Here is a 144,179-nt window from a genome sequence, read left to right as displayed (position 1 = left end):
ACTGTAATTTAAAAATAATGCTCCTCCAAGTGAATACAGAACTGTTTCTTTAAAACTATATAGTGTTAGCAAATATAATTTTAAGTCTACAAACTAGTTGAAAATATAACCATGGAAACATTACCAGATCCCACATAAGATATAATCAGTATTCATTTTATTTGTCACGGCCTTTGCCACCTGCTCCTGTAGCTGTTTGTCAATTTCCCTAATCGAATGCATGGTCTATTTGTCACGTTCAACTACATTAACATCATTTACACCAGATTTGATGTCCATCTGTAGCACCAAAGCTTATTCGTCATGACTGGTATAGCCAAGCTGTTTAGCAGACAGAAAAAATAACAATCTAACTGCAGAAATGAAGTCCATAAGTCTTTAACATATTGTATTTTCAGACTCATGGTACAGTTGTGGACAAAAGTTTTGCATCACTTACAATTTTTGGATTGAGACATAATTTTTATGAACATAATTTAGATATTTTATTTAATATCATGTAATAAAAGAAACTACAAAATTATATTGCAAAAGTCTACCAGAAGCCATAATAGTAGTATAGTATTTCATGCTAGATTTCAAAATGTCACATTTTTTAATTTTGTCAGTTTTTTGTTAAGTATATGCAAAACTAGAAAGCGGTGTGTAATGCAATATGTTAAAGTAATATTATTCAGCAGGTTTCAGTCAACTTTATTAAGCTGAATTAGTTAATTCTATATAGAGGGTGATGCAAAACTTCTGGCCATAGCTGTAGTTGCTTTATTGTGAAATACCATAACTATTTCTGCCAGACAGTTTAGAATTTCAGGATCTCTTATTTTATTCATTAATGATAAACAAAAAACTAAATATTGAAAAAAATAAATAAATAAATGCTTTCATTAAAATAATTACAATTCCAAAGTCCTAATAAGCAACTCAAGACTACTTGCAAGCAAGGGTGCTGGAACCACCTGGCTTTGCATGGCTTCCATCATATACAGAGGTTACAGTTTTGTTCAATGGCTTTTAGCACCCCTACTTTAAAAATTGTTCCAATGTCACTGCTTGCAAGCCCTATAATTAAATACCAAATTACATTATACTGATGTCTGTTCATAAAGTGTTGTGATTACATAACATACCATATTGATGCATACCATTACATTCACAATATTTTGACTGAAACAAAATAAGTTGTTGTATTAGAAAACAATTCCATTACTGACACGAGATTGGGGTTTTACTTCATCTGTTACAGCGTTACACTTGAACTGCACTTACTGCATTGGAAACAAAAAGGCCAAAGATCTTGTAGAGACTTTTCATCGAATTTAATTGTCCGGTTATAGTTTATTATATCTACAGTTTGAAGCTCTATGCATGGTCTCTCCTCGGTTCACTTTATTATTTACCTGTCTTTGAAAAAAAATCCACAGAATGACTGATCAACTGATGGGTATTGAAGTGTATGGCACATGGCTCAGTCTTGTAACCCAGAAGGAGTTCAGTTTGTTAAATATGTTTATTTAATTTTTTTTTTTTTTTTTTTTTTTTTTAGATGTCATTTGGCAAGATTTTTTAATTAAGCCAGATATTCATATCAGTCATTCCAGGGGATCTGTGTGTGCATTCCATTCACGTCTGAATTATGTAAATTGATTATAAATTATAAATTAGGAATAAAAGTATGTTTCTTTTATTGTATATCATCCAGCGCTCAAAGAATATCGCGGACATTTGCCAAGATTTTTGAGACGTTATAGTAATAAAATAATGACTTGGAGGATTTTGGTGATAAAACGAGTGATCAGGAGATGTTTTATCAGTATGCAATACTATGAAGAGATATAGGATCAATACAGCAAACAAGGAGTGGGGCTTGGCTGGAGATACAGCATTGTGTGTCCTGTTCGTATGCAGTGCCTTTTAACCCTTTGCAGGCCATTTATTCAGCGCTTATCAGGTGCATCAGGTCCAATTTATTTACACACGTGCTGTTTATTATACACATGCTGTTTAAAATATATTTTTTCAGAGTAAAACAGGTTTAAATGGCAATGAATCACAAAAGCACACAGCACTGCATCTCCAGCCAAGCCCCACCCCTTGTTCACTGTGATAAATCCTCTCCTGATCACTCGTTTTATCACCAAACACTTCAATAATGCAATCCAAGTCATTATTTTATTACTATAACATCTAAAAAAGCTCTGCAAATGTCATGCAGAAGCAACTATCTCCTTTGTTTATGTCCGTGTTATCTCTGTGCATGGGGCCCTTTTTTTCTGGCTTCATTCGGCTCCTATCGGTCTCATTTGACCATTGAAAGGTTTTCTCTGCTTTTTCTGGAGAAACATCTTTTTGATGATATAGGACAGGGTCCAACATCAGACTGAAAAGGGAAAACTGTAATGTCGGACCTGGTCCGACATAAGACTACAAAGGGTTAAACCTGATTTACTATGAATAAAGTTACTTTTAAACAGCATGTGTAAAATAAACAGCATGTGTGAAAATAAATTGGACCTGACATGCCTGACAGACGCTGAATAAATGGACCGCAAAGGGTTAAGTACAAGAGAATATTAGAATTTGTATGCATTTCGTTGTGATTAAGTGAAAAAGCTGTCATTTCCATCCAGCAGCATTAAACATCTTGAGCATTCTAATTATTCAGGCAGATCTCAACTGCAACTGAAGCACAGGGGGTCAGAGCTTACCCTAGAAATCAGTCTTGTGTGTCTCTTCAACAACAGCGGTCTATCTCAGGAAACCTACATTTTATTTATATTTACTGGTATCTACATTTTCTCCTAAACTTCTTTCTCCTAGACATGTTATCACTAGACCTTTATAAGCTGTGTGAGTGTTGTTTGTAATTATACAGCAACATTGATATAACAGTAACAAGAAATACAGTGGGTGTCAGTGCAGCCAACCCATCGCTCAACACAGAGGCTGCATTGGCCAATGTGCCCATCAAGACAGTCTCTCAGGAGTTCCTTGAATGGCAGAGCTTGTTTAAAAAAAACACTAATGGAAACTCCAATTGCAAGTGGGTTGTGACAAATGAAGCATATAGACGTGTGTAACATGCTCTAGTAGCCGTACCGAAACACTGTACAAGACATGTTTGCTTCCATTCGAACAATATGCAAACAGCAATGCATTCTGGGCTTTGTTAGGAGGTCACTCCATTTTCTTAGCCAGTAATCGGTACTAAACCTCCCTTCTCCCTTATGTGCTTTGCCTATATGATTATCGTTAATGGGAAAAAGAACACTGTAGGCAAGTAGTAATGGACTTACATCCATATAATGCCCTTTTGTGCTGTCACAGTAAATGTCATTAGCAAAAAAGCTTATTATAGGCCTCACTGAACTCTGTAATAATAAGCCTAAACTACCTTACCAATGTAATAAACTGACTGGATTTGCTGTTTCCTACTCTGTATCTCTAAGAACATATTTTAATGCAGCCTTGGTTTCCTTAAAAGGGTTGTTTGTATTCAAATAGTGTTTTAGTATTTAAACTCATTATAGTTAGAATGTAAAATTATAGTATATACAATATCATTACTTGTTTCATGTATTTCTCATAACTTCCTAATAGAAAACGCACTGATATGCAAAGAATGTGATATTACTTTTTTAAAAGCCATCATTACAAGTTAATTTGCATTTCCTTAACGTTGCCATGACACAAATTATTTTCAGCATAGCTTGCTGAGGTCCATATCCAGCCAACCAGGACTATAATGGCAGCCTATTATTTTCTCTTCTTGGTATAATTAGCCTCGGTTCCCAGCTCTCCAGGCCTCCAAAACCACATGGGGTCAGACTCTGTTAGCATTTACTTCAGTGCAAAGTTTGCACTTTTTTTTGTAATGAAAAAAAAAACAGACAGATAACACTATGTAACACAATTTTTGTTCCTGGGTAGTAAATGTTATTTCCTAATTGCTTATGCCTCAGAAGTATAGAAAATGGCTATTATTTCCCACAAACTTTGCTTTTGTGACCAGGACAGTGATATTTCAAAATATCACTATTTCCAATGGGAAAACGGGCAAATGTGTGTCTTTTCGTTCACATAAAGTCAGACAAAAACAACATATGAATCCAAATTAACATGTATTTATACTAAAGTAATACAAAAATGATTACAAAAGATTTAGAAGTGTGTAGTTTTTCGAGATTTACGATTATACTGTAAATACTTTATGTGAACGAAAAGACACACATTTGCCCGTTTTCCCATTGGAAATAGTGATATTTTGAAATATCACTGTTCTGGTCACAAAAGCAAAGTTTGTGGGGAATAATAGCCATTTTCTATACTTTTGAGGCATAAGCAAATAGGAAATAACACTTACTACCCAGGAACAATAAATAAATAAATAAATTTGTTACACGGTGTAATCTTTAAAAACAATCAGAAAATGCGATGCAAGATCTCTACAGTGAATTGTAATATTTAGACTAAATTAAATTCATGCGATACAAGATCTCTACAGTGAATTTTAATATTTAGGCTAAATTAAATTCACATTCTGCACTGTTAGAATGTTGTTTTTATAGAGAAGGAGCTTGCGCTGAGTGGCCTTGGTTGCTTATCACTGCAGGGCTCAGTGAGGCTATAATAAGCTTATCTTGTTCATGACATTTACGATGACAGTGCAGAGGGGCATGATATGACAGTAACACTATTACTATACTGTTTCTCAACAATGTTCTTTTTTACTATTAAGGATTAGCATAAAGGTAAAGCACTGATGTTATCTTGAAGGAAATAAAGCAGGTCTCACAAATTGGGCTCAGTAAAACGGGATGGGTTGAAAGGAGAGATGAGCTGTATCTTTAATTTAACTGGCATGTTGTGTATAGGTTTTTGGTGGTTCAATGCTTATTTAAATAAGAGCAGGTCTCCATAACCAGGTGGTTGAGTGCCAACCTCTCCAAGAGCAGCGTCTCTTCAAAGAAAGAGAGGTGGGTGGAGGACGAATAACTTCACCCCAAAGTTAAGGGTTTAAACTCTACAAGTGAAAGTGATATGTTGATGACGCTGTCATCTTTCACGTGTATAAATGTTTCCACTTGGTGTCCAAAAGCAAATGAAAGTAAAAAAAAAAGAAGAATGTTCCATAATGTCATGGTGTTCTGAAAAATAGGCATGAAGCATAAGCAGTTTTATCTTTTACACTCCCTGTGCTTTCGTGCGGATGGGAAATAAATCTTGGTCATCTGCTGCTCTGGTTAATCCCAGGATGCCTGTCAGATTGAATGTGTTCATGAACCAGAAAAAAAAAAAAAAAAAATTGCAATAGAAATTCCCCAGTCTATCCCACACCCAAGCAACTTGACATGACTTTTAAGATAAGCTCTCGGCTGGACCAATATAAAAACACAGAGGATTGGAAGCTTTGGCATGGGTTCTTAGACCTTCTCCCACGGCTGTGAATGCCAAAACAAATGATAAGCCTTGGCTCACAGACAGGGAATACACATTCCATTGTATAATGTGTCTAAATGCAGAATTGGGCTAAAGAATACAGGAAGGACACATTATCTGCATAGATAAAGGTGGAGCTGGTGACCTGTAATACTACAATTTACATTTTTGACTAAATTAAATAATTTACCACAAGGTAACAATATCAGACAAACTATGTTGTGGGGAAGTACTAATAGTTTATTACTCTTACTACCCAGCCAGCAACTGGTGATAAGATCATCATTCATATTATGACTACAGCATGGAAATTACCATCTAGACACAGTCAACTACAAGACAGCAATGCCCTCTAACCAGAGTAATTGTGCTTCCTCTCTTAGAACTAACAAAGCACTGCATTGCATCTCAAGTTTTACAATGCAAATTCATTGGATGTCATGCTGATCATAACAAAATAACTGCAAATAGTTTATTGTGTGGTTAAAACAAGTGCTTTCTATTCAGCAATGTATTTACTTTATGACAAACCCAGTAATACAATCTGCAATTAGATCATTCTGAATTCATGCAATTGTAAACACCTATGGAATGAGAATTCTGTTTGTTAACTGGTAGCGTGTTTAACTAAGGCTATGAACTAATAAATTATATACAGTATGTAAGGTTAAATGATCTAATTAAGGATTTTTGAGAGCACACCTGACAGCTGGTAAAGACAACACAAGGGCAAACAGCATCTGCAACAGTGGGAAAAATATATGAAGTGCAGGATCATGTTTATTTCATATATAATGAAGCTACAATATATACTAGTTGGAAACTGCAGAATAACATCCTTGAAAATATTTAAAGTACTGAAGTTGTAGCTAATAAAACAATTCCATAAAGTGTACTTGCAACGCAAATTCATTACAGATCTCAAAACTTTTGAAAGTAGCACCTACAGTCAGCACTCACATATGCGTGACGCACATCTGATTATTTCATTTTGTTCCAACCCTTGTCTGTTTTTTCAGGGAAGACAAAAAAAAATACAGGGACTCATTTACTAAGTAGCGGTAATTTGGCCAGAATTGTGGGAGAAAAAGTGAGATGACTGCACATGGTAATTTTCCAAACTAATCAGAAATACCACTCAGCAAAAATTCTGTATTAGCATACAAATTGTGGGAGGCAACAGGTCTGAAGTTGTGCACAGTATTTATTCTATTGACAATAGGTGACGGTGTTTATGTCACAGGTGACGAACCGTGGTGTTAGTGTTGTTTTATTTTTGTTTCTCACTGCGTGCACGGTGGACTGTTTTGTTGAGTCTGCTGAACTGAAACTTTTGCATTAATTCTTGACTGCACTATCTGTGTTACCCCACTGCACTTTCACCAGCATTGTTGAGTAGGTCCCGCCTTAAGCATACTGCATGACCGGTGATTGGGTGAGCAAGGGGAAGGGTTGTATAAAGGAGGTGGCTAGAGAACCAGAAAGAAGAAGCACTGGGGAGAGCCTTGGAGGCATGGAAGGACTGTTCTCGGAGTAAATGGTATTTGGAAGAAGAAGAATCTAAGACTGGTGGGGTGGAATACGAACGGGAGCTTTGTAGCTTTATGGCTATACAGGACTGTATTGGGGCAAACAGCCCTGTACATGAAAAGGGGGCAGGGCAAAGCCCTGCTATAAAATGTTTGTGGAGTGTGGAGGATGAGTGAGGTGCCGTCCACCACGTTATTGTTCATTGTTGCAACCAACAGGTTACAGTTCCTAAATAATAAACACTGTATAACACACACAAAGACACGCACACAAAGTCCAGAGTGAATGCTAACGTGCAAGTGGTGAAATACAATTTATTAGTGCCCAGTGATGAAGTGGTGTCCGGGTTGGTGCTGGCCTTAAGCCACTGCTCCCGGTACGTGTTACCTGTCTAATAAGAACAAACGAGTACAATTATACATGACAAAACAAACAAACACTAAACACTCACAGTTACTTTATTATTCTCCTTCATGGGTTCACTCACAACCTTAAAAAAGGAACAGATCGCTTAGCCACATCCCCTTATGTACCGTCAGTCATGCCCCCTTGGTTAGCGAGTGCAACCTTTTCTCCTCCAATCCGTGGTTGCCACATGGCTTCCCTTCTGGGGCGATGACTTGGTGTACCTTAGCTCCACCCCCTTTCTAGATGACCGACTTCCACCTTTCCCTGGAATGAATCGTCAGACCATCCAGTCCGGGGCACTCTGTTCCCTTTAAACAGCACCCTCATAGTTCAAGAGGGAGATTTATAACCATGATTCATTCTTTCTCTGTCACAGTGGTGCAGTGAGACATACTCAAACCCATGAATAACAAAAGGTTAAATTCCAGATCATTAGGACATATTAAAAAATGATTGCAATTGTTAAAATCTATCTTCACAATTACACTTTGGGATAGAACAAAAAACTATATGAATTAGATAACTTCCTTCTCAATTTTAACCCAAAGTCATTTTAGATACTCTGTACACAATATTTATTATCAATTTAGTATTATATATAATATCCTAATAGGCCCCTTACCAGTTTGTTTTTGTTACTTTTTATTTATATTCTGTAGTTATTTATAAATATAAATTGATATTGTTTTTATTTTTGTTTTTGTTTTTCATTTTGTGCCTCAGCTAATTTTGACGGTACCTTTAAGCAATTCTTGGCCCCGTGAACGATCCGGTGTATTGAGCCAATGCAGATTCCTTGGTGTCTTCAGGGTGTTTTATCTGTCAGTAAACATTTATTTACAACAAAATAAAACAAATAAAAATATGTTTTAAACTTCTCTTTGTTCTGTGTTTTGCTTCTTTAGTCTAGGAGTCTCAAAATGAGCCTCAGGGGACAAGTCAATCAAACACTTGCAAACTTTACCCTAACTGAACTTTCCTCTAAGCCGAACAACTCAACTTCATGCAACTTCACAGTAACTTTGCAAGAAAGGGGGTGTTTTGTTTAGAATAAGGAGCATACTGACTCCCCAGTAATCTATCAAACACATTTGCCAAACTTCCCTGCACTTCCTGTTCAGACAAATTGCCACAATAAAATGAGGGGAAGTTGATAATGCAAAGTTAAAAAATACACAATTACATAATGACAGAATGAGGCAGAAAAGCATAAAAAATGAACACACAGGCATATATACAGTATATAAGGTCACCATTATGGTAACCAATTACAAAAACTAAGGCCAACCTTTACTGGGTGGTGTGCAACAAAAACTCAAATTTCACCTCTGGGCTCCTAGACTAAATGTAGTCTAGTTTTGGTCTTCTCTTTCATAGTACACTGTTGAAATATAGTGTTACCCATTGTATTCAGTATATATATATATATATATATATATATATATATATATATATATATATATATATATATAGTATTTATTGGCCATGACAATCTAGTTATATTCACTTGACCTGTGTAGTGACCTCCTCATATCATAGACAAAGCAGAGCAATATTACATATTTTTAAAAAGCTCTATATTTGTCACACTGTCTTTTTGTATTGGCCATTAATTCAGGAACAGACATTGAACATGAACGGCAAAAAATGTAATAGGTATAGAAAATACATTGGGACTAATATTGTCAGCGGGCAGCCATATTTACTGTAAATATGTAGTATTAGATAATTAGCATTCCTTTTGAATACCTTTTCAGTTTATTTGTAAATTTTTCAACGTGTTCACTGCTTTGTATCTTTATTTTGAGAAGCACTGCAGGTATTCATTGTAGCCCATTTAACATTAACACTGCAAATATAAGTAAAAACTGGGACTTACCTTGATGCTGGTATTGGGTACCAAGACTTATTCATCCAACACAGATGCATTGCATCCACTCACACGGTCCACTAGCGCAAGGTTTCTCAAATGCGCTTTCATTCAGCACAGTTCATGCTGCTTGCATTTTGTTTCCTCATACTGCTTCTGTTTCTGTTCGCTGCTATTGGCCACCATTAACATCAGTATAATCACTGCATGTTGACTTGCCGAGCTTTCATTCTGATCAGATTTCATTTTGGCATGCGTCACAAATCTCCGCCCATTTTGCTTTATTTCAGCGCTCATTGGTTGATCAACGAGAGAGAGGCTTTAGCAGTGAGATGTGAAAACAGCGGTATGGAGTAATTATTATTGTTATGGAGTAATTGTTATTTTCTTTAGTGCGGTGGAGAAACTATCTGAATGTTCGAACAATCATTGCTGCACATGAATTTGAAGGCAGGAATCCACGTCAGTGTTCGCCTTGCACCAATTTACCACATTAGTAAAATTTGCAAGAAAGTTTCTAAAATGGCAAGTGATGTGTATAACATTAGGGATTAGCATTACAAAAACAGGATCAATAAAGTACTGCTTCAGATCTGGTAAGTGAGTCAGAGGTGTGCTTCACACTTTCCAAACACTGGTCCAATTTGCAAGGTAAATATTAAGTATAGTGATCGATGTTTTGTTTTGTTGTGATCCTAGTATTGTCTGTTATGAGGACTATAAACGAAAACCAAAATGGTGAGGTGTTTTTTTCTTGGTACAATGCCCACTTTTCTAAGTTTTTTTGAAGAGTTTATTTAAGTAAAATTTGAGTTTTCACTTGCATGTACATCTAAAAAAAAAGGCATATAAGTAAACCACAGTAATGATATTACTTTATGAAAATGTGACTTTTGCCACTTTGTTTATTGTGCAGAAACCACAATGCCAGGGATTTAACAAAAAAAAAGGTCTACTGGTTCAGGGATATATGTTCTAATCCAAGGCTGTCATTGTAGCACGGCCAGATCCTGTTGTAGGTGAGTACCCAGGGTCTGGAATGTATGGGGATGATTTCAGAGAACAGAAATTAAAAAGACAAGTACATAATTTTTTTAAGAGTAATGCCTGTTACATAAAAAAAAAAATAATAAAAAAAAAAAATAGATGGGTATTTTAGCCCATATTGTGCATTGTTTGTATTATTTTATTATAACACAGTTGTTAATTTTAAACTTTTTTTTTATAACATCATCTCATCAAAATTTCTAGATTTTTAGGATATTTTAAAAATCCTTCTCTACAGCAGATACTACATAATGTAATATTCCTTAATGCTTAAGTTTTAACTTAAGTGTTATATTACAGTACATGACTGACATGAGTGATACATGCAGAGGGTAAAACTCTTTCAGTATTTTCAGCTTCTTTGTTTTATAGTGAATTGGTTATATTTGATCAGTTATTTGTAAGGCTTATTTTGTATTAAACTTACTGTCTACCAATATCTATACATTTTATAAATATTTATTCATTGGCGCTCAAATTGTCTCCATTTGTAAAATGTTTAAACCTGGCTGTGCTGATGAGTACCAGACAGTGAACATTTAAAACTACAGTATAACAACTGCTTATAAAAGGTTTTAATGTAGTCAGCCAGCAAAACTATCACATACACCATGTATGATTGTTTTAATGCAGTTTCTAAATAAATAAGAGCAAATTGCTTTAATATATATCTCACAAAATATATGATGCAGAAAAAGTTCTCATTGTTTATTTTAATTTAAGAAATCGGTACCTTTGTCTTTGCTGTGCAACTGTCTTCATATGTAAACAGCTTTTTTTCCAGACCAATTTAACCTCACCTTGTGTTTGTAATTGCAGTATACTGAATGTCATATTAACCTTTAGAACAAATGTGGTACTGTCACTAGAGTCTGAAAAGGCATTAGTTTACCTGGCAGTTATAGCTTTTATCAGTTTACTGTAATCATTTTTGGTCAAACAATACACATGTGCTTTCAAATTCTAACCTTCTTAGTTTATCCTTGTTCTATGAACTTAATGATATCATAAATACCATTCCATTAACATTTTATGAGTCAGGGGCAAACAGGGAATGACTCATGGGTTCTGTGCTTGTACGAAGGATCGGAAATGTGGGGAAAAGTTTTTGAGTGGCATTTTTCTTTTAAAAACTTGTATTAACAAATGGCTGATTTACACTTACATTAAGTAGTGACAAAATGGAGATCATACTGCATAATTAACAATGTATTAATTCACACATTGTTGTATTTCATGTTGTGGTCCATCTTTTAGGAGAATTGAAATGAGAGTTTAAATGAAAAATAAATGTTAAAAATATAATGGTACAAGCTCAATGTTATTCACTTTCAAGAGGGCATTACATTATCTGTTTTTGGATCACCTCAGGAATCGATTTCAATACGTCAAGTCCTAGATTGGCTATTAATTAAAGTATAGTCCCACAAATGTAATTTTATTGTTGTGTTTAGTTGTACTGTACTTTGTTCACATTGTACCAGCTATTGGCTTTGCAAGGATTTCTCCAGAGTAACACACTGGTATTATATCCCCAAATGATTTTGGAACCTTTTTGTACAGGTATTAAAAAACAAAATGGTTAAAAGGTTTAATTTTAAGTATGAAAACCATCCAAAAAGTATTAGTAATGTAGGTACGGAATTTAGTAGTACAGCATTAAGCACTCCATCTTTAGCATATGTATTTTATAATTGCAGCGTTAATTTATTATGAATTAATAAAAGCAATAGAAGGCTCACTTGTTCCTCGCTTTTCTTTTCCTGACAGTGAGGTCGTTGAATCTCAACACAGCCATCTACATTAGAACTGTAATTATCCTATGAATGTCAGGGTGGTGCTCTCCTCAATGGTGATGTTAGAGGAAAAGAAAAGGAGCAATACTCACTAACATCCATTTCAACCATTCTATTGATGGCTACTAGTATAAAAGACAAGGCAATATGTGTATAGAACCTGACAAATATTTAAAGATATCCATATTTGCATTCAAATTACCATCTGTTTGCTACAAACCAAATATAATTATACCTTGTGTCCATAGGAATCTGACTCAACTCATGGCCATGGTACCACACTTTTACAATTTTCATATTTTAACTTATCCTTTGCAGTAAAATTGTACCATATCAGTATCAGTTTGCTACTGTATCATGACAGCGGTGCAGCATTTATTTAAAATCCACTGTGTTGCCAGTGCTGTTGTCTGCCAGTGGTTCTGCTTTGCGGTTCTTTGAATAATACATTCGCAGTCTAACAACATCCCAAAGGAAAATTCGTCATAAAACTATTCCCAAACAGTTTTCAAATGTTCATAACAAAACATTACTGTACATGTACATAATATGTTAAGGATATTGCAGTCTAGAATTCTACCTATTTACACAGCAACAGAAACGTAATAAACCTGTTATAGTGCAAATGGTCTTGTCTTTGTCAGAGGCAGCACACTTAAGCACTGTATTTACATTTCTGTGCAGAGAATGTTGCTAATAGTTGATTCCTATGTTCCTATGCTTTCTTCAAGCATTTCATTTGAAATGGTTGTGGAACCAAAGTGAAAGTAGGTCTTTTCCTAGTGATCGTAGGTGTTTACTCCTATGCCCATCAGGACTAATTTTCACAGCTGGCTGTTTAAATTGCTTTTAGAGGCAGTATATACAACAGCCCAACTAGCAGTTGTGCACTATTTATATGGTTTGGCAATTGTAATAGCCTTTTATCAAAGATGAAAAGCAAGCAACAGTCTCTAACCAATGTGTGTATTAGCAGCCAAATCTGGTCTGGTAGGGCTGTCAGCAATTTTTCTGTTTTATCAACAAACCTCCCTAGTTCATGCAGCGCAGGCATCTGCGTACACTGATGGAAATGATGCTGACCTCTGTCTCTTATACAGCAAGAGCCAAATTGAAGGTGGTACCTGTATACTGCAAGGGGAGGAGAGCAATTATTTCCCCTTCTGTTCCCGCTCAGTCTTTTTTTCTTTTCGTCCTGTATAATTGAGTAATTGGACATGGGAGGAAAACAGGTTCGGTTACCAGCTTTCAATGGTGAGGCATGTTTTTAGTCCCCCAAAGTGGAGGTTTCATAGAAATATTACAAAATATTCACAGAAGAAAGAAACATCAGTTTTCAGCTGTTTTTCTTATTAGTTTTCCGTTGTTTGATATTGACCTTTTTTTATGTTGTCAGTCTACAAGAAAGACAAAACACAGCTGAAAAAGGGAAAATTGCAGACAAAGGTAATAGCATACATTGCAGCAGCACTGTGTTGGAATTCCAGCAGAAACAACAAGCACATTTAGCATGTGTGATTTAAATTATTTTCCATCTATGTCACGGCACTAAGCCACAGTTGAGTAAGCTGGAACAGAGCTTAGCAACCATTGCTCAAAGGGGAGCCTCAAAACTATGCAAATTTAATGAAAACAGAGTCTGAATTGGGTTTTTCTATTGACTGTGACAGTATGATGCATGTATTTTACTGCATAATATCGGCTGTGCATTATATTAAATGCATTTTTTAAAAAAATGTAATAAAATATTTTACAGCAGTATTCCTCTTCTTTAAGTCTTCCATAGTGTAATAAAAAAGGAACTGGGAAGTGCACAGATTTCCAGGTTTACTGAATTTCCTGTGCCTAACCACATTGTGGACGTTTCAGGGTTTAATCAGCCTTATTAAAAGGGATGTGTAAAAGGGGTGGGCCATTAATAATAGAGAGACAAGTTATGTAGATCCAGATACCGATCTGGCACCTGGATTAGCTTCTGCAGCTTGTCTCAGTGACTCTGAAATTGCTATTTGTTATGATAAAACAGTATTATCACTGTGACCTGCAGGTACAACTTGACTATTGTGTGGCAAGACAATTGTATGTAGTTAAAAAAAACTACTTCTTCAAAGCTGCTGTATTTGATAGGCATAAGTGGAAGTCTGGTCGACATTCCTTTAAGGAAAAAAACTCCTCTAGCCATGGAGAAAACTACAGAACAGTTACTGTACAGTACTGTAGATATTCGAATGATGATTGCTGACTAAGGAGCATTGAAAATCATAACAAAGAAATCATATTTATTTTAGGAATTGCCAGCATTTGCTTTGTAAACCAAAATTATAGTGATTATAAGTGTTTTTTTGGTGGATCTGCTTTGAAACAAACATATTTTTAATTAAATGACAACAAAATGTTAGTCCATCAATGCTGGGGGCAGTTCATTGAATAGCTTATGTGCAACATACTGTTTTTTGAGTGCCACGATATGGCTCTTGATTTACAGGTGAAGGCTGGGCTATTGGGAAAAACTCCACACATAACAGCAATATAAAAATGTATTTAGGAATATATTTGTTTATATAATGAGGTTTGTTTTAATAATAGAAACAGTGACGAATTTTAATATTACCACCCTAAAATGTAGTTCTGAGAGGTCCATGCGGGTATATGGGAAGACATCTTGAGGCAGGGAATGCAATTTAAAAGTTTAAAAAAGTACTCAAAATGTAAAAAAAACAAAAACAAAACAATACACACACCTTACGGAAACAGTTGTAGCAACACATGGGAACATGTAACACAATAAAATAAAAATGTCCTTATGTACCTTTTAACCCAGTGAAGGATTCTTAAGTAGTGAACTGCTGCTATCCCAGTTTCAGATGAGAAACAATCATCCAGCACAATTCCTCTGAAATATCAGTCACTTTTATTATTTTCATTGGATTTCCTCCCTAATTGGCAGCATACTTACATCAATTAATATATTTGAGTGTGTTTCCCTGTCCTTTACACAATGGTACAGTTTTCTTTAGCAGTTTTCTTCGTGTATCCTGCCGAAATAGAACAGCGTTTTTGAACATGTGTTTGTGAGCCCAAAGGTCATCATAGGCAAGGTTAGTAAAAACAAAAAGAGAAAGGGAGAAGAAAAGTGTTCATAGGCTAAATTGATTTGCTTTTACGTAAAAAGTGTTTGTATCTTATGAAAAGACTAAAAGAAAAACTAAACATCCTTGTGGTCTAAAATTGGACCAAACCCAATAGAAAACTGATGATAAAGCCCCTATAACAGCTCAGCTGACAATAGGTTTACTGGGTTGAGATACAGTAAAATGTATCTGGCACAAAAACATTTCACATTTTCAGCTACGCTCACCTCACTGTTCTATCCAGAATGCTGAGAACATTTATATTTTTAAATCTAGGCTTATAACATATCTTTTTCATGTGTCCTTTTTTTAGTAAGTAGTTTTGTTTCTTACATTGTGTGAAGTGCTCAGGGATGCTTGTACATGTAGAACTCTATATAAGCAAATTGATAAGGTGAATTCCAGGTGGCCCACTGACCCTTTTTCTTGATTGCCAAGTGTGCCACTTTGATTTGATTGAATTCCACGTGTGTATTATTCTACTATCCAGAAAGGAGCTCAGTTATGTTCAGTCATCCAGAACTTTGGGAGATATTCCAGTTTTAATTGAAACCTACAAAAGATCAATGGCTATAGGGTCATATCAGTATCTTTAATTGCTCTGCCTTACTTAACATCAAATCAGACCACTGGCAGTTTGAAGATTGCTTTAAATCCTGGTCATCATAAAAAAAAAGAACAGGACTTTTTAGAGGAATATTATGGTTACAGTATAGTTTCCATTGAAAACATACACAATGAATAGTTAACATTTAACAGCAAAAGTTAATGGCAAGTCAATCAATATCACCTCATATCTCAATGGACCCATTTAACACACTTATTTTAAGTGTCAGTTTGCTTTTTGACAGTTTTAATAGATGTGCCAACAACCAATCACTCAACACAGTTTGCTGATGTGTATGTTTCGGATCATATAGAATAAAAACTTAGTTAGATGCCTCGTTGGAGTGTTTTTAGGACACTTTGACACTGCAGTCCTATTAGCAAAACACGCCGGCACTGAAAGATATTCTTACAGGCAATGGATGATTAAGAGGGACATGTAGATAACTCAGTGAAGCACTCAGTCATGGCAATCGATAATTTATAGCACAGTTAGCAGTTATACTGACATGGTGGTTAGACCTGGCAGCTCCTACTGCTTCTTCAAAATGCAATATAATTCCAGTAATCATTAATCAGTGACATAACACCACTGGTAAAGGTTGAATAGTACGGACTCCAGTAGGTGGTCTAAACAGTGAGTAGAGCACTAAATATTAAGTAATGATGTAAGTTTAGGACATTTTATAGAAGGTGTAGGTTTCTTTACTGCCTCAGGGTGAAGAAAAGGTCAGGTGGGAAGTAATAAAAAAAGACATCCCTCTGACCCTACAAATGCTCTTTAAAACCCAAAACAACTATATCTTCACAAATGAAATAGTCATGTTCTATTAATAAATGAAATAGTTAATAATCTGACCTTCAGACTTTGGGGGTGAGATAAGTACTGCTTGAAAAGGTGCAATAACCTCAACATCCATTATCCTAACCGCTTATTCCTTTTTAGAGGGTCGGGTTGAGCAGGAGCCTAACCTGGCAGACACAGGGCACAAGGCAAGACTACACCCTGCAGGGCACCACACACAGAGGGGGGGCATCACGCCACGCTGATCTATAAAGAAGTGTCTTTAGTTTTTTTTTTTTTAAATGCTGACCGAAGCATCATCTCTAATAGAGGAAGGCAAAGAGTTCCACAGCTTGGGAGCATTGAAACAAAACGTACTTTCTCCTCTCCTTTTCAATTTTTCCATTGGGAGGGACAAAAGTCTAGCGTTAGCCAAACTTAAACTGCGCAGATGTTTATATGGGGACAGAATCTCTCTCAGGTACTCTGATGCTAAGCCATTTAGTGCTTTATATATGTTAATAATAAGATTTTAAAATAAATTCTAAAATGTATTGGAAGCCAATGCAATGAGACCAACAGAGGAGTTGTATGAGCCTGTTTTTTTGGTTCTAGTCAGAACCTAGCTGCTGCATTTTGAACAAGCTGTAAACGTGATAAGACATGATGTGGAAGTCCAGCAAAGAAAGCTTTGCAATAATCAAGTCTTACTGAAACGAAAGCATGAATTAGTTTCTCAGCATCAGCCAAAGAAAGAAAAGACCTAATTTAATAGCAATGTTACGTAGGTGATAAAAAGACTTTTATAATTTTTTAAATATGTGCCTCGAAACTCAAACCAGAATCAAATATAACCCCCAAGTTTCTTACATCAGATTTTATATTAGAGGTCAGGTTGCCCAAATCACTTTTTAGGGAGTTTGCAAGCTGCAGTTGTTGCTGAGAACCTAACAGCAGGACTTCCATCTTATCTGAGTTTAATTGCAAAAAAAAAATTTAGACATCCAACTTTTGATGTCAACAAGACACTGTAGTAAGATTGACATAGCAGCAGAGTCACTAGGTTTTACAGAAATACAAAATTGTGTGTCGTTGGAAAGAAAAATAATATAGGACCAAGAAATATAATCATGCATTTAAGATTAATACAGTGCGGTGACAGATTGAATTTCATTGTACTGTTTTCGAGAGTACAATATATGAAAAACATTTTAAGTGTGCACTAGTTATTTATTATTATGTAATGTAACTGTTTTTCCTACTAATGCTATTAGAATTTCATGCAAACATAATCATAGAGCTTACTGTACTGTAATATCTCGATTTAGAAAGAAAGAGTTGGCTGTTCATTGAGCGCCACTACGCAAGACCTTAAAACAACAAGATTGATGTATTTTTTCATATTATCCACCCTGAATGAACAGATCAGATCAATGTGCATGTGAGATGGCTTTTTCATCTAAACAGGATTTATGATGTCAGGCATGGCTGGAATTTAGCATCTCCTCATTTCTTTTCCTCCTTTATTTTATAACATTAAAAACAAATTCTCTATGCAAATATGTCAGTGCACAAATCATATCCGGCAAAACAGCTTATAATGAAGGGAAGGCTGTGTACATTGGACAGTGCTATGTAACATTGAGCACAAACAGCTTTTATCACAAAAGCTTAACTTCATGAAATATTGGTGAAATGCTTGAATGGCTTCAGTTTTAATTCTTAGGCTTTGGAGCACTCAGTCGTTTCCCCATGATTTGTAATTTACAAATAACAACTATGTCTTTCTCCAATCTTATTCTGAAGCAAATTTAAAGTACTGTAATAGACTATCCCAGCTGAACCCATATTCCATTAAGAAAATATACTTGTAATTTTTAACAACTTGCAGCCAAAGGAGGTTATACAAGCAATCTTCAAGTACCAGTGCAGCCCAGGGAAGAAATAGCATGTAGACAACAACAGTGTGGGGTTTTTGTTATACTCATAACATTTAGCAAGAGAGTGTTGCAGCAGGGTAGAGTCAGTACCAATGCTGCTAAGAGCTTCAAGTTACTGTGCCACAGTTTAATGTATTACACACCACTTTGAATATCCATATAAATTTGCTTATAATATCAACTTTCATGGCCCGCAATAATTTGTTGCTCATACAGCTCTTGGGCATAAAGGAGAAATAGTGGAGTTATCATAGAAAGCCCATTTACTTTGAACCAGAATTTCTTAACAGTTAATGTTCTCTGAGGGTGCATTCACTTATGAACATTTTCAATGTTAATGATAACTATCTGCAGCAGGGTGTTCTATCTTTGATTAGGTGCTATCCATCAGAATGACAGGCCTAATACTTTGGGGTTATGCTGATAAATCAAATCACTTCTAAATTATATTACTGTGTGTCTGCCATTTAATTTACAGAGAAATGTATTTCTCAATAAATCTGGCATGACAAATTATAACAGTGTAAATACGTTAAAATAAAATGCTTTAAAGCAATGGGTTATAGTGCACAAGCCACAAGCAACAAGAAATCTCAACACCATGGTGTAAAAATAACAGAAATCAGGGATCAGGAACACATATGGTAAACTCTCAAGAGGCTAATTTCAAGTATATGTGCATAAAAAAAAATGTGTTACTTTTTTTTACCTACAATTTGCAATTATGGAAATTACGTGAATGTTATTCATTAAAAGTAATTTTCGTCTAAATCTCCATTTAGAGAGGTTTAATTCTTACACGAGTTATGTAATTTTTTTTTATTTTTATATATATATATATATATATATATATATATATATATATATATATATATATATATATATATATCTATTTAATGGTATGTTATGGATGTTATCTGATTGCATGGAATCTACTGTAAGTAATCCAGGAATATAATAAACATACATTCTATGCAGATGTAAATAGGAGATATGAATGAAACACTGTACACATTTTGTTATCTTATTTATATCTGGTGTATCTTTATATTTAATAAGAATAACAGAATATGCATGTGCTTTATATCTGCCTTGCGATCCTTATCAGTAGATAGATTTGTTGAAACTTGAGTACTTCCTGGTTACTCAGGAAAGCCACTTATTAACATGAGAAGGACTACTAATCGATGTTACTGTAATATGAAGTGATACAACCTTTCTGTACATTTTTTACAGCATATTTGTGTATATTGAATAAATATTAAATATGAGAAACAAGACTTCCACAGTACAAATACTACTTTATAAACACTGGCTTTAACATCTAGATTTCATAATTCGACACTGGTTAAATATTTAACAGTTATAGATAGATAGATAGATAGATAGATAGATAGAATTGTTTCCAAATAAATCATCTTACAAATGATGTACGTTGCGCCTCATTTCAGTGTCACATTGTAAGAACTTTACTGCCACCATGTGGCAAGAATTATTATTATTATTATTATTATTATTTTTTTATTGCACTCTTCAGTGATTATATTATTTTCTGTTGGTAAAGCATACACAAAATACATCTTCTTTTTCATTCAGAATAGATTTTGTTGTTGTTTTTGTTCTAACTAAAATAATTTAGTAAATAATTTAAAAATAAATAGTAAAAAGACAAAAGTTTGTCCTTTTAATAGCAATTACTGCATTTACCAAAATTAATGTTGACCAAAATGTTTAGACATTACTATGAAGTAAACTATAAGGATCTTTTAAGTTACAGTTTCTCTTTGAACATTGAATTCTGTTTACCACACAGATGTTGAAATCATAAATTAATGGAATAGGACAGGGATGGGTAATCTTCCAGAGTAGGTCTTTGTTCCAACCAGGTTCATTTGTTTAATTGAAGCAACCTCCATCTAGGTTATAAAACATACTCTCAATAATATACAAAACTTTCAGAGTGCCGACAAGGCTTGTTGAAGTTTGACACTGACATTTTAAATGGAAATGAACACTCAGAAAGCACAAACTTACTGCAAAAACAATAACTTTATTTGAAACATAAGAAATATAAGACAATTACGAATGGGAAAAGGCCATCGGGCCCACCTAAGCTTGTAACTCATAGCTGATTGATCGCAGAACTTTGTCAAGTTGGGTCTTAAAGGACCCAAGTGTTTTTGCCTCGACAACAGGACCACCACAGTATTGGTTGCTGCTGATCCCAAAGACCTGGCAGCTACTGTACATAAGTAACAATAGGAATCGTGCCTACCTGTATAAACAATTTGATAAGCCCACCCGTTTGTTTTATAATGCTACTTTAACACTGTTTTGCCTGTAAATTAATAAGAACATAAGAAAGTTTACAAACGAGAGGAAGCCATTCGGCCCATCTTGCTCTTTTGGTTGTTAGTAGCTTATTGATCCCTGAATCTCATCAAGCAGCTTCTTGAAGGATCCCAGGGTGTCAGCTTCAACAACATTACTGGGGAGTTGATTCCAGACCCTCACAATTCTCTGTGTAAAAAAGTGCCTCCTATTTTCTGTTCTGAATGCCCCTTTGTCTAAATAACTTCTTTCATTTCTTTGCGTACTATTGGGAGGATCTCATCCGGCCCAGGGGATTTGTTTATTTTAAGAGCTCCTAGTCCCTTTAACACTTCTGCCTCCGTTATGCTAAAGTTATTTAAAACTGGATAGGAACTGGATGACATGTGGGACATGTTGTCCGTATCTTCCTTTGTAAAAACTTGTGAAAAGTAATCATTTAATATATTTGCTATTTTTTTCTTCATCTACGATTTTGGCATTTGTAACTCTTGTATCTCTTATTACTAATTATTACTAAAGAAAAAAAATGAACAGATGTGATGTTTAGACCAATAAAAAATAATAATAAAATAAAACATTTAAAATAAAGTGATGTAGCTTCAAAACATTTTCAACACTGATTTTGTTTTAGCCGTGTCTGTACCATTCGCTCTTGTTTGTTTGTGCTTTACCCACAATGCCCATCGGTCCATCAGATTTCCCGGAGAGTCTTTGGGTTTGAAAGCGGTTTGGACTGTACTGCAGCCACACACAGAGGAAGTAGGTATTTGGACCTTAAACGCGATATGCCTCCAAAGAAAACAGCGCCAGTAACTAGTAAAAAAACAGATCAAAAGAAGAAGGAAAAAATTATTGAGGTGAGTGTGCCTGAGTTTAGCCGGTCCCAGAAAACTGACATATAAATTGACAGTGAACCATGCTGCATTCAGGGCCTAGTGCGACCGGCCAGGGTTTCACCAAATACCTTGAACGCTGCTGTTTTAGTTTGGCGCTGCAGCGAGAAAAATAACATCCACCAAAATTTAGAGAATGTTTTAGCCAGGTGCTGATGTACGTTAATGTTTGTTTGTTTTTCTATTCATATAATGACAAGAACCATTAACATTTGTAGATAGAAAAGGTTCTATAATGTACCCTGTACCAATATGTAAATATGTTTTGCCTTGCTTTGTGCAGCGCCATGGTCAGGTTTTTCTGATCTAAAATGATTGTTTTGACATGCCTACGATGAGACGATACATGTAAATGTACCGTGTTGTATCAGTTTTCATTATGCGTGGCGCCCACGCCGCAGTTTGTGTATTCACCTTACAACTGTTTTTTTTTATTATTATTATTATTATTCTGACATACTGGTACATTATGCAGTGGCCCAACGCGCAGCCATTTTTCACAGATCGAGAGCTTTTATATATATATATATTTTTTACCACTTTACAGTATTAGCCTATATGTGGCCAATACCCTGAACAAGAGTTCACAGTTTAAAAAATAATTCAGTGTTCCTTAAATGTAGTTAATTCGATTACTTAATCGTTAAATTCTACAAAGGTATGTGTTTAAAAGATATTGCAGTTCAATTTTAAGATGTAAACTGTTCCTCTGTATAATGCACCGAAGTGTGGGCCATACACTCTGAAAAACTAAAGAAACCAATGTCTTTAGCAATTAAAAATAAGCACGTGGTTCTGTTTGTTTACAATGAAAATTTGCCTGTTATTACTTGGTATCTCCTATTGGTTCACGAATTAGGCTAATCATCTTGTAGCTTGGAATTCTTTAATATCATTAAATAACCTTTGTTTTTAGATACTGTTTTTTATGTATAACTTGTGCTTGTTTTTTTGTTTTGTTTTTTGTTTTTGTTTAAAGGATAAGACTTTTGGTTTGAAGAACAAAAAGGGAGCCAAACAACAGAAGTTTATCAAAAATGTGGCACAGCAAACCCGCCAGGTAACTACAATAAACTCTTCCCAGCTGTGATGCAGCTTGTCTTTTTTGTTGAAGACTTTTTTTTTTTTTAATGGTGCAGCTCTATACAATGTGTTAAATAATTTACTGGAAGCAAACTAAACCGTCCGCCAGGTTCTTAAATGTGACAGGTACTGCCTCACTAAAACAAACGTTTGCTGTATTTAAATGCACAAACACAGGCACATATATATATATATATATATATATATATATATATATATATATATATATATATATATATATATATATATATATTATGTGTGTGTGTGTAATTTTTTTTTTTTTTTTTTACACTAGTTTTTCAGAAATGGGAATTTAAGGGAGAACTACATATTACATGGCAATGGGTAGGCCTAAATGTCATGGAAATTGTGATAACCATGAAAACAATACAGTCTTATTAATGAAGTTTGAATCTAAGTGTCAAGAACTAAGATTAAATTAAATACCTGATTAACGACTACTAACAGTGGTGGTGTTTTTTTTGTTTTTTTTATCTTAGAATTGTACAGTATATACTGCATGTTTTGACAAGACTGCACAGGATACTGTTTTAAGGGACTGTGTCCATTGTGCTTATGCTTGGTTTTATTTTTTACACATGGTTTTATAATGATACTAACACTAGGTCTAACTGTAGCAGCCGTAGCAGGGATGTATGTGTCTAACATACTTGTTTTTTATGTTTTCAGGCTGGTGCAGGTGAAGGAGAGAAGAACAAAAAGATAGATAAGAAAAAGGAACTGTCGGAGTTAAATGAACTCTTCAAACCAGTGGTTGCTGCTCAGAAAGTCAGTAAAGGTAACTGGGTTTTAACATCTATTTGGAGGAGTGGAGGTTTGAGTACATGGATCATGAAACGTTTCTTTAAATAGCCCTTTGTGAACTCAAGGCTAAAATGTGATCAGATTCTTAGATCTCAGGTTACTTTTGTAATGAATATTTTAAATATTTTTTTTTTTTTTTTTTTTTTTTTTTTTTTTTTTTTTTTTTTTTTTTTTATTACTGGGTTAATCTTTATCCACTTTCCTATAGGTGTTGACCCCAAGTCAGTGGTGTGCGCTTTCTTTAAACAAGGACAATGCACTAAGGGAGATAAGTGCAAGTTTTCACACGACCTGTCGTTGGAAAGGAAATGTGAAAAACGCAGTGTTTATTTTGATGGCAGAGATGAAGATCTTGAGAAAGGTAAAGCAATAAAGCAGCTTGTTCAAAGCTGTCTATGAAAGGTTAACCAGCAAGATTTGTGCAAATCGTGTATATATATAATAAATATATTTTTTTTTTTAAATGGCTTGCACAAACTTAGTGAAGACCGCACAATTTCCATTTCTTAGTTAACTCATAGCCATTTAATAAGCTCAGTAACACACACAAGGCTTTGAGGTCGTTTGTGTAATACACACTTCTTGGGTATAGTATATGCAACTTATTGAACATTATTTCTTATCTGGCTTCTGAAGTGTGAGTAATTTTTGGCTTGCATACAAATCATTTGTGTGTTGAGGCCTTTATTGTTTTATTTGGTTGAGTTATTGGATGTAGTTTTACAACCTGTTTTTTAAATTTTTTTTATCTAGATACAATGGACAATTGGGATGAAAAGAAGCTGGAAGAGGTTGTAAACAAGAAACACGGAGAGGCAGACAAAAAGAAGCTGAAAACTCAAATTGTATGTATTCGTAATTAATTTATCTGCAAGGTTATACTATATGTTGAAGCAGTATGTTTCTGATGGTTAATGTAAGCAGGTAGCCTGACCAGTTGTATTTAGTTCACTAATAGCTTTTGCAAGAAAAATACACAATTTTTGATGAAGCTTTCGGTCTCAATGGAATGACTTATTCTGATTTTCCATTCACTAAATAACCAGTTGGCTTGCTTGCTGTATATATACAAATAAACTATCCTCCACGGTGAAGCTGTGTCCCATAGAAATAAGGACATATGTTGAGTTGTGTGAGCCTCAGAGTAATGTATCGCAAATATAGGATGACTTATGCAACAAATGCCAGGTCTCAGTTACTGAAATGGGTTGGTAAAGTTATTTAAACCTTTGCTCATTAGCATGAATGTTTTTGGCTTCATATTTAAAATTGAAGATTTTACTGTTTGTGTTTTCATTAAAATTATGTGTTGTCTTGCATGCAGGTATGCCGGTACTTTCTTGACGCTATTGAAAATAACAAATATGGCTGGTTTTGGGTGTGTCCCGGTGGAGGTGACGTTTGCATGTATCGCCATGCCCTTCCCTCTGGCTTTGTGCTGAAGAAAGACAAAAAGAAAGAAGAGAAAGAAGAAGAAATATCAATGGAAGAACTCATAGAGAAAGAGGTAAATTCACGCTGTATGTAAATTCAACCTGTCAGTTGTTTTTGTATATGTCAATTTATACTAGACTGAGGCCAAAATGTGCCATCTGGAGATGTGATGTACAATAGAAATCTATGACAAAGTTCCTCTTGTAGCTGGTTAGTTAAGCTTCCGAGCCAAAGGCTGGGAAGCCTATTATTATTGCTGTGTATTATTATTATTTTTCCTCCAAATGTTTGTCGCAGAGTCATGAAAACACATGAAAACGTAAGTAGATACCCATGTGTGGACAACTAGACTGGCGTCCGCGAGTGGAAAAAGTTCAGTTTTGCCACTAGGGTAGATCTTATGAAAATATTGGACAATATTCAAAACTCTTGTCGACAAAAAGACTTAAGATGGAGATCTTGCATGTAGTGTATGAATGACTTATAAAAAAGAAAACGTTGAAAAAAAATTAGTTGGACAGTTGGTTTGCTCACCGCGTTGGATTCGCGCAAAATATTCAAAGATCACCTTGTCTGAAACCGCAGTGGTGATCGGCACCCAAATTGTCATGTTTGCTCAGGACAAGGCCCTTTCTAAGTTTTGTCAAATCCCCACTTTTTCGTTAAACATGGATGCAGCGAGCAAAATAACAATTTCACGAGTGCTATATTTACATGTGTTAAAGTATAAATCCATACTGCAATACACTAGAGACATGAAACTAAGTAAGATTTTAGAGGGTAATGTGAAGTACTGTCGATTTTCAAAATGGCGTGGTTTGGCGGCCATATTGATAATTGAAAAACAACTTGTATGACCCATAACAACAACAGTGTTGCACGTATGCGCTTCAATGTTGGTACAGTTGTGTGGCCCATTATAAAGTAATAACCGCTAAAATTGAAAGCAGATTGGTCACGTAGTTTGGCGGCCATATTGGAATTTACGTTTAAATTTTATCTCCTAGGGCGTGCCGATATGGTCAAAGTTATAATGGAACATGCATAGGAAGTCATATGTGCTCTATGAAAAAATGTAATCACCTGCGACCTTTGACCCCAAAAGGTCAAGCTAAAAATTGGCTCCTTGCGCCTCAGTGATCACAGATAGTCATGGTTCATATGGAACACATATAGGAAGTCATACGTGCGTTATAAAAAATGTTATTACCCATGACCTTTGACCTCTGCTAAGGTTCAAAACCCACAAATTGGCCTATAGCTCCTCTTCTGTATCTAACACAGATCAGTGCACTTAAACTTCAGCATAAGATTATGCTTTGTACACGATACAACTTAAGTAGCCCATTAACTAATTATGGGAAATGTAGCGAGCTGTATTAGCGATTATTTGTGATGATTGAACAATGTTTTCTTGGAAGCCTTTATAGTTGCTAACAACTCGCAACAACATTTTCAAGCAAAAACTGCAATTGCATTTGGTTTTTGGGTCCTTGCAGAGATCTGCTTTGGGACCAAATGTTACCAGGGTTACCCTCGAAACATTCTTATCCTGGAAGAAAAGAAAGAGGGAAGACAAGATTAGTAAAGCTGAGGTTGAAATGGAGAAAAGAAGAGCTGACTTCACAGCAGGAAGATCATTTGGGGTACGTATGGTGTTTGGTCCAAGCATTAAGGACTTGTGTTAAATATACCACGAAATGTAATGTATAAGACAAATCTAAGAGAAACGTAAGGTGTTTGATTGTGTACATACTAAAAATGTGCTTGAATGCAATAACAATTTAATCCACACAAATAGCCATGTATCATGCATATGTTTGTGGTTTGAGTTGTGAAAATATGCAACCATAGCTAGAGGGTAATTTTATGAAAATCTCAAAAGTAATGTAGTGTTGCGTATTGTAATATGCTGTCAAAAAATTAATGTGGATTAAACTAAAACAACCCATTTGTCAGCAATCTATGGTTACAGGTTTATGTAATTTGATATATAATTTATTTTGGCTTCTTATAGAATTACGTCATCATTTTAAAAAGTACTGAACTGGCAGTATAATTGTGATTTTATTTCAACAGGTCAGTGGTCGTGAAGTGTTTCAGTTCCGACCCGAGTTGGTGGATGATGATGATGAAGAAGCTGATGACTCTAGATATGTCCAAAACAAGGATGATAATGAAGATGATGAGGTAAAGAGCATTTCAACATTGTATTGCTGTACGGCATTGTTTTGTTTTTTCCCTTTTGTGAACCTTCAGCAGATTGAATCCCTTGAATGCTGTTATGTTCCAGACTGATTGAGGTAAAATATGCCCTTTTTATTTACAGTTTGAAGATTCTGTGGAAGTCAGTGAGATTGATCTAGCACGATTTGTTCCAAAGGAAGTAGAGTATGCTGGCATCACTGTAGCTGGCGCTGACAGATTTACCATAACGAATGGTGAGTACTGGGTTAAAAGGCATTTTGCAGGGATCCCAACTCAATTCCTTCAAGGAGCAATAAATGATCAACTTTTATTTTAAACCTTGTCCTGAGTAATCATATTTAGCTTGCATATTTTATAAATAGTGAAAATCTATTTAATGAATGTTAACGTCATTTGTTTAATGTATTGCAGCCAGTAAAATAAGTGGGGCATCAGGAGGTGCTGAAGCAAATGGGGAGCACAGTGAAGGGGAGACTCGGGAAGATGAGAAGATTGAAGCGGTTCCTGTTGATGAGAATCTTTTCACAGGGGAGGATCTAGATGAACTTGAAGAAGAACTAAACACACTGGATCTGGAAGAATAATGTCAGGACTGCGCCCTGCAATATTTCATGGAAACACAAGGCCTGAACTAAGTGACAATTTTTCACATTAAATATCTTCATGTTTGAAGTGTGCAGTTCTCAGCTCCATTGCTCCTGTGAGGTACAGGATAAGCAGGAGTGTTAGATATGAGCACCCCTTGAGTCTTTTTAGCCCCTATTGTACATTATAGCTAAGAATTGTGTGTATTTGTAATAATTAAAAAAAAGTGTGCGTGTATATGTGTGTGTATGTATGTGTGTGTGTGTATGTATGTGTATATATATATATATATATATATATATATATATATATATATATATATATATATATATATATATATATACATGTACACACACACATACATACATACTTTTTTTGGCTTACCATTAAGGGTTAAGTGTTGTCACATATTTGACCATCTTTATCAATTTAAAAAAAAACATCTAAAATACATGCTTAGGAATGATTGTTTTAATTCACATATTGAAAAATTTGTCTTTTCAAAGGCACTTTTTAAGAATTATAGAATAGATCAATTTGGATTAACTAATTTGGGACCAAGATATTTACTCATTCTTTTTAGAAACACATTGTCAAAATGCTTATGATTCTTTGTTTTGTCACATTGAATGCAATTATTAGATGCTGAAGCCACATCCTTATGGAAGAAATTCAGAAGTTGTTTATTTTGACAACACTTGTCTTTTAAGTGTCTATTGTGTTAGCAAAATGGGTTAAACATACAATAATACAGCCAAGATCTGTACTAAAAACTTGACAACTGTGAAGATGCTGTGTTCTAGAATGTAATACAGATCCAGCAATGTTATACTAATGTTGTAGTTTTGCTAACATGAAATTGATGCCTAGTTATGGAAGCCAAAGAATTATTTATGATGGATAATTAGTATTTCAGAGCTCTATGATCTATAAAAATTGTCATTTATATACCTGTATCAGGGAGAGATTTGAAGCTACTTGCATCGTCTAAGAGTAGAATATAGCTTTAGTACAAAATAGGTTTGGTGGGAAATGTGTATGAACATCATATGAATCCTAATAAGACTTAGTAATCAAAGGGAACATACAGGCCATGCTTGCTCAGCTTTGAATGATCATCCATAACAGATCCTGAATACACCAAGTTATTTTTAAAACAGGTGTAAAATTAGCTTTTTTTTTTTTTTTTTTTTTTTAAATTCATCATACTCCCTTTCCCCCTCCCCCCCCCCCCCCCCCCCCGTATTAAATTGTTTTTAATTTTTCTTTTCTCCATATTTATGCCATGGTATGTTGTAAATAAAAATTCAGATTTAAAGTAATTTTATTTTAAAATAAATATCTCTGATGGAATTTGAAATCTGTGGAAAAGGGGGTACAACAACATCATCATAACTGCATATAAACCTTGGGCTTAAATGCCCTGTGTTTTCTTATTTTAATTAAAATGGTTGGTGGTCAAAATCAGCATCAATAATTTGCTTTGTTTAGCACTGTTAAAGAGTAAGTAGCGGGATTTCAAAAAATAAAGCATTATACACCCTGTAATTTTTCTTTTCATTATTAACAGTCTGACAACTTTTTACACTTATAACTTTAAGACTGTTTTAAAAGCGCTTTTCAAAATGGCTGCTCTAGAGATCTGCCTTTTTTTTTCGTATAAAGTGCTCTGTACCACATCATGGTTGAAACCGTTATTGCTGTGTTACCTGTTTGATAATGTGAACAATAATTATTGCATTATCATTCCATTGAGCAGACAATTTTAAAGGGCTTTGAAGCAGTCTTTAAAGTTATGTGTAAAAAATTGTCAAGATGTTAACAATGAAAAGAAATGACAGATACTACCTACTTTAAACAGTTGTAGCAACACGTGGGGACGTGTAACGCTATGTTTTTCGGAACCCTGCTACTTAATCTTTAAAGGTACTGCAAAGTAATATTCTGAAATGTACATTAACACATTGATACAGAAGGATCAGAGTTGGCAGCTGCTGCAAATTCAGTGAGACTAAATGGCTGACTTTTTAAAACAAGTATGTGTGGTGTCATAAAAGCTAACCTGTCGTTTCAAATGTGATTTGTTTTTAAAGTAAAAAGTTAATCTGACTAATTAGATTGTAAAGTTCAGTTGGATATTTCATTTATTTATTTTTCTTCCAATTCTTTTGAGACTTGGTATGGACATCCATGGACAGGGTATAGCACCTGATGACCTATGTCATCTTACATGTTGACTTGTAATTTGTAGTGCTAATCGGTTATGTTTTCGGAACTTGTCTGATTTTTCATGACTGAATTTTGATAATCCTGTGAAAGATTGCTTCAGTGGGTTGAGCTAACACTGAGGTGAGGTTTACTTTCAATAAATGTAGTAGCAAGAAACAAACACAGGCAAGCTACTTACCTTATGGTTAATTGTGCAACATTCAACACAGGACAGTAGACTAAGGTTTTGTTGGTTATTGTATACAGTTCATTAGCTGCTGTTGTGCACATGGACACAAGGGGGCAAACAAAGACCATTGGAAGATAGTGTTGAATTAAGGGTGGGGGGATAACAAGAATCTACAGCAGTTTTTTTTTTTAAATCCTCAAGTCACTTGCAAAGGGGAAACTTGGTATGAGCATTTTAAGTTATTGAGAATGACATTCTGGAGATGTTGCAAGGTCTTCTGTCCATCTGTCTGTCGCACCTTAATTTTTACATATACAGTATCTGGACAATTCATCAAATTGTGATTAAACATGTAATAGCTAATTATTCTATTGTTAATGCATGTCATGGTTATCAACCTTTTCATCAGCTCTGATTGTATCTTTGCATTTGTGGCAGGGATGTGTGTTACTGACATTAGCGTTGTTTTATTTAGGCCTGGTGTAAACGCTACACTAGTTCGAGTAACTGGTTGAACTATTACGACAGTCCCTATTTGACAAACTGACATTTTTCTAATATTAGGTAGGTTCAACTGTAAAATAAAAATGCTGTATTTAATGTATCTGGTGAAAACAAGGTGAATGTCTGCATTAACAGTTTAATTTGTGTGGTGTAGGTTCTGTTTTGGTAACTATGTTTCTCCATATCTGACGAATAAACTGATTACAGGGGTGTCAAACAAATGAAAATGCAACAGTCAGATATTGGTGATTCTGGCTGCAGGAAATACATATAGTGCTCAGGCCTTTCCTACTTTAGATGTCCTTCACATTCTTTCAGCAGGGAAGCTCTACAAAATGTACTTAAAATATTAAATATTGTTACAAAACTGTTATCCAGTTCCTGAGATAATTACAAAGTCAAATTAACTAGGAATGTTAGCTATTTCTTCTTGCTTCATACTGCTGTGACGTAAGGCTGTGGGTACTGTACCTTATAAGCAGACCCTATTTGGCACATTCATCGGATTTCAACTTTCTATTGTTTTGGTTTTAAAACTAAATGATAACAAAGATCCATGGGAAAGGTCCATATGTTTGTAGTATAGACTAGAAGGTGAATATTTAGGGGATACTTGTGCACATTAGATACTGTTTTTTACATAGTCAGCAAATTGACTTCTCTTCTGAATTGTGTAATTTTGCAGGCATTTCCTGTGACCTGCTTTGAAAGAAATGCATGTTAGCTAAGTTTGTGTTGGGGAGGGGTTGGGTTATATACTCTTCAGGGACCATGTTTGAATGAGCAGTGATTTTTGTTTCCATCAAGTGGTGAGTGAAACAGCAATTCATACTGCTTCAATAGATGCTTTTCAAATTCCAGCTGAACAAGTAATGTTAACATTTGTGTGTGTGTGTGTATATCACGGTGTGGAGTAAGTTAAGGTTTAAACTCATACGTTTATGGTAAAGTTAGTTTTGACCTATGTTGACACCATAAAAATAAATGGTTTTTCCCTTCACTGAAAATATAAATTTTAGACAGGTTTGAATTGACTGACTTTGTTACAGTGGATAGCTGTTGTATTTATTGTTTTAGTTTCACTAATAAATCCACAGTTCCCACCATACATTTGACCAAATAGAATATCACCAAAAGCCACCATTACAACATATATATACCTCCCAGAACAAACATTATTCAAACTGCATAGTCTGTTCATGTAAATGTGTTCCTCACTGTTTCAGCTGCTCATCCGGTCACATGGTTTGTAAATCCCAGTAACCACATGCAGTAGTCAGCAGCAGACACAAAAGAGCAATTGTTCCTAGAACAAAGGGGTTCCAATTAGAAGTTTAAATTATCATTGGTATTCAGATTCTGAAATGAACGCTAATCCCACTGTATCCATATCCATTTCTATAAAGGTAGGATTGTTGGTGCACTGGCAGAATTTATCCTCTCTAGAGTTCTGACATACCACTTTTTCTTAGCCCTAAAATTTAAATAATTGTTTTCACTAGAAACAATATTTTGGTACATCCATCAAAAAAATTGAACTACAATTTCAAACAACACAGTTATTTTTGCATTTTAACTATGCACATACCTGCTTAATAAAGAGTTTATTGTATAGTAGGCAGCAAAATCTGAGTCTGTCTGTCTATCTGTTCAAATGCTAACAAAAATAAGTGTAAACTGATTAGTTTTATAAAACTTTGCAGGTGTTATCCCTATCAGAACAAAAGCTTCAAAATGAAAAGTTGAAGTGGTACATGTTAGGAGGTTTGCAGCAATTCACAAGTTTACTCTACTGACCTCACCCCTCCTGTGTTTGGAACCTGTCCAAAGAATGCATTAGGCTTGGTCACTTCCAAATCTCCAGTGAAGTACAGCCCACACTGTACTTCTGCTCAGTTTCCTGTAATAATAGAAGGTGGCACACAAAGCCAACAGTGATGTATTCAGGCAAAAACAGCAGGGAATGGTGTGTTGTAAGATGCCTGGGAGATATTACAAACCTGAATGCTTTAAAGCCAGCCCACAGGGACTATGCTAAGAAATGGTTCCCACAAATGTAACACAAGGTAATTTTAACTTGTACATCTCATCATTGCACTAGGGACTGTTTGCTTAAGTTGTTCCGTCATTGTGGAATGTACTTTTCTCCCACTCGATCTTCATTTAATTTTGAGACTGAAATATTACCACTTGCCTCAATACCTTTTTGGAAACTTTTTACAGTTTTACAGTAGTTGTTAAACCAATTTGCCAACACTGAAACTGTAATACATCAGTGAGCAATGAGCAATGTGCTTCAGCTTTTCCATGGAAAATCATGGCTCTGGAAAAAAATGGTGTTATCCCATCAAAACCTATTTTAGACTTTCAAAGTTATTTTCAAAAACCACAATTGAATCAGGGCCGTATTAGTGTTTCAATGTTTTTGAGAACTAGCAAACTCACAAAATGTTTAATAAAAATCATGCTACAAAATACTTACAATAAGTTTAAGCAAAAATGCACATATTACCCTAAGTAAACATAATTATAATGCATTATCTTGGTTATATAGAAATGATAGGCTTATTCAACATTTTAAATAGAATAATTAATTTCAGCGAGCTAGCAGTTAAGTTAAGCATCATGTCCGGATCCTGTCTTAACACCTCCACTAAAAATATATTCTGGGATATTTCTTCTTAGCACATTACTAGACCACTTTAAGCTAGTGATGTCGTAAGACCAAACAACACCTTGTTTTTTTTCTGATGAAAATACATAGTCTAGGTGGCTATCACTTGGTACATACTTATTTTCAGAAAAGATGGTTAGTTTGGAAAGTACCAGGAGCTTGAGGTGTTAGTTTGAATTTGTTATTTTCAGAGAAATGGTTATTTTTCAGAAACAGCAGGCTGAAAAATGCAGAGCAAAAAGTTCAATGTGTGTGCAAGTTCATACAACACTTTTATATTGAAAACAAACAGGCTCAATTCTTATGAAGGCAAAGGTCTTGCTTCAGATCCCCTCTTCTCCACAGCAGGTAGTATCCAGTATTTTGCATCACAGGTACGCTGAGTTCTCATTGCTTGGCCCCTGTAATTTATTAAAACCTCCTCTGTATTCTCCCCTTACTTTATGCACCACTAAATTAGACAAAGATCCTGCCTGAACACCTGTGCTAATTTTGCATATTTTCCAAATCAGGCCAGGCCTAAGGATCTTAACTAGCCTTATGACAAAATGATGTCTAAACATTACTATTTGAACAATTATATTGTACTTGTAGATTTTCGTTATGTGATGAGATTAATAAAGCACATAGCGTGAGAAACATTGGCAGATGTTTTCTGCACACTATGCTTTGTTCCTCGTGGGTGATTGCAAGTATCTTCATCAAGGGGGACTGAGTTGGGATTTGTTCAGTTTTGTTTGGGGCGTACCCGAAATGAATATTTTCTTTGATTATTTTTTTGGAAGAGAAAAGTATGCTTGAATTAAAAATCAATGCGGTTATACTATTTGCAACTGAGATTAACCCTGTCATCATGAAGCATAATTGCTTTTTAACTGCCTGAAATATGATGTGTTATCAAAATATAACAATCTTGGGAGCCAATCATTGTTTACATGACAGTTTACATTCCCAAAGTAATAACATTCACAGTATAATGCTGACCCCACCACCTTCATACTATTACAATGAAGCTAGTAGAGGTCAACACTTTGTGTGATTTCTTCCTAATGAAAAAAAACACTGAAACATCTATTATGTGAACCTCTTGGAATAACATTGACTTGGCATGTCATAAGAATTATAATGATATATCACCAAATAGCACTGCTTACATTGCCAGGAACTCACCAGATAATGATGTTCTGTGCTTAGATAGTGTTTCCTAATTAGATTATAATTAGATTATAATTGTTGCCCACCCCTCCTCCATAAAACTAGAACCCATCCAAAGACAAGCTATCATATATCAAAGCCTGAGGTACAGTCATTTAAAAAAGATGTCTTCTGAAAAACTAAAATATGGTTTTAAAAGCCTTCTAAACCTTTGCAGTTTTAAAAAATACGTTTTGTTAACAGTCTGGAATAGTTTGTGTGGGATTTGATTTACTGAAAATATGTTTCACAACCCACAGAAGGCAAGAACTTGGATTATTGTGTTCACAAACACCATTCTAGTATATATTGTTTTCTTTTTACAGACTGCAGTTTTCTTTTTTCAAAGCCAGTCAATGAAACATGCATAACCAGTCTGTGCCTCTTTTCTTTGATAAATCTATGTGTTTGCTGCACACAGTAAACCTCTGGGATTTAAATCTCACATTCTTTAGGACAAAGTTCATAGCAGCATTTAAAGTTGAGAGCCTGGACTTTGCCAAATATGAGCAAGGTATCCCTGTCTCTGCTTAGCCTTTCATAGCTGCCACGGAAGGAGAGCTATGTAAGGAGCTGCTTGAAACACCAGGAAAATGACTCAACCATTTTTTCTTATTTATTTTCCAAAGGCTCATACAAGAATGACTGCATGGCTTCCAGCCAAGTGTTAGTAATACAGGATAAATTACTATATAAATATCTGGAGAGTGGTTCCTGCTTGTATCCATTAACAGCTGAGTAAGGACATTCAACAGACACAATCAAGCCTGTGTGTATGATCGCAGAAGTGGTCCTAGGTACTAGGGTTTGTAATCTAAACTGATTCATTGGATATGCGTCTGGGGTGTGATGAGTAAGAATAAAGTGTGTTTCCTGTTGTTTGATATAGAAAGAATGGCAATCTACACTGTGGAACTTTTACCATCATAAAATAAATAACAATTTATGGTATTGCTATTTTGCCTTTAAAGTAATTGAAAAAGACATTTAGTCGAAAAAAGTCAAAAGGAATTTATCAATTTCTTATTTTATTAACTCATGTGTTTTAAAGTTCTATATGATATTCAATTACTGAACATACCTTTTGCTCTGTAGCTATGTTCAAAAGTTTTAGGCAGGTGTGAAAAAATGCTGTAAAGTAAGAATGCTTTCAAAAATAGACATGTTAATAGTTTATATTTATCAATTAACAAAATGCAAAGTGAGTGAACAGAAGAAAAATCTACATCAAATCAATATTTGGTGTGACCACCCTTTGCCTTCAAAACAGCATCAATTCTTCTAGGTACACTTGCACACAGTTTTTGAAGGCACTCAGCAGGTATGTTGGCCCAAACATCTTGGAGAACTAACCACAGTTCTTCTGTGGATTTAGGCAGCCTCAGTTGCTACTCTCTCTTCATGTAATCCCAGACAGACTCGATGATGTTGAGATCAGGGCTCTGTCGGGGCCATATCATCACTTCCAGGACTCCTTGTTCTTCTTTACACTGAAGATAGTTCTTAGTCACTCTTGCTGTATGTTTGGGGTTGTTGTCATGTTGCAGAATAAATTTGGGGCCAATCAGATGCCTCCCTGATGGTATTGCATAATGGATAAGTATCTGCCTGTACTTCTCAGCATTGAGGAGACCATTAATTCTGACCAAATCCCCAACTCCATTTGCAGAAATGAAGCCCCAAACTTGTAAGGAACCTCCACCATGCTTCACTGTTGCCTGCAGACACTCATTCGTGTACCGCTCTCCAGCCCTTCGGCGAACAAACTGCCTTCTGCTACAGCCAAAAATTTCAAATTTTGACTCATCAGTCCAGAGCACCTGCTGCCATTTTTCTGCACCCCAGTTCCTGTCTTTTCGTGCATAGTTGAGTCGCTTGGCCTTGTTTCCATGTCGGAGGTATGGCTTTTTGGCTGCAAGTCTTCCATGAAGGCCATTTCTGACCAGACTTCTCCAGACAGTAGATAGGTGTACCAGGGTCCCACTGTTTTCTGCCAATTCTGAGCTGATGGCACTGCTGGACATCTTCCGATTGCGAAGGGAAGTAAGCATGATGCTGCTGCAGTAAGTTTCCTTGGCCGACCACTGTGTCTATGGTCCTCAACATTGCTCGTTTCTTTGTACTTCTTCAAAAGAGCTTGGACAGCACATCTGGAAACCCCTGTCTGCCTTGAAATTTCTGACTGGGAGAGACCTTGCTGATGCAGTATAACTACCTTGTGTCTTGTTGCTGTGCTCAGTCTTGCCATAGTGTAAGACTGTTGACAGTAAACTGTCTTCAGCAACCTCACCTTGTTAGCTGAGTTTGGCTGTTCCTCACCCAGTTTTATTCCTCCTACACAGCTGTGTCTGTTTCAGTTAATGATTGTGTTTCAACCTACATATTGAATTGATGATCATTAGTACCTGTTTGGTATAATTGTTTAATCATACACATGACTTTGTGCCTACAAAATCCCTGACTTTGTGCAAGTGTACCTAAAAGAATTGATGCTGTTTTGAAGGCAAAGGGTGGTCACACCAAATATGGATTTGATTTAGATTTTTCTTCTATTCATTCACTTTGCATTTAGTTAATGGATAAGTATAATCTATTAACATACCTAGCCTTACATGTACTTTTCCCACTAGTTTATATTGCTATACCACTGGATTTCCTCTTGTAAAAGATATGGCACCCAGAATTGTTACATCTTGTTCATGGTGGGATCCTGTTTTTTCTCAGTATAAGGGCTAGGTCTAGAGGTGAAATGAAGACTTGCCCAATGAGTCACATTGTGTATAAATCTACAGCTGTAACCACATGACTGCACCACCTACTTATACAAAGAAAATAAGAAAAGTAAATGCCATCACCACCCCCATACCAAAACCAGTGCCCTGCTCTTAATGCTCTGTATTTATAACAGTGTAAACCAGTGGGAATTGTATGGTTGGATTTTTAATTGTTGAGGTTAATTGCCAATTTATTTGCTATATTCTTGTTCTAGGTTTACAAAAAAAAATTTAAAAATAATTTGTATTGTATCTTACTAGCAGGAAGGTTTTTTTTTTGTTGTTGTTTGTTTAGTTTTTCCTCCCAGTTCATTATCTCTGAAATGAAACTGGTACAGCTAGACAGATAGGCATCCCTCAGTGGTGATGGTGTATACTACCATGTGAACTTTACAGGTTAACAATAATAGAAAATCACCACAACTCATCACTTCTAGACTCAACAGAAACAAATGACCACTAAGCATCATCAATAGAGTATTTTTCAATTGTAAACCTCCCCAACAATATGTGAACAAATTGACAATAAAGGTACATTTCACTGGGGGTTGACTTCAGTGGGCCTACAAGCTGCATAAACAGACAATGGCAGTAAACAGTTACATTCACTTGAGAGCAGATTTGCAGAATGCCAAATTGAGTCTTAAAGTAGTCTGCAAATATTCGGGTTCTTTGAGAAGTTATACTCATCGAGCAGCAGTATGGAGAGGTGTCAGTCTGACTCATACTGTAATGAGAGTTTGCCCTTTCTGCATCTGTATTTTAATAATGGACATTTTATGGGAGTTGCAACTTTTTTCAAAAGTTATATAATGCCACCCAAAAAAATGTTATCCATTGATAAAATGAAAATTGCGGAAATCCCCGTTACGTTTGAGGTTTTTGATCTCTTTCACTTCCTGTACTTCACTAATACGTTGATAGCTTTCTGGGTTTGTCAAGCAGAAGTGTTTAACTGCGAGGGGGGAAAAACACGGCAAAAATAAGTCGAGCAGGGGTACAAAAATCAGTGGACACACCTAGACTTCTTCAGCAGACGAATATGTAAATTACTCCATTTAAAACGGATGTTGTGGTTTATGTGTCTGGCACTGGCAGAACGTATTAATCATCTGTGTAGGCTGAAAGTGTGAAATCCTTGTGGCTCATTAAATGCTCACTGTGTAGGCTACTGAAGGGACTACTCTCAAAGAGGAATTCATACATTCTGTTTTTGACTGTACTTATTTGAACTTTATTATCTTTTTTTTTTTTAAATAAAGAAAAAATAATAGCAAACAATTAAAAAAAAACAAAAACATGGAGCGATTTTGTCGCAAGTCATGTGTAGCGTTGTCTCTGGTTTTGCTGTTTATTTCTCGCTGTGCCTCTTTCAATTTGGATACGGACAGTCCTTCTGTTTTTTTGGGACCCGATGGAAGTTATTTTGGCTTCTCAGTGGATTTCTTCAAGCCTGATGAGAAACAGTAAGTTAAAGAATGCTTTTTGGTAGTGTCGATGTTTTACTTGTGTGCAATACGTTGATAACATTATTTAAGTTATAAAGTTGCAGTCCATCATCAATGTGGATACATATGGCAACTGTATAATTTACTCAATGTATCAGCATGCTACAGTACGAGGACATTAGGGATTAAAATGTCGTGGTTATTGTTTGCAGTGCATTTTGAGCAAGGTCAAATTAGTTGTCGTAGGCTTTTATTTTTTTAACTTAATAAAAGTAGTCTACTGTAAAGGGATTTGTTACTACCTATTGCAGGACGTTGAGCTTGTATGAAATACATTCAAAGCACACAAAGCCTACGGGGAGGTTTTCCATGAATCCAAACGTATTTATTTACAAAAATAGAAATACACAATGCTCATAAATACGGATTGTATTTATATGTGTGGCACATATCCACAGATCCATAAGCAAAAGTTTCCGTTTCCAGACTGTATTTTGCTTTTAGGGGCATTTTGCTTTCATAGTTATACACTGTATTGGTTAAACTTAACACTGTTGTTCAGTTGCTGCTAACTCGTTATCAGTTTGTTCATGTTCTGTAGTAAATTAAATTTAACATTTACATCATGTAAAAGTAAAATTGCCCTCCAATGTGGTTGAAAAGGCTCTGTCAGTCTTCCTGGTTGAATTGCTGGATAGATTTATTTGAGGTCAGAGTCAATATTGTACTGTAAAGTATGGCACCACTATATCCATTATTTACATGAGACATGATATTTAGCCCTGGACCTCACAATGGTTATGGCTGTGCCATAATTTTGATTCAGTGTTTAACTCACATCGCAATATGGCACCATAGTGCCATATTTAGTTTGATATTGTGTTAATGTACTAATAAGATACAGCTTGGTACACTGTTTCCCTGTTGGGCCTCCTGGCAACTTTTAAAGCACCTTCAGGAAAGTATAAAAATGTTATACTGGTATAAAGTATATAATAAAGCTAGAAGAATCAAAACTTTATCCCGCTGAAACTTAAAACTGGGTAATAAACTGTTTTGGCTTGCCTCTCTTTACCATTGATTCTGAAACTTTGTCAGGCAGTGACATACTAGCTGCTTTCCTATAACAGTCTATATGGTATAGCATTACCAGAACAGTGATTATCAGTATCACATTTGTTGTTCTGCAAGATTCAGTATTTAAAGTAGTAAATACTAAAATAGTATTTAAAATGTTCTTAATGATATTTCAGTTCTCCATAAACACAAGTACATCGACTTCTTTAGCTGAACATATAAAATAGGTAGATTTAACATAGTGCCTATAGAAAGTCTACACCCCCTTCCAAAATGTTCACCTTATAGTCTGGAATTAAAATGCATCAAAAAAAATGCATTTTTTTTTTTCATTTATCTACACATCCTACCCCACAACTTCCAAGTGAAAAAATATTCTAGAAATTTGTAGAAAATTAATTAAAAAATAAAAACTGAAATAGCTTGGTTGGATAAGTGTCCATCCCCCCTGTAATAGCAATCCTAAATTAGCCCAGGTGTTACCAATCGCCTTCAGAATCACACACCAAGTTAAGTGGCTTCAACCTGTGTTAAATTGTAGTGATTCACATGATTTCAGGATAAATTCAACAGTTTCTGTAGGTTCCCTCTGCTGGGTAGTGCATTTCAAAGCAAAGACTCAACCATGAGCACCAAAGCACTTTCAGAACTCTGGGACAAAGTTGTTAAAAGGCACAGATAAGGGGATGGGTATAAAAAATATCAATGGGTTTGAATACCCCTTGGAGCATGGTCAAGATGATTATTAAGAAGTGGAAGGTGTATGGCACCACCAAGACCCTAGCTAGATCAGGCCGTTCCTCCAAACTGGATGACCAAGCAAGAAGGAGGCTGATCAGAGAAGATACCAAGAGGCCAATGGCAACTTTGCAAGAGCTACAGGCTTTTATGGCCAAGACTGGTCAAAGTGTACACGTGACAACAATATCCCAAGAACTCCACAAATCTGGCCTGTATGGTAAGGTGACAAGAAGGAAGCCATTACTCAAGAAAGCCCACCTTGAATCCCGTTTTAAGTATGCAAAAAAACGCTCAAGAAATTTTATATCCATATTGGCAGAAAGTTTTGTGGTTTGACGAAACTAAAATTGAACTTTTTGGCCTAAATGCACGACTTGAAGATTGCTGTCCATCAACGCTCCTCAAGGAACTTGACAGAGCTTGAACAGTTTTGTAAAGAAGAATGGTCAAATTTTGCCAAATGTAGGTGTGTAAATTTGGTAGAGACCTATCCCAATAGACTCGCCGCTGTAATTGCTGCCAAAGGTGCTTCCACCAAGTATTAACTCGGGGGTGGAGACTTATCCAATTATGATCTTTCAGTTTTGTATTTTCAATATATATATATATTTATACAGTGTAGAGTATGGTATGTAGATAAGTGAAAATAAATCTTCATTTCAATGTATAAAACTGAGGCACTGACACAACAAAATGTGAAAAAAGTTCAAGGGGGTGTAGACTTTCTGTAGCCACTGTATATATTTGCACAGATTGTTATGAATATGCACTAAATGCAACACTCAATGGGGGGGGTGTGGCATATGTGTTCCATTTTAAGTAGTTGTTGAAGATAAGACCTATTATTCACCTTAATATGAATTTTTTGTATTTTGTTTATTTTTAGGTTAAATGTTATAATTGGTGCTCCTAAGGCCAATACATCACATTCAAAAATTGTGGAGAGGGGAGCAGTTTACAGTTGTCCATGGCAATCAAGCAATACCTGTCAGCAAGTGCAATTTGACAATACAGGTGAGACTCATTATTTAAGTAAAATAGCAGTTCTGAGACAACTATAGGCTTACTGTATACTTATAAGGCAGTAAATGTTAGTTGTCAAAACAGCACAATTTCAAGATATATTCTTATTGTTAAAAATGGTAGAAACTGTAAAAACTGGATAGTTTAAAATGTTGCCGGCTTAATTTCTGAGCAATGGGTGTAATAAAATGAAAAGTATTTGTTGAATTTCACTGCTTTGGGTGCTGTATGCAGTATTGTCTTTTGAATCGGCTCTCCTCTCGACATTTTCAATAGACATGTTAAATGTTATATGAAGCAACGAGACCGTGCTTGCAAGGCTTTGTTCAAGCATGAACTCATGCTGGAATGCAGCAGCTGAGTGTTTCAAGCACATGTCTTGTTCATTTACAGTAAGATGCAGTAAGAGATCTTATGGAACAATTTGTTTTTGTGGGTTGGATTGGTTCCATAATTTAACGAATGACCTTGCATGATGCAGTTAGTTAAAATACCATACTAGCCACTTCCAAATGGAACAAGAATCAGCAAAAGTAAAATAGGCTTTGGAATGGGTTGAAACTATACTGTGGCCTTTGTGCTAGAAAGGGTGGGTTAATGGATAAGCAACAGACTGCAATATAGTTGTATTATCTGCTTGCCAGGATGTAGGTTGTTGAGTGCCTTTGTTTCCAGGGACAGATCCCAGCTGGTTAACCCCAGACCTATCGTTACCCACATATTACAAAGTGATGCATTCATTTTTCCTGCATAGGTCTTGTTGTTTGTTGACATGGTACTCCTCCCATATTTCACAAGCAGCACCCTATGTATTTTAAAACTACAATCAAAGGTACAGGTATGATTTCTAACAACCCCAGCAGCGTTCTAAAAAGGCTAGGCCAAAATGATCAAAACTGATCTCCACTAAGACACATTCTCAGGTTTTAAGATTAACTGCTTTACATTGGTGTTCGCAAATAGCTTTGAAATGATACAAATGCTAAACTGATAAAAGTGAAATATAATTCTCAATGTTTTTTTTTTTTTTTTTTTTTTCAGTTTACAAATTTAAATGAAACATGTATTCAAAATTGATGATGGCATTGATCTTAATAGGTGGTCATACATGTATTACTGTTTGTTATAGCTTCTCCTTCACAATCATATCAACACACACACATATATATATATATATATATATAATTATATATATAATATATATATATATATATATATATATATATATTATATAATGACATGAAGGCGTAGTTCAATTCTAAGTATCCATTTACACAAACTGTAATAATGTTCAAGTATATTAACACATTTACTTGCTGGTATTTGAAAATGCTCTAGAAGCCACTAATGATGTTTAGAAGAAAGACATTACTTTACCTTTGCTGCATCCATACATAATGTTGCTCATACTGTATCACAACAATATATTTTAAAACACAGTCCTGATTGTGTGTTTTTTAAATCCTCTGAGGATTATGTTTCAAAACGATAATGATTATGTTTAAAATAAGCTAGTCATCCTTGTTTAGCACAAACTGTATCCCAGTATCTCACACCCACTGATTTACCAGGACTACACAATAGGCTACCTTCTAATGACACACTCTGGCTTGGGCAGTGGCGTTTCATGAATATCATTTCTGTACTAGTCTGTGCTAGGATAAGAGCAGTAAGGAAAATGTAGACATGAGCAATATATCACATACACTCAATGGAAAGGGTAAAACTGCTTCCTTTGCATGTAAAAATGATACCAAAGCATATATTCTGTTGTAAAAAATTCTTCTCTTTGTGAGGGGATGCAGAAAATGGGAAGGTTTTGTATAAAACAAGCATTAGTCATTGTACCTTTGATAACTCCTAAAGATCCAACCATCTTCTTTTCCCTTCAATCTGCCTCAAACATGATTTAAGACCTACAGTATCTAGTACAGTGTTTATTCATTAAATAGTTCATTTCTAAAAGTGAAAAAAAAACTGCTTCATAAGGTAATCACCACTTTCATAACCAAAAACGAGATGTTTTAAACCCTATAAATTATTTTGAAAGAAATATTTTGGACAAAAGTGGCCATTCTTTAAAACACAGAACTGTGCCTTTCTTTGAAGCTCTGGGACTAAAACAAATAAGGAACCTGACAGCCATACTGTGGAAAACTATCAAGTAAAAAAACCCTGAAACAAAAACAATTCAGTAAGATTCACTGGTCCAGCCATTTGTTGATGATCGTATATCTTTCATCAGCACACTTACACAGGTTTTTTTTTTTTTTATCTTTTTGATTGAGGGTTTTTAAGTTATGGATGGATCTCATAAACTGCAGTATAGTGCTACAAAAAGAATACTATGAAGCACACATTTTTGTTCAGTATATTACAATAACATGACAATTTAAATGTAGCTATTACAATACGGTTGTTTTACTTTGGGATAAAGGAGAACTTCCAAAAAATAAAATTTATTTTGGTTTACGTAATCCTGCTGAGAAATTGCAATACAACCAACAAACATCTCCCATCAAGCCAGAGACCAGAAGCAGAGACTCAGCACTTTTGCACAGTGGTTTGTTGCCTTTGGCCAGCATCAAGTTGCATATAAACTCAATTCCACACACTGCAGGAAGGGATATTGTTGATGCGTAGGCAGGTTGGAAAAGCAGGTTCCTGTTTTGTATTATCCTTAGAAAGCCTTTAGGTAATTGTTTAAAAAAAAAAAAAAGGAAAAAGATAGGTTCATGATGCGATGTTGTGTCGCAGATCATACTTCATATGGAATTGATTCCTCATGCTTTAACATTTTAATGAGCTTTAGAATACTAAAGAGACACTTTAGCCTGGAGTAAGTAATAATCTGCTTCAGTCAACACTTATTGAATTCACTGTGTGTGTGTGTGTGTGTGTGTGTGTGTGTGTGTGTGTGTGTGTGTGTGTCTATCTATCTATCTCTCTCTCTCTCTCTCTCTCTCTCTCTCTCTCTCTCTCTCTCTATCTATATATATATATATATATATATATATATATATATATATATATATATATATATATATATATATATATATATTATATATATAATTTGAAACTTGCTAGTCCTGATGTGAACTTACCAGTCCAAAAAATTAACACGGTTATAAATTTAGAACAAAACAGGTAAAATAAACATTTATTCCCAGATGCATTTGGTTGGTTTAGTGAACTTTAAATTAACAGGTCAGATAGAGGCTCCACAGTGTCCATCTTCATATACAAAACGAGCAGCGAGCCCCACACAGTGTCCATATTCATATACAAAACGAGCAGCGAGCCCTACACAGTGTCCATCTTCATATACAAAACGAGCAGCGAGCCCCACACAGTGTCCATCTTCATATACAGAACGAGCAGCGAGCCCCACACAGTGTCCATCTTCATGTACAAAACGAGCAGCGAGCCCCACACAGTGTCCATCTTCATGTACAAAACGAGCAGCGAGCCCCACAGTGTCCATCTTCATATATACAAAATGAGCAGCGAGCCCCACACAGTGTCCATCTTCATGTACAAAACGAGCAGCGAGCCCCACACAGTGTCCATTTTCATATAATTTGTATAGCAAAACTTGGGATACGTGTCATAATATCTGAACGTTTTATTCTCTGGTATACAGTTATTACACCAGAGAACACACTGGTATTACTTTAAATGTATCGTATGCCATAGCTAAATAAATTCTATTTACTTGTGTATTTTATAGAACTTTAAATGGTACAACAGCTGTACCAACAACTACTAAAAAATAAAACCTCATCAAGTATCTATCATTTGAAACGGTGATAGCAGATCACTATTGCTGCTAAAACTAGTAGTGTACCTGTCACTAAGCATCCATGTGAGGGGGGTTTGCATGTCATTACTATAGCTGGTGATACTGTATATCTTAAAGCTTGCAGGTTCATATTTTCAGTCCTTGGACAAAGTCTAATGGCTCTTTGATCAGGGTTGTGTGACTTTATGCATTCCAGACTGTATTCTGTGATACTCAGTTTGAAGTTCAATCATGGGTGTTGTGTTGCAAGAAAAAATAACTTTTTTTATACCCTTTAAAAATCATCTCCTCATTATTTTACAAAATCTGCATCTGTAACCCTGCACCATCCATGACACTGAGCTCTGGCCTAATATGACTGTTATATTGAGGGCATGTGACTATACGTTTCTATTGTGTAAGACAGTAGGTTTTTGTACTCTTCAATCCAGTAAATATATCGCTTTCGCGGCCACATTAATGGTAAAGTTCGTGTTCACATATCTGTTTTACTTCATTTTTACAAACTATTATATCAGATTAGAAATTGCCACAGAGATGCCTTGATATTTGTTCGCAGAAACTGCAGTTTCTTGATTTTATAATGAATTTTAAGTTTTGAGAAATCTTTTAAATTCCTGTTTGATTTCATCCTGTAGATGACCGATACAATACAAATGGTGAGCAGATGGAGTTCAAATCTAACCAGTGGTTTGGAGCCACTGTGAGATCTAAAGGTGATCAGATTTTGGTAAGTCTACTCTTTGCTGTCCTTTTTTTTTACGCTTTCTTAGATGCTTTGAAGCTTTCGGTCTTCTTTATTTTGGAGCCAGACAACTTTATAAAGATTATTAAGGGGCAAGGGGGGACAGGACTTATTTGGTCTATAAATAACAACCCAGCAGCAGGCGTTGCACTGTTTTGTACTTTTTTTACTGTAGCACGTAATAATATTGAAGAATCAATAAAGAAAATGTATACCAGTGTCAAACTTGATTTTATATTCTGGTTGAATAAGCAAGGTAATCCATAAAATGTTATTTCCTCAGGCCTGTGCTCCTCTCTACCAATGGAGAACATTTGGGACAGCAGAAAGAGAGCCTGTGGGGACCTGCTACCTAAAAAAGGGGGACACCGTTGTTGAGTATTCACCTTGCAGAACAGGTAAGATTTCTTAAGCTATAGTTTGATTACATGATTGATCCAATCTATATAATCAGGATTTTGTTGGTGGTTTTGTTTTTTTTACAGGTTGTTGGTGTGAAAATGCGTTATGCTAGGCTCCTATACATTTCTATGTTCTTTGTGCTCGCAAGGTCTGGATTAACCAAGATTGTAAAATGTTGTGCATAACAAGACATTAACTCCTTATTTGTTAGAGGCTGATATGGATTTTTTACATAATGCATTGATTACACATAAATATGATGAAATTCAAATTAGGGTTGAGCACTTAATCGCTCATAAGATTCTGCAATGGTTTGGCAGGGATAATGAGTTTGGGAGATAGTGTTTAAATTAATAATAACCCCAAATGTCACCATTTCCTGTATTTATGTGTTCCTCAAAATGACCATTTCACAAAAATGGCCTGGTTGGTGTGTGGGTGACATCAGACCAGGGGAATGAAACAAAAACACAGGTTGTACAGAGCAAAATGGTTCTGCTGCGCTCGTATTTAATAATAAAAGATTTATGCAAATAACACTGTCAAAAACAAACGACTCATTGGCTAAAGTAAAATAAACACAAACAGTAATGATATTGGTATAAGCCAGTACCTTTTTGGATCTCTCACTTGTAGCGTTCACTCTTGCTGTCACTCTCAACTCCTCTAAACTCTCTCCTCCTCAGTGAGCTGGAGTGGGTCTTTTATATTCTGTGGCTGGAGCCTGAATTACCCATTAAACAGTTACCTTATTAAGACCCCAGCCACATTCCCGTAAGCTTTTATCGGGATGGGGATTCAACCTCATCCACGCCGACTACATATTACAAGACAGGCTTTTCATAAAATAAATATACACAAGGAGTGGGCACCCCATGGTACAGTCATGCAGACCCTGCTTACCATGTTTTTTAACATGTTTTGTTTTTGTTTTTTCAGATAAAAACAATCCAGAAGGACAAGGTTTTTGTCAGGCAGGATTTAGCATTGACTTTGTAAAGGTATGAGATATTTAAAGTAAACTGAACTGTGTTATTTTTACTGGTTGTACGTTTCTGTATGGTTTTGTGGTATGTTGCGCCTATTGAGCGTATCAGAATCTGTGGATAGGAGATGCCTGTGTGTCTTGAAGTACAGTCCTTATGTCACGCTTACATTCTCAATTCATCTAGATACCATATCTAATAAAGTAAATACATACAAAATGTGTTGTAACTGAAAATCTGTCATACTCTTTTTCTTTCTTTGACAGGACAATCGCGTTGTTGTTGGAGGGCCTGGTAGTTTTTACTGGCAAGGTAAGGCATGTAAAAAGATCTGCTAGCAACCTACAATGACTTTTTAAATAAATGGTGGTTGACTTTTGCACTACTGAAAAGCCCCAAAATGCTGCTTTTTGCAGTTCGTAAATTGTGTGGCTCTTCTGCTTCTGATTATATTTGCATAAGCCTATACTATAGTGATTTGGCATGTATTGTACCACAGACAGTAACTTATGGGGATGAAGTTTGGCTCAGTGATGGAAGATGAGTGAAGCAATTTTGGAACAGAGTACCAGAAATGATCCTCTGTGACAAATCATTTAAAGTTGTGCTGCATTGTCAACTGAGACTGAATTTACATTTCCACAGGTCAACTGATTTCTGATCTGATTCCTCAGATTGTGAATAAATATAATAAGAATTCCTATTACACAACGTATGACAGTCAGCTGACTACCAAGCCAGCAAGTGCTGCATTTGATGACAGCTACTTAGGTAAGTGATCTTATAACGCTTCATTTGTTCATATGCTGCTGAAGAATGCTTAAGAAGTCTTTATTATTTGCATATGAATCTGTTTGGCTATATTTTAAAAAATCTAATCTCTTGATGTCTTGTTTCCTTTAAATTATTAGGCTATTCAATAGCTGTTGCAGACTTTAATGGCGATGGAATAGATGGTAAGAATTTGAACTAATCTTGATATATTCACAATTACGTTTGTAATATATAAATTAATGTATTTGTTAAATAACTAACAAGGTCAGGTAAACAAATTTATATTAATACATTATTTAAATAATTCTGTTTTTACCTGCTGCCCCAAAGCTACCTGCAAGCCAGTTTAAATAGTATCTATATGCAGTGCTCTGGTATGTGAAAAAAATAAATATCCAAAGTAAAATAAATATCAAGAGTAATAAAATGCAGTTGCATTAGCTATGTGTTTACAGTATGTGTGAGATTTGCAGGGTTTTTTTTTTTTGTTATTCAAAGTTTTGGGGTTTTTTTTCCCTCTTTCATCACAGATTTTGTGACTGGTGTTCCCAGAGGAGCTCGAGCTCTTGGTTATGTAAGAATAATTTTTTATTTTTTTTTAACAAAATTAATATACCTGTTCTTTTTAAAAGGGTAGGACTTTCAATTTAAATATTTATTTATTTTCAGGTGACAATTTTCAGTGGCACAACTATGGAGTCCCTCGTTAAACCGTGCCTCTCGTTCAATCAGACGCGGCGAGGTCAGATAACAATTATAACACTCGCCTATTACAGGTTTTTGCAAATGAATGTGTTTGTGTAAAATGTGTGTATATATATATATATATATATATATATATATATATATATATATATATATATATATATATATATATATATATATATATATATATATATATATATATAATAAAATATACACAGTGCCTTGCAAAAGTATTCAGACCCCTGACCAATTCTCTCATATTACTGAATTACAAATGGTACATTGAAATTTCGTTCCGTTTGATATTTTATTTTAAAACACTGAAACTCAAAATCAATTATTGTAAGGTGACATTGGTTTTATGTTGGGAAATATTGTTAAGAAAAATAAAAAACTGAAATATCTTGCTTGTATAAGTATTCAACCCCTACACATTAATATTTGGTAGAGCCACCTTTTGCTGCAATAACAGCTTTAAGTCTTTTGGGGTAAGTATGTACCAGCTTTGCACACAGTGTCGGAGTGATTTTGGCCCATTCTTCTTGGCAGATTTGCTCCAGGTTGTTCAGGTTGGTTGGACGACACTTGTGGACTGCAATTTTCAAATAGTGCCACAGATTCTCAATGGGATTGAGATCAGGACTTTGACTGGGCCACTGTAGGACATTCACCTTTTTGTTCTTGAGCCACTCCAATGTTGCTTTGGCCTTGTGCTTGGTATCATTGTCCTGCTGAAAGGTGAATTTCCTCCCAAGCTTAATTTTTGTAGCGGACTGAAGCAGATTCTCTTGCAGTATTTTCCTGTATTTTGCTCCATCCATTCTTCCTTCAGTTGTAACAAGATGCCCAGTCCCTGCTGATGAGAAGCATCCCCACAGCATGATGCTGCCACCACTATACTTCACTGTAGGGATGGTGTGTCTTGAGGCATGGGTAGTGTTAGGTTTGCGCCACACGTAGCGCTTTGAGTTTTGGCCAAAACGCTCTATCTTGGTCTCATCTGACCACAAAACTTTTTCCCACATTGCAGCTGGGTCACTCTCATGCTTTCTGGCAAACTCCAGACGTGCTTTCAGATGGTACTTTTTGAGTAACGGCTTCTTTCTTGCCACCCTCCCATACAGGCCAGTGTTATGCAGAGCTTTTGATATGGTTGACTGGTGCACCATTACTCCACTCCCAGCCACTGAACTCTGTAGCTCCTTCAAAGTGATTATTGGCCTCTCTGTGGCTTCTCTCACAAGTCTCCTTCTTGTTTGAGCGCTGAGTTTTGAGGGACGGCTTTTTCTTGGCAGTGCCTGGGTGGTGTGATGCAGCTTCCACTTCCTGATTATTGAGCCAACTGTGCTCACTGGGATATTCAAACACTTGGATATTATTTTGTACCCTTTCCCTAATCTATGCATTTGCATTACTTTATCTCTGACTTCTGTAGAATGCTCTTTGGTCTTCATTTTCCTTCAGATTCACAGCCTTACCAATGATCCTTCAACAGTGGGGTTTTTATCCAGAAAATGTGAAAGCAACTTTAATGGTTCACAGGTGGAGGCCAATGGTAAGGTAATTGTGTCCTCGTTAGGGCAAATTCTTTCATCGGTACAAACTGGGAGCTTCCACAGCACAGGGGTTGAATACTTATGCAAGCAAGATATTTCAGTTTTTTATTTTTCTTAACATAAAACCAGTGTCACCTTACAATAATTGATTTTGAGTTCCAATGTTTAAAAATAAAATATTTTAAATGTTTTTCTTAAATCAGCATCTCTGCATGTATGGCAGCCATTCCATTCCAGTGTCTGTTGAATTCCAACACAGGCACACCTCATTCTACTGAATGAGGTACTGATTAGGGGATCACCTGAACCAAATCTTATTTAACGAGGAAAAGTATAAAAACCTCTCCTGTGGTCATCACTATGGCAAAACAGTGCTATTAGTACCTCAAAAGTAACTGGAATCAAAAAATAACTATTGACCATGCCCAAAGAGTTGAAAAGGAAAGTTTTGAGTGAGGAAAAGAAGGGTTCAATTCTGGCTTTACTGGCAGAGGGATACATTGAGCGTCGGGTTGCTTCCATCCTTAAAATTTCAAAGACGGCGGTTCATAAGAACAAGGTCAAGCAGCACACATTGGGGACAACAAAGCTACAGACCGGCAGAGGGCGAAAACGACTCTCCGCTGACCGGGATGACCGCCAACTCATTCGAATGTCACTCAGCAACCGTAGGATGACATCAAGTGACCTACAAAAAGAATGGGGTGAAGTGCACGGCGAGGACGGTTCGAAACAGGCTCCTAGGGGCAGGGCTGAAGTCTTGCAAAGCTAGAAAAAAGCCCTTCATCAGTGAAAAGCAAAGAAGAGCCAGGCTGAGGTTTGCAAAAGACCATAAGGATTGGACCATAGAGGACTGGAGTAAGGTCATCTTCTCTGATGTCCAGTTTTCAGCTTTGCCCAACACCTGGTCGTCTAATGGTTAGACGGAGACCTGGAGAGGCCTACAAGCCACAGTGTCTCGCACCCACTGTGAAATGTGGTGGAGGATCTGTGATGATCTGGGGGTGCATCAGCAAGGCTGGAATCGGGCAGCTTTGGCATGAATCAAGCCAAGTACAAGGTTGTCCTGGAAGAAAACTTGCTTCCTTCTGCTCTGACAATGTTCCCCAACTCTGAGGATTGGTTTTTCCATTAGGACAATGCTCCATGCCACACAGCCAGGTCAATCAAGGTGTGGATGGAGGACCGCCAGATCAAGACCCTGTCATGGCCAACCCAATCTCCAGACCTGAACCCCATTGAAAACCTCTGGAATGTGATCAAGAGGAAGATGGATGGTCACAAGCCATCAAACAAAGCCGAGCTGCTTGAATTTCTGCGCCAGGAGTGGCATAAAGTCACCCAACATCAATGTGAAAGACTGGTGGAGAGCATGCCAAGACACATGAAAGCTGTGCTTGAAAATCAGGGTTATTCCACCAAATATTGATTTCTGAACTCTTCCTAAGTTAAAACATTAGTATTGTGTTGTTTAAAAATGAATCAACTTAATTTCTTTGCATTATTCGAGGTCTGACAACACTGCATCTTTTTTGTTATTTTGACCAGTTGTCATTTTCTGCAAATAGATGCTCTAAATGACAATATTTTAATTTGGAATTTGGGAGAAATGTTGTCAGTAGTTTATAGAATAAAACAAAAATGTTCATTTTACCCAAACACATACCTATAAATAGTAAAACCAGAGAAACTGATAATTTTGCAGTGGTCTCTTAATTTTTTCCAGAGCTGTGTGTGTGTGTGTGTGTGTGTGTGTGTGTGTGTGTGTGTGTGTGTGTGTGTGTGTGTGTGTGTGTGTGTGTGTGTGTGTGTGTGTGTGTGTGTGTGTGTGTGTGTGTGTGTGTGTGTGTGTGTGTGTGTGTGTGTGTGTGTGTGTGTGTGTGTGTGTGTGTGTGTGTGTGTGTGTGTGTATGACACACACACACACACACACACACACAATTATTGTCAGCATCTTAGTTTGCACTTGAAATATGCTTACTTTTTAAAGGTATTTATTTGCTAGCTAGGAGTTCGTGTCCTAAACCCACCACCACATCTGGAACTAATTAAAGTCCACTTTGGCAGCATCGTTTTCAGAGAAGCTGAAGGGTAAACAATAAGCAAAGTCAGCGTTCAAGTTTATGGTGGTTGGGTTTGAAGCATTTTGGCAGGGGAGTGTATTATTATGAACTTTAGCAAAACACAGTTAGTACAGTTATTACTGTGAGCAGGATAGTGACTAAACATGGAAATTCCATCTGGAGATGTGCAGTGCTTTTGGCTAAGAGAGGTGGGGCAGCAGCAGTTGGTGTGGGATCCCAAGTGATTTTCTTGTTCAGCCTCATTGTCTTCCTGGCTAGCTGAGTGCTTACAGCTAATGGGTCATTGCCAAAAATGCTCCCTGTGCCTTGGGTCAACTTTAATCCTGTGTTAGACAAAATTGCCTCATTTTAAGCAACCCAGCCTTGTTTGTTATCAAGATCTTGCATACTCCTCACCTTTCTTCGGCTGCCAGGCTAGCAGACCTGTTTGCTTGCATAATAACTTATGAAAGACCGAACTGCAGTGACTGACGTCCAGTAATATATTAATATATATATATATATATATATATATATATATATATATATATATATATATATATAAAAGAATTGAAAGTGTGTTTTTAAAATCACTATTTGCAGTATAAAGAACTGTTTGCTGTGTTTGGTCAACAAATCACACTTAATTTACCAATCATAGATGAGTGCTCTGCCAATTAATACAATTATAATTGGTTAAAGGCTAGATTGCAAGATGTGAAGTGTGTGTTTAAACAGGCAGCATTGTCAAGTAAAATAATCCCTTTCCAGAAAGTGTACAATGCTTTCCATAAAAGGACTATAAGAAGGAGATAGTACCAGGGTTCTTAGTGTGCTTTGTAAGCCTTGAGAACCCTCTAAACAATAATAAAATAATAATAAATACAAATGAATAACTAACGTATCCAAGGAACAGTAAAACCAAATGGTATACTTCCTGTTCATTGAATTTCTTCATGGAAATTTTGCTTTCCTTAATAATGCTGCTGTTTGCATGGTTCTTTTGGAAATCAAACCTAAAACAAATGGTATTTACTGTATCTTGTCTAAATATGTATTTTTAAAAAAATCTACCCTGATAAAATAAATACTGAGATGTAACCGAGAGTGTAGGAGTTAGTGGAGTTATAGGCATGTTTACATAACGGACATGTTGTTTATATTGGTTAATCGTGCTCTGCTTTTCTGTGCAGCTTGCTACAAAAAGATGAAGAATTGTGAAAAAAAAAATGTAAATGGTGAATTGTTTGTCAAGAACCTTGTTTGGCTTTTAGGGCAAGCAACATTGGATAAAGACTAAGAGGGTATGGGTGGGTTGTCAGAAGCGAGTGTAAATCTTATTTAACCAAGGGATTGTTTTGAAAGTGCTGTAATATAAACCAGTTAGTCCCTTTTATAGAAATATATTGGAGTTTTTTTTTGTTTTTGTATAGAAAAGTCTTTTAAGAAAAAATGTTTTACAGATGGCAGCTTACTACGGGCATTCTGTTGCTGCTGTTGATATTAATAATGATGGGTAAGTAAGCTGTTTTCTTCCAGGTGAAAGGCGCTTACGTTTAATTCACATAACTCGAACGATAAGCTGTTCCATTTCTCAGTGTAGTCGCAGTCTCTGGGGTGAACTTAGGATTCTTTAAAATAGTGATGAATATTTAAAAGACTAAATACTTCTTGAAAGAGTCATCCATTGTGAAATTTCAGCTGTAAACGGAGCAAGGAAAGAGGCAGCAACAGTAAATAAAGAAATGTTATTAAAAAAAAATATATATTTTAACGTCCTTTTCCGAGCCTGCTGTTTTAAGATTTTGGTGTAGCAATGCTGGACTGTAGTGCAGATGATAGTGAGTTGTTGTAAGATTATTCACATCAATGTTTCTATTGACCATAATGCGACATTAATGCAGGAAACATTACACAATTAAACATATCCAAGTGTTTGTCAGCTAGACCCCTGTACTAGATGTTACATCTAGATGTCTATAAAGGCAGATAAAGGTGTACCTTCACACAAACATTTATTAGCTAGGCCTGTAAAGCTGCTATGTTCCTCATGGTAGCTGCTTTCTTTTCAGTCTTGCAGATCTCTTTAGTGGATCCCCTCTCTTCATGGACCGTGGGTCTGATGGGAAGCTCCGAGAGGTTGGTCAGGTGTACATCTATCTGAGGGACAGCCCAGTCTCCTTCACAAAGAAAACACAGAAGCTGACAGGCTCTGACATCTATGCTAGATTTGGCAGCTGCGTTGCACCCCTCGGGGACCTCGATCTTGACGGCTTTAATGGTATTATATTTTCTGTTGGAAAGGAGGCTAGAACAATAGTGGGTCAAAATTAAATTCACTGACGCACGTTAAAATGTGATGTTTTTAGGAATTAATTTGGTTCTGTTTGATTTGTAATTCTATTTTTTAATGTACTTTGCAGGTTGACAGTTGCTTGAAACACAATAATTAATTTACTTTTAGCGGTGAAAAAATGTCATGCATTAAATAAAGTGAACGTGGAGATTGATGATGCCTTAATTGAATTCAAAATGTTAAAATAACTCTCCACATTCTTTGTTTAATATATGCATTTTTCTAAAAATGTTTCCAAACTGTGCCCTTTGTAATGGTTTGTAAAAAAATCAAATTATTCTGTGTAGTGTCTCTTTTAAAATAAGAATATTGCAAATCTCATTATACTACTTTAAAAGAAATGTGCGTGACCCTTTCCTCTTTTTAGATATTGCAATTGCTGCTCCTTATGGAGGGTCAGACAACCAAGGTCTTGTCTACATCTACAATGGACGCGCTTCAGGACTGAACCCAACACACTCCCAGGTCCTGGAAGGGAGATGGGCTTCCACCAGCATGCCTCCCAGCTTTGGATACTCCATGCATGGAGCCACAGATATAGATCTGAATGGATACCCAGGTACTGCATCTTAGTGAGAGATTAACCTCTTTGTCTTTTGAAATGTGTGATAAATTGTAACAAGAAAAACTGTTATTGTATGTAAGGTAGAAAAGGTGTTATTCATAATTAAGAACATGCACGCTAAGATAGTTTACCACATTAGATATGGTGCGTTGATGTGGTAAACTAACTTTCTGATCACCCTGTATATTAGTGTATTGGTCTTTTTGAAATATAGAAATACAGAGCTGTATTCACAACATTCACTTAAAGGACTGTTTAAGGAATCTTTTCTTAAGATTTCATTAAAATACATTTTTAAACTCTCTTCAAATTTGCAGTTCACAAAACATTTTTCAACAAACACTGCTGACAACAGTTTGTGTTAGTTGTGTATTTTAAAGGTCAGGCTGATTTTTTTATGCATCTCTGTCTCTTACACAACATATGCACTAAGTCTTGAACTATTACTACATTTATAAAACAGTCACAGCCCCCTTTATTCAATAAGTTTACAGAAACAATAGTGAACTAAAAAAAGAAAGCTGTACCCATAGTGTTTTTTCACACTCGACGTGCCAACTCCGTTTAGACCTAACAGTACATTTAAAACCACATAATAGAGGACTGATTTTTTTTTGTGTATAGATCTGATTGTCGGTGTTTTCGGAGCTGATAAAGCTGTCCTGTACAGGTAAGCACAAATCTTATATTCTGCTGTAAGTTTTCACAACCTTTTAGTTGTTCTTCTGATTTTTCTGTAATATTTTTTTTTACTGAAAACAACAATGAATGCATTAGCCGATATTGTCTGTCTGCTTTACTTTCCTTTTAAGGTTTAACTTAAATAAATAATACACATTTTATATCCTGAAAATGGAGTGTGGGGTGGTGGGGTAGGAGCTGTAGTATCTGTTCCTGGAGGGTTCCTGGTGATATACTTAACCAGACAAAGTGGAACAAACACAAGCTAAAATAATGTACTTCCAGAAAAACACAGTAACACCGTTCTCAGGAAAACATGTTGGGGCTGTCTGTTGTAAATACATTCTAAAATGTATCTCTAAATTGTATTTGATAAAGCTAACTTTGTAGTGTATTTGCTTTTGTAAATGTATTATTATCGTATTCTTTGTTGCTGTTAACAGAGCTAGGCCAGTTATCAGTGTTAATGCCACCTTGGATATCACCCCTCCAATCCTCAACCCAGATGAGAAACAGTGCACTTTGCCTGGTTCCTCCATTACAGTATCTTGGTAAGCAAAACTAAAGTGAAGTTGATTTCGGAAAAGAATGCCTGCACAGGGTCAAACCACATGTTCAGTGTGTTGAAAGAGACTGGCAACCAAGAGATTTGCAGCCAAGGGACTAGTTCTCAGATAAATGTGGAAATTAATAGACCTAATATAGTGTACTTTAAAAGCTGCATGTAGTAGAGACCTGCCTGAGTGTAATGTCTTTTGTTCGATGTGCTGCCTCCGGTGCGACCCTGATTTAGATGGCCAGCTGTTAAGTATCAATGTCTGTGCTATTATTATGCTGAATTGGTTTATCCCCTAGGACCCATGACAGCAGAACCACAGAGACTTTCCAGTGACTCACACTGTTTGCTTTAATCCTGCTGTGTAGGCGGCACGTTAGCATTCTTTGCAGTCATTGTTCATAGTGCTCGCTGTAAGTGGATATAAAAGGATGGCTTTTGTGCATGTTTTTAAAAAGGTAACTGCTGTATAATTTAAATAATAAAAAACAGTGTGCATAGTTGTTCATCTTTATTTTGATTAAGAAAGGATAAGTGGGGTGCTTTGATTCCATATTATACTAGGCAGAGATTCTTGAGCTTGCCAGTACAAGGGTATTTTAATAATAGAGTATCTAGGCGGCCACGTATTGTACCACCTTTTCTGATACACTTATTCCAACTTAAAAATCTCTTTTTGCTAGCATCGTGAAAAAAAAAAAGTTATACTCGGTATTACCATATCTAACAGTGCCTGCCAGTACAATTAAATTGAGCTCTGGTCACGAGAACTTCTGGGCATCTCTTACAGAGCTATTGTTTGGGCTCTTGGCTGGCCAAAGCAGTTTCTGAACAATATTGTTAGCAAACTGTGTGCTGATAAAGCATCCTGAATTTAAAGTTGCTATATCTTTAAGGTTGATGGAAAAATACACACATTCTCTATATAAGTTGCATTTTTTTTATAAAGGAATTAGCCCAGAACAACCTTTTCTTACATCATCATACGAAGAAAAGATTTTGACCTACTGTACTGCAGATACAAACACCCACATAATGTCAGACTAAATGTTTACATTTATAAGATGATATAAGACAATGTCTGAAGTCTACATATGCTGTAGATCAACATGGATAAGTGGGCATTTTTCAAATGTATTATCCACGGAAAACAAAGTCTTTAATGGAATCTGCTGAATGGAAGACCTTTAATCTTGTTTTCTTGATTTGTTACAGTTTTAGTGTAAAATTCTGCTTAAAGGCAAGTGGGAAAGGAGCCCCCAGCACCCTCAGTAAGTTGCTGTAAAGTGTGTTTGTTTACTTCATCTTGTAAACTGTGTTTTTGTGTGTTCTTTTTTTTTGTCAGAGGGCTCTGGTAATGGTGGATGTATGCAGACAAGGTGCAGACAATGGCAATATATCTGGTCGTTAAACAAAACTGTGGAGTGGCCTACAATAGCTAACAGATGCAGGTTGTGCCACATTAAATGTAGTTATCAGAAGCCAACCATTTTGTTTGTAGACAGCATTAAACATTTCTGTAAAAGACATAACTAAATGACCAAATAATCTTTGTTTTTAAAAATGACAGGGCAGGTTAAAATACATTTACCCTAAAGTGGTTACACTTTTATGACCACATGTGTTTCAGATACAATGTGTAATTATTCCTACAAAAAAAAATATACCCAGATGAGTATTCACATTTTACACAGAACAAAAAAATGTAGTACAACATTTTTATGACAATTTAATATACTTGTACCCTTTGGTACATCATGTTTGGAAGCTTATTGCAATCTCCCACTGTAACTGTCGCAGCTTTGATATATTTTGTAAAAGAGAACTGAAACTTTTTTTTATGAAAGTATGAGGTGGGAAATCAGTTCTCGACTGAAAAAAACAAATGTTGAAAAAAGAAAAGATAATTGCTTAATAAACAAAACTATGATCACATTCTGTTTATAAACTGAAATTACGTCTTCCTTTTTCTAGATTTTCAGGTGGTGTTACTTTTAGACAAACTCAAACAGAAAGGAGCTATAAAGAGGGTACTGTTCCTACACAACAGGCTGTCCTCCCATACAAAAAACATGTCTGTAACAAACGGAAAGGGACCTGCCTGTGAAGAACTGGATGCTTATTTACGAGTAGGTTTTTAATGTTTTTTGGCTTTATTTTGAGTGACTAGAACTAAAGCCATGTGTACTGTATCTGTAGGCCAGAGAGAATGTTGGTAGGTTGTTAAGTATATTAGTAGTTTATGGGATTCTCCAATCTGACTGCATATTCTGGATACTGATGCAGATGCAGAATACAGTTTCCATCTATACTTTGCAGTATGCAGGATGGCACAGGCATCATCAAAAATAACTGTCGGCAATACAATTAATACATTTTATATTCCTATTGTGTAGAAAGGGAGGTGAGAAACTCCTTAGTCACATTGTGAATATTAACATAGGAACATAGGCAGGAAGTTGCTATCTTCTTTACTACTGGATAACTTCTGGTTATCTGTCTTTAGTTTTAAGGGAGCACATTTTCTTTTTAATATGTATGGAAAGTGTATTGGCACCTGTCTGTTGGGCTGTTGACCTATAGATTCGGTACATATTTTTGTTTATGAAACTGCATTAATGTGTTACTCTCTTTGTTACTTACATGTATTTTTTTTGTTTCCCTTGTTGTAGGATGAGACAGAGTTCAGAGACAAAATTACGCCAATCACTATCTTCATGGAATACAGCTTGGATTATAAAACCGCTGCAGATAAAACCGGTCTCTTGCCAATTTTGGACCAGTTTACTCCAGCTAATATCACCAAGCAGGTATGCCTCATTAGTGCATGGTGGATCTCTGCTAAACTGGAGAAACTGGAGTCAATGATAATTGTCTTTGTTTTATATACAGTGTGTTTCTCTCTCTCTCCTCTCTCTCTCCCTCTCTCTCCCCCCCCCCCCCGTGTGTGTGTGTGTGTGTGTGTGTATATATATATATATATATATATATATATATATATATATATATATAAACTACATCCCCAGAGTACATTAAGTCTGTTGCGTTTTTTGGGTTTTTTTTGGTTTTTTTTTTAAATGTTTTCTACTGTTAGCTAAAAAAAAAATCCACGTTCTATTTTTTATAGTAAACTTTTAGGACTTTCTAGTGGCCCACTTGTGCCTAAATTAAAAATTACATTCGCTTAATTTTTTGTTGCATATGCAACCTAATTAGTCACACTGTAGAGCCCTGTTGTTTTGTTGTGCAGTTATTATTATTGAGGTGTACGTGCCGCTCGCAGTGTGTTATTGTTTTCTGTAAAACACTGATATCCTGTCAGTTAAGAAAAGGCTTAATGCAAAGCTTGTTTTAACACTGTCTTTATTACGCCGGCCAGAGACCAACACATACAACTATATTGTCATATTTTCTATATTTTCTTTAAATTCTTAAATTTAATAAATTGAAACCCATGTAGTAAAAAAGAGCCAGCTTTCTGTATATTAGCATCCCCAATACTAAAATGAGTGTTCTGAACATGTTTTATGATCTCTTTTTACAGGCTCATATTTTACTGGACTGTGGTGAGGATAATATATGTAAACCAGAGCTGAAGCTGTCAGTAAAAAGGTGAACTGATAGATTTACTTTTTTTTTTTAGACTGATGCATTGTAAGAGTGCTATCAAAGGCGTCACACTAATCTTCAGCAAACCACTAATGCTTCTGGGTTTGTTGTCTTTTAGTGACCAAACACAGATATACATTGGTGATGACAACCCCCTGACACTTGAGGTAACGGCAGAGAACAGAGGAGAGGGAGCCTATGAAGCTGAGCTCTATGTGTATATGCCACCCCAAGCTGACTTTATTGGTGTGGTTCGAAACAGTGAGGTAAGATGCAGTCTGGAACCCAACTTTCACCCTTGTACTGTTGTATTAAGAATATGTGAAACAATAATAATAAATAGTACTGCAACATTTCTAAGAACTCCTTTGTCCCTAGGAAACAACTACAGAACGCATATGTTGGCTGTCTCTAAGTGCAATAAAATTATACGACTTCAGGTTGTAACACTGTTCTGAGGCCTAGTTTGTATATCCTCCCTGTCATATTCTTTTAATATATATTCACATGACAGACTAAAATGTGCAATTTTGATTTATGTAATTAAATGTTCAGCATAGCAAACTAAAGGCAGCATATTTAAAAAATAATAATTTATTTGATTGGCATTGTTAGAAATATTTAAATATATATATTTCTCTGTTTTACATAGAAGTTAGCAAGACTATCTTGTGCATACAAGACAGAGAATCAGACTCGTATAGTTGTCTGTGACCTTGGAAATCCAATGAAAGCAGGAACAAATGTAAGTATAAAACCTCACAAAATACATGTAGTGTTTATTAAGTGCTAGTTTTTGGTAATCATGTCTTAACTGTTGCTTACCCCGCATATAAATATTGAATGCGTGGGCAATATAATGTCTTGTCCACAGAGATTTTCTGTTTGTAAAAACTTTTTAAAGGTTTTGTTTTGTTTGGTTAAATTGATGCTGAACGCATGCATACACAGTATGCATTAGAAGTTCATCTGTAAATATAATTTATGTCTGGGGTGGTCTTTTTTTTTAATAACCACAAGTTTTAGTTTACTGATGTCCTTTTGGAAAAAGTTTTCTTAGACGGATGCTGTTTTCTGTGCTGCCGTCCAGATGAGATGGCTTTTGCCACAGCTCCCCTGTTCATGGCGATAGGATAATGAAAAGATCAGATATAAATGATAATGCTCTCAATTCTCAGTTTGACTGGGGCATCAAATTATTAATTAAAGATTGCCATATATATGTAGTCCATTTGTCATGGCACTGACCATAAGAACTGACAAGAGTGTCAATTCTATAGAAGCTTACTGCTGCGCAAGCGCATGGTTTTTAGATGAATGTCTAATTGTATTTTTTGTCTTTGTGTGCAGCTTGTGTCTGGTCTGCGATTCAGTGTTCATCAGCTGTCTGAACAAGACACTTCAGTGAAGTTTGATTTAAAGATCCAGAGGTATGCAGGTTTATTGCAGGAGTAAGACTATTATTTTAAAGAAAGGGTAGATTACTATAGATACCATAATATAACTTTGTGAAAACACTATTTCTTATCATGTCTTTCCAGTGACACATATCATTCACTTCCCCAAACTAGTAAACACTTAAAAGAAAAATCTCATCCAATGCTGTCAAAGGCTAGATTTCAGTGCATTACTGCCACCTGGTGGCCCGGCTGTAACCTTGTATTTCAATTTCTTTTGACACTGAGCACATAGAATTGTTAATAGTGATTGAAAAAGACCACTGGTGCACTTTAAACTAATGAAGAATTTCAAGTGTCATAGGGTTTTTATAGAATTATATTAAACTCTGGCGTCGTCAACTGACTGACTATCACTACCAAGCAAATAAATATGACAGGCCTCTCAACAGTCGTATCTTGAAAACCAGCACAGTTAATATAGATTTACTCAGAATTATATCTGTGTTTAACTGGTGATCCATTTGTTCTTTCCATAAGTTGTTAACTGATATTATATGTTATATATTGTATAAAATAGTAAAATATGAAGTTTGATCTAATGTCTCCTTTGTGAATGGATTGATAGGTGTGATTCTCAAAAATCTGTTTCAGTTCCAACTTATTTGATAACACCAGTCCCATGGTATCCAGTGTGACTGCTCTTGCTGTGCTAGCCAAAGTTGAAATAAGAGGGTATGTCTAGAACGTCTGCTTGTTTGCTTTTCTGTGTGTCTAACTGTGTGTGTTTATGCAGTTTTTTGAATGAAACTATATGATTTAGCTTTGACTATTGGTGTATATGAGTAGTAGTTGATAGCCAGCTAATGATTACATGCTTTATCTGAGGGAGGGGAGTTGGTGGGCCAATTCAATAAAATGTTGTTGTTTTAGTTATAATGTTACTTATTACAAGCAAAAACATTTACACAATGGTGTTTTCCATTGCAGAAAAAAAAACATGTATGTATGCATAGTGTATTAATGGTGCATTTTGTGTTTCTTCTGTCTAGAGTTTCCACCCCTGATCAGCTCTTTCTTCCAATTGCTAACTGGCAGCCCAAAGAAAACCCAATGATAGAGGATGATATTGGACCTCTTGTCCAGCACATCTATGAGGTTTGCTTTGCTTTTTCATCAGACCTTTCCTCCTTATTGCAGGTTGATTGGATTTCTGAAACCTATGGTTTAGATCACGAGTAGACAACCCTGGCCCTGGAAAGCGACACAGACACTTCTAGTTTTTGTTTCACCCAAACCCCTTAATAAATTAATTGATTTAATGATTGCCTTAATTGGTCAGAATTACCATGTGTTCCAGGTATTTAGCAGTTGACGATTAAGAGATACCTACAAAACCTGCAGGATTGTGGCACTCCAGGACCAGGGGTGGAGACCCCTGGTTTAGATTATTTTGTTTTATGGTAATCAATAAAAAAAAAATGTAATGCACTCTTCCACTTTTATCAGAGATCATTTCTAATAAAGACCCTGTTATAGAACCAGGTGTATTATTTTCTATCTGTACAGCTTATGTAGCTAATATTACCACTCCTGTTTTCAATTTGCAGCTACGAAACAATGGCCCAAGTACCTTCAGCAAGGCAATACTAGATCTGGAGTGGCCTTACAAATACAAAAATGAGTCCCTTCTTTATATTATTCAATATGAGATCGAAGGACCTATGAAATGTACCACAGATATGGAAATCAACCCTCTGAATATAACAGTAAGTTATGATGAAAGCTGTTGTTTTCCTCTATCTGGTTGCAATATTTTATTACACACAATATGTATAAATAAGCCTACTATATACTCTAGTAGTTTTAATTAGAAACATAATCTGGAAATACCAACTATCTTGAGGATTACTGTTAATTCTAGGCGCTACATTGAGTTAACTTTGTTTAAGCCTGGATGGAGCTTACACTTCAAGGGTTAAAATAATAATACATTAAAGAGGAAACAAACAAACAAGCAAAACAAAATTCAAATGAGTTGTTTTAGACAATGTCAGTGAAACTTTGATCAAGCAGTATTACTAATCTAAATGGTGGGAATGCCCTTTAATACTTTAATTCTGGAGTTTCCCCTTCAGATTTGACTGTTTGCCCTCCTTGTTAATTTTTACGAAAGAGAGGGGGACATTCGGCCCATCCAAGATGGTCTGGTTCCTAGTAACTGACTGATAATAGAACTTCACTACAATAAAAATGGACAGCATTTGCAATAGCTCCCATGTCGGTTCACTGCAGTTCTTACACTGTAAAAAGCATAAAGCAAAATGACAATTGAAGAAAGTCATTAATTTCCCAATCTTGCCTTTTTATTTTGCAATCTCAGATTAACACTTTATATGTCTGTGAATAAAATGTGTGGCAAATGGGAGTACATTACTAACTTAAATTCTGTGGGTGTTTCCCAGATGCCTAAAGCTCCAGAAAAGAATGACACTAAAAGAGAAGATTCCCGGGATGATGGCAGAAACCGCAACCGTCGAGACCTTGGACCTGTCGAAGAGGAGCTGGAAACGTTGGTATGGCTTCATGGTTTTCACTTGGTTTCTTTTAGTAAGGGTTGGTTCATAATTCTGTCACAGATGAATGCAATATGTGGGGCACATTATGCCACAGCCCTTTCGACTGCGTAGCTGTCGTTCATACTTTTAAATACAGACTGCATTGACGTAATTGTAAAAAATTGACATTTAAAAAAACAAAATCAAAAGCAATGTTATTGGTACATTTGTCCTCATAATCAACAGAGAATCCGAACAGGGGAGTGGTATACATTAATTAGAGAGACCGTGTAAGAAATGTTTAGAATGATAGCTGAAAGGTTAGACGATCTGTTAAACAGATTGGGACCAGTTCTGCAACGCAAAAATATACATGTGATACCAGTGACACCTGCACAAAGACTTGCAGTCACACTGCACATAGCAGCTGGCAATTCCCAGCAAAGGGGCCATGAGCTTCACACTCTCTCTAGTCCTTTTCTTTTTTTTTCTGAAATACACTCCAACGCTGTTTCTATTGTTTGGGCATTTCTATATTAATTTAAGTGAGGGGTTATATAAATGTGATGCTTACAAACCTCTATTAAAAGTTCCTCAAAGTCTTGCTTCATGGTGGTTACCAGCATACCACCATTCAGCAAATGTTGACATTTTTCAACGTTGTCTGACCACATGCGACACATTAGAAAAGGCTGTATGGCTTTTAAAAAAAAAAAAGACACACGTCGCAAGAGTGTGGATGACATCATTCCGGCCTGTTGCACAGGGTCAGGGACCCTCGACTCCAACCACAAATTATGTTGGAGTCTGAAGAATGAACCAGCATTAAGAAACATTTTTAAAAAAAAATCTCATTTACAGTGTTGTCCTGTACCACAATAATAGCCCAAAACTTTTTTTTACTGTTTACAAAGATTTTCAAAACTGGTTCAGTTTGGCAAACAGTGGATAAATATTTACATTTTAGACTAAACTTGAACAGACATTAAATTAACAGGCAAACTAAATCTGTATTTCACAGACAGGAGATCCCAAGGGCAAACTGGGGTTAAGGGGTTATGTACTACAGGCACATAATGGAAACGTCAGGGTTGTAATGTCTGCCAGACAGTAGATGTTTCCAGTTTGAGTACCTGTAGCTATGTCTGTTCACCTAGAGGATAGCCAAGGCATTTGAAGTACATATTTAGATCGGAAGGCAATCTCTTAGGCCAGGTAACCTTTATTTTTTTCTCCTTGTACTCAGGGCTGTGGCAAAGCAGAGTGTCTGAAAATCAAGTGCCAGGTTGGCCGCTTGGAGAGAGGAAAGAGTGCCATCCTGTACATCAGGTCGAGACTGTGGGCTGCAACCTTCATGAAGGTGACTACAGCATAAGACAACAAATTGAGTTTTTCCAAATGTGTTTTTTGCTAAACCTGTATGCCCTTATTTCAAAATTTTGCATCCAAGAAAGCAACCTATGTTTCATTCAAATTTCAAAGTGCTGTAGCTTATATTATTGACAGTTGGATGGCACATTGATTTTATTTTTATTTTCAGAATGAAAACCAAAACCATTCGTACACTCTGAAGTCTTCAGCCACCTTCAATGTGATAGAAATGCCTTATAAGAACCTTACATATGATTATCCCTCTAATAACACAGTGGTAAGTATAGTTTCATTTTTAAATGTTGGTACATCAATGTGCACCTTGAATCTAACAACCTCACGTTTCTTAAACTACAGAGCACTGTTTAACATATCATTGGCTGCTGTAAATTCTGTAAATATGAGAATCATGTGCAAGAAGCTTAGCCTTATTATGTTCTATAAAATTAAGGTGTGTGTCTCTATCTGTCTATATGTGTGTGTGTGTGTGTATATACACAGTACCAGTCAAAAGGTTGAGTACCCTTGCTGGAAACTAGGTTTTTTTCATAATTGACAATGTTTTACGTTGTATACGTTTCTGTAAATACTTGAAAATGAAACATGTTACAATATACAAAACATAAGGAGTATCGAAGCAGTGTTCAAGAAAATTGGAAATTGTTGCTAAATCTTGGATTCCTCAAAATAGCCACCCTTTGCCTTAATAACAGCTTCACAAACACGAGGCATTCGGTTAACAAGTTTCAGCAGGAAATCACCTGACATGTCTTCCCTGCTCTTCTGCAGCAATTCCCAGAGATGTAGGGCACTTGTGGGTAGCTTTGCTTTGACTCTTCTGTCCAATTCGTCCCATACAAATTCTGTGGGATTGAGGTTTGGAGACTGGGCAGGCCAGGTCATTAGATTGACTTGTCCTTCACTTTCCTTCTTCGCCAGATAGTTCTTGCACAACTAGCAAGAAGGTGTGTTTCAGGTCATTATCTTGCTGAAGAATGAAGGGCTGCCCAACTAGCCGTAATCCTGATGGAATGGCATGCCTCTGAAGTATGCTATGATAGCCATGCTGGTTGAGCTTGCCATGGACTTGGTAGAGATCATTCTGTCACCAGCAAAGCAACCCCAGACCATGACACTGCCTTCTCCATGCTTTACAAGGGGAACCACACATGCAGAACTGATGCGCTCACCCTCTCTGCGTCTTACAAATACTCGGCGGTTGGACCCAAATATTTCAGATTTTGACTCATTTGTCCATAAGACCGACTTCCACTCCTCAAACGTCCAGTTTCTGTGGTTTTTGGCCCAGACAAGTCTCTTCCTCTTATTCTGCACTCTTAACAATGGTTTCTTTGCAGCAATTCTTCCAGTTAGGCCAGCTTCACGCAATCTCCTCTGAACAGTTGGATGTTGAAACATCTGTACTTCTAGTAGCATTTAGCTGAGCTTGTATTTCAGGGGCAGTTAATCGCTGGTTTCGTAGACTTGTGACTCGAATGAACTTGTTCTCTGATTCTGAGGTCAACCTTGGCCTGCCTGACCTTGTTCGGTCCTCATGAGTGCCACTTTCTTCAAATTGTTTGATGGTCTTGGCCACAGCAGTTACAGACACTTGCAAAGTTTTTGCGATTTGTCTTAAAGATTGACCTTCATTTCTTAAATAATTACAGATTTTCTTTTTTCTTTGCTTAACTGAGCGTATTTTGACATTTTCTTCTCCCTTACATTCAGGAATGACAAACTTGTGCCTATGCTACCTATATTTATAGTAATCATGGACCCTCACCTGTTAACAATAATTGGTGACAAAAGGTTAATAAGGTAACATGCTAGTTAACTCAGAGAACATCTATCAAAGACACTTTTATTCTTAGGCCAGTGTTCTAACACTGTGTTATACACATTTCAGACTTTTAACAGACTTGGGCTTCAGACTGAAATCCCGTTGCTTTGGGTGACCATTTCATTGAAATTGACAAGATTTACATTTTCATTTAAAAATTAAATTTTTGAATGCAATTCACTTATGATTATCAGCTTATAGAAGTACATGTATCATATAATGAAATATTAAGTGTTTATAGACAAGTTTATACAGTTAAAAGCATAGATAATCAAACTTTTGACTGGTACTGTGTGTGTGTGTGTGTGTGTGTGTGTGTGTGTGTGTGTGTGTGTGTGTGTGTGTGTGTGTGTGTATATATATATAGATATTATATATATAATGATTATATATATAATATATTATAGTATATATATATATATACACAGTGTTCATAATAACTACATACATTTTAAATATATTTCTGATATCACTAAAATGATTGTTCTCACTTCAGAGCTGTCTTCAATAAGAAACTGTTATGCACCCCAAGCTAACTGTGTTGCCTTTTCATTCTTACAGGTTAACACCTCTATTATCTGGGTTCAGCCAGATTCAGCACAGCCAGTCCCAGGCTGGGTCATTGCACTAGCAGTCCTTGCAGGGCTCCTGCTTTTGGGCTTGTTGATCTTTGTGATGTACAAGGTATGTTGCATGTTCTTAAATCAGAAGTCTTAATGCTTTATTTCGGAAAACAATTTTTAATTAATGACTGCATTATGTGAGTGTTCCAGTAGAGATGTATATGTGAAATATGCCTATTATATCTCACATATACATCTCACTCTGCTCTTATCTGTTTGCTGAAGAAATGATGGCTCGCTTATTTAAGGCTCTGAGGTGTGGATTTGGGGGTTAAGACATGCAATCACCTGATCAAGTTTCCAGTGGAACCCTGTGAGTGGGGTGGTAAACAAAGTGAATATCCAAACAGTATTGTACTCCCAAAAACATGTGTTTTATTTAATAAGAACAGAAAATGACTGCTGTTCTACCAGCAGTGGTATCGAGGGGGAACATGGCTGGCTTGCAGGCCACAAAAAAAAAAAAAAAAACAAGTAATCCCAATCCACAGTCCCATGCATGAAAGTGTGCTCTCCAGTCAGCAGGGTGGTGGTGAGTGCCGGTGTTGTGAGGTGAGGGTAGTGCTCAGTAGGTTGGGCTGGCTCTGTGGCTGCAGCCCCTGACTGTAATACACAAATACTCCTCTGTAATACACAAAACAGACACAAAACAAACAAGCAAAGCTCCAGCCATATGTTACGTTTCAGCGCAATGAGCCCTTACTCACGTGGCTGCATCCCCTTTGTACTACCCAACTCCTCCCTGCAATCAACCCGGTGTAACCAATCACTGCCTGGCCCTCAGCTGATCGCATGGGAATCGTTTTGAGTACGTGCTTTCTCCAAGATGGTCGACTTCCTGTTTCCGTCCACCGTCGAGTCAACCCGTCTATGGGGAAGTGTACTACCAACTTTAGCGCTCTTTGTGGTCGGGAGGGAGATTTACAGCATCAATTCTTTCTCTCTTTATCAGAAACCCTTAGGACAAGCGCTTCAGTGAGCTAGGATGATTAGCTGAGGCAAGGCAGAAACATGTTTTCTTTAGCAAAGCAACCTCTGTGGTGAAAAGACGGTGGCTATCCTGAGGGATTGAAGGTTTTGTTTTACAGTTTAGTTCTCCTGTGTCAATAATTGGGTTGTAGCAATAGGGTGACACTGGGCATTTCGAATTGGAGAGTAAATGATGGTAACATTTACAACACATATCCAGCTGTACTACATAGGTGGTTGTACTGCAGGTATGTTTTTCCTAACTATCACAGCTTAAAAAAGGTGCTGGTAGATTTGTTGTTTTTAATCCTATCAGTATACAGGCTTTCTTGTCATTTTGCTGCCCTTCCAGTGTTTCCTCAGCCAGAGAGCAACCAGTCATTACATTTAGTCATTCTAAGATCTGTGAAATGCTTATTGAATTTCTTTAACATTTTTTTTTTTGTTATTTTAAATCGGCCCCCCCCCCCCCCATACCCCCCCCCCCCCCCACAATAGGTTGGCTTCTTCAAACGTGTGCGCCCCCCACAGGAAGACGGCACAGAAAAAGAACAACTGCAGCCTCAGGAGAATGGAGATGGAGGTGCAGAGGCTTAATAGACTGTTTCCACTCCAGTAACTTGTTGAGATAGTTACAAATGCCAAGCCCCGTCTTTAAGACTTCCTCACTCCAAGGCAATGACCACTTCAATTACTGCACTATTAATAATGTGTACAAGAGCAATATAAAAGTTCTTAAACAGAGAGATCTATCGTAGTGTGCTGTGTGGAGCCAGTCACACGCCAATAGTCTTCCATAACTAGATCCTTTTTTAAACAAAAAAAAACGACATTGCATGTATGAGTGGCTATCCAAATTAGATGTACAAACACTCCATACTCAACACACTGAGAACAAATATGAGGTTTTTTTTGTTTGTTTTTTTAAATAACAAAATGTATTATCACTATTTTACAGTGTTAGGGGAGAAGCTGAAATTGAACATGGTTTTATTATAGTGGGAACAAAGTCATCACCAACAGAAAACCTGGAAAGTCTAAGTTACTTGGCTGCATTATATATACTCCGGATAGATAGTATAGTGTATCTGGGATCAGGGCCTCTGTGCATGCTCACAATACTGATTACGTTTTCTACTTACTTCTGCTAATGTGTTATTATGCAACTCAATGCACTGATTTTATTTTGTAAAATGTGTTCTTGTTTAGCAGGAAGACCATGTTATATGCATTAGACTAGCAAAAAAAAAAAAGTCACATAACCTACTGTTTACAAATGAAATGTTTACTGCACTGCAAATTCATAATGTCCTCACCTGCATGAGTGTAAAAGTAGAAGAAGAGCACTTTTGTAGAATGAAATGACCAACTTATTGGTGCTTTGCCAAAATTACCTTCGATGGTACTCATTTGGATAATTTATTGGTGATGTCACCATAGCAACTTGTTTGTATTTGATTGAAAATCCTATAATCTTACAGGTAAGCCATATAAATGGAATAAAACATTCACATGTAGTTTATAAATATGTTATAGAACAGTAATCATGTTTTTTTTAAATTTTAAATAAAAATGCACATTGTTTATTTACTCGTAAATTAGCCGGCTTGCTATCTATACAGTAAGCTTGCACCAACTGCAGCGGACAAAGCTTTAGTTAGCAGTCACCGTTCCAAGCAGGTTATCAGTCACATTTTACTACTACTAAAAATATTAGTAATACTAATAATAATATGAACTTACGCTTGTCAAGTGACCCCAGATATTGCTTATGCCTCCATGATACGAGTCGTTTGCATTCAAATTTTTTTTTGGTCATCTGGGCATTTAACCAAAAAATCTCAAACAGGGATTTTGAGACGTTTCTTTCAGTATAGCTTATGCCTGCAATATACAAATGAAAAGATCCAATTTTGCACGTGAGTGACATTTAATGTGTGACTTCTAGCATTCACACATTGTCAAACAGTTTCTGTTAGCAGGAACAAAAACAAAAACAAAGCAGTGCTTGAACCAGTCTGACGAACCTTTGAAGGTTTAAAACAATCTTCAAATCCCTGGCCAGCGAACGAACGTTGAGACACAGCCTCTGTATATGTGTGTGTGTGTAATATATATATATATATATATATATATATATATATATATATATATATATATATATATATATATATATATATAGACACACACACATTATGTATGTATATGTATGTATGACTATCACATACATTTCAGTATTTCTTTTATGGAAATTTGGAGTACAATTCCCAGGGAAAGCCATGTTTCAATTTTAATCGACCCTACAGCTACTGGTACATGTTCCATACAGTAGCCAGGAATATATAATTTACAAAAAAAGAAAATCTGGTTTCTGTTGCATTTTGTTAATTAATAAATGTAAATCATTGTCTATTTGTTTTCACTGCTTTTTATAGTCTGCCCACTGCATGTACTAAAGGAAAAAAGATACACCTTGTATGTACTCAGATGAAATTGATGAAAATATCTAGATGTTTTTTTTTTTTTTTTAAACTTTATTAACACAGGTATTGGTGTAAATGATTCTTACCAGCTTTGAGGAGCATAGCTAGTAGTACTCAATCGTTGTGGGCTTATTTCAAAATGCAATAACTGTTTTGTTTTAAATAACAAAAAAAATTCACATGGATTGGGTTTGAGTTTTTACAATGTTAATAAAGTTTTTTATACGGTATAATAAAGGTAAGGGGTTAACAAAGTGCAATAAAATGTCATGTTTTGAATGGAATTAAATCAGTTGGATTTTAAACACTAATTTAAACTAATGTAGAAATATTTCTTCTTGCAAAAAAAAATGTAAGAAATACATTTAAATAAAATGATGTCATTAAATATGAACAAAGCAGTTTCACTTTACTTGGAGTTAGTGACTTGCATTTCTGATTACAAACCTTATGCCATGAAAACAAATCCATTCATTGTTTTCCCTAGGTTTTGTTACAGGCTAATAAGATTTCTTTTTTGTTATTACAATTCTTGGGATGTAAGTAAAACTCTAGAATGTTTCGTCACCCACATTGGGTGAATAGAGTAAAATCTGAAATTAATCATTTTACTTCAAAGAAACTGAGATCATAGACTCAATGTTTTGATACCTCTTCATAAATACCTCTTCTTTTTTTTTTGCTTTGCAGGCTTGGGTATTTTTTTTTATAAATGGTCTTAATTTAATCAATTACTTTTTGGAATTACAGTTTCATTTAAATACTGTATCTGTATTAACATTCTGTAATTATAATGGGGGGGAAAAAAAAAATTCAAAACTAGAACGTCTGTGTGATGATAAAGATCTGCTTGACCTCATGTTAATTAAATACAATAATGACAATGCTATTTAGAACATTCTTAACAGGTCCTGGCAAATACACCACCTTGTTTTTTGGTCACTTTAAAATACAGATTGGTCCATCTGTGACATACTAAAGTCTTAAATACCATTTTGATGAAGTTTTTTTATTAATGATATCTTCAAAATATTCCAACTTGCCTTTTTTGCTTTTTGTTTTATTAATAAAGCTGTTTGGCCTGGTTAAGAGTCTGTCTTCTGTGAAGCAGTGCATTTCATTATATATATATATATATATATATATATATATATATATATATATATATACACACACACACACACACACACACACATTGCTTTAGATAATGGCAGATGCTGTGGTATTGTAATAAAGGGGTATTGTTCTTACTTATGTTGTGTGTTTGTTTTATTTATCATTAAAAAAAAAAAAAAGAAAATTCTCTTGTTTAAAAATTACCTTGAATTTTACCTCAAAGAACATTTGTTTTGATGAGGTCCCCAGTTATGAATCGATAAAAGATGTGAAGTGCAGGGTGAGGCATACAGTCAGGTTTGCAAGGTTGAATCCTGGTCTTGCTGATTTTTTAAATTATAGCAGAAAATTCTTCATGTACCCTGGCTATGGAGGGAGAGCTGCAAGATTCATATTTTTATTAAAGAAAAAACACCTTTTATTACAAATATTGAATATACAGTGAAATACCTTTGACAGTAAATAATGAGTTTACTATAAATGTGGGATTGGAACATTGATGATGATATTATTATTATTAAGTTGTGAATCTAAATGCATTAAAATCAATAAAACACCATATTCCTCCCCCTCCCTAGGCAATACAGCTATGGCCCACCTGGTATAGTATAATTGGTGTATTATAATTGAGACTCTCTCTCTCTCTCTCTCTCTCTCTCTCTCTCTCTCTCTCTCTCTCTCTCTCTCTATATATATATATATATATATCTGCCTCGACAAGATCGAACCGAATATTATGTAATTTGCTGTTGTAGTTTACTATATTGTACAGGACCGCTGTTTATTAGTTCAGAATTTGTTTGACTGTTACTACAGTCTTTACGAGTTGCTGCAGAACGAAGGCTCACATAGCGAAGCTCTTAATAGACGTCATCAGTATATGCTACACCCAGATCACATGACACGGGTGATGAATGTAGGTACTAAAAATGTATTTCATAACAATAATCTAACCCTAAACCTAAGGTTCGTGCGGTACTGGACGTAACTTTAAATACACCCAACAATGACTTAACCCTAAACCGAAGGTTCGTGGGGGTATTATGGTCACGTGGTAGGGGTGTTGAGAGTGAATGAAGCACTATTTAAATTACGATTTGCGCAGGCAGCGTTACGCTGTGGGAGCCTTAGTTCTGCAGCCACATACTCTTATTCTTTACTACCATCCACGCTGCAAACCATTCGAAAATGCACCATGGTGGTTGTCCCCACTCCCTGTTCATCCCATGCCCCTACTCTGTTAACCCGGAAAGAGTCTTGTTAACCCGGACATAATCCTTCAGCAACGCCTGGGAAGAGAGAGGTTGTCGGCGGCCCACCCAACAACAAACCCAAGTCAAGCCAGAGAGCCTTTTCAGCGCGGCTTCAATCCTTCAAAACAACCTACAGATATGTCCCAAGAGAGGTTTCCAGCCGCGTCCAAAAGGAGCTCTGCAAAAAACAATCTCAGGTGAGTTTCATATAGGGTGTCGGCATGGTCCAAGTATAGTTTTCTCTGAATAAAGGACGCGTCGATGTCCATTTAGCATCTGTCGTCACTCGAGTGGTCCAAAGCCAAGTGATGTTCGTGATAAAATAACATTTTTAAAAAGTCAGTAGGATACATATTTTATAATGCAATGTTGTGAACAATGTTGATTGTTTATTTTTCTGATCTGAAAACATGTACAGTAATGCGTTGATTGAATAGAGGAGTGTTTGTGACAATGGAGATAAGTCTAAAAATGTAATGCTAGGTTTATACCGTTATATGTAAATAATTTTCTTACGTTTTCTTACCGTTATATGTAAATAATTTTCAGGAAAATCTCTCGAGACATTGACCTTTTTTTTTCAGTCCAGTGCGGTACTGGCTTATGTCTCTGGTATCAAGCTCTTAATCAGGGATTCATTCTCTCTCTCTCTCTCTCTCTCTCTCTCTTATATATATATATATATATATATATATATATATATATATATATATATATATATATATGAGAAATGGTTACGAATTCTTGCAGCCAGGATTGTCACGTGGTTGTTGTTTGTGTATTTGTTAATTGGAGCCAAGTGTCTATTGCATTCTATTAAGAATATCTTTAAACGTGAAATAACCAAATTGGTAAACCTTAAAAATTCCTTATAGACCTTTGAGAAAACACTAAAAAATAAATGCTCAGTGAATATGTGTATTAGCGGTACCTCCATTTTGGATAAACCATGTGCCCAGAAGTAAATCTGATTTGGTGCCTCTGCTTTGTTTTCTTTTTCAGCTTAGAGCAAATGATCGCAGCCAGTCCAGGAAAGACTCCAATCCAAATGCTTCATGAGTATGGTACAAAGATTGGTAAACCCCCCATCTATTACATGGAAAAAGCTGAGGGCAATGCTCATCTACCCAGTTTCATTTTCAATGTAGAAATTGGAGCTGTCACCAGTACAGGTTGGTGTTATGTTACTAATGGTGCTCTATAAATACATATTATATACAAATGGTATATTTTTCTAATATATCTCAAGATGCATGTTATATGAGTTAAAAAATAATAATATTGAGAGAAAAAAGGCACATTACAGAGTACTTGGAACTGCAAATGCAAGTCAAAAAGGAAGTTAGGAAGGCCAAGAGAGAGATAGAAATTAACATTGCCAAGGGGGCTAAAACCAATTCCAAAAAGTTTTCCCAATATTAGAACATCAAAAGAATATTCAAGGAGGAAGTAAAATGTTTAAGAGATACAAAATCCTAGCAGAAGAGAGAAAAAAGCAAATATATTAAGATTACTTTTCACAAGTTTTTACAAAGGAGAATACAGACAACATGCCCTACATGTCGACCTGTTCCTAACCAGTTTTAAATAACATAACATAGCATAACAGAGGCAGAAGTCTTAAAGGGACTAGAAGCTCTTAAAATAAACACATCCCCTGAGTCGGATGAGATCCTTCCAGTAGTGTTCAAAGAAATGAAAGAAGTTATTTACAAACCGCTAACCAAGATCATGCAAGTATCTCTTGAGACAAGGGTTGTACCGACAGACTGGAGAATTACAAACGTAATACCGATCCACAAAAAGGGAGACAAAACCGAACCAGGTAACTACAGACCAATAAGACTGACTTCTATTATATGTAAACTTATGGAAACTATAACAAGATCCAAAATTGAAAATTACCCATAATGTAACAGTATCCTGGGAGACAGTCAGCATATTTTTAGGAAAGGGAGATTGTGTCCAGCTAACCTGCTTGATTTTTTTGAGGATGCAACATCGACAGTGGATAATTGCAAAGCATATGACGTGGTTTATTTAGATTTCCAGAAAGCTTTTGACAAAGTCCTGCCTAAAATATTACTTCTCAAACTGATTGCAGTAGGGATTCAAGGAAATGCATCTACATGGATTAGGGAGTGGTTAACATGTAGAAAACAGAAAGTACTGATTAGAGGAGAAACCTCAAAATGGAGCGAGGTAATCAGTGGAGTACCACAGGGATCAGTATTAGATCCTTTGCTCTTCCTAATCTACATTAATGACTTTGATTCTGGTATAGTAAGCAAACTTGTTACATTTTCAGACAACGCAAAAATAGGAGGAGTGGCAAACACCTGTGCAGCAGCAAAGGTCATTCAAAATGATCTACGCGGCATTAAGAACTGGGCAGACACATGGCAAATTACATTTGAGAGAAAAGTGTATGGTACTACACAAGGCAATAAAAATGTTCACTACAAATACCATATTGGAGATACTGAAATTGAAGGAATCTATGAAAAATATTTAGGAGTTTGTTGACTCAGAAATGTCATCTTCTAGACAATGTGGGGAAGCTAAAAAATAACCAACAAAATGCTCGGCTATATAGTGAAAGTGTTGAATTTAAATCAAGGGAAGTAAAATTAAAACTTTACAAGGTATTAGTAACACCTCAGCTAGAATACTGCGTTCAGTTTTGGTCACCTCTCTACAAACAGGATATTGGTGCTCTAGAAAGAGTGCAAAGAAGAGCAACCAGAATTATTGTGGGTTTAAAAGGCATGTCATATGCAGACAGGCTAAAATAATTGAATCTATTCAGTCTTGAACAAAGACCACGCAGCGATTTGATTCAAGCATTCCAAATTCTAAAAGGTATTGACAATGTCAACCAAAGGGACTTTTTCGACCTGAAAAAAGAAACAAGGATCGGGGGTCACAAATGGAGGTTAGATAAAGGGGCATTCAGAACAGAAAATAGGTGGCACTTTTTTACACAGAGAATTGTGGGAGCCTGGAACTAACTCATCAGTAATGTTGTTGAAGCTGACATCCTGGGATCCTTCAAGAAGCTGCTTGTTGAGATTCTGGGATCAATAAACACATATATATATATATATATATATACACACACACACACACATACTTAAAAACATATTAGTATTGTGAAATTCTATATTAAATGGTAAAAAAGTGTGAGGCTTTGGTTTATTTTAATAACAATATTTGTTTTGGTATGTATATGGAAGACATCAGACAGAACAAAATCATAATCATTTGAATGATGTCTATTTCTGTAGTGACTGTTAAATTGCCTGTATTTCAAGACAAGTTTTATACTGTACCTGAGGGGTTGTGTGTTTTTTTTTTTGTTTTTTTTCTTCTTCTACCCCCAATGAAGGTCAAGGTCTGAGTAAAAAGGCTGCAAAACATAAAGCTGCTGAAGCTGCTTTAAATATTCTAAAAGGAGAGCCAGGTATGAGGTGAGTTATTCACATGATCATACACTACAGTTAACCAGTGTTATTGATTCACCCTGCAGCACCAGGTGCTAAGAGTCTCATACCTCAGTGGGACACCAGTAACAAAGCAAGGTGAAAGGAGAGGCACTCTGCTGCCTTGGTTTCAAATGAGATGTTAATCGATAGTTTCTGTTCATTTTGTTTTCATGCTGTTCTTTACAGAAGATCCTCTGTTCTGTTATACTAAGACACTTGTAAATTTACATACAATTATTTTGACTTGACATTGAATGCAAATGTGTTATATTTGTAGTAGTATTTATTCAAAAATATTCACCTCATAACAGAACGGATACTTTGATGTAAACAAAGCAAACTTTCACTCAGAGCTGTGTCTGTGTAGCTATGGCTGTGCAGTAGCCTCGAACCGGCGCAGCTGCGTTTTTAAACAGGCGTAGGCTCCCCGGGTACGCCCCAGCCAATCTGGACCCCCGGATCAGCACAGCTTCAGGCAAGCCTTCCTGTTTACCAGGGTACTCCTTGTCACAGAGCAGCATTAGCTTCCTGAGGAATTCGAAGAGAAGCTTTTACAATTTCAGCATTTTATTAGTCTCTGTTCTAATCAGACCCCTGTATTTTTTTTTTTTTTTTTTTACTTGCCAAGCAATACAATAGTTTACAAAAAGGGAGAAAAACAAGTGCAAGTAATCACGCAAACTGCCTCCGTACGTCATTTTCTAAGATGAAAAAATGTATCTTATTTTTTCCTCACATTGAGGGTTTGGTTCTTTTGTTTTTTCGATTCCTGTTGAAGTTTAGCACAGCAGGTTGGACAGTGTTCTTTTGTAGTACCATTTTGGATCATTTAACAGATTAATAAATGTACAACAATCTGTTCTAGATTTGCAGAGTTTGTGGTGGAATTTGTTGCACATAAATATATATATATATATGTATGTATTTTACTTGTATTTATTCACAGCCTTCCCTTCCCAATGACCGAGGTGCCTGATTCTCCAAAACCATCACAAAATCAGTCCAACCCTATTGGCACACTACAGGTTCGTGCACAGATATGCCGTGCTTTTGCTTTTCAATATTTTACACACCTCCTGGGTCTGAAATCAGTTTTGGAATAAAACCAAAACAAAATTCACGTTCAGTTATTCTTGGTAGCGTTCATTAAGAGACACAGTAATTTCGTTGTGTCTGTCGCTCTATCCTTTATCAGTGATTCATGCTGCAGCAGTACTGACGCTCTAATTGAATGGTAATTGTGGGAACAGAAAAGCAAGCAAAACGGCATCGGCTTTGGATAACACTGATTTGGATACACGGGATGCAGGATCTCTCTCATAACATTCTGTGTTGTATGTATCACTTGAACTCTGCAATATATGCATTTGTTGCCAGTACTAAAGATAAATGTAAGAGCCCTCACAATAGTATTGCATCAAAACCAGTAGTGCAGCGTTGTTCACCATGTAACAATAGAATGAGGCATTCATCCTTCCCATCACTACAACCGTTTAAAAACAGCCCCAAACCATTACTACGCATCCACCTTTCACTGACAATAGTCGTGTGGCCTGATCTGTCAATTTTGGTCTGCCTGTCCTATTTACAATATTGGCACGGCCTGTTGTCTTCCATTTCCTAAGGACATTACCCACAGTTGACTTGGGAAGGCCCAATGTGACGGAAATGACGCAAACAGTCGTACCACCTCCACCTGGCACCCAATAACCATTCGGTGTCGAAGGTCAGTCAGCTGTTTACCCCGTGGCATGTTGATTACCTCTAAGATTCTGTACCTGCTGCTGCTCACTTTTACAAAGACCAAACATTTGGATATTTTTGCAAAGCAGCAAGTTGGGAGGGCTCATATCACATTTGGCAGTGCTGTGACAATACTTGTGGTACTCCAGTGTATGTGCAGCCATCCTAAAGCAGGTTCTACTTTATGTTCAAGTGCTTTTTGAATAGTGTTTCAGTTACGGAGAACTGGATAATGGCTTATGTACTGTATTGACCTGGTTTCAATTGTAACAGATTGGTAGGTGGTACAGTAACTGATCAATATATCAACCAATGAGAGCACAGAAGCGTCAGCTCATCTTCCCCATCATCTGACCGGTAGCAGAGCAGAGGAAATATGGAGACACTGAATGTTGAAGTGGCAAAATACCCAGAATGACATGATCCTGAAAATGAAAAATATAAGTATAGGAATCAAAAGACAGTGGGAATCTCTTCAGAAACACACACATTCAGTTTCTGTTCTGCAAGGTTAATAAAAGTAATACAAAATATTCTGCAGTGTAAGTGTTTATCACATTACTTCCTGCCACAATTACCAAATACAGCAACGATTTACATACAAACCCACGATCCCTACACACTACCATTATTATAAAAATGCTTTTTTAAGGCAGTTTAAATAACCAACTAATTTTTTTTTTTTTTTAATATTTAACATTATTTTTAGACCTCTATCTGAGGGCAACATGCCTCGCTTCACGACATTGTATTGCCAGCTGATATATTAAAATAGGTTTTTAATTTGTCTATCGGGTCAATTTTTTTATGCTCCCTGTATGCTGAAATCTGTAGTCTTGCCGCGTCTTCTGCCTGATATTCGCGTCACGTTCAGTGTGAACACAAAAAAATCCACTTGCCGTCCGCGCCACGCCTACTGTGAATGACTCTTTAAATAGCATCAAACATAATGGAGTATGGGAAAAACTTTTGATTTGTGTGTTTCAAGTTGCTAAAAAAAATTGATTTGAAGAGGTTATAAAGTCCTTTTTTAAATTTGATTAAGGTAAAAAAAAATGGGGTAGCTTCCAACAAACTAAAAGTAGAGTACTAACTGGGGAAGTAGAAATGATCAGTTTAAACTGGAGGACTACTGAAGGAGGACTGGTACTCAACTTAGTACAGAACTAAGGACTACATTCAAGTTCTTTGTTGCCCAGATGTGTCCTGTTTTTGTATTATTATTTTTGTTTGTATTTCCTATGAAAGGTAAAGTTGATCTACCCTTAAAGAGATGTTATGTTTTAGTATTGGTATAACCCTCATTGTGCCTCTGTAGCATGCTTTTATTACAACATGTAACTATTCACTCTTGCAGGAACTGGCGGTCCAAAAGGGTTGGAGACTCCCGGAGTACTCTGTGGCTTTGGAGTCTGGGCCCGCTCACAAGAGAGAATATTCAGTGACCTGCAGAATAGAAGCATTTCTTGAAACAGGTACTTTAACGATCTAATTGCAAGAGGTTCCTAGGCGAAGAAGGTTTTTCATAATTAAAGTTTAGTTTTTATACAAGCTTCTTCAGTTGTTGATTACCTGATGAACAGGAATTGCTGAAAATGTATGCTTGTCCAGTAAATGCTTTTGTTTGTTTGCAGGGTGTGGGAGCTCCAAAAAAATAGCCAAAAGGTCTGCAGCTGAACAGATGATAGCAAAACTTCAAAATCTGCCAGATAGTTCAGATACCCCCGGAGTAAGTAAACTGACATTCAGGTTTGTTTCTTCTGGAATGCAGTGCAGTAGAGTGGCCCAAAACAGCCTTATGGTCTTGGCTTAGGTGTAAGGTGTAATGCATATTCATTGATAATACTGTCTGAAAGTAAATATTTTTGTGCAAGATAAATAATATAAATATGGTTTAATGATTTACATAAAGGCTGTCAGTTCCTGTAAAGCTACATTCTAGCTCCACTAGTCAATTGAAAGCTGATTTTTTTATTTTTGTTTAAGATATCTGGATTCAGGTGGGAATCTTTGAAAAATTCTTCGGCAGAGAAGATCACAATGCTAAAGAGAAACCCGCTGAGTATTCCCAACACGGATTATGTGCAGATGTTATCAGATTTGTCTCAGGAGCAAGGGTTTGAGGTCACTTTCCTGGATATAGGTGAGTTCATTTTTCTGTGTTTCACTTCTCAATCAGTCGGTGGTTTTCTTGCTGTGTTTGTATCTAATCATGTCGTGCCTAGTTGGTCAAAATGTGTTAGCAGTTCACTGTTCTCTGAGAAAGTGTTGTCCACAACAAATAACTTCAACTGTTTGATTATGACAATTTTAAAATTAAATTGTTCTTGCTCTGTAGAAATGTTACATTGTCATTGTGTGTTATTTCTGTGTCGAATATTCATAGTGTGCTGTATTACAGTTATCTTTTGAAGAACAGCATGGCAATAATCTCCTGCTAGAATCTTGACATTGCTTACATGGCTGGATATTGAGGCTAGCATATTTACTTATGAATGCTGCTGTTTGCTCTTCCAGATGAGCTGACTGTGAATGGGCAGTACCAGTGTCTGGCTGAGATCGCCGCTTCCCCAGTCACTGTGTGTCACGGCACAGGGATCTCGTGTGGTAATGCTCACAATGACGCAGCTCACAGTGCACTGCAGTATGTGAAGATCATGGCAACATCAAAATAAGTGCTTAGACTGATGAACAATATGGAGAGAACATAATCATGTTGAAAAATTTAAGCTAAGCAAAAGTTTTATCATTAAATAATATAATCAGGGATAATATAAAATTACAAACACGTTGTTTACAATTTACAAACATTCAAAGAAACTCCCATGAATATACATTGGAAAGTGATGTGGCATATAAATTAAGTTTTTTTTAAATAGATTTGGTAATTGAGGTGAAACAATATTTGTTTGCCTTGAATTTTTTTTTTTTTATCATAGTAACCCTTCAGTTTAAGTAGCGGGGTTCCGATATTGCGTTTTACAGCCCGACATGTTGCTACAACTGTTTAAGTTACGTACCTATAATTTGTCTTTTCATTGTTAACATCCTGACAACTTTTAACTTGGTAAACACGCTTTGTGGTCAACAATGTTGGACCAGGTTGTAATGGTTTTTCTGTATTACCAAGAAACCAGTAAAAAAGAGAATTTTTTTCTTCGGAAAAAGCAGAGAAAACCTTTCAATGGCAGAAACGAAGCTGAAAAAAAGGGGGCGTATCTGAGCAATACACATAACCACTACACTACAGTGATGAAACGGACACAAACAAAGAACATAGCTGCTTCCGCATCCAGTGCTCCAAGAATATCACAGACATTTGCAGAGCTTTTTGAGATGTTATAGTAGGGGGGACTGCGTGTGTGAAAATAAATTGGACCATAAATGGACGGCAAAGGGTTAAAGTTTGTTTTAAAGCTTTTTTCAAAATGTCCGCTCAGGTGCACTGGGGTTTGAGATCTATCCTCTAAATCACTTCAGGAAGAGTGATTTTATATATAAAAATTGCTCTGGCTTTTCTGTCCCGTACCACATCATGGATCGTTATTGCTCTTACATGTTTGGCAATGTGGGCTTTGAAAGTCTTTAAAGTTATAAGTGTAAAAAAGTTGTGAGGATGTTAACAATGAATGTGTAAATGATTTTGAATTGCTTTTAAGTTAACCTGACTTTGAGATACCTCTTGTAGAAAACTCGGCATGGTCTGCCTAAACCCAGCTGACATTTTTTATTACTTTTAAAAACAAAATGTCGTGACATTTGTAAAACAACATTCAGCAGATAACTTGTACTTGACAAGAAAGATTTGTAAAACCTAATATTTAAAAATATATATATATATATACAGTACTGTGCAAAAGTTTTAGGCAGGTGTGAAAAAATGCTGTAAAGTAAGAATGCTTTCAAAAATAGACATGTTAATAATTATATTTATCAATTAACTAAATGCAAAGTGAGTGAACAGAAGAAAAATCTACATCAAATCCATATTTGGTGTGACCACCCTTTGCCTTCAAAACAGCATCAATTCTTCTAGGTACACTTGCACAAAGTCAGGGATTTTGTAGGCACATAGTCAGGTGTATGATTAAACAATTATACCAAACAGGTGCTAATGATCATCAATTCAATATGTAGGTTGAAACACAATCATTAACTGAAACAGAAACAGCTGTGTAGGAGGAATAAAACTGGGTGAGGAACAGCCAAACTCAGCTAACAAGGTGAGGTTGCTGAAGACAGTTTACTGTCAAAAGTCATACACCATGGCAAGACTGAGCACAGCAACAAGACACAAGGTAGTTATACTGCATCAGCAAGGTCTCTCCCAGGCAGAAATTTCAAGGCAGACAGGGGTTTCCAGATGTGCTGTCCAAGCTCTTTTGAAGAAGCACAAAGAAATGGGCAACGTTGAGGACCGTAGACGCAGTGGTCGGCCAAGGAAACTTACTGCAGCAGATGAAAGACACATCATGCTTACTTCCCTTCGCAATCGGAAGATGTCCAGCAGTGCCATCAGCTCAGAATTGGCAGAAAACAGTGGGACCCTGGTACACCCATCTACTGTCCGGAGAAGTCTGGTCAGAAGTGGCCTTCATGGAAGACTTGTGGCCAAAAAGCCATACCTCCGACGTGGAAACAAGGCCAAGCGACTCAACTATGCACGAAAACACAGGAACTGGGGTGCAGAAAAATGGCAGCAGGTGCTCTGGACTGATGAGTCAAAATTTGAAATATTTGGCTGTAGCAGAAGGCAGTTTGTTCGCCGAAGGGCTGGAGAGCGGTACACGAATGAGTGTCTGCAGGCAACAGTGAAGCATGGTGGAGGTTCCTTGCAAGTTTGGGGCTGCATTTCTGCAAATGGAGTTGGGGATTTGGTCAGAATTAATGGTCTCAATGCTGAGAAGTACAGGCAGATACTTATCCATCATGCAATACCATCAGGGAGGCATCTGATTGGCCCCAAATTTATTCTGCAGCATGACAACGACCCCAAACATACAGCGAAAGTCATTAAGAACTATCTTCAGCGTAAAGAAGAACAAGGAGTCCTGGAAGTGATGGTATGGCCCCCACAGAGCCCTGATCTCAACATCATCAAGTCTGTCTGGGATTACATGAAGAGAGAGAAGCAACTGAGGCTGCCTAAATCCACAGAAGAACTGTGGTTAGTTCTCCAAGATGTTTGGGCCAACCTACCTGCCAAGTTCCTTCAAAAACTGTGTGCAAGTGTACCTAGAAGAATTGATGCTGTTTTGAAGGCAAAGGGTGGTCACACCAAATATTGATTTGATGTAGATTTTTCTTCTGTTCACTCACTTTGCATTTTGTTAATTGATAAATATAAACTATTAACATGTCTATTTTTGAAAGCATTCTTACTTTATAGCATTTTTTCACACCTGCCTAAAACTTTGGCATATATATATATATGCTATAAGATATATATATATATATAATATTATATATATATATATATATATATATATATATATATATATATATATATATATATATATATATATATATATATATGAATGAGGTGGTGTTCCATTTTTTTTGCATGGATTAGTAGATTTGGAAAATGTTCTTATTGCAAAAGTATTTAAATCTGAAATATGTACATATATTATAACAAAAGTAATTATTACACATTCATAAGCTGCATTGTAACAATAAGAGTTGATGCAAGGGTACACTGTACAACTGGGTGTCTGCACTGCATTCAAAACATACAAGAACGAAGTCGGCAGTCTTGGCTAGGGATTCCAAAAGGAGCGTCGCATTGACTCTGGTGCTTGCCTCAGTTAGAGAGGCAAAATTGCCATGGATTGTTTCTCCTCATTGTGCTAGAGAACCCTGCTGGCCAGGCTCCCAAAAGTGGACACCTGCAGGGCTGGCCTTTGTCCTCCAGAGGTCGGTAGCTCATTGACACCCGCTCTCATTCATGGGTGTAAAAGAGGAAGCTGGTTTGGGCGTGGGATCGGAGGACGCCCGCTGAACCTTAAGGTCTCCTGAGCTGTGGGGAATTTCTGCGGTGGGGGAAAACATTGCTGAATATTCTAAATTGGAGAGCAAATTGGGGTGTAAAGTAATTGGGCACACTAAGTTTAATAAAAAAAAAAAATAGTAACTGGTGCTTCATAACAAAAAACAACTGGTGCGTAGGGTTAAATACGATCAAAATAAATTAAAGGAAACCCTGCAACTCGCATTCTGCTTATTGCCTTCATCAGGGTACAAAGCAGACAAAGGACTGACAAACTTGTATCCATTTCAATAACAAGCAAATTAGCCATCAGTCTGGTAATTTTGGCCAGTGTCTGTATTGTCCGGTTGCCTCGTTCCACCTGACGAGGCTCCCATTTAAAGCAGTGCCGCCATAGGACAGTGGTGAGAAAATTCAAGATGTAGAGTTAATCATATCATGATGCCTAATGCAAGATCATCCTAAGTCAGGTTTTGATGACTTCTGTATATAAAAAAAAAAGGACAAGGAGATACCCACCATAATGTGATAAAGTTTGACAATTTTACATTTCTGGTCTCTTTGGGCAATTTTGATTTTCCAATGATTTAAGCAATAGAGGAATGGGCAGAAGCTGCTATAATCCAGTTTCTAGTAGAACAGGATAAAAGCCTTACTTAGGAAGTTTTTTACTTTAGGCTGAATGTACTGTATGTTGCTGTGTCTGGCATTGTCTGCTTGATGTCTTCTCTTAATAGCATGCAGTGAACACAACACCAAATTAGGAAAATAAGTTAACAAAACAAATGTTTGGTTAAACCTGTGTTACCGCATTCCTGTTTTCAGACATCTTTCTTTTTAGCTGGTGTGTTTATAAACAGTGTTTGGAATTATTTTTAATAATTCTTCAAGGTGGACTTTCCAGGTCCTTTTAAATGTGAAGGCAATGTTCAGTGATGTTCAGCTGTGAGGACTGCAGTAGGACTGCTGCAACATTTTCATAAAACAATGTTTGACAATAGCTTTTTTTCACTGTGGCATACTTTTATTTTATTTTATGCTGTGGAACGTTTTTAAATAAAAAGGTTGCGTAAAATGACGGCTAAATTGAATGTCTCCAGTGTGTTAATTATGAGTCGTGCCGATTCGTTGTGATAGAGGTAAAACGTTGCTCACTTTAGTTCAGTTATTAGGATATGTAGCTGCTGTATAAATTGGGCTTTTTGGGACACACTGGGAATTGTAAAAGCACATATACCAGTATTTACATTTATCATAAAATCAAAAGGAAATAGGAATGTCCTGGACTGCATGGCTTAATGCTGTTCTTTCTTTGCATTAGTACTAGTTTATACAGTATTGCATGCAGATATAATAATTGTCTTGTTTATTACATATTCAGACCCAATACATTTATTTTCATTTGCTAATGATAATAAAAGAAATGGGCTATTACACTTTCATATTTAGGATTGTAGTCAACAATGTTGCACATTATGCATTTTCTTCCTTTGCTAGATGTCCATTTTAATGTATACTACACAAGGTCAAAGTAATTATAAAATCTGCAATACTGTACATGAGTGGATCCAAAACTATTATATCCTCTGTAGAATGACCACAAAGCTAAACAAACAAGTCCATGAATGTAATGATATTGTATTTGTAGCTCCTGTGTGTCAGGCTAACATGCACAGACAAAAAAAAAACAAAGTCCAGATTCTGTTATATATTTTTATTAAAACAAGCACTAGCTAGCAGCAGTGTACAGTGTTCATGGGAAGATATGTATATGTAGTAAATATACAATTGCACTTCAGAGATATCCATCAGAAAATGGACTTAAATATTTATATTAAGGCTGTCTAACACAGCCCCGTGGGACACTGTCTAACATTTAAATTAAAAAAAAAAAAAAAAAAAAAAAACCTGACCTTTTCATAAGGCATTTGCAACATTCATTGGCAGGCTTGTCATGTGCACATGCAATTATAATTTACACTGCAACAGAGGAATAATGTTTCGGAAACAAAAAATAAATTCTCTCAGCTACTGTAACAGAACTCTGGTTTGCCTGTAGTTGAGCTCTGCATTTAAACATATTTGCAGTCGTATTGCAAAAAACTTTAAGCAAAAGTACATAACTAGTGTAAATAACAGATACTGTAATGGACTTCACAGGCCATTTGGTAGGTTTAATTGCACGGAGTGATTCTACTTGAACGTATACGTTTTGGTCACCAAAAAAAAAATTGGATAGTTTGTATAATTTTTTTTTTTTTTTTTTTTTAATTTAATTGATTTATTTTGTTAATGTAAGATGTAATGGAAAGATCTGGTATACAAAACATTTGGAGAACTAGCTAAAAAGCACTGGTTTTGTGACACAAACATGGCATGCTGTAATGAATATGTATCATACATTACATTTTTTTGTGAGCCAGATTCTTCATTATGGTTACTATATCATGTCCCACATCCTAAACTTTTGTCAGCTAGAGAAAACGGAGCACAAATAAATCAGTATCTTGAGGAATACTTTAAAAAAAAAAAAATAAACTGATTGTGATTTTACTTATACTGTTTTGTTCCAAACATGTTTTTATTATTACAATCGAATGAATAAGCTTGCACCTTGAGTGTTAGGCTCATATACCAAACTGTATGAGAATGGACACAGCTGCAGAAAGAACTGCATTTTCACAAATGCTGGTTCCTCTGACAAATCATCCATAACTATTAAACATTCAATATCAATACTAACAGAAAGATTTCCAGCTGAACTGTTTGTCATTGATCTTATAAATCATGAAATTAAACCACAGTGTATTTTCAAAAAAATACATAAGAAAAATGCGGCCTGCTAACAGGAATATAGTCCCACAGTCAATTACAATAGGTTTTTAATAAGCTGTAATTGGGAAAAGGAGATTGTTACTCAGTTGGATTGTTATTTTTTCTAGTACTCAGCACAACATCATTGTACAGTATTTATTTCTGGGTTGAACCACACTAAAGGTGCTTACACTGGTGCTTTGCCATGGAGAATTCTCTAAAGTGTTAAACTGGTACCAGTAAGTAACCCATCCAGTTTTGCATTTATCGATTTAAGGCACATCAAGTGGAATTGTTACAAAGAAACTTACAATATGACATGGTAGATAAATAAATATTATGGTACTATATTTTAGACTTTGATGTAAAAATGTACATTGGAAGTTTTGCAAAATAAATATAAGAATGATAAGGTTGTTCCAGATAATAAAAAGGATACCTGTCACCTCATATGGTGCTTGAACAGTATAGTGTTTAAGACAAAAAAGTAGAATACATACAGATGAAGTGTAACAAATTTCCCCTTGGGGTCCTTGAATTGCAGCAAACAACCACTTTTGAAATGACAATTAAACCAATTGCATATTCAGTGTTCTATGTGAAGTAGGTTTGAAAGAACTTATGTAGAAAGATCATGTAAGCTTGATTTATACCAACCAGATAATTTACCACAGCAACCATTCACTTAATGAAAGAATGCCCAATATGCATGTTACGGCTGAAATTAAATACAATCATTAAAAAGCTGTTTCTTGAAATACCCTACTCTTTAAAAAGGTATGGAAGAATTTTTTTATTTTTTTTTCCACTGTCATAAATGTATGTTTCCCCACAGCCATATTCTCGCTAGGGCTGAGAGACTTTAAGCATTCACTAGAAATTGAAATGCAGCTGAAAGTAAAAGAACAAAAGGCTCAAAGGCCAAATCAAAGAAAGCTCTCTGGAGCCCATAATTCTCTTGCGCCTACTTGTATTCTGAACTTGTGAGATGTTGGAAGGTAAGCAGAGCTGGTCATGGTCTATAGCTGAATGAGAGATTTTAATTGAGTAGTGTTGCTGGCTCAGTAAGAGGCACATTTGCAATCAGTACAGATGACTTTGCAATTTAGCTGCAAAAGCTGAACCAGAGCAGAACCGCCATAGACGCAATGTTTTAAAAATATATCATTATTATGTTCTGAACTAAAGAAACTGTTAGGAGCTTGGTAGGTAACAGGCTTCGTTCTTGACTATTGATGACATGTTCAAATCCAACATAGAGATTACCTGGTCTTTGCTGATATGAAGCAAGCAAGCACTGACAAACAGCTATCCTGTATGAGTATCTGAAAATAAAACGTGTTTGTCACTGATTTATTACAACTAATATATACTATGGTTATTCTTGAATTTAATTTGAAAAATGACAAGCAGCCTTGGGGAGAATTTGGCTATACCACATAACTTGCTGAATATAAACTACTATATTCACTTGGTATTACTAATGGCCCATGGTCATTAGTAATCTCAACATTACTCAACAAATGTGTTTGTTTTTACTGCTACTTTTTGTTTAAAATAAAATTAAATAAAGATGTTGGATTATATATATATTTTTTCCATAAATATAAATATATTTTAGTCCTACTGATGCTGCTTTTCAGAAGAATCATTGCACGTTAATTCATTCAATTTAGGTTGACGGATGCCACCCCCGAAACATGCTATGCATACTTTTAAAATACAAGTAACTCTGATATTAAGAGTTCTACATCCTACTAAATCATAGCGCTTTACTAAAGCTTAAATCATATTCGTTTAACATGTCTGCAAAATGCACTCATTGTGTTTTAAGGCAAAGACTGTAACTTCTAGTCCCATCCTCATCCAGACAACTTTCTACATGTCAGTTCAGGGAAAGCTGTGACAACAGCAATAGCTGTTTGGTGAACATTGCCCCTGATGCAAGGGAATAGTGATGTTGTTCTGTTAAGATCTTTCTTGAAGCAGAATGTTAGGGTTTTAAAGAATATCCTTATTCCCACAACCAAAAGAAAAAAAAAATATACTGAAAATATGAAACAGCAATATTTGTGCATAGATAAAAGCTTATTTGTTAGAAATTATGAAGTGTTGAACACTAACCACCCAAATGTTACCAAAGCTGAGGGTTTTCTAATTTACTGAAACCAGGGACTTTCCGTAGTTCCCAGTAGGTGTTGTTGGTCACCCACTTTTCTCTCTGATTGGCATCAATCACTTTCCTGCAAGTAAAACATTGACATGTAATCAGGGATACAATCAACTGTAATAGGTACCGCTGTTATTATATACAGAGTCAATTTTAGGCATGATTTCCAATCATCACATGATCAAGGACTTTTTGAATTTGTAATGTTTTCTTTAATATTGTACTTGAGACTGTACCCCTAAAAAGTAAGTAGTCTTGATCAGCTATGTCACATGCGTGATGTTGCTTTTCAGTGTGAACTAACAGACCGCATTTTGATTGCTGAGTTTCAATAAGACTTACTTGCCCTCTGTACAAGCAGGCAGTCAGCCATGAAGTGCTCATTTTAAACTTCAACCATAGATACAGTATGATATGCTTCTCGACCTCTCAATTGGAAGTTGTTTATGAAAATGTGCACCATGTGTAAGGTATGTGCCCTTTCACCTACTTGAAAAAACGCGGTTGATACTTGATATTGTTTTCCTCTATGTATCTTCTCCTTGATCTCTGCAGATCCTCTATCCTTTGCTTTTCATTGATTGCAGCTTCTACATTCCCTTCTTCTAGAAATCTGGACAGAATGTGATTATCATCAAGATGATCAGAGACACACAACAATGTGCAAAATTATTCAAAGTAATTGTTTCCTAAATTATATCTATATAAAACAGATTTAACTAAACATGATTGAAATAATTAGGTGTTTAAAATAATGCTTATTTAAAAACAGAATATGGTCATTCATGAAACTAACCAGTAGGGGGCGGTGTACATGTATGTGATGTTGGTAATATCTGAAAACAGGTGGAACAACTGACTAATAAGAGCAAGGCATCATTACATCTAGAAGCATTTCTTTAAAAAAAAATTAAAAAACTGCCGCTGACAAATACTGAAATACAAAATATAAATTAAAATGTGTATTGGGTCACCAAACCTGTATAAAAAAAAAAGATGAACAGTTTCTGAAACAGAAAAAAAAGCATGCTTCTTGCCTTTGATCCGGTCTAAAACGAGCGTCCGTTGGAGGAATAAGATCTTTAATCGTCGGGCACAGCTCATTAAGTTCTATAGCAAATCTGGTGAAGCCGTAATACATCTCGTAATCCGTTGGCATGGAGCCTAAGAAACAACATGAAACCCAAAGCTTTTAAAACCAAAGTGTAATGTGTGTGTGTGTGTGTGTGTGTGTGTCATATATATATATAGAGAGAGAGAGAGAGAGAGAGAGAGAGAGAGAGAGAGAGAGAGAGAGAGAGACGACACACTGCTATGAAAAAGTTTTAGACAACTTTGCACATTTTTTGGGGGGGGGGGGGGGTGGGGGGTTATACTACCATAGAATCAACCCGTGCCATCTACAGAACGTCATGTCATGTACACATTTTAAATAAAAAAAAAAGGGGGGGGGGGGGGGGGGGGGGGGGGTTGGGTGCTTCTCGCGCCCCACTGAAAACCAATAGGTACATGTGATGGATTAGCTACTACAACACTTCATATTAGCTGCTCATGTATACGTTATTTTTGCGTTGTGATCACAAGTTTCTGATGATTCTGATCAATGTGAATTCAAGATTGCCGAATGACAAGCTTGGTTTCTTCTCACATAAACTAAGCTGTATTAATAACAGTCAAAGCTGTTATAATAGTGGAAAACACTAGTGGAGGCTTTGAGTAAATTGTTGATGCTTATAACACATATATATAGTTATATATAAAACTCCTGAATATATGATGCACATTATCAGAATACATAAAAGCATACCATTTTATTTCTGGTTTTATAACTTTAATGAAATGTTTTCTCAATTCAGTAAACAATACTTAAAATACTTTAGAGTAATGTACTGAAAATCTTTGTGTTGTGAATAATAAAGAGAAAAGCAACAGTAACCTGGAATGTTATTGTTGCTTCCAGCTGTTTAATATATTGTGTTAAGTTAAAGTAAGTGCACCAGATACTAGAATTTCTTTAAAATATATAGTTCAGAAAAGTTGGCTATGCACCATTTTCAATATGACATTGTATGTGTAGGGTAGTCTTTTTCATCAAGATTTTACCATAAGGCCAGTGTTCTAAGCTTGTAGCCTGCACTCCACATGACACATCATTAGCGGTATTAATACTGAAAGCACATAGAATCCGCACACACAGGAGTTTCTTTTCATTCTCAGTTTTGCCCACAGGGACTATACAAAGGTTTTGTATCCAATAACATCACTGCATTCGACATCATGCTGGTCTGACACCTTCATAAATATTGTACAGCAAATATGAGGATATTGCCCGATATGGTGATGTGTGTACTAGCTCAGTTTTGTACATTATAAAACTGATAACGAGTTTGAAGGGAAGTGGATTTATATTCCCCAAATTTCCCAGAACAATTGGACTGTTTATACTGTTCATTTTACAAAGAATATATCAAACTGCATGACAACCTACAGGTACTTAAAACATGAAAATAAATAAATAAAATACTGTGCCCAAAATCATGTACCTTATTATTAGATGTCAATATTTCTATTTAGAGATTCAGTAAACGCTGATGAACTCTTACCTGGCCTCCATATACATTTCGCAGAAGGTGCAACGCCACAGTACAGCCCTTCATGCCACTTCCCAAACAGCTGATGCACCACCTTCCCTTCCTGGTCCATCACAAAACCTTGGACTTCATTCACACTTGAACTCCAGTAGTTTCCCTAAACATTTCATTGGCACAATGAGGACTGCAGCTTACAATGACTAGATAACACCCCTCATCAGTATGCATGTCAGTAAAAAGATCTACAAAACCTAATTATCTTTTCACAACCCTACCATTAAGGCGTACAAAAATTAAAATAAAAGCAGATTCCAATAACATTATTATTGAAACACAACCTGGAATTATATATATATATCTCACTGCTGAAATCCCTAGGCGCTATTATAAAAGCTAAACTGTCCGTTGCGATTTGACCTCACTGTTATGGTTCACCTTTGTTTTAATTTAAAGTAGTATTAATTATATACAGCAAATGCCTTAATTGTATCTTTCATAGTAGGCTTTCCAACATGTTTCTTATGCATTTCTTACCTTAACGAATGTGAGTTTACAAATACACAGGCTGCTTTTCGTATTTCTTATTGTTATTTCTCCATAATGTTCTATCCACCTTCTACCACTGAGGATGTTGTGTATGCAGGTAGTGACTTTGTTCCATTCATAGTGATCGCCGTACCTGCACGATAGTATTGAAGTAAAAAAACAGCCATTTTTCACTACAGCTGATGCTTTCGGTGATTATCTAGATTTTAGAAACTACAACCTTTTATAAAATAAAGAAATGCATGCAGTAAGACAGCCCAAGATTTAACAACATAAACATCAAAAAATCATTATGTATGTATGTAAGATCTTATTAGCCTGACTACAGTGACATCCGTATTTATTTTGGGATCTTACTTAGAGCTCTTCACTGAAATAGCCTTTGTCTTTAGTAATTTTCCGCTGCCACATGAGGGCACCAGCATCTCTTGCTTAACCCCACCAAAATAAAGGCTGCTGATCAGGAGAAACAACTGTTAAACCCTACATACGTAAGAGTACATGGACCTAGGACACGCCAAGCTGCCAAATGAAAAGGGTGGCATATTATCAACTTGTTCTTTAACAGATTCTTTAAAACTATTCTTCTACACAATGTATAGAATCAAACAGCTCAGTTTATTCTCCTCAAGTTGAAAGAAGTTAGTAATTTATTAAGGTGCTATTTTCAGGAAGGACATGTAAGCGGTCAAATTTGTATTGAGTACGGCAAAGAGTTATAGATAGAAAAGATCATCATGTATAAAAGGTCTGTTTTATCTTTAACATTTAGTCACTATATTCTACTGCAGTGCTTCTAAGGTATTTATTATAAAGCTTTGTCAAGAAGCAACACTTTTCTTGGTAATAATGCAAAAAAAAAGAATAACTTACTTTGGAAGTGCGACATTCACGATTCCTATGGGGAGTATTTCCATGGATTTCCCCCAGAATTTATTTTTCCATCTGATATCTAAAAGAAGCAATGTGGTTAAGATTTGTCAGTAAAGTCTGAATCCCAGAGACTCTGAATTCCATGCAGTAATACTGTGGCCTTTACTATACATGCTTTTAATCCCTTTCTATATTAAGTGTCATATTAACTTTTTTTCAGGTGGGATGACTAAAATGGCAAATAAATGTCTTCCATGTATTCCCAGGTATTCCCCTAATAACACACACTACAGTGCTAATATAGTTAAGATTGATTTGTAGTCAATCTAATAAAGTAGGAGCAGTTAACCAGACACAGAAACCCTGTTAAAACACACATACTACTTTACTGAGCAGTAACGTTTCAATGACCCATGGGTTTAATTATTCTGTACCTTTTTACAGACATCTGAAGTGCTCAATAAAATATGTAAAACAGATTAAGTTAGTAACTGCACAGTATGGTATAGTAACCTTTGGCCAGGGTGTCACCAATTAACAGCTGCATAAATCTCTTGAGAAACAAAAGCTATTTGTCACAAATTGTTGGCAAACATTATTTGAGAGGTTAATTTTACAATGCCAAATATACAACGTACATATAGAACCATGGCTCATACCAGCATTCCACTGTGTGCAATTCTGAGAGTTTAGTGACTAAAATTCTTACCTTGCCAGAAAGTAAATTTCTTGGATTCACAGTGACACGCTGATATGGGTGGATGGTGGCTAACCTACGAAATGTACAGCAGGAATGTGCTTAAAGAACTGAAGAATTGTATATTATAATAAGTACAATAAACTAATTAATATCAAACTTGAATGTCCATTCCGTTACACTATATGAGCAAAATACTCTGCAGCAGTGAAAACTAAAACACTGCCGACCCTGATGAGTTAGTCAAACTTCCACTGTATTTCTGCTGCAAAAGACCTAAACAGAATGCTCAAAGTAATCACAGCTGCTGCTTTTCAGACAACTTCATTTTAGGCACTTAGATTATTGTAGCTGACAATGCAAAAGAAAGAATGAACAAACAAACAAGATCTGTCATTACTTCTCCATCTAAAGCTATCTAATGAGCTAGTCTTCGATAACACCATTTAAGATAAGTGAACTAGCTCTTAGCTTCAATCGCCCTGCATGACAGCAACTAACAGTTTTCTTCATGTGAAACACAAGCGGAGCACAGCACTGAGCTGCTGAACTTCCCTGGCTTGGAAATGGAGAAAGGCGAGAACATTATATAAAGTGCAAGTACTTTCAATGTGAAATAAAACATGACGTGATAAAGACTTCAACTTGCAATGCAAGACTGTGGTAGTGCACTTGTAAGGGTGTTTCAAAAGATGCTACTAAGATATAGAATAGAAGTAAACGTACTGTAATATACATAAGGTTATTTAACATTGTTTGAATACAACTCCATAAAATAATTTTAAATAACAAAGGCAGATGAACACAGCACATTTAATTAATATGATAGTGAGGCTCGTTAACAAAAAACTAATAAGTACAGACTTTCCTTGAAATATGAAAATAAATTATTAATGATGTCGCAAAAATCGTTTTTTTAATTTTTTAAATTTTATTACATCTTATCACCATATCACTATTGTTTTTTTTCTGTTATGATTTATTATGGTTCCTTCTACCACAACACTTAACTTTCTATGTACAGGTAATATGACCCCATCTGAGCTTTAACTTGAGCACCATTACATATAATAGAAGAGAAACCAAATAAATGAGTTAAAAGTATCAAAGTGAAAATACAGAATATCGAAACTTTTAAGAATATTGTTATGCCAATTGGTAAGAATTATTATGTTTGCAAGCACTGGCTAGAACCAGTTATCTGTGTTATTTATCAGGGTACTTTATAATAATGCCACATGTCTTTCCTAATGATTACAATTTGTTATACCAGTTAGTACATACCTGCTCTGCAAAAAAGCACAAACCCTTATCTTCCCTTATACATTCATAGGTCTCTCCAAGAACCGGGTTAAAAGGCTTACTGCCTGCTCTGTAGTATGTTGAAGAATATCCGGAAACTGCAAAAGCAGCAACAAGGATCTGAAAAACAAGGACAAACCGAATCTGTAACGTTCTGTGGTTTAGTACAGTAAGCATGGCAATTTACATTAAGATTTATTTTGCAAAGTGGATTAATTCACATTAAGGCGATGTTGAATGTAAAATGTGCTATACATTATTATGAAACTCAACTAGTTTTTAGTTGTCAGTTTTCAACCAATGAATCAAATATATTTTGTATAGCGCCTTTCATGCCAAAGCATCCCCAAGTGCTTAAATCAAGTCAAAATATTTTTTTTTTTACGTGTTTGTAGACAACAATGAGGGAACATTGCATCCACAAAGAAAATGATTAACTGTAATGTAGGTTAGGTGTGTGTGTCTAGTTAAATAAATAGTACAGTGACAAAAGAAAGTATAATAACGAACAGTTTGCAAAGAAACACACTCAACTCAAACTTTAATGACTTCTCTGTGTGTGCTGAAACTTAAAAAAAAAAAAAAAAAAAAAAAACACATAAAGCAGAAAGGCCAGCACTCCTTATAAAATAACTTTTTTTTAACTAAATGGCAGAAACACAACAAACAAACATGTTGCGGCAAATCAAAGTATGCCAATAGTGCAAATATTTTGCAGCATTAGGTGAATTGAATAAAAACAATACCTAGGCCTTAAGAAACAAACATCCTTAAAACATCAACCTAAAACTTAAGGTCTACCCTTGATTCATTTCTAGATTTCAAGGGGGAGGCTGTTCTATAGAATTGAAACCAAACAACATACACTTCTTGTTACGTGCGGTGCATTTAACAGTGTGTGTTTAGGGAGGAGCAGATGGTTTGCAATACTGCGGAACTACAAGTCAGCACGATTTGATTGAGTGTTTTCTGTGCTTACAGAAACCAAGGTCTGACGGCAGGCCGCTTACCATGCGCTCAAACGGATCCTCGGTCTCAGCAGCCTTGTCCAGCAGCTCTGTGTATTCCAGCTCCTCACAGAGGTGCTGGAGGGTGTTGAGAGGCTCATTTAGCTCCACTGGCATGGACACCTTGGAGAGGTCCTTGCCAATGTTGTTTCTCAGGATGTTCCACAGGTTTATGTTGCTGGTATCTGGAGAGGGGGCAGGGAGGCATGTGCGACGGCCGTTGCGGAATCCACCACCAGCTAGGTCACCATTTGGTACTGTAAACAAAGCACAAACAGAAACACACAACACAGAATAAAGACATATTATATATTTTGGATGGTTTGCAAGATGTATTTATTTCCTAATGGATAAGGTCTTGATTAAAGTCTTGACTGGTATATTAATATATAAACAACACACCCTGCTCATCTGAAATGGAGTACACCAAGGAAACAGAAACAATCCTTTCAGAATGTTTTTGTTGTTGAAAAAAAACAGATAAAAAATACATATTTCTGTTACAGTAGTACCAAGTTCCAAAAAACTGTAAGGCTTGCAACACATACTTTGCCTGTTATCTGCAACACTGGCATTGTCCTCTGAAAAGTTGTCACTGACGTCACTGACATATGATTCATCATCTGATCCCTAAAGAGACAAACAGAAAGCGGTTTTAGTAATGAAACCTACAAATGCAGCATATTACCTTTACCTTTTAATCACTGATAAACAATTAAATAATCCCTGTAGTGTGCTTTACATTAGGTTTTAGCTAAAATGTGATTTCCTAGTCACTAGATTCACACGTTAAAGCGACAGAAATGTCTACATCTAAATAAAATGAGCTTAGTTTGCAACATCAACATTTATTTTTCATGGCTTGAACAGTCTTGAACAGACCTTAATACCATCACCCTAAAATGTATAAACCTGATATTTTCGTATTTTCGCAATCCTCATTTAACTCTATTTTTATTGTAGGTTTTAACTGATGTTAATAAATTGATATATAAATCACCACAGGGTTATTATAGAGTGTAATGCAGTACTTAGATTTAGCTTCACACATTGCTTAGACCATTAAAATAGACCCCATAGAGTTTCAAGAGGCTAGTGCTGTCTTGCTATACTGCACAACATTTAACAGGGTGATTCAACCAAGCCTGAGTAACAAGTGAGGGGCGTGTAATATTTCCAAGCATAGATAGACAAAGAATTGCAAACTACATGACTAAGAAAACAATTACGGACAACCTTTTGAGATACTGTTGACCTCCAGCATAGTACATTGAAATTGCTGCCACCGACTTACAACAAATGGAAAAGAGATTTATAAACAGTTATTTTTAAATTCAATTTTGTGTGGTTCACCACATAATTGTAAATAACGGCAGACTAACTGAAGCACATGCAAGTCATCACTAGTGTTTTATCTGGAATCCCAGTGGTGATCCGCACCCTTCCTCCCTCTCTCACCTCATTCTCTGATGAGCTTGCTGACAGCAGCACTTCCTGGGCATCAAAGAATTCTGAAACGGATTCTGACATGGACAGTCTGCTCTCGTTGGAGGCTTGCTGTGTCAGTGGGAGGCTGTCGTGGATCTGTTCATTGGGCTGGAGACCAAACAGAACAAACATGCTTGATGAGTTATTTAACACCATCTTACAGTATTGGCAAAGCCCAACTTGCTTGCCAATCTGAGTATTACAACCAGACGCCTTTTTATGAGACAATATTTAGCGAGAGAGATTATGCACAATCAAAATCCTACCTCGTCAGTGCTGGGGATGATATTTACACTGACAACCTTCTCGGACAGGACCGATTCTGAGTGTATTCGGTGAAGACGAGTCCTCAGTTCAGCATTCTGAGTCAGAGCCTGAAACAAACAGCAACACAACAAAAACAGCTTGAAAAAGTTTGTTCCATTTATGCTACAAACATCCTGGAAATGGGCTTTATTAGTAATCACTGTACTGGTAAATCAGTCAGCATATAAGCCGGTGTTTTGTTCAATCCTGTATTTCATTTTGTCCTTCTAGTTCTATGTGAGGCTTACAGTGTGGTTTTGTAGGATAGATAATACATGTGTAACGCTGAGGGTACTGTTAAGAAGAAATCTATCAGAGCATCATTTTCAACCTTTCTCAAGACACGTTTGGCAAGCCACAGACTGCATTCCAAACCATTCCCTTTCCAGGTCAAATAGGGGACTTTGTTGCTAGGACTGCTATGCTACACAGCAGACAAAAAGAATTCAGTGATCAATCTTTCCTGATATACATAACCCTCTAATAGACAGTCTACCTAATAAACCATACTGTTTAAATGTAAAGCTGTGTACATCTACTGGAAAGCAACATCTTATAAGTTAATATGTTGTGAGTGGTGTGTCTCCTTTTGTAATAATAGATGTCATTCTGGGTATTGTGATCCAGGACAGTCCAGGATTTAATGAACGAACTCCAGAATGGAAATGATTTTAGAGGTACGCTAATATGTTAGAGAACAAAAAAGGAAAACATCCAAAATATCAGCAGAAAATACAGCAGTGCGTTTGGTCCAACTTCTTGCGTTTCTAGTTTTTCAAATTTCCTCTAACTGCCCTTACACCAGTACCTAAGTGCATGCATGTCACAATAAACGCCCCTGATTCTAAATAAAGGACCACTCATAAGTTTATATTCTTGTGTAGTGTTCATTGTTCAAATGAAAACAAAGAAGGAATTGTATGAAAATAATAGATTCCTGCAGATCTTTCTCAATTACTTTAACTGGCCGATGGGGTGCTCCCATAGACACATCTGATCAGTTTGTTTGTTCAAATGTAGAGACATTTTTCTATATTAATAAGATAGAGCCAATTAGTAGTCTCAAATTTAAAAAAAATATGTATTTATTCATACATTGTAACAATGGAACTGCAAAACATTTCTTCCACTCAGATACATTTGGCTTGAGACGCAAGACATATATTTAAAACATTCTTATCTTCCCAAGAAAACTTCAGTGCAAGAAGGAATGCATCACTAGTTTTACAGACATCTTTACATTACCATTTCATCCATCAGACACAGAGCAATTGTGCTCCACCTTTATGAAACATAACGACCAACCAGAATTACAAATGAGCTTTTCTGGCTTTATTAAACCTTATGTGAGGCAACAAGGTCATCCACAGAAACAGGCTTGTATCGCTAATGCTAGAACCTAAATATGTAACCTTTTCTTAACCTTTGCATATTTCAGACTAATTGCTAAGCGTTCTTACTTCTGTGACCCATAGGCATGTATCATCGTCTGAAAGCCTGTTACCTATATTTGATATAAAATAATACATTGGCTGAACACATATGTTTTTGCTGTCTTGTAGTAAAATGACAGTTAATCTGCATGTTTCTCAAGGAAAGGGTTACGTATTGTAATGGAAGAGTGTCAATTTTTAAATGGCTCATCTATCATCTTGCACACTAAGATGTGGAATATTTCTAAGCTTTCTGAATATGGTTCGTACCATACACCCACTTTAAAGATCGTCCAGTTTGAGAACAACTGGTGTAAGTGAAAGTGAAGGAGAAAGTACCTGTGATAAAGACCTCTTCAGCGTCACAATCTGGGCAGTGTGGCCCGCCTGCTCCTGCTCAGAGATGAGCTGCTTTATCTTCTCCTTCTCTATTGCTACAGTATTGAAGGCAGACTTCAGCAGAGAATGGACTGGAAGAAAATAAAGTGAAATATATCAATTGTGGTAGAGTAGGTGTTCCGGACCCAAATTAGAGGCTTTAGGACCTTGGGGGTCAGGAAACATCTACTCCATCTTGGTGAAGGTAGCTGCACAATACAGCCATCTTAGGAAAGAAAGAAACAATTATTAGCTGATTGAGATACCGTTTTCCACACTTAGCCCCTGCATAAAGGGAAAGGACACCCAGTGGACAAGGAAGAGTGAGGCTAAGGCCTAGGAGCACATGGAGAGAGAAGGGCTGAGAGCAGCAGGTTGTGCTTTCTACCCTACACCAGGATAGCTGTAGCTTCGGCTCTCTGCGTAACACCACACTAGTTTTATTATAACTTTTCAGAATGGCAGAAAATGAGAAGTTAGTGTGGGACAGTGTCACAGTCACCAAGGAGCAAAGGTCACTAAAGCAAACATTTCCAGTAAAATACGGTGCTCCTTTTTATGAGTTTGACTTTGTTCACTCAGGTGAAGAGAAAGGCATTTTCCATTGCATTGTTTGTCACTGTTAAGTTAAAGGAGTCTGAGGTTTGACGAATTTAAGAAAATACATTTAACGGCACCACTGGAAGGAGTATAAAATTCTACAAGAAAATGAAAAAGTATGTACTGTTTTTTCTTGTGACCGAACAAACCAACATTTTTACTGCTGTAATACACAGGATATTCAGCCCCGGTTTAGTGCTTTTATGACAGAATGACAGTGTGACGAGTGACCTGAATTTCTCTGGTTTAATAACTCATTGTTAGTCACTATGCTTACTATTGAGATACCCCCCCCATCTTCCTCCATTGTTGTTTGCTTTGAAGCAGTCTTTGTCAGACAAAAGGAACAGAAAATGTACAGCTTTATTACCTACAGTCTGATAAACTCTGTTGTATATAATCTGACAACTACCTAGCTAGCAGAAGGTAACTTCAGGTCAATGTAAAAGGAAGAGGGGGGGGGGGGGGGGGATTCCCAGGGATTCCCCAGTAAATTCTGGAAATGTATTTTGTAATATACATATAACATATTTAATATACTTTTAATTGTTGTGGTAAGAAACAGGCCTGGTGGCTTTCACTGTAGTACAGATTTTCATTCTTATCTGCGATTGTCCTTTTCTCAGTTTTCAGTTGGGGTGCCCTATTTAAAATTGTTTACATTGTATTGTTTTGTTGTAAAGCTATTCAATCTGTACAGTATATATGTAATCACTCTGTAAAGCGCCTAGGAATGTTTTATTATATAAAAGGTGCTATATAAACATTATTATATTGTATAAGATTATGATAAGAGTACTTAATTATAGAATAGTGCCAATTCTGTTTATTACCTATTGAGTCTAGTCTAGTCTAGTGATAGTCAAATCTGGCCCTCAAGATCTGTTCCAGTCCGGGTTTTCACCCCAAGCAGGTTCTAGAACAATTATTTGAACCTGTTAAAAGGTAATTAACTAATTTAAATTAGACCTGCTTTTCCAGCATTTTATAACACAGACATCATATTTAGCATTAATTTTATAACTAAATAAATATTAGGCCTGTTACCTGGTTTTCTATCCTAATGTATTTACTTTTTTGCTACGAGAGGAGCTGTGGCTTTCACTGGGAGATGAAACGTTTTAGATTCGCTTCAGCCCCACTCTGGTAGCCAAACCTGGGGCGAGCCCATTCCCTCTTTCCCTCGCCCAACCAGCTCTCCTTCATGTACTTGGTTTGCTTGTCTGTCGCTTCGAACTGAACTCCTGTTCGCTGTTTAGCCAGGCTATTTAAAGTTTAAAAACTAACAATTAAAATGATCCATGAGTGGGACTGTTACCTTTTTTTCTTTTGTAAAAGATATAGCGTTGAATATGTGGAGTAGAGCAATATTGTTAAATATCTCAAAATAGAAAATCCTAAGAAACTATGATGAAACTCTATGTTTTTACATTAAAACTATAAAAATGCTCAGATCTAGTTTTGTAGTTCTTCCTCTCATCCAGTAATGTGAAACTGAATGAGGAAGGCACAGTAGAGCTGAAGTAGTTAGCATTCTATACAAACTAGCTAGAAGACTGTTATATTTACTACAGCAACAATGTCACTAGAACTATTGTTGTAGTTTTTTTTTTTAAATGTATTGTTGGAAATGTGGAAATGTTACCTTTCTGTGCAATTAAACAGAAGTCCTCCTGCAGCTTGATGTAGTCTGTGGCACACTCCAGCGTGTCAGCGAGCCTGCTCACAGGAGGTTGAAAATCCACTAGATCTGCACAGAGGTTGGGATTGGATGAGTGCAAACGGACTGGGGCCATTGAAGCGCTCAAAGGAATCTGTTTAATAAAGAAAAATACAAGATACATTCATTGACAGGTTGCGTATGCATGCCATTACATTAAAATTGCACTTATTAAAAGGACAGAATGTGTTAGCCTAACATATGTATTATCTCTAGATAATTTCTAACCTACATTTCTTTAGCTTCTGAAGGATAAATATGTAACCAAACAGAACTAAGATAATGGATTCAGACCAGTATACAGGTAAGGTCAATGTTAAATGTATTATGGATGGTTATGGGACTCGACTCTGAAGAATTCTCATCAGCAACTCCTCCACCTAAAGGTCATTAGGAAAGCAGTATATTATAAGACAAATAGATTAGCTTTGGTACTAAAGCTGAAACATGCGAAAGAAAATACAAAAATACTTTTTAACCGTATTCAGAAGCTGGTTAATATTAGTTATGTTAAAATTGGGTTGCTGTAAACATTACATTACAGCAACCCGTTGTACTACTTTTGCTTTAGTTTACACTGTGAAAAAATTATAAAAAATAATATTTAATTGCTTTGCAATCTGATTGTGACTGGCCTGCAATTAATTTACTGCAATTACCACTACAGGAATAGGATTAGGATGGGTTAGCAAGTGATTACTCCTTGGTTTAAAATACTGTATCTTGTAGCCGAGTCACTCCTCTTTGAAAACTCTATTATCTTTAATAATTTAAACTGTACTTTGGAAAATGTGTGCTGTTTTATACTTTATTTAAGTCAAATGAGATCATCAAATGCTACTCCCTATTGTGGGAACATGTAGTTGAAAACTTTGAGCATATCACACACATCATAGATCATGTAGAATTCAATGGTCACTAAGGGTTCAAGATCCAGGGTTGTTAAATAAAGGAGTCTTCTCAAGTTCATTGCTTTTTGACTTAGCTTCTAAATCTACCAGTCTTTGGGCTGCTGAGAATCAAAAGTTCACAGATACACAGATTGCAATTATTAGGGAGAAGCGTTTCATTTTGACTCCTTGTTACGTAACTTAGCTCCCAACTTACAGTAGTTTTGAAAGTACTGTTAATCATGTTCTTTTTCCAAATATCATTACATAAAAATAGTCGTTATAAATACATTGTTACAGTATGCTTTTGTCATTTAATTTATGGAACAGGAAAGCATTTTTTTGTATGTCGTGTATATTGAGTTCACCATTTGAAAAGTGTTTAATTCTCGCCTGTCAGACAAAAAGATACCAGATCTGACACAAATTAACCCCCTATCACAATTATAAGGGTCTTGCTACCAAATACAACCTTTTGATTCTCAAGCCATGACTTACTACACAAAAACAACCTTTCGATTCTAAAGCCATGTCTTACTACACACATATATCTACATTTACTGTATCGGTGGTTGGAAGGGTTTTGAGCAGGAAGTTGCTTACTTTTACAGCTTTCAAGTGTCGCAATGAACAACCAAAAACCTGAAGAAATGAAATACTTTCACTTATTATGGATTGTATTACATAACATTCACTTAGAATTATGCATTAAACGGACAGTGGGTAGTGCTACTATTGTCAGATTAAGGGGGGGGGGGTCAATCAACAAATAACCCACATACTTTCAATGTTCTACAGGAATAATCACACTTTCAAGAGTGTGTATTTACTGTAAACTAAGGGGTTGTATAATGTTTTTTTCAGGGGTGTCCTCTAATGTCTGGAGGTTTGACAAATGAGAAAGTGTGCATGTTTTCCACTCCTTAGAAGGCTTTCCCCACTTTAGATAATTGAAATAGTGTCAGGCTTATAAATAGTGTTTACTGTAATATATCATGGCACTGTTTGTGAGTCTGTCTGATGTTACAGCGTGCACTAAATGTTGTCCCCTAAGCAATATTGATTGCAAAATGTTTTGTCTCAATGAGTCTAATCTGAGGGAAAATCTTTCAATGAATGTGTGCATATTGTGACCAGAGCCAGATATGAAACTCAACACAAGAACTGTTGGAAAGGACTGCCAGAAAGGAAGGCCTTTTATATTATTTAATGTAAAACCCTAAAACATGAACTATCTAGACAATATGTTCTCTCTATCATCAGCCAGTTCAATAAATAACTTCCACAATCCAGAACAAATATGTTATTAACTTACATCCTCCACCATTGCTGTACAAAATATGAGCATGTAGAGCAGATTTGCATGACTTACATCCACCATGCACATTTAAAATGTAAGTACAGCATATGCATGAAGAGACTAGATTCTAAAACTCAACATTTCACCACAGTAGAATAAGTGGTTCTCTAAAATATACTGTACATCCCCAGCAGGAGAGGAATATGGATCTACATACAATACATTAGTAAACTATCAAAATCTGAACTGCACTAATCTTGCAACTGTTTCTAAGGTGGTAAAGGTTATAGAGGTCTGGACTGCACCTTAACCTCTTATTATAGTAAAATAAATAAAAATAAATAAATAATAAATTCATGAGTGCAAAGAAAACATTAACTTTATGAAAGCATATTGGGCACTTGACTATAGCAGTTTTATTAATACTGCAAGATCTTAACACATCCATTGAGTTAAGAGTGTGAGCAAAATGAATTGGTTGGTTAAAGCAATGCATATAAAAATCTTCAAGAGAATTGTTTAATTGTCCCCCTGTAGCATCAGCTCCGTTATTCGGAGACCCGATTGTTGGGGAGTGTGTAGATTCTGTATACTGTGTATATTTTTAGCAACATGCACAGCACCCAGAGCTTACAGAAGGACATTTAAGAATTGAGGAGAATAAAGGACAAAATCTGTACCTGAAGTTGCATTTTTGTATCTTTGCTGACACTTTTTGTTCTCCATCTTCTGCTCAGTCGCTTGTCTTTCTTTGTTATATCTACACAATTAGCCTACATTGTTCAAATGGATTAGAATATACAATAAGGAGTTAATGTTACAGAAGAATAGCCAAACAGCCTGTTTCTAATACAAAGATACACTCTGGTAGCAGGTTAATGAAGCCATGGTATGTCATGTTTTGCGATGAAATGACAAAAGGGGCTTTAATCTGAGTAAAACCAAAGCAGCTCTATTGGATATAATGGATTTCCGGTGGTGTTACTAGTATATAAAGTATATGAAAATAAACATAAAATATTACTATGTATTGTCTGCAGAAAAGTTTACAGAACTAGGTTAGCGGTTATTTTACAATGGAGGGGATTGTCCTACCTTAGAATAACCTTCAGGAAATGTATTTTTCTAGAACATATTTGTACTCCCATAAAATATACATAAAACAATTCGTAGTTGGTAAGATATGAAATTGAAATAAGAAAAACAACATTCAGAATGTATTTCATCATAGTCAATACACGGGTAATAATCAACTGGGAAACTGCACCTTATATTATTTCCTTTTTGTCTGGTTTCCAGATAGACAGCAGTGGAGACATAAGTTACATATCATGCTTGGAAAAAAGCCACAGGGAAAGCATCTACATGCAACCCCCTCAATGTGTCTCTACCCTGGCTTGAAGGATACCCATTTTTTTAAGACAATAGTCTAGTCTCCATGTACACTCAAACATTTATTTAGTTTCCTGCTGACCTGGACTGAAGAAGTGGAACCCTACTATGAAAGATCTCATAACAGCACTCTGCTTACTCACTTAGCCCCACTGTGTAGCCTAGCGTAGTACAATTTCCATGACTTTCTTTTTACCTGCATGTCAGTGAAGTTGGGTGCAGACTGCGTCCTCTGCAGAATTTCAAGATTTTGTAATAGTCTGCTCAGTTCCACAAGGCCTGACTGACAGTTTGCAAGCTCTAAAGTAAAAAAAAAAATAAAAGCAGCAAAGGTTTAAGGTTTAAGTAGAGCAGGGATATATGAGGTGGAATTTTCTTCCCCTACCTGAACTTCTATTTGCCTTGTAAGAAATAATGAAACTGATAAACACTATTAGTGGTGTCACATATTATAATATTGGTATAGTGGTATAGTGTAAAATAGACAATTGTATTGAACAGAGTCGCGTCACACTGGGCTGTAGCGAGATTGATAGAACTGATCAAATGAGAATGCATTCTGTTCAGTTTTGTAGATTCCAAAACACACCGTTTTAATGATGTCATTTATGACTCCTCCTCACTATATCTGGGTACGTGGCAATTTGTCAAGCCTCACAAACATTCCTTTGCATCTTGTTATTGCTGAGATTCTCCCATCCCCCCATGCAACCAAGCAGAACAGAACAGAGAACCAACTTCACAAATGCCCATAAATGGTCATATTTGCCCTCTCTTTAGTCAATCTGCAATTTATTGAGGCAGACCCTACATTCCAAGATACCCCACTATAACTCTGTGCTCAGTATCTCTGCATTAAAAGTACCATACATTCCAAATATTCTAACAATATGCGCATGGACTATCACATTTCCTTACAGTCCTGAACTCAAAAACCCAAAATACCACTCCCAGCTTCTTTGTTCAATAATAAGTTATAATAATCAGTTCTAACACAAAAACTATTACAAAATTCCTTACACCCTGCTGATAAACTATAATTCCACTGTCATTTGTACTATGCAAGTTTCAAGATTATTTTAAGAAAGATAGGATAACCTTCCAGAAAATCCATTTGTTATTTACCAGCTTTGCCTCTGGGGCCATACAATTGATTGTGGTCAAAATTGTAAAGAATGAGGTTTATTACTAATTTGATAAAGTATACTGTACATCCAAAAGTGGTAAACATTGATGGGGGCAGTGACAGAAACAAAAACAGCTCCTTTGCATACTAACCTGAGAAATAGTTCATCTTGTAAACAGCTTTCCGTAGCAACCACCATCATTTCCAGCTTTACAGGCCTGTGAATAAATCTTCTGAACTCAAATAGCCTGCACTCTCTGACTGCAAATTGAACACAGCTCACCTTCTGCACACCTGTCCATCTCTTCAGATTCTTGCAGCCAAGCAGCCACTTTGCTTTGTCCATTGCTGTATGATGCAGGTAAGCTACCGGTGCTGGGAATGGAGGGCTGCCAAGGTGAAGTTTTCGGCTTTGTCCAAAACCAAGAAAACACACATAACCAAAAAAGGTAACAGTTGAACTTTCTAATATCATAACTAAGGTACAAGATCTAAAATATCAAAATAAGATCAGATCTCTTGACCTTCATGAGATGTCTTAATAATCACTTTATATACAGCAGTCCTCAGCCCCCCCACATGTGCAGATACAAGTTGCATGTTAAAACAGCTGACATTATGGGAACAATCAATTATCGTCCACAATATGAAAAAGGTATACAGTATTGCAACTAACCTCCCCTAAAATGTCTAGAAATAATTGGCTATACAGTTATACTACAAATCACAGTGAGTAAGCATTTGGATTACATGTTTCCATTAGTAATACCTACATGTCAAAATGAAATCACTGGATTATTTATGAAATCACTGGATTATTTATGAAATTATTGTCCTTGGTAGGATAGATTTTTATGTCGCGTCAGTAAAACATAATAAAAGGGGAGACCTTTCCTTCGGATCCAGCTGCATTAGTTGCCGATTCTGCATTAGGTGAAGGAAAGATGTGAAACGAGGCATCTCTGGGCGATCGCACAATTTCATTCTGCCGGTACAAGCGGTGGTGTCGGAGCTTTGACACCCATGAATCAAAAACTTCTTGGGATTTGACCTGAAAATAAATCATGAAAGCATGTCTCCTGAGAGCTGCCCAGCTTTCTGTCTGGTCCCTGTTTAAGGACTCCACTCTTGATCGTCCAGGGAGAGAGAAAGCTGCACTGGCATTCACAAAACCTACCTTCAAATGATAGATGTGTTCTTCCGTGTCGAGGTCAATTCTCCGAGCCTTCTTTTTTATTGACATCACTGACAAACCAATGTCAATACTTCCATGCAGTTTGCCTTTCTGAATCTTTAAACAAGACAAAGATGCATTCAGATGAATAGTAATATCCAGTTATTACAACTAACACACATTATTAATTGCAGTGGTTCAATGAAACCTGAATGCACATGAATATACATGCCTGATCTTTAATCTATGCATCGACCAACAACACCCTATTTGAACCTTATTTTCCACCTTTCTGTATTAAATGAAATTGCTGTATGTTGACATTTTTTATATATTTAAAAATAAATGCAGTAAGCAAATTGCAATTGCATTTCACAAAACCAAATGCTTTTAGACATACTTGATCAAAAGAGTATTAATGACCAGGCCGGTGAGGGAATCTTATTTTTCAAGGCGCGTATTTCTCATGCACTATTTTATCAGGATTTTCAACAGGCTGACACAAAAGTAAAATCCAATTTCCATATGTCTGATTAATGAAAGATTTAAATGAACATGCTGTTTGTAATGTATGATGTGACACCAATGATGATGTCAGGAAATGTATATGAAACAGTCACGGGGGCACTGACTGTATGGTGTCTCAAAGCTTAACCAATTTTGTTCAAATAAATTGACGCAAAACATTGTGCACTAACAATATGAAGTCTCAATATAACTTTGATGTGTTGAAAGATCTAGTATGAAATATCTTTTTTTTTATTCAATGCTACAACATGAATACATTTTTTACTATGTCTCATTTTTAAATCTATGTTGCATTCATTCAAATCCAATGGTGAGTGACTTATTGCTAAGCTGATGCAAAGCTTATATATAATTAATTCAATAAATGTACCTACTTTGCTTAGATTTAAACATTTATTTTCAATGCACTGCACTTCTTAATGTATATAACAAGTACGGTAGAGTGCTCTGTTTAGACTACACTCTGTTCATGCTGTAACTTGGCATGCCATTTTACCTTTATTTCTGACTAATGTTTGCCACTTTAGTAAATGATAATCACTTTACAGTGCAATGGCGACAAATATAGTGGAATGGATACAAGTGCAAGTGTATCTCTGAGCCAAATCTGCTAATGCATTACCCCTGTGTAATGACTTCCTTAATACTTTATTCAGCAGAATCCACAATGGTTGGGATCTAGAGGCAAACACAGTAAGGTTACAGAAACACTGCCCAATCCATACATTCATTAAAGGTGACTTACATCAATGGGAGACTTGGCGTACTTCAAGATTCCATTATCCAACACAAAAAACCTCTGTGTAAAAAATGAAAGGTACCAGTTACTGAAAGCATGGGAGGTATTTTGTTTTAGGAGAATTGTCTTTTATTCAGTTTTTTTGTTGAATAAAAGTTCTGCACAAAACACATTAATGAAAAATACAGTCAGAAAAAAAAACAGTCAACTTGCTTGAAATTATGTTTGCAGTACATTATAAATATGCACAGTAGATCGACAGAACTACTGACACACATTATGACCTTATAACTTTTGCGTTTGGAAAGTCTATTTAAAGCCTATTAAACTCTTCCACTTTCACATATTTGCATAACTGACAACAAAAAAAAGGATTCATTATGGCATTAGTATGTGGTACTGCAATTCTAAACATTATCCTGTCTTTTATTTTATTTTTTTTTTAGAAGTTTTGCAAGGGCGGAGTTTGAGCTTAGCAACCTCTCCATAAACAGCACGTCATACGCTGGTTAACCTGGGGAAATATAGCATCTGTAAGTAGCTCCTCTTTGTGAAGGCAGTTTTTTACACAATAGAATAATGGTACAGTATTGGGTTCACCACAAAACAATAAATTACCTTATGCCAGCCTTTTAAGGGCCACTTTCGCTTCTTCAGCATGAAGCCTTCATGTTTTTCTGGCTTCTGGACATTTGTTTGCCCGATCTTCAGGCCCTCAATGATCTCCCAGCTGTCGCTCTCCTGCCAGAAGAACAACAGAGTTTACACTTGTTTATTCACAGCTCTGCGCAGGACAGCCTGCTTTGGGGAGAATGGTTTTCAATTGTTTTTAAATGATGAGAATGCCTATCATTCAAGGATCTGTGTCTTCTGCATTTACAGTTCATTAACTTTTCCTTACTCGGCATTCCAGCACCCTTACTTCCTAAGGTTCTTCATTTGGAGGTGAAGATGAATGTACAGTTTTGACTGTATTACTGGCATGTACAATGATATAGCAATTGTGGACACAACCAGCTAATGTTTTGTGAACCAGAATATTATCATAACTATACAATTAAAAAATAATCTTATATAATCAGATTGTACTGTTACAAGGCCATACACAGAATTTATTATTGAGGCAGTTTGATTGATTTGTAATGTTTTCTTCTTATGTATGCTACAAAGTTTACCAACATAAAAAAGTAAGGAATATATTACTTACCTACAATAATACAAATATAAAAACAAGAATCTGTCAATTTAAGTTACGTTGACAGATCCCCTCAGAATTCTAAATTGGCAGGACCACAACCTTGCATGCAAGAGGTCTGACAGCGTTAATCTGGAACAACTGAATGATAAGGCCGAAGGTAATGACCTTGTATTATATGAAGTGGGCCTAATATATGTGGGAATATTGCATAGAACTGATTCCACACACACTACTATTGTTTATCATTTGCTATGTCCACCATTCTAAATCTCCTTTGGAAATACTGTTAACGTGCTGATCATGTACATGTGGATGAGTGCAGTTGTCTTGTCCATCAAAGACAGCCCATAATGATCTGATTCACTTCTGACCTCACTGTTGTGAATAGCTGGTTAGTATTAGAAATCCATTAGTTAGACAAATGATTATTAATTTTTTTTTTTTAATACTTTTTTTTTTTTTTTTTTTTAAAGCAGCAGTATTCGACACTATTTTGGACTAAAATAGAATTGTTTTAAATCATTTTCTAGTGTTCTCTTGTTTAATCCTTTAATCCTCTTTACACTCTTAAAGCACTGTTATTCCTTAAAGGTTTATTTAGCTGTAGGTTATTACAAAGCTGTCTTATACATTAATAAAGCAATGCTGCATGGAATTCTTTGTACTTTATAATTTTAAAACGGATTATAAGATTGTGTGCTTCAGTTATGAAGTATGACATACAAATATCTGGAAATTATGGTTTTCATTATTGGCAATGTATTCTTCATGAGCCTTTTTAACAGCAGTGGAATTCTAAAACCCAAAGAATTATAAATCCACTGCATTAATTATATCCAAATTTGGTGCATTCAGTTTTCACTATATGATGGAAAACCAATTTGCTTTCATTAAAACCAAGAAATGTAAGTTTAACACACAGACTGAGAGATGCCACAGATTCGGATACTCTGTTGTACAACACTTTCAGTTGGATAAGCAGCTCTACAGATATGCAAGTGTGACAACCAGACAGATGAACAGGTGGACAGACAGGTCATATCTACAGAGAGGAATAGTACATGAATATTAAACACAGCTGAATAACAACCTTTACAAATTCATGCACTGAAGCATCACAAAGCACTACAGTAGAGGCATTACATTACCAAGCTGCTGTGACAACAGAATATAAACACTGCAGTCACAGTCATCACAGTCCCAGAGTAGACATGTGGACCAATGCCAGAGCCAGGCTGAGACAAGAATAACCAAATACTCTTAAATTAGTCCACAGGCTGGATTTGAACAAGTCTCAAAAGGGTCAGTGTCCCATATAATCACATTTTCATCAATGCGTCTCCCAGGCTACAAAAAAAGCGAGCCATGTGATCTGTGGTTGATTTGTAGTTATGATGGGCAAATGATCCATAAGAAGAGCAAGGAAGGGGCCCTGGGATGGATTACACCAGAGGGACTCATGTTAGTGAAGCAGACAGAAATGAATGGGATATGAGGGGTTAAATCTGCTGTCTGAAATGAGATCCCCTGGGCATCAGAATCACCAGCAGACTGGTGAGCACTGTTACTGTAAGTGTTACAAGTGCCACAGAATAAGATGAGTTTCACAAATAAAGTCCCAAGAAGAGCTCTTAAGAGATCATAACCCTGTTAAATTTTAAAATTAATGCACATATAATAATACCGATTAGGTAGAATATATGGTAGACAGGAAACTGAGAAGCCTCTTTTAAGTCAGCTTTCTGCAAATAATGCTTGGAAAATGAATACTATAGGCACATCAGATCTGGTGGACCACTGGAAGAAAAACAGCTATTTGTCTTACAAGCCCACTTGCTGGCTGAGGTAAATAAATAAATAAATAAATTAAAATTTAAAAAAAAAAAACTTAAATCAATTCTGGCCTGTGGAATGGGATCACACTAATGGCTTTTTGGCCCAGACTACTGTACAAAAACAGGTTCATCAGGCCCAGAGGGCTGGCAGTACACCATTTTTTAAATGTTAAGATAAGAATTACAGTAGCTACTCTAACACAATGAAACATGCTCAAAACTTGAGGCGTCACTATTGTTTTGTTTTTTTTCTAATTGTTAGTGTGAAACAACACATCACACAGGCAATACGTAAAAAACCAAACCACTCGATTACACTCAAAACAACTACATTATAACATAGGCATTAAAACCTGCACACTGTTAGTTTCTGAAGGTTATTTCATTCAGAGATCTCCAAACAGCTTACACTGTGGTTCACTGACCTTCACAAGAGATCTGACATCGTATTGCTGAGAAAGAAATCACTATCAGAAGAGTCACTTCCTTCTAACAGCACAGTTCACTGAAATAACAGTTATGAAAGATGTATAATCTTTTAGCTATAATGTAATAGTACAGTAACAGCAGACAACTCAAAAGAAACACCTACTTAAATGCATGAAAGTAGCTTCAGATTGAAATGTATTGTATTTCCTGTATTACTTTATAGTGTTTGCGATCATTCATGAAGGTTCTGGGTTACGTTGCTCCGATGCTGAATTGCTACCATTATCTGTCTTCAAGCTTTGAGCTTCTTTGAAGAATCCTAGGTGCTGGCACTGAACTTACTCCTTCCATTCAAATGATTTGAGAATGTGACCTTTCAACTCAACCTGCCCCTTCTATTCTTCACTTACATAAGCACTTAAATAACATGAGAAAGCCTTGGCATTTATCATTTACTATGCCAGTTAAAGGTTATGCCAGGTAAAGGCGGATTTAGAGAAAAATTATTTTAAAAAAAAAAGCTCACTGTTGGAGCAACCATCCATACCACTCAGAATCATGACAAAATTGTATTTATAAGAATACCAGATATTCATTGATGGCTTCTATAACTACAGAGCTTAAGCATTGTGTTTAATCCATTAAAAAGGCTATTTGAATTAGCCCAGGCCATTTACAGACATGAAACAGACTCAAAAAGCCAGCCTCATCTGGAGATTTTATAAGCAATGCACAGTAATGTGTATTTAATTAACACCAACAGAATCTTTGATCTTAGGGAATAATTAGGAAATATATTAGTTTTGTTGGTTTTCTCCTGATATTTTATGTGGTTCACTGCTTAGAATACAGTACTGTGAAAATGACCGACACCTTGTATGCTTATCCGCAAATTCTGTGACAGGCTGGTATTGTACGTCCCATGCCAACACCAATAATGCCCAGTCATCATAGGACCAACACTAGTGTTGTTTACGGGATGCAGCAAATATCTTGGAATATGCCATGAAATACATTGCCAGTGCCAGCGATTCATGTTGTTCACAATTAGGGACTAGTTTGTTTAAATTCTGCCACCAACTCAAGAGGTCCAAAAATTCCTTTTGTGTGAACCTATTCCTGCTGTTGGTGTTCTGTACTACAATACTGTAAATACTGACTTCCCAGAATAAAATCAATATAATAATTTAAAAACAGCCAATACATTTCCTTTCACCATTAGCATTTCCAAGTATATTTTCATTGGGAACATATTTTCAGGAAAATACTATTAAAAGATTTTTCATTTGGATTTGTTTACTAAGGACATGGTTAATGGGTCATTGATCTGTATTACCAGCAGTGTAATCTTTAATGTAACATCTTATTACGAGCAAAGCCCTCAAAGGGTTTGTCAAGTGCTCAATATCTGCATCTAGGCTGCCTATACTACAGATGACTCATTCCATTTTCATTTTCTATATTTGCCTGTAACTTGTTGTCATGAAGCACCCAGAAAACCAATAAACATATGGTATGAAAATTATTGACTATTCTTTGAAACTTAAAATGTGCATGACCTGAACATGATTGAGTTATGGTACCATAAACCAAGTATGTTCTGGGTAACCAGGGTAAACCAGGATTTACTGTTTAAAAACATAACTCAAACTGTGCCATGGTCCGGCATACTGAACTTTGTGGCCAATCTAATACTATTCCATAATTATCAATGTGCAATTTGGTTTTGTTATTTTATTTGCAATATACTCCAGTACTGATGTTGATTTTAAAATACACTCCAGGCACCTCTCCTGTGTACCTGCCCAAGCCTCTATGTCACAGAGTAGAGGAGCTCTGTGCAGTTTTCTAAAATTATAGCACTGTGGGCCCAGATGCTAGTGGCAGAAAAGAGGCTCAGAGACAAGGAAGCTGCAGTTTAAGCACTAGAGTGCACATTTAATAAACAAACAAAATACAGGTATGAGGGACAAAATAAAACAAACACAAAACTCACAAGAACCAGGCTGAGCTACGCCTTCACTGGCTTTCCTTCAAACACCCCCTACCCCAAGTGTTTTATCTCCCATTTTATACAGGTGGTCATTCCCCAATTAGAACCGAATGACTTCACCTGTGATTGTTTGCATGGATAGGATTTAACCCCACCACTGCCACATACCTCCCGTCATGTGTGCTGCACACATGACCGCAACCGGCCACCTCCCCCCTTAAAACACCAACTCCCTCCCACATTTCCCCCCACCCCGGATTCTTGTGGGTGGGTCAGCGACCGGGTTGTTCCTGTCTCTGGTACTTCCCCATGGAGACCCAGGAAGTGGGCGGGGCATCGGGCGTGCAGGCTGGTGACCAGGTGGATGCAGGAGTGTATATAATCTCACCAAAGACTATGCAAATACAACAGAACGCAATGTCTTTCACAGCTGCAGAGGCTAATTGGCTCAAGAGATCTGAAAATATACAGTAACCACACAATTTTCATGATCATGCTCCCTTTCTGCTACAATGATTTTAGGTTTTAATCAGCTGTCAGGTACATGCCCTGATTTTTAAGGCACATCTCTCAGTTATTTAAAAAACATTTCAAATTGAAATCCTCGCCTCTCCTTGAGCTCAGGTAGTTACATTACAATGCTAATCCCACTGAAACTGTTCTTCTTAATAAAACCTCCCTAATAAGTGTTCTGCAATTCATTTTAATCTTCAATTTAATCTTCACTCATAAAGTAGGCTCTATATACCCACACAATGCTAAGTGTGGCAATTTTTAAAAGCTCAATATCCCTGCCAAGCCTCTTACATGTATAAAACAAATCAGTCACAAAATGGCATCTTATCATCGGAGGGCTTCCCCAGCTAAAAAGCTCACCATCCATATAACATAAAATAGGTAGAGTTATGACAGCATTTCTGAAGCCACTATGTTAATGTTTTGGTAATCTGAGGCCAAAATAAAAGGTCTTCATTTGCAGCAAAAGACTACATTTATTTAAAACCCCCAGTACTTATCATTATGTACAACTCTTTTTTTTTGTATTGGATTGCTTAACAAATTATTACAAAATACTCCTGCATGCAAATCCTTTGTACTTTATGAAAAAGGAATGAAACATTTACCAGAAAACCTTAAATCCAATTTGAAATTCTGAAATAATTATTACCCCATGGACTGCAAAGCCTTGTTTGAAGGAGCTACAGAATAAGTAAGCAAGGTGCAGCTGTATACATTAGGAGCTGTATTTATAAGCTGTGCTTTCTGACTGCAAGTCAGTAGTGCATGGTAAGCAACACAATAAGACTCTTGGGAGTTTCATGGTTTGTCATAAAAGACAAGAACGTAAATAAAACTAAAAACTGTTAGAATACATTGACTAGATACTGTATTTATTTGCCTCATTCAACACAGCTTTTTCAGTGGTCTCCTGAGGGAATTATCTTAATGATAATAAACTCCCCTGGTTACCTGAAATGCAACACCTTCACCAGTACTAATAATTTAAGGTGATCTGATTTAGTTCATCATGACCCGTCATCAATTATTAAGACTTAGGAAAGTAGTGATGTCAAATCTTCCATTCAAGTCTCCGGTTGCTTTTGTGAAAAATGTATTCCATACATACATACTGTGACCTCTCAGTTTAATTAAAAGGGCAGACATTAATTCCTTTATCAGAGCTTAGCGTTTCAATAACAAATGTACCAGCCTGATTCTCAAGTAACTTTATATGCATGGTTAGATTAATCTTTATGTCAGTTTGTGTGGACATGAGGAATAAAAAGGAACATTCTACTGTACAAAAAAAAAAAAACACCATAAAATAGAAAAGCAGTTGAAACAAACAAGTAATCATTGGTTCTAGGTTTAGTGTGTGTTGAGAAATGCTTCCAAAACATTTACAAGGATATGGTCTGTGCCTTTTTCAATGTTCTGCATTTTACAGCCACAAAATGTAACACCAAAATGAAAAAATAAGTTGTTGTCAAGAACATTTGTTACTAAATGCAGGCTCTGAATGCTGCAGTTTTTAAAAGGATTTTGATTGATACAATATGAACAATTTTCTTTGATCATATTTTCCTATTCAAGCTTCTCATTCAAATGTTCGATTAGACAGTCTACACCAACACTGCTTTACTGACTTGGTATGCCCCATAGTATCAAAAAGCTTCTAATAAATGAATACTTGACATGATTAAACTGTAAAATAATCTAAAAAAAAACTAAAGATTTTTGATAAAATTAATTAGTCAATCCAGGTGAAATAATTAATGTACTGTATTTCATGCTTGTAATCCACTGTGCTAGCCAGTCATATTGTAATCTAGTGTGATAGAAGAATGATTACAAGGAGATCCAGCACATCTATAGATATTGTATGAGCAACATACAGTGTAGACATACTATACTGTACTGCCTCCTTATTGGAAAGCCTTAGTTTGACAGCTTATTTCAAGACTAGGCTCCACTGCTTTTGGCATTTCTTATGTCTTCATTTACTTTGCTGACAGTACTTATCCAACTGCCACATTTCTGACTCTGCAGTACTGTGAGAACTGTTGAGTGAAAATGTGTTTGGGAAAACAATGACACCTAACACAAAAAGGTACAGAGAAGTGCAACCAGGCTAACCCCTACATTGTATGAGCTACTGCATGAAGACAGGTTAACTAAAATGAAATATTTCAAACAGAAAAGAAAGCACATTTTTTATACAGGAAACAGGACTTCCCTGGGCACATGGTGTGATAGGAAGGGACAAGTCTTATTGTATACAGTATCCTATGCACCTATAGCTCATAGGCAATTAAAAAGGTATGCCAAAGACAGATAATGGAAATTTGTGAAAAGAAAGTTCTGTCTGTCTTACCTGCCGGCTGTCTCTGTGGGAAGAAGTAGAAGAGCCACTTTTATGTGTTGGCGTTGATGCTTTGTGGACAGGGGTCAATGTTTTCTCCTCTGAACTCATGGTTCTGAGATGGTGGCCACGTTGTTGATTCGCCATTGATACCCCAGCTACTGTTCCTCAGATAACAGAACCTTAGGATGCTAGTCTCACCCTGAAGGGCATTATTCCATGCGTAGAGTAGAAGCAGCCTGACAATGTGTACCCTCTCCTTACCTGAAACAAATAAACAACATAATTTAATATGACACTATTCACATTACATATTAAAGTTTTACACAGGTGCATAGTTCATTCAGTTATAATAAAATACACCATGTAAGGATAGTACAGTACCTACAGAATTCAGTGCTGGAAGTTACTTTATTACACAACTACTTGTCAATGAGCATTATTATTGAAAATGAACTACATCGTGCTGTTTTTAATCTTCAGCAAGACTTACATGAAAGGCAGATTATTAGAATGTAAATAAATATTCCCACAGTGAACTTAAGCCGAAAGAAAAGAAAAGAAACAAAATCATAGAAATAATAATTTAGGGCATTATCAGTATCCTCAGTACTAGAACTTATTTATTTATTTATTTTTAAATCACAACATAGGGATAATGTGAATATTGTAAATGCTTTCAACTGATTTCCTCAACTTATTTTGTACAAAAAAAAATAAATAAATAACACAAGCGTGGGATCAGTCTTTGAGCTTCAGTATTGTAATTCATTCACCCAATGCGCACTGCTTAGCTTTCACCCACCAACCTTGAAATGAATGAGTCACTGATGCGGGACTCAGATTTCTAGTTGTTTTGTTACTCTGAGGAAAAAATACAGGGTTGTATTGTACATCTGTTTACATTACTTGTTTGAAAATTAGATTTTTTTTTTTTTTTTTTAACAAACTGCACTGTAATATCCTGGATACTCAAAATACAGGTAGGTAACATTTGCATATATTTACTTCATACACTTTTCACAATTGTGACATACATTAACTACATAGAAATGGAATGTATCATTGAAAAAAAGGAATTGACCCCAATCCTGGCTAACAGCATAACAGAAAACTTAATGGCAAACTGAAACCTAATGGCAAACAGATTAAATCCATTTCCCACAGTATTTACAGTAGTGTTACAGCAATGTTAACCTGCAGTACAGTCCTTAGTTAGTTAGTGCCCGGAGCACATATGGTACAGTATACTGCACAAGGGAATGCCCTTACAGATGCAAAAGAATATACAGCTAAAATGATCACAATAATGATGAGTATCTTAAATCATATCAATTAAGTTCTCAGTACAATAAATAAACAAGCCTAAAAACAAATTACCCACAACATCAAAATGATTATTGTTCCAAACCTAAAATGGCGTTTCAAGTCACTGCAGAAAAAAAATCACGCCAAGACAGCTTTAGCATTTACCATGTCTGGGGAGACAAAACAGATACCCATTTACAATTCTCTGAGAATTTTTAATGTATGGCATCCAGGTCAAACCTTTCTGCAGCACACAGCAGCTCCCTGCATTTCAATGCCCTGATGCTAAGAAATAGTGCTTCAGGCGCCAGCTATTGCCACCCGGGCCAGGGGTAGACCTATTTATTGCTTTTCTTTTGTGCTAGGCAATCCTCTATGGCATGTAATTAATAATGTGTCACGATCATATCTTCATCCACTCACTCTGCTGCATTCTGCCAAACACCCAAGTGTTTTTTATACAGGCATAATAAGCACTACCTTATATTCATTACCAAAACTGTACATACTACCTTCAAAGTGCCTGGTGCAAGAAGCATTTGAAATATGTTTCCCTGACTACACTACAGCACTGTTTTAATGTATTCAATTAAAAATGTTTAATGTTTAGGCTGATTACATTATTTTCCCAGCTGCTGTGTGAATAAATGATCCACAGGTACAAATATCCACATTTGCAGTGTAACTATGACTCAAGCTAAATATGAAAACTATTGTACAAAGCATGTGCCTGCTGTTCAAAGTCATGACAAAGACTGTGGCAGTGTTTTTTTTTTTTTTTTTAAAAACAGGTGAAGACACTTCTTATTAGTGCTGTTGTGCTCTCTTTGCCAATATATATGACAGGCAAGTGTTTCTTTGTTGCTATTTTTAAAATACATCATGCCCCTAATGCACTTTGGTCTCGTCAGTACATAGAGCTGATTGCATAAATCACAGGATGACTCTGTATCTTAAAGGTGTGATGTTCTTTAAGTGCACAGTTTTAAATCGGGGGCTTGAACTATTAAATAAAACAGCCACTGCTAGTGATGATACTGTACTGTTAGCAAAGCTGTAAAATTAAAGTAATCACTATGGTCTTTTTAAAAAAAAAAACAGGATTCAGTGTAGAAAAATAGATGTGATAACGGCAATCAAGAGACCCTGTATAATTATTTTTCCAAAGGTAAATGTCGATTTACCCAACACATATACAGTTAGTTAGAGTGGCAATGAGATACTTCAGCTATCCTATTATCTTCCAGTGCTTGCAGTGTGACATACCAAAAAATGTCATGGCTGTGCTTTGGTGGGTTACACAGTATGTTTAACAGCATATTTTTCTTAATTAGCATAATTATTAAACCCTGTGATCCATGACTCTGTTAAGCCACTGTGGTGTTAAGTTGTTAAAATAAAAGCACATTTTATGGATTTTGAATCTTTCATGATCTGAAAGACTTCCCTTAAAGCCATAAACAGGATCAAATACAAGTACTGTAACAGTAACAAATAAATAGAATAATACATGGGTCAGAATATACAGTATTATCACATATGTCTCAAGATGGTTTTGGGCAGTATGGTATATTTTTGACCCATATGTTATGTTACATATTCTACGTTTCTTAAAACAGGTTTTTTTTTTGTTTTGTTTCCATTTTCCTGCTCTTTTTGAATTCTTCTGTTGTTTAGCAGTTCTTGTTATTCCTTGGTTGAATTTCACTGTCTGTACTTATTACTAAACTTTCACGAGAACAAAAAAAAGTCCATGGTTTGTTTATAAAAGTTTGAGATATGTTATGCATGTGCCTACGTATGAACATGAAGAATACAAGTCTACATGTCCTACAGATTATCTCCATTAAGTTGATTTAAAGAACATTAAAAGATCCCAAGTGTAGTTCTTAAAATAAAGTCTGCAAATGATCCTCACATTTTCTACAGAAACCGGGCATATACAGTACAGTTTCCCGTCTTTCTCTCTTTATCTTCCCAGTAACAGTGCATGCACTTATATTTTAATAACACATGCTCCAAGCAAACCTGAAATTGGTAAAATAACCAACTACAACACCTCCTGCTTGTTCCTGGTCGTGGCCTGGCTTGTTTTATGTCAAATGGTTAATCTCACATTTCCTGCCTTTGTATTTATCTCTCACTATGGCGTGTGAAATCACCCTGCTAACAAAGGATTACACGCTGTCTGACAGGCTTCCAACAACAGGGTGATAGGTTCTGCTCCTGCGGTGTAGAATAGGCTATAACATGTGCATGTTTACAGTACTGGCTAGGATTTCATTTGATATATGCCGTTGCCCCTTTCTTTCTTGCAACTGTAAGGAAGCACCAAAAAACAAAACAAACAGAAACGATGAATTCTAAATGTTTTTTTGACAATTTCAGCAGTTTTAGCATGGAGCAATTGCAATTATCATGATCATATCTTAGTATGTGTTAGAGCCCCTACAACACCATTTTTAATATTTTTCTCTTTTACCACATATCAATTATAATTTAATTATAATTAAGTATATTAGGCTGAACGTTGCCTATACTAAATTGAATTTCACAAACACTCTTACACATTTTGCAGACTAAATTTTTCTCCAGTGGTATGAAAGAAACACTGCTGTGCTCTCCCTTGTGTAAACTTGGATTTTACACTGTGTTGGTTCTTCATGCATAATTCAGTCTTCTGGTAGGCTATAAGTTTACTATGGTTAACATGTAAATAATTTGTATTAATCGTTTTAAAATTTTAAAAGGCTTAAATTTCTTTGCAGTATCTAGTGCAGCTGTATCTGGTAATGCCAATGTGACTGAGTAACTAATGCTCTGCTATATTTTACAGTAAGTGAGCATTTATAGTAACTGGTTTCACAAACCATGATTAGCACTAAACTTCTTTAAGGTAAGGTTTAGTCCAAGAGTAATGCTAATTGGCTTTGTGAAACCAGCCTTAAGAATCCAAAAACTTACATCTACAATAGCAAAAACAAAATAATGTAAAATTAAAGTCCACTGTGGCTCAAATTAAAAGTGCCATGAGGACCCAACCTCCTGAAAGGAAAGCTTTGAGTTTATGGATCTTGAAATCCATCTCAGACAGTCTTCAGCAAAAGGAAATTGATTCCAAGTTTTTAGCCATGTTGACAGTATTAATTGATGTTAAATTTTGAAATCAGTTGTGCAAAGTAGTGAGCAGGACCCTAGCATTCTGGATTAAGTCAAAATACTAATGATGCAAAAAAAAAAAAAAAAGGTGTTAATTAAAAAACATTGAGCCTGTCAGGGACCTGAACAGAGATCAGTCCAGTAAATTAATACCACACAAAGTGTTGCACATTGACTGCTTCTCAAACACAATCTCACAGCAACTGATCTACTGGAAGACTAAAAAAGACCTTCTTGAAATCAGCAGCGAGTCATCAACTTTCTTAAATCACTTTGCAGAGGTTAACGAAATATACAATAGCCGTAAAACGCACAACAAAAAAAAAAGGAAGATTAACAAAAACGTAAAGAAATGCCAGCAGGAAAAGGGCATTCTGTAACAGGGCTGTGTTCAATTATGCAAGTGCATATGAATTATGAATGTGTTTGACACCACAATATCAGTCTGTTAGCCTGCAGTATGTTCACAGAAAAAAAAACGTTTCAGTCATGGCTGTCACACACATAAAGACGACTCTACATTCACGTATATATTCAATGTTTTGTTTCAGATGATGAAATGGCTTCTCAGAAATATACCCTACAGTAGAGTTAATCCTGGGCTCATCACTCAAATATTTCCATAACCAACACAGTGATTTCCATCTGTACCCTTCAGTGTAGTCTTCAATACAAGTCTTTTTAGTCACTTAAACTGTGGTTTGCTTGTATTTGCATATCTCGTAGTGTTTGTCACTGGTATTATTGCTTTACAGAACCAGCTTGTATTCAAAATATTTTTGTCAAAACCATAAAATGATATAATGTGGTGATACCATTACAATTATGGCAAATCAGTTTAATGATTGTATTTGTTTTTATTCTGCAGTACCCTTCACAGATCCCAGCCACAATTTTAACACAAAATAATATGACTATAGTGTAACTTACCTTACAAACACAGAGTGATTAGACTGCAAAAGGTTCATACATAGGATGTGCTAGTACAGTAGATGCTGTAGTAGTCCTGACCAAAGACATTAATCACAAACTGCTTTCATGTTTGTGGTCACGTGAAAATATTTCACAACCCCTTATCACTTGAATTTTTCCCTTCAGGTTCAAAATGTAAGGCTGCCAGACTCGATGAGGGTTGCTTATCAGATCAATAGATGGTGCCACTGTGGAGCTGCCAATTCAATTGATTCAGGCTTGTCACAACACATCAGTTTTGGTGTAATGCTTGGCTCTTGACCTGGTGTTTTATTCATTTCATCACCATTTTTCTCACTCCAAGAGATACATTTGAAAAATGAACAGTTGTCAACAATTTAAAACCCTGTTTGTCAAGCTGCTATAGAATATACTGCATGCAATGCAACGGTAGACAGTACTCATTTTGTACTTTACTGTTACACAAAAATATATTACAGCAGAGAGCAATGGACACCATTTTTTGATCAAGTTGTCTTTCTTTCAGGGATGCCGTGGCTTCTTCCTAATCCATACATGTAGAATTATGACAACAATCCAGCACACATTATCACTATTAATTAATACAACACAGAAAGAGAAATTATGTTATTTTTCTAACTGCTCCATACACCCAGTAGATCTCACCTAATTCCAATATCAAATTTGGACTAGCAGTACTTGTGTCTGCAAATGGTCTTAACAAAGGTCAAAAGTCGCCTACTGTGTAACGTGTTTTTGTATATTGTAATCCTCATTTACACCTTTCTTCATCTACCTGCATCATTTGTATTCAATAGATGCTCTTTACTCAAGGTAATTTTCTTTCTCCATCAAAGCAATTTAGAGAGACTGATCACATTTTTTTCAGCTATTGACAAGAGACCCATGCAATACACTAAATCTTTCTTTGCATAACAGTTGCTTGGTAACAATGAGTTCTGCTGAATTACAGTAGAAATAAACCAGGTTGGTAGTAACTACTCAGTTTCTTCCTTTTAAAGTTATGGAAAGAAATGCAGCCTTGTCACCATAAAGAAAAAATACAGTACTGTACTGCAGAATCTAACACTGATCTAATTGGGCTCATTCAGACTCAATGAAGGCAGTTGTTTTCAAGATTTGTAAAACAGATATCTGTGCATAAAATGTTAAACTACTGTGACCTCAAAAGGCAAGTGGCAGTTTTAATTCAGCAAAATGGATTCTCTTGCATAACTTAGCACACCTTTTTTTTCTGATCACAGCGGCAGTGATTTTAAAGTGCAACTGTAAACAGAGCATGTTGTTTTTGCTCTTTCTAGTGCTTTTAGGAGTTTTTGTTACAGTTTAAATGTGCATTTTGATTTCTTTGAGTTTAAACACTAGTCTGTTTACACAAAGTATTTTAAATGTTTAATCTCTTAACTTTGAATCTACAGCCTTACTGTTTATCATGCCTTACCATGGTCAACCATGATATTTACAATGGTATGCTAACATAATCTTGAATAAGGTGAGACACTATATATTGTAGATTACATATAAAGATACTGTAGCCCTCAAAACAAATTAACTGTAATAAAATATAAATTTTTTGTACTACAACTACTAGTTACTGTAATCTAACCTTGTCTCGATTGGTGGTCCAAAGCTTTTACTTCAATTCATGCACTAAAATACCCTGCATAGGGGCTGGGTTTATGGTGTGTGCTCAGAATAGCTACCTTGTACCAATAAGTTCAGAACATATACAGTGGGTCACTAAGCAGCTTAAAATAACAGTCAAAAGATACTGACAACAGCGCTGTCTATTTTTGTCATGAATTCTGATTTGAATGTTTGCCAAGTGAAGCTGCAACCAATTTACATTCATATCAGGAAACCTAGGCTATGTTGTTATTGAATTCTGGCATCAATCTGAATGCCCTTCTGAGCTTTGCAGCTATGTAATCCAGGCTTAAATACAAGCCTGTGCAGATCTAACCACACACCAGTTGCAAAACATATTCATAACCAATCTTACTGCACAAGAGAACACAACTCTACCAGATGGTTACCTTTCTATTAATATGGGTTTACACCAAATACCCAGAGGTCAGTTATTTCATTCATACTGATTATCCTTCCTTTGCATAATTAAATGCAACAACAAATATCCAGCATTGGTATCGCTTTACAGGTAAAGTATCCAAAGCTTCACAGCATTGTTTCTTTCTGCTGAATGAAACATTAGCAATTCTATTTGCATCTATCCCATGAAAAAGAATCAAGTTACTGTTAATAAGGATGATCAATCTATGCGGAGATTCCCCTGTCATTACTAAAAGTAATTGTTACCAATAAACAAGAGAGTGGGACTGGATACTTGACAGCTTGTTAAACATCAGTCAGTGTGCTTGGTGGTCATGACAATAATAATAATCGCTGCATAACCGTGAAAACAAGTTTTATTACAACCGTAATGGTAGTGGCCTTTTTCAAACCTTAATACCATTTTCACAACCCTTATTTTACTTAGCTATTGAAATAATGCGCTATTAAAGTTTTTTTTTATTTTTATTTATTATATGTGTTTTAGTCATGCTGTTTAAGATCGGCAGCATAATTAAAAGCAATAATCTCCAGGATTTATGGTCACCTTTGAAGTAAAGCATAACTGCTTCTTTCTGGGGTACAGGAGAAACACATACTGGTAACTAAGAAGAAAGGAGCCTGAGCTTCTGGTGGGTGATGGCACATCATGCCAAAAGTGGTTCATGGATGAGCACATAACTACTGAAACAAATAGGTTTGCAGAACCTTCTATACAATATGATTATTTGCAGTATGAAATTATAAAACACAAGTTTTGCTCTTGAACATGTGAATCCCCAACCTGTATTAGCTGTCACATTCAGTACAGAAACAGGGCAGGGCTGAAAGACTTTGGAGTGGGTTGTTCTCAAGGTTAAGCATATACCAGGCTGCATGACTCTGTAGGCTTCCTTCACAACACCCTCTTCTACATCAGCAGAACACTCTGGTTTCACCTCCTGGCGTGATGTATTGTAGGACTCCTTACACTGTCAATGGCCATAATGAAACAGTGCAGTTTTATAAATGGGTCACAAAGCAGTAGAAAGCTTCACTAACAGCGAACTACTGTATGGTTTATTATGTCTGCATTATCAGTATATCCTGACCAAAAGCTCAGTTTTTGAAGAATCACTATGACCTCAGGGTTTGCTGCAAGTGGAGAATGAATGCATATTATGGTGATGCTTATAATAACAGAAGTGAAAACGAAGAATTCTCTTGGTTTGTTGAATAATGTTTATTATGTTTTCTTTGATGTCAGAACCAAATGTGCACGTATATGCGAGGAAATTCAGTGCATCATGACTCGTGGATCCTCATAACACTGACAATGTAAACTGCTCATTGGATGTAGTTAGAATATTTTTTGAACATCATTTCAAAATGTGAACATCTTAAACCCATTACTCTTGTACATCAGTTATAGTCTTGGTGCACAATAAGAAATGGACATGTTTCTTAAATAAATATGCATACAACAATTTAATTAATTAAACTCAGATAAAGAAGCTAATTGAGTTTGCAATGGCCTTCAGCTCAAGTGTAATGGGCTTCCTTTCTTTCTGCAGGTACCCACTTAATTGCATGATCCATCCAACACAGTGCATTACATCAAAACCTGAACTAAAGGATTATATATCCCTAATTACAGCAACATAATTAATCCCTTAAGGACCACAAGGAATTGAGCTTGTCTTCAAATGGTTTCCTCTTAAAATACATTTGAGAGTAACTCAAGTGACATGAAGAAACTCAATTTAGATGACCAGATCCAACCTGTCCGTACATTTTAAACCCTGTTTTTTCCATCTATTTGTAAAAATGAGAAAGTTAGCATAATTTTCCTTGTACCTTAAAGGGTTAAATCATGTTTTTAATAGTTCTTGTTTGTTGGTTGTCTTTCTTTTTTGTTTAGTATTGGGGAAGATCTTGAGCTTCCTAATAAACACACGGTCACTAACAGCTGGAACTGGGACCAATAAATAAGACAATTCTTATTGTCCCAGTTACAAGCAACAAAAAAAATCTAAACGGAGAATGTTCTATTCCAAATTTATAGTCATGAATGTACAAGACAATAACCGAAAAAACTCATTTTGATTAAAATACTATTGGTTGTCATGGTGGTGTAACTTGATACTTCTGCATTATTTTGGGCTATATAAAAGACAGAGTGCTACACAGGCAAACCTCATGCTATTTAACAAAAAAAACAAAAAACAGACACATCACAAAAACTCTCTCAGTCCCACAATAGCCTAAAACACACATCTATTGCTGATTGCAAGATGTTTTTTTTTTTTTTTTTAATAGTAAGTTGGTAAGATCCTTGTGAAACGCTGGTCATTACATCTTACTGACTGACAGCAGCCTGGTGACTATAAATGGAGTGTTTGGCTTAAACAAAAAGGAAAAAGAAAAAAGGAACTGAATTATCTGAAGTTTATTTTTGTCAGCTTCTCTTTTTTCAATCTGTTAGCCATTTTGCTCAGCAGGCCAGAATCCCATTATCTCATACTACAGCATGCTACAGTACAAATTATGACCACAATTACACAGCAGTATCGAAGGACATCCCTCTTCTGCACCACTCTGTGCCACCTATTTGACACAACTCTCTTGACTACAATATATATATAACCACATTTTTTCATATCTACCCTACATATTACACAAGTACATACTAATAAAATACATTAACCTGACAGCATAAAATTTCCATCACTATCCCTTACTCATTTACTATTTTAAGTCAGTGGATACCAATTTGCTGTTTGACCTTCCAATAGGAAGAGCAATAATCAATGTTACACCAGGTTTCTGTAGTCAACCACCTCTGTATTGCACTGCAAGCTCAGTACCATTGGGATTTCACAAGAACAAGAGCCAGCCATATGCAGTTACTTTCTACCAAACTCATTTGTACTGCAGTTAATGTACACTGTGTATAGTATTACACTGAAATAGCCAGACAGAAACATAACGCTACATTTCATTCACAATTTATCTAAGCTCTTACCGTATAGTGGAAAAAGAATAATAAGGTCTTGAATTACCTACAGTATTTGATTTGATTTAATGAGCTGCTATGGTTTAATGTAATATTACGATAACAAATAACAGAGTGCATAATTGCAAATACCTATGCCACCGGTCCTTCATGCACTGTCCATGGGGGAAGAGGGTACTGGTTCAGTATTGTCTCCCATCCCCCATAGGAGATATGACCCCCACCTGCTAGATAACCCACCCAACAGGTCATGTCTATAATAATAATAATAATAATAATAATAATAATAATAATAATAATAATAATAATAACAACAACAACAACAACAACAAACATTCAGCGCCCAAACCAAAAAGTGAACAACATACCCAAATGCCAAGGAATGCAATAGGAACCCCCACTAACGCACGGGAAAACCGAGGTAGTCACCTATATATCAAATATCAGAGTATGAATGCGATGCGTTAAGAATACACTTACCAGGTATTACCAGGGATTTACTGTTTTGAGAGCATGTCTTTTGCTGCAGGAATTGATGCTTGCTGCTGCTTCCAATGCCGTAGTATATATTATGATGCTGATGCGGTCGTGCTGTAATGTTAAAAACAGTCTGTGCGCTGGGATTCCGCACGCTACATAACCATTGTCGCTTTGTTCTGCTGAAGACGTTGTTTTCCTGAAGATGTTGTTTTGCTGTGGGTGTTCGTTCACCCGTTTCTTGGTTGCAGTTTGCCCGTAGCTCAGCAGCTCTTCTCCCTGCAGAGAGAAAGTGACTCAGAATTTACTAATGACCGGAGTGGACTTCTGGACTGGGGCTGTGAGGGGACAGGGGGGCGGGGCCTGAGGAATTCGATTTCCTGCACTTGTCTGAGCGCAAAGCACAAGAGAAGATATTCTCTGATGCAAATAAACCCCTCCCTGTTCTACAATTGCAATGAAATTGACCGCATATTTATTAGAAGGAAAAGGTGGGGATTACTTACTGTTTAAATATTATAGGGGTCCCTTGCACTTTTCATACAGCTGTTTGTTTTCTTTTATTGTTTGTTATTTTGTGCACATTTACCAGAAAGTTTTGTTTTGTTTAGAAATATAATATTAACCATTAGCTTAAACTGATCCAATACAAACACAATCAGTAGCTACGTTTTGTTTGTTTCCTAAAACTCAGATAACCGTTTACATACTTTAATTAAAACACTTTTTGTGTGACTGATTAACTTACCCTTGTTATCTGTTCCATAAATCCTACAATATAAATTATAACGGTGTATTAATGTTGCAAATTGGTTTTAGTCGTGATAGGATGGACAGGGCTGATAGTATTCTGTTGGTAGGTGTTTCAGTATCCATATTAGAGATGTTTCCCAAGTTCTGCAGAACAGACCCCCAACAGATCCCATTGAGTAGTGATCACACATCCCTCCTGTACATTCTAAACACCCTGAAGACTTAATGCCTCATCCAGTCAGACTGCCCCATCCTATATATATATATATATATATATATATATATATATATATATATATATATATATATATATATATATATATAGAGAGAGAGAGAGAGAGAGAGAGAGAGAGAGAGAGAGAGAGAGAGAGAGAGAGAGAGAGAGAGAGAGAGAGTCAGTCAGGCAAGGTTTTTGAAAACAAATTGTAATGCGTGTCCAGAATGAATTGAATGGTTAAACTGACAAGGATACAGCTCTAATTGCAATACAATTCTCCACATGCCAAACATGTCTGCATCTTCAGTCTTTCCTTGAACTTTAGACAACGTTTTTAAACAACCATTTCAAGACCCTGTGTTGCGATTGTTCCCCTGAGTTAAGAACTATATTTAGTATATGGTTTCTAAGTCAAAAAGCCTTTCTGAGCATGACGATCACAGCGAATATTCATTTCAACATTCACTAATATTTTTTGTTCCAAAAAAGAGATGTACATTTGTTAATTGAATCATACATTGGGGATTAACGCCTTTTCTCACCATACAGTTGAACATGACTACTTTTAATTATAATTGCTTATATACTGTCAACCGGGCATCCATGTATAGTTAAACTCATCCAGAATACTGCTTTTTCAGAAAGGTATAGCTAAAACAATTAGGTGAACCACAGTGATGATACACCATCATATTTTGAACAACATTTGTAACACTTTGTTTTTTATACGGATACACTGCAGTTAACTTGGTTTAAATTAAAACAGGACACTGTTTCGCTTTATTTAACAGCTGGTATCTATTTCCATGAGTGACCATTGTTAAATGTATTTCTACCTCCACAACAGGCATCTTATTTGTGGTGTGGTGAGTTTATAGTGGGTTTATACTGGGCAAAGGCCTTGCTAAAATTCTAAATTCATTCAGAGTACATTAATAAGCACGGTACCTGGAATCTGGATAATAATGGATGCAGATCTCTTTATACATTATACAATTCTCATATACTTAATTTACTTGTTTGGGAACACAAAAAAATACTATAAAAACCTTGCAAAAATGGTTTTTTGGTTTTGATCTCTGAATATGTGGCAGCAATTCCAAAAGAATGTCTATAAATCTGTTTGAATTTCCATGAAATACAATGTTATCTAAAATTTATAATATGCATTAGTTAGCCTCTGTTTGCAGAGCCCAGACATCTTTATATTACTCCCATCAACTATTGCAGAGAGTGCAATACAAAGTGTGCTGAACAGGCTTGGGGAATAATATTGGTGATGACAAGGAAAAAGAAAATGTGTATAAAATCAAAAACTACTTTAAGTACCAGATACATTTTTTAAATGTATTCTTAAGTAATTAAACTAATAAACACCTATCACACTCCTTTATTTTAAAAATAATACAATATGTTTATTTCATTTTCATAGACTATACCCTTAAAATCATCTTAAAATCCTCTTGACATACAATTTAAACTTGAATTTACAACATACAAAATATAGCTGCATGAAACAAGCTCTATAGTTTACACACATGCATTCCCAGTGGGTAAGCTGTATAATAAAGTCCTGAATACACCTGTATTTACTTAGAAGTTTGATATTATTGAAATTATTACAGTTTTTACAACATGGGTAATGCATTTCACCAATTAATTTCAAGTTTACATTTTATTAAAAGATGTTGGTCATTCTCGGAGAGAAAGGGTGGATTGGGGTTTATAAATCAACACTTTTAAACTGGGAGGCCCATCTGAGGTTTGTCTCAAGCAGCTGGATGATAATCTACAACAATAACATCTTGTAATAGTGTAATGCAGGTTATCTTTACTAAAATAAAAATGGCAAACTTGAGACAGGTATGTAACAACCAAGTAAATACTTATTCAAAGTTGACCTGTCCTTACACCAACAGACATATAAAAAATGCAAAACCTTTCCTGGCAGCTGCAATGATTGAATGTGGCGATACATTTACATCTCATTTGCAACCTATTATACATGATTAGCATTAAGTCACTTGGGATAAATCCAGAGATGATGTGGCTTATCTAGTCACCGTAGAGGGCTGACATTTTGGTACTGGGACAGTGCAAGTGAATGGTAAACATATGATGCAATAAAAACTGCATGGAATACATATGATGCAATAATAACCTTGCCCACATAGGGGGTGCTGTTGCTACAAGTGTTTACATTATGATAAATTAGCTGAGACCACACACACACACACACACACACACATTTTTATAACACAGATAGGCTTCAACAGCACATCCAATTTCTTATTGCATTGTGTTCCTGATGGCTTATTTTGCGTCAGTACAAAAATTAGGCACTCTGCTGTACATAGTCTATATAAGCCACAGCATGTGTGGATATACTGTAAATCAATCAATGTTATACCAACCCCTTTATAACCTCAACATTAAAACAGTAATTACTTCTAACAACATATAAAGTATAAAAACGGCAGATTAAACATAGTTATTATGAGAGCAAGATTAAATATGAAAAATATCACTCATGTTACAAAATATAAGTGAATCAAGTTGTTATTTTGTAGGTCAGCAATTCATTACCATATAGGTGCTAATGAACTAAAAGGGAATGTATTGTCAAACATGTGGCATAAATAGTATTTGGGAACTATTCTTATCCCTCATTTTTTTGTGTTTCCGATGTAAAAGTTGTTGTTCTCTTATCACACGTGGTCATAAAAAAAAGAAGGTTCATATTTTTATCATTTTACAAACCTAGACCATAACAACTAATTCATATAATTGAAGGTCTCTTAAGCACTCTCAAGTTGTTGTTTTTCATCTATTTTCCAAAAATAGATGACAATTAAAGACTGGAGAGAACACTTTGAAAATATGCCCCCAAATGTCTAAAAATAGACTTACTGAGCACACTGTTAACGATTTAGCAAATTAGCAAAGCCTATTCTTTTTCTTTAATCATATAACAATTGAATGGTTAATTACTTTGAAAACTCTATTAATGATTAACTTTCTGCACTTCCTAATACTGTGGCATATTTAAAAATCATCAACAGCCAGCTTTGTACAACTGTAACACATCTATTTGGTTTATTGGTAACATGGGTTGTAAATCCCTTCAGTGCTGCAGAATTACATTCCGGGGATAAAGTAAAACATTGAATTTAAAAGGTCATAACGGCAAATGTACTGGTTGTACATTAAGGGCAACATGGGAAGAGAGGTCATATAGTTGGGCATATGGCCGTGTGCTGCGGCACTAGCACATCACATGGATAAAATATTCTAAATATTCGATCCATGGCACCCAAGAGCTTGAGCACTTAATCCAGCTGATTTTGCATGTAACAGTGCAAAACTATCTCCCAACGCTAAAGATCCCATCCGATAGGAGATGGAAAATGTTCCACAAATCTCAAACGTGCCATTGAAAATGCTTTGTGCAGCATGTTGAAATCTATCCCGAGAAGTTGTTGTAAAATGTGGCTATTGGGAGCTTTTGGCTATTGGGAGTTGTAGGGTACAAACTGTAAGATATGGCCATACCACGTATGAATCACTTCCCGTTTTAACTTTCACGTACCAAGTGGTTTATATTTCATGTTTTAAATTCAGAAAACAATATTAAAAAAGCAACTGTCAATAAACACCAATATGTATAATAGTAAATGGATCATTTATGCTAACAAAAACAGTATACATAAGTTATTTATATTATATCAATATATAACAATATTCTTTAATAATTATTTTTTCAATAATAATATACTATGTAAGAATAATACTAATAATTAATTTTAAAAAAGTATGAGTGCTATATTGTATAAATCATTATGTGGTGGTATGAATCCATGGTGTAACATATGAATATACAGTAAACCAGTCTAAAAAGATCATTAGCCAACCTTTAATTTTAGAAACAAGAGATAATAAGTGTGGAAAATAAAATATTTTTTTCACAAATGTCCACAGTAACAAAGGGCCAACTCATAAAAGCAGAAAAGCAAATCCACAGCAAACATGCCTTAATCATCAACCTAATACGATGTCTCTAGAGATTTCAAAGTGTTTTTTCTTCTTGAATATCCTGAAGAACTATTTTAGCAAACAGATGCCAGTTTTAAATAATTCATAAACTGTTTACTGTCATTAACATCTAAACGTAGCTTTTATCATTCTACATACAAATCATGAGGTTAACCACTATAAACTGAATACCATGGAAGACTTGTATAAACTCAAACAAGTAAACTCTGCCATCTTGTGGCCAAAAGTAAAAAAGATCCGCTATGGATGGATGATTGGTGATGATAAACACTTGCACATTCCCCTGTTTCATTGAATAACATATTTTAAATGTAATGGCAACATTCTGTCATATTCTTGACACAACAAAAACTACTTTGGAAATGAAGCAATAACCAGCCTTTGAATGTGAAATGTCAGCAGATAACACCTGTAATAAAGCTACCGTACATCAATGGATTAAAGCAGAGATATCAAGCAGTTTATAACCACTTTAACAAAGTATAAAATAATACAAAAAAAGTAACTTAAACAGTATTTATTTTATTTTAGTATAAGTGATAAAAAAGGAAATTACTTCAGCACAATGATGAACCGGAACAATCAAAAAACAGGCACATGCTTTTAGCCACCACATACTGTACTGTGAAAAAGTATTTGCCCTATTTGATTTTCTGCATTTTTTTGACACTGAATGTTATCAGATCTTCAACCAAAATTTAATATTAGATAAAATGGACCCTGAGTGAACAAATAACACAATTTTGATACTTATTTCATTTATTTATTAAGTTATGCAACATCCAATGCCCCCGTGTGAAAAAGTAATCGCCCCCTTAGACTCATTAACTAGTTACACCACTTTTAGCAGCAATAACTGCAACCAAATGCTTCCTGTAGTTATTGATCAGTCCCTCGCTGCACCGTGGAGGAATTTTGGCCCACTCCTTCATGCAGAACTGCTTCAACTCAGTGGGTTTTCGAGCATAAGCTGCTCGTTTCAGGTCCTGCCACAACATCTCAATGGTGTTTAGGTCTAGACTTTGACTAGGCCATTCCACAACTTTAAATTTCTTGTTCTTCAACCATTCGGATGTAGACTTGCTTGTGTGTTTTTCGGATCATTGTCCTGCTGCATCACCCAGCTGCACTACAGCTACAGCTCACGGATGGATGGCCTGACATTCTCCTGTAGAGTTCTCTGATACAGAGCAGAATTCATGGTTCCTTCAATGATGGCAAGTTGTCCAGGTCCTGATGCAGCAAAGCATCCCCAAATCATGACGCTACCACCATGCTTGACCGTTGGTATGAGATTCTTACTGTGGAATGCAGTGTTTGGTTTTCGCCAGACATAACAGGGCCCATGTTGGCCAAAATTTGAGGATCATCCAGGTGCTTTTTGGCAAAATTGCGATAAGCATTCATGTTCTTCTTAGTGAGCAGTGGTTTCTGCTAGTCTTCCATGAATCCCATTTTTGCCCAGTGTCTTTCTGATGGTGGAGTCATGAACACTGACCTTAGCCAAGGTGAGAGAGGCCTACAGATCCCTGGAAGTTGTTTTATGTTCCTTGTGACTTCCTGGATGCTTTTACGCCTTGCTTTTGGAGAAATTTTGGCAGGACATCTACTCCTGGGAAGATTCACTACTGTCCCAAACATTCTTCATTTGGACAATATGGCTCTGACTGTGGTTTGGTGGAGCCCCAGAACCTTAGAAATGGCTTTGTAACCCTTTCCAGACTGATAGGCATCAACAACTTTTTTCCAGAGGTCTTCAGGAATTTCTTTTGATCGTGGCACGATGTGCCTCAAAACCTGTGTGCTAACAACTTCACTCTGATGGTAATGGCCAAAGTTAGTCAGATTTATATTGGGCAGGGCTGGCTCAAATCAGGCCTGATTGTTAACCAAAGTATTCAAACAGCTGACCCTTTTTCACACCTAAAGATTGCATGCTTGATTACCTTGCACACCAAACAAATGAAAAAAGCACCAAACTTTGGTGTCATTCTTTCTCTCAGACTCCCTCTATATACTACTACAACCCACAAAAAGATCTGACCAAATTCAATGTGAAAAATGTGCAAAAATGCAGAAAATCAGACAGGGGACAAATACTTTTTCACGGCACTGTAGCATTTAAAGTTAAATGTTGAGCATAACAAAATTTCTATTGTTCAAAATCTCTCTCATATATATATATATATATATATATATATATATATATATATATATATATATATATATATATATATGGTGAGATAGCAGGGAGGGGGTTAAAATTCCTCCCCGCTAAAACCTTGTGAGAATGCACTGTTGGGTGAGTGGGCTAAGGGTTTAAATTGTGTTAATTGTTTTATTGTTTAGATAATCCCCTGCACCTGGTGCTAATTGTAAATTGGAGCCAGGTGCAGGGTATTTAAGAGAGGCAGCCAGTTTGCTTAGGGTTGCTGAGTGAAGAGCCTGACTGCGTGTGTGTCCAGTTGTATTGAAGCGAGTGTTGAGTGAAGCCCGTTTTGGTGTTTGTGTCAGGTAAACGGCTTAGCCGTCCTGAGTGCTAGTTAGGTTCCCGGTGGTGTTTAGGAGAGCTAGGTGTTTATTTCTGTTTGTTTAATTTTTGTTTTTGATTTGGTGTTTATTAAAAATAGTGCGGAAGTCCATTTCTGAGTCTTGGTTCTGCTTTTAAAGGGGCAGCGAACGATGTGAGTTGTGAGGATCTATATATATATATATATATATATATATATATATATATATATATATAAAAAAAAACACAGCTTTACTTTTCTATTTGTTGATTGGTGTATAGCTAAAAAAAAGATACAGCTAGTAAATGCAAAGGACTACATTTCTAATTGTGTGCAAAACACCACATTTAAATAGCTACATCAAATATTTAAATAATTAAAAAGTCCAGTGGTAGTGCTACTCTATGCTACTGTCTCTCCCAAAAGTAGAAAAACAAAATACATTTAACAGGATGATAAAACACGTGACTTAAGACGCTGACCTTTAGTGGAAACTTTGTAATAGAATTTTAAAATGCACTATATTTTGATATCACTAAATGATCATAAAACATTAAAAACCTCTCTCACACCAACTTCAATGCTGTGCTTCTGCCATTGTTCAACACATAGGCTGCAAGCAGTGAATGAATAATACAATTTTGGCTTCTTTTTCTCTGATCCCAGAGGACCTAATGCTGTTTTTAGCTGGCACTGACTGCTAAGTGTTACAATAGCTTCAATTGAAACGCATGAACTCAAATGTAACACCTAAAATATTTACAACTGCCTGCTGTTGCCTGAGGAGCTCTGCGAGGTCTAGCAGTTTACAATTTACTAACTGCAGCAAGGATTGAAGCATTGTCTGGAAAGTGGGGAATTTTGTTTCTGCAGTAGGTGAGCACCTCTGTAATCTGCTTGTGTACATCTTTATAGTGTCTGTTTTATTGCCTGCATTCCACTGTGAGGAACACTCATCCTCCTGGCTAACGTCGGCTTCTTTTTCCAGTCCACTAGCCAACCACCTCATTGTTTTCATTCACCATTTGACCTTGGAAGTATTTGTAATTTCCAAAGGGTCACTATTTGTTATATCGATTAATGTACTTTGAGGTGGATTAAATCACCCATACCTGCTTAAGAAAAAAAAACCTCTTGGTTTAACGTTCAGTAAACCTAAATACATACAAGCTTTTTTTTTTTTTTCCTGTTCTCACCTTCACATTGTTTAGTTTATTATTGTATACTGCAGTGTCCTACTGTTTTGATAATTCCAGGCACATTTCAGTGCTCAAACGCAAAGGGGTAGACTTATCAAAATATTTACATCAAAATGCAATTTGCATATTTCTATTACCCAAATAACCCAGAAGGTTATTTAAGGACTTTGATACTGTTACTAGTTTACTTGAATTCCATTCTGATGTATATCTGACTTGTCTGGCATACACTGTTTTAACTGAGCAATGCAGAATTCAAGAAATGCTACCAGTGTTAGTTCTTCTATAATTTAGACAGATGTTATTTTATTGTCTGTAAAATAGCATGAATGTTTAGAGAACTCTCGAAGTTTGCTCCAATACGAACTCCAATAGAGGAATTAGCATTTCTACAGCTTTCATAATGGATTTAGATTTACTGAATTTAAACAGATGCCTGCTGCGTAAGTTTATTATCCTCGTGCATATTTCTTATCTTAAGAATAACAGGCAGAGCACACACAAGAATTTCCACAAAGCTTTAGGTTGGTTCCCTTGTGTAGCCTTCCACTAACCCATTGTAAAAGTCAAAGCTGTCATTTCCATACTGGTCTTTTTCTTTAATCTGTAACTCCACTTGGTTTGGACGGTGGTAATGGAAAATGATTTTGGGGTCTGCATTGCAATCTGCAGTGGCTGCAATGTTGCCATTTTGGAGAAGTTTATTACCAGTTCATATGCCTCCGTCAACAGGAAAGACTTACTTGCCCTTTGTCCATGTAGGCCACTATACCCAATCTGCTTTAATTGCCAAGCCACATCTTCCACTTCCTCCAATGGGCAGCACTGAATCCTGATGAGGCTGGTTCACATTGGTTTACTTATAACAATGCACACCTGTTTCAGCCTTGAGGCATGTTCAAGCAGTACAGCATCTTGTTCATTTTAGTTTCAGCTGTTGTTTGAAGAGGTACACATCTGTCAAAAAAAAAAAAAAAAAGCTAAGACCTTATAAACAGTAACTGGCAATCTGCTGCATCTGAGTAACTTGAATTCTCTAGTGGAATATGATTGAAATAAACTCTGCTCCACTGGAGTGCATGTGGATTGGTTAGAGTGTTACCACAGTTAATGTGAACACCAGTGTAAAAGTAATTTATTATTGATTTAGGAGGTTGCGGTTTAGACCACCTCTAAAATTAGTAATGTAGTATCCAAATATGACCCCCATGAGTCATACTGAGGTATTGGTAGACTTGAGATGTTCAGTAATCTGTTTCTCCCCAGCTATATAAAATATATGCTTTAACAGGTGTAATTGTTTTATGTAAATCAGGATTGCACTAAGGAGATATGGTACAGACTGTATGGTGAAAAGTACTTCTAGCTGTGAAAAACGAGTAACCAAACCCATGAGCTTGTACCTTTATGCATACGAATAAAAAAACCACACACACGCAAAATGCAAATTGCATTGGCCCTATAGCCAAGTAAAGTTTCAGCTGATACCACAGCATGCTAAACTTTACCAGTCTCTCAGAATGAGGTGTTTCACTTCTATTATAACACTATTTAAATATATTATTGTGTGCTTTGCATTAACACATTTGACAGCACCACATCTCAACTGAGCTTTATCTTGACAATCTGCACGTGATAAAGACCACACTGTTAATTTCATGCACTTTTCTCAGTTTTTTTTTAAAGACACAGGCAAAGGCAATGAGTCATGCTCGCAACAACTACATTACCTTCTACATGGTTTCTCAAATTCATTCTCCCTCAGTTTGGTTTTTGAAGCTTTTTTCAATCCAAGGTTGCAAAGCTTCTGATTAAAATAGCACGTGGATGTGCTCGGTTGCATGTTTATTAATATTATTGTTCACCAGCACCTTCGCTAATTTCCCTGCTTGGAAGAAACTGCTCCAGATCATGGGATAAATTTTCTCGTAGTAAGTTTTTTTTTCTTCTTTTTTCCGATGGTCTCGATGAGCAGCTGTGTATATTATATATATATATATATATATATATATATATATATATATATATATATATATACACACACACATACACATATACAGTGCCTTGCAAAAGTATTCAGACCCCTGACCAATTCTCTCTTATTACTGAATTAGAAATGGTACATTGAATTTTTGTTCTGTTCGATATTTTATTTTAAAACACTGAAACTCAAAATCAATTATTGTAAGGTGACATTGGTTTTATGTTGGGAAATATTTTTAAGAAAAATAAAAAATTTAAATATCTTGTTTGCATAAGTATTCAACCCCCACACATTAATATTTGGCAGAGCCACCTTTTGCTGCAAGAACAGCTTTAAGTCTTTTGGGGTAAGTATGTACCAGCTTTGCACATAGTGTTGGAGTGATTTTGGCCCATTCTTCTTGGCAGATTTGCTCCAGGTTGTTCAGGTTGATTGCTCGATGCTTGTGGACCGCAATTTTCAAATAGTGCCATAGATTCTCAATGGGACTGAGATCAGGACTGACTGGGCCACTGTAGGACATTCACCTTTTTGTTCTTGAGCCACTCCCCAATGTTGCTTTGGCCTTGTGCTTGGGATCATTGTCCTGTTGAAAGGTGAATTTCCTCCCAAACTTCATTTTTGTAGCAGACTGAAGCAGATTCTCTTGCAGTATTTTCCTGTATTTTGCTCCATCCACTCTTCCTTCAGTTGTAACAAGATGCCCAGTGAAGTAACTTACAAAAAATGATGGTGATTAAGTAGATTCAAGAAAATGCACAGAGTCATTTTCTTCAATCAGTTGCCAGGTTTATTGAAATATGCAGGGAGTCTGGTCCCAGGTACAGGACAAACAGAATACTCATTATTACAATGTTTGCATGACATTAAATACCCTTCTGTATAGATGGTCCACCTGTCCTTTCTCTGACACTTAACCAATGGTCAAGGTAATTTAATTTATTGTGTGAGTGTGTCTGTGTGTGTGTAGTCTAGTGTGACAACCTCTGAACTCAGTGCATTCTTCACACTCCTGGAGACAAAAGGTCCATACATCTGCCTTTTGTTATCTTCTTGGGACCACTTTTGATCCTAGTGGCATTATCTCTTTTGATCTCTCTGAAGTCTTTAGAGCCTGTTCCCTTCTAGTCCACAGCATTGTTATCTCGTTAGCTTGCATTCAATGTTGGGCAAGAGCTTGTAGACACAACGTCTCTACCAATGGTTAGCAGTACATGCAATTTGAACCAAACAGTCTGCTATCTGCAATATTAGTCTCTTTTCAGAAAAGAACACCAGTATAGCTCTGCCAGTCCACATGTGTAGCAAACTCCTAATCAATTCTCAGTCCATGTTTTCCAACACCCAGTCCCTGCTGATGAGAAGCATCCCCACAGCAAGATGCTGCCACCACCATACTTCACTGTAGGGATGGTGTGTCTTGAGGCATGGGCAGTGTTAGGTTTTCACCACACATAGCGCTTTGTTTTGGCCAAAAAGCTCTATCTTGGTCTCATCTGACACAAAACTTTTTCCCACATCGTAGCTGGGTCACTCTCATGCATTCTGGCAAACTCCAGACGTGCCTTCAGGTGGTACTTTTTGAGTAACAGCTTCTTTCTTGCCACCCTCCCATACAGGCCAGTGTTATGCAGAGCTCTTGATATGGTTGACTGGTGCACCATTACTCCACTCCCAGCCACTGAACTCTGTAGCTCCTTCAAAGTGATTGTTGGCCTCTCTGTGGCTTCTCTCACAAGTCTCCTTCTTGTTTGAGCGCTGAGTTTTGAGGGACGGCCTTTTTTTGGCAGTGCCTGGTTGGTGTGATGCAGCTTCCATTTCCTGATTATTGATCCAACTGTTATTTATGCAAGCAAGATATTTAAGTTTTTTATTTTTCTTAAAAATATTTCCCAACATAAAACCAATGTCACCTTACAATAATTGATTCTGAGTTTCAGTGTTTATAAATAAAATATCAAACAGAACGAAATTTCAACGTACCATTTGTAATTCGGTAATATGAGAGAACTGGTCAGGGGTCTGAATACTTTAGCAAAGCGCTGTGTGTATATATATATATATATAACTGTACATACTATGTAATATTACATGCACGTGACGCTGTATCTGAAGTCTTTTGGGATGACTTCACACATTTGCTTCTGATAGACTCATCACAAAAGACTTCTTGCTTTTGAATAAGACTATGTGTTCTCAAAAAATCTATTATTGTGAGCATAACTATTACTTTGAGGGGAATTCAATAAAATACTGTACTGCATATGTGCATTGCTTTCGCTATTCAATACCAGCATGCCCTGGAACTACCCAAACATTCAATCCCTGTTTGTATTCATTACCTGTAGAATTGTAAAGCCACATGTTTGTTATGATATACCATCTATTGGGTCATGGGAGTTATTCAGTATCTGATATAGAACAACAATACATCTCATGCAAATAATCACTGCTGAATGATAACACACATTCAGTTGTATTAAGGTGTTCCATGAACATCAATAACAATCTGGTATATGTTATGTGTTTTTATGAAATTATACTCCATATAAATACACATGTATGCACCATACTGGTTTTCCATATAGCTATTTTTTATGTGCATAGGGCAACTTCATTACCATTACAAGATTTTTTTTTTAATCGCCTTCAGTTTGCCCGTGAGCATTCTTTGTCAGAGGTCATGGCACGTGAAAGGTAACTGGAGAAGAGAAAGCAGCAGGTCTTATTGTACTGACTATATGGCTTGAAGACACGAGCATTGCACAATGGAAATCTGTCGTCTTTAAACAGGACACAGTCGCCATGGCAACTGGTTGCACCTGCAGACAACATTGGAAATGCTGTTGAGTAAACACTGCTAATACAAGAAAGCAATTCCACATTAGCAGTAAACATTTGGAAATATTACTGCACAACAGTCTTTGACTTGGAAATGTACATACAATTGATTTCAGCTGAAGCATTACTAAGTACAAACTACATTTCAAAAGACTTCAGACAGCAAGGCTGATTTTGGACATGCCTAAGTGTTTTAATCAAGAAGATTTATTAAAAAAATGTAAAAAAAAAAGAAACAAAGCAACATCAACTCAAAGGTAACCCAGAGCATAACTGCTCCTTTTTACTTCTTTATTATCTAGATACCACATTACTGATCAAAACTGTGGCAGATCTAAATACTGTTACTAAATACTTTAGTAATCCGACTGGTATAACCCATGCAGTGTTATTAAAACACTTGCAGTGTCATTTTAAAACACTTAATGTATCTGGATAAGTTGCAAAGTAACCAATTCCTGGCTTTTCTGGTACTGTAATACATACAGTACCAGAAAGTTTGTATCATCTATATTATATGTGTATTAGAAATGCCAGAGGATCAAGGTTAACAACCAAATTCAATATACAGAAAGATGCCTGCTGTGGCTAGAACAGAACATGGTTGAATGTAAGATTTGCATGCAACATGTCCCTCAAGAGGAAAAGGAGGAAACCATGCTGCAATGATGTAACATCAAGTGCAGAGTAGAGACTCACAATGGAATATACATGTTCATACCTCTAGTGTAAAAGGCTCTAGTATGGTTAGCCCACTTGCAACATTAATGCATATTCTTGGATCAACTGCTGACTTTGATGGACCAGTTCTAAGGGTCATTGTCTTTGTTAAATTGCAGAACAATAGCAACAAACTTCAATATATGTTGTCTGATCTCTGCAAAGAAACCCTGA

The 144,179-nt window shown here is 36.1% G+C and overlaps 4 protein-coding genes across 7 annotated transcripts; 3 read left to right on the top strand and 1 right to left on the bottom strand.

Annotated features, from left to right (window-relative positions):
* The first annotated feature begins 21,574 nt into the window (after window positions 1–21,574).
* LOC121322634 (zinc finger CCCH domain-containing protein 15-like) lies at window positions 21,575–28,169 on the top strand. The gene is made up of 10 exons (XM_041262811.1): window positions 21,575–21,739; window positions 22,755–22,835; window positions 23,549–23,657; window positions 23,892–24,044; window positions 24,437–24,528; window positions 25,008–25,190; window positions 26,617–26,763; window positions 27,197–27,307; window positions 27,447–27,558; window positions 27,737–28,169. Exons 1-10 carry the CDS (start codon window positions 21,668–21,670, stop codon window positions 27,907–27,909), a joined length of 1,233 nt encoding a protein of 410 aa, XP_041118745.1. The 5' UTR covers window positions 21,575–21,667; the 3' UTR covers window positions 27,910–28,169.
* Window positions 28,170–38,368: 10,199 nt separating this feature from the next.
* Window positions 38,369–70,774, top strand: LOC121322994 (integrin alpha-V-like). The gene is made up of 31 exons (XM_041263693.1): window positions 38,369–38,920; window positions 41,607–41,734; window positions 46,184–46,275; window positions 46,574–46,688; window positions 47,632–47,693; window positions 47,945–47,990; window positions 48,324–48,449; window positions 48,590–48,634; window positions 48,983–49,026; window positions 49,122–49,165; window positions 50,681–50,699; window positions 54,240–54,292; window positions 54,849–55,057; window positions 55,500–55,691; window positions 56,322–56,367; window positions 56,822–56,929; window positions 58,150–58,205; window positions 58,909–59,063; window positions 59,607–59,744; window positions 60,479–60,546; window positions 60,662–60,809; window positions 61,196–61,288; window positions 61,894–61,973; window positions 62,595–62,675; window positions 62,993–63,098; window positions 63,551–63,709; window positions 64,406–64,516; window positions 65,745–65,858; window positions 66,039–66,146; window positions 68,274–68,396; window positions 69,803–70,774. Exons 1-31 carry the CDS (start codon window positions 38,754–38,756, stop codon window positions 69,899–69,901), a joined length of 3,135 nt encoding a protein of 1,044 aa, XP_041119627.1. The 5' UTR covers window positions 38,369–38,753; the 3' UTR covers window positions 69,902–70,774.
* A 3,142-nt stretch (window positions 70,775–73,916) lies between these two features.
* LOC121322993 (interferon-inducible double-stranded RNA-dependent protein kinase activator A homolog A-like) lies at window positions 73,917–82,449 on the top strand. The gene is made up of 8 exons (XM_041263691.1): window positions 73,917–74,353; window positions 75,159–75,328; window positions 77,545–77,626; window positions 78,588–78,666; window positions 80,742–80,859; window positions 81,019–81,113; window positions 81,371–81,527; window positions 81,902–82,449. Exons 1-8 carry the CDS (start codon window positions 74,295–74,297, stop codon window positions 82,057–82,059), a joined length of 918 nt encoding a protein of 305 aa, XP_041119625.1. The 5' UTR covers window positions 73,917–74,294; the 3' UTR covers window positions 82,060–82,449.
* A 2,451-nt stretch (window positions 82,450–84,900) lies between these two features.
* Window positions 84,901–130,168, bottom strand: LOC121323080 (oxysterol-binding protein-related protein 6-like). 4 transcript variants are annotated; one of them, XM_041263819.1, is made up of 24 exons: window positions 129,732–130,168; window positions 118,778–119,029; window positions 111,066–111,188; window positions 110,454–110,507; window positions 109,184–109,297; window positions 108,896–109,057; window positions 108,290–108,416; window positions 107,077–107,180; window positions 106,169–106,261; window positions 104,792–104,830; window positions 103,224–103,392; window positions 100,940–101,070; window positions 99,128–99,235; window positions 98,832–98,969; window positions 97,922–98,003; window positions 97,377–97,630; window positions 96,349–96,486; window positions 95,077–95,140; window positions 94,368–94,446; window positions 93,483–93,627; window positions 92,961–93,105; window positions 91,395–91,521; window positions 90,848–90,970; window positions 84,901–90,430 (listed from the first exon to the last, which is right to left on the bottom strand). In XM_041263819.1, exons 2-24 carry the CDS (start codon window positions 118,910–118,912, stop codon window positions 90,322–90,324), a joined length of 2,763 nt encoding a protein of 920 aa, XP_041119753.1. In that variant the 5' UTR covers window positions 118,913–119,029; window positions 129,732–130,168; the 3' UTR covers window positions 84,901–90,321. The 4 variants fall into 4 exon arrangements, with proteins under 4 accessions (XP_041119753.1, XP_041119754.1, XP_041119755.1 ...); XM_041263820.1 differs by lacking the exon at window positions 104,792–104,830; XM_041263821.1 differs by lacking the exons at window positions 104,792–104,830; window positions 106,169–106,261.
* Window positions 130,169–144,179: the final 14,011 nt, after the last annotated feature.

Source organism: Polyodon spathula, chromosome 11 (genome assembly GCF_017654505.1).
Source record: "Polyodon spathula isolate WHYD16114869_AA chromosome 11, ASM1765450v1, whole genome shotgun sequence".
Classification (NCBI taxonomy): domain Eukaryota; kingdom Metazoa; phylum Chordata; class Actinopteri; order Acipenseriformes; family Polyodontidae; genus Polyodon; species Polyodon spathula.
The sequence above is the reverse complement of the archived record's forward strand: the minus strand, read 5'-3'. Positions and strand labels throughout refer to the sequence as shown.

Coding starts and splice junctions, on each gene's coding strand:
- LOC121322634 (XM_041262811.1), top strand. CDS start 21,668: ATGCCTCCAAAGAAAACAGCGCCAGTAACTAGTAAAAAAACAGATCAA. Junction 23,658..23,891: donor TGCTCAGAAAGTCAGTAAAG/GTAACTGGGTTT, acceptor ACTTTCCTATAG/GTGTTGACCCCAAGTCAGTG. Junction 27,559..27,736: donor CAGATTTACCATAACGAATG/GTGAGTACTGGG, acceptor AATGTATTGCAG/CCAGTAAAATAAGTGGGGCA.
- LOC121322994 (XM_041263693.1), top strand. CDS start 38,754: ATGGAGCGATTTTGTCGCAAGTCATGTGTAGCGTTGTCTCTGGTTTTG. Junction 47,694..47,944: donor TTAGCATTGACTTTGTAAAG/GTATGAGATATT, acceptor TTTCTTTGACAG/GACAATCGCGTTGTTGTTGG. Junction 55,692..56,321: donor AGATCTGAATGGATACCCAG/GTACTGCATCTT, acceptor TTTTGTGTATAG/ATCTGATTGTCGGTGTTTTC.
- LOC121322993 (XM_041263691.1), top strand. CDS start 74,295: ATGTCCCAAGAGAGGTTTCCAGCCGCGTCCAAAAGGAGCTCTGCAAAA. Junction 74,354..75,158: donor TCTGCAAAAAACAATCTCAG/GTGAGTTTCATA, acceptor TTTCTTTTTCAG/CTTAGAGCAAATGATCGCAG. Junction 81,114..81,370: donor ATAGTTCAGATACCCCCGGA/GTAAGTAAACTG, acceptor TTTTTGTTTAAG/ATATCTGGATTCAGGTGGGA.
- LOC121323080 (XM_041263819.1), bottom strand. CDS start 118,912: ATGGCGAATCAACAACGTGGCCACCATCTCAGAACCATGAGTTCAGAG. Junction 104,831..106,168: donor ATACAAAAATGCAACTTCAG/GTACAGATTTTG, acceptor TCATTTCTTCAG/GTTTTTGGTTGTTCATTGCG. Junction 99,236..100,939: donor TGAAGAGGTCTTTATCACAG/GTACTTTCTCCT, acceptor TGTTTGTTTCAG/GCTCTGACTCAGAATGCTGA.